The sequence below is a fragment of the Trichosurus vulpecula genome, chromosome 3 (assembly GCF_011100635.1).
Source record: "Trichosurus vulpecula isolate mTriVul1 chromosome 3, mTriVul1.pri, whole genome shotgun sequence".
In the NCBI taxonomy this organism is placed as follows: domain Eukaryota; kingdom Metazoa; phylum Chordata; class Mammalia; order Diprotodontia; family Phalangeridae; genus Trichosurus; species Trichosurus vulpecula.
Window position 1 is genome coordinate 409,694,412 of NC_050575.1, and position 140,918 is coordinate 409,835,329.

Genomic DNA, 140,918 nt, shown 5'->3' on the forward strand with positions numbered 1-140,918 from the left:
AGTTCAGTGTGCTGGATTTTTCACCTGAACTAAGTGAATGATATTTGTATGCTGAATTAAAGTAAGCTTGTCAACCCCTTCACCTTGCTTTCCTCAGTTAAGCAGATCAAAAGAACCTGTGCTTTCCCAGCGTGCCGGCAGCTTTCTGGCTGTGGGTGGATCTTACTCCCCCACAGAAGCCGCTAGCAGGATTGTGGAAACAACCCTCCTTCCCGGCATAAAGAAACACAGGCCAGGGTGACCCTACCCCAGGTGCTCTCCAGTACCACACTGCAGGTAAACCTGGTTTGCCCTTTCTGGCTCAGGCTCAGAAGTGGCCACAGCACCGAGGGGCCACCCAGGAAGGCTGGGTCAGACTGCTCTGCTGAGTTCCAGAGGACCACCACCCCACACCTGTGTCTGCCCTCAGGAAAATGAGCCCTTCTCCCACCTCCACTTCCCCAAAGCTACCGGGCTCCTTCTCCTTCTGGTCAGCCCATCCCCCTGGTCACAAGCCAGCCTGTCAGGAGGTGGTGCAGGATCCAGGAGAGGAGGTACCAGGATGACCTAAATCTATTGCCTGTACTCCATGTCTTCCCTAAACAGTCCACAGGGACAGGGGTGAAAAGGTTTGGGGAGAGCCCCCGGGCCACCCAGCCTGGACGTTGTCCCCCGAGCTGGGTCCAGGAGGAGGAAACTTTGGCCAAGCAAGGACCCATCAGAGGACTCAAAACTAAGGGCTGTTGGTGGCCCCAGGGATCTGGCCGTGGGCTTCGGCATCATGGGGCATCTTCATCCAATCTGTGGGTGACCCCAAACAGGGAGTATCTGGCATCAGACTGGGAACTCCCTGAAGTCAGGCTGTCTTTTCTCTAAATGCCAGGTGGCCACTGATTAGCCAGCGGCCTCAGGACTGGTGGTGGGGGCCTACAGGCAAAGCCATGCACCTGACCAGTCATCCTGTGCTCTTGGAGAACAAGCCCCCTCGCCAGATGAGGTTCCTGAGAAGCTGTGGGCTCTAGCCTCAGCGACCTCATCCTCACGGCAACAAGCCAAAGGAGACTCTGGTGGGGGGAAGCAGAGGAACCGAAATGCTAGTTAGTGCCAGGTGCCCACAGAGTGAACACCTTGAACAGCTCAGCCCTAGACAGGAGGAGCTTCCTCAGGACTCCTTGGCACCCTTAGCGAGGTTGAGTCCAGTAAGAACTGGGGCTCTCAGAAGTGTCTGTATGCTCTTCAATGGGGAGGGTCCTTCCAATGAAGCATATTGCAGCCTTTCCCTCCCCTAGCACAGCACACCCTGACCTCAAGCCCGAGGCTAATCCTTCCTCGCCAGGGTGGCCCATCTCCAGCCAGTCCTCGTACATCCTAGACTCCCTCAGCCTCCATTAGGAGTTAGAGCAGATGCTCCCTGGGGGTAGGGGGGCTCACCCACCGGAGGAGTCGCCATTCACTTCTGGAGAACTGGAGCAACTTTCAGATGTGGCCCCATGCACACTTGGAGGGGCAGGTCCAGACTGTGAGGTACCTGGAGAAAGTGGGAAACTGAGGCAGTGCACTAGGGGTGGGACCAGAGATTGGGTCCTGATGGTGTGGGACCTGTGAGACAGGGAGGCCAGAGCTGGGGGGGGGGGGGGCCTTTTACCTGACAGATGAGGAAACTGAGGCAGTATGTGCTGGGGAGGACTCAAGAGAGATCAAGGGGTTTTGGGGGTGGGGAGGGAAAACCAGGGCTGCCACGGTCCCTCACTTGACAGATGGGGAAACTGAGGCAGTGTGTGCTGGGGAGGACTCAGGTCAAGGCTCTGGGGTTGGGGAGGGAAAACCAGGGCTGCCAGAGGCCCCTCACTTGACAGATGGGGAAACTGAGGCAGCATGTGCTGGGGAGGACTCAGAGAAGTCAGGGAGTTATAGGGGTGGGGAGGAAAGGCCAGGGCTGCCAGGAACCCCTCACTTGACAGAAGAGGACACTGAGGCTGTGCAGGCGGGGCCCTGGAGAGGTGTCCAGGTGATCAGTGGGCTATGGCGGTACATGGGGACAAAGGATCAGAATTGGGGGGGGCTGGGGTGTCTGCGTCATGACCCTAACTTGACTGAGGAGGGCGTGGTGGCCTGACCCGCTCCACCCTCTGCCCCGAGCTCGAAGCCTCAGTTTCCTTCTCGGTATAACTAGGTGCTGAGGCCCCAGTCTCTCAATTCTCGCACAACCCACGTGCGGGACCTCTCCCCCTGGAATCGATAAGATCATGCATCCGTGAAAGGAGCATGTGGAAAAAGGGAGCTCTCGGACATCGATTGACTTTCCCTGGGGCTCCCAGCACGGAACGCCAAGGCCGCATGAGCCAAAATCGCGCATGCGCAGGCACCCGCCCAACCCCACGTCTACCCCTACACGGACCTGCGCGACGCGAAGTCGCCCATACGCGGCCGCGGCCCCGACTCCGCGGAGCCCCGAGTGTGCGCTCGGAAACGCGGCCACCGCGGCCCGAATCAGGGTTGGGCCCGGGGTCAGAGTCGGGGTCCGAGTTGGAGCTTGAGTTCGCCTGGCGCTGGCGGAAGTTCCGCGGAGGTCGCTGAGACATAGTCGACACACCACTGGCTGCGCCGGCGCAAAACCGCGCTCCGCTGGTTCCGGCTTCGCGCAATCTAAATAAGACACTTTCTGAAGGAGGCGCCTGCGCAGTGGGCCCGCACGCCATTGGCCCGCGGGCCTGCTTGGCTCCGCCCTCCATCAGCCTTTCCCTAACTCTGGAGACCCTGCCCATCCGCCGTTGAGCATTCCGGAGCCGCCCCAGCCTGAGAGCGCTCCTGGCGGCAAGGACAGCCCGGGCAAAGGCCCAGAGGTGGGAGATGGAGTCTTCCTCGCCTCAATTCCAGCCTTTCACTGTCCTCACTACGCTGAAAGTGCCTGCATCAAAGTTACCAGGAGTCTCCCGATTGCAAGTCTGATGATGGATTCCACCACTTCTGCTGCCATGGTTAACCACCTAGGGCTGGTGTGCAAGCAAAGGAAGCTGTTGTAACCAGGGCAGTGGAGTTTGTGGGGCTGGGAGAGAAGTCGGGGCTCGCAGGGTTAGGGCTGAGCCTGGAGCTACAGCCTCTTCTATTGCACGTGACTGGAACCCGGCTCCCAACTTGGCCACTCATCATGGGGCCACATCACATCTTGCCTGTCTCCCTCTCTGCCTACAGCCCTCTTATCAGGCTTTCATCACCCCTAATTGGGGTCCCCACCTCAAGCCCCTTCACCTGGCTAGTCTGTTTTGGCCTTCTGTTTCCCCTTCCCGCTGTTCTTTCCCTCCTGGCACTGCTAGCCCTCCAGCCTCCTCAATCGCATCCCCCTTGGCACAGTGCCTGGCACATAGTAGGGGTTTAGTGTTTGTGGACTCACTGCATTGCCTAGCTTGTAATATAACCAATCATCACTTTTTTTTTCAAACATGGAAGTCTTGGAGACTTTTCATTCTGCCAGGAAACAGTCACAAAGTCTTTCTGTTCTCAACTGTTCTCAGGACTGATCTCTTGGCAGCTTGCCAGCAGGCAGTCCTCTTAGTGGAACTAACTTTATTGGGTCCCTGAGGAGAAGCAGTCAGAACAAACCTGAGAGTTAGGGGGAGTCAGTTCCTCTCCTCCAGCCATACAAATGTACCCGGCACAGGATCAATACTTGTGACCATGCCAGGCTCACCTGTGGAAGAATTCCCTCCAAGCTCCATCTGCCCCAAGGTTCCATCGCCAGTCCCCTTCTTGCAGGATGCCTGTCTCTCTGGGATCTCAATAACTTCTCCCTCCAGCCCCTCACATCTCTCCTGTCTCCTTTCTCCTTTACACTTATCAGATCTAAATGGAATTTATTATCACTCTTTTCCATCTCCCATCACTACCTGCCCCAGAGGTGGGTGTGGGGAGGGGACAGGGCAGCCCCCAGAGCTGTGGAAAACTCCCAGGAGAAAGGGAGGCAGGAGGGAGGTCATGAAGAGCTATGAAAACCAAACTGAGAATTTAGTATTTGATCCTGGAGGCAATAGGGAGCCACTGGAGTTTATTGAGTAGGGGATGACGTTGTCAGACCTGTGCTTTAGGAAAATCATTTTAGTGGCTGAACAGGAAGTGGGCCAGAGGGGGAAGACACTTGAGGACAGCAAACACCCCAGCAACAATTGAAGTAGTCCAGGGATGAGGTGATAATGGTCTGCGCTAAGGTGGGGGTAGTGCTGCCGAGGTGAAATTGATAGGCCTTGACACCATACTGGATAGGGGTGGTGGGGTGGTCAGAGATACTGAGGAGCCCAGGATGACTTCTAGGTTGTGAGCCTGAGGCACTGGGAGGAAGGTGGTACCCTCAACAGTAACAGGAAAGGTAGTAAGGGGAAAAATCATTGAGCTCTGTTTTGGACATGTTGACATGTTCAAGATGTCTACTGGACATCCAGTTGGAGATGTCTGAAAGGCAGTTGGAGACGCAAGATGGAAGGTCAGCAGAAAGTTTGGGGTGGGAAAGGTGGATTTTAGAATCATCAGCATTATTGTTCTATCGAGTCCTACTCTTCATGAACCCATTTAGGGTTTTCTTGGCAAGGATACTAGAGTAGTTTACCATTTCCTTCTCCAGCTCATTTTACAGATGAGAAAACTGAGGCAACCAGAGTGAATTGATTTGCTCAGGGTCACACAGCTCTTAAGTGTCTAGGGCCAGATTTGAACTCAAGAAGATGAATTTTCCAGACTCCAGGCCCAGCACTCTAACTACTACGCCACCTAGCTGCCCCTATCATCAGCTAGAAATGATCATTAAATCCATCGGAGCTGATGAGATCATCAAATGAAGTAGTATAGATGGAAGAGAAGACCTAAGACAGACCCCTGACGGATACCTAAGTTTAGAAAGTGTGACCTGGAGGAGGATCCAGCAAAGGAGACAGAGGAAAGGCAGTCAGAGAGAGAGGAGGATGACCAAGATAGATGTATCCTGAAAACCTAGAGAGAAGAGTGTGTCAAAGAGAAGAGAGTAAACAACAGCATCTGAGACAGCAGAGAGGCCAGGGAGAATGAGGACTGAGAAAAGGCCATTTGATTTGGTAACTAAGATCATTGGTAACGTCAGAGAGAAGAGTTAAAGGAGCCAAACAGAGCTAGGTGATATGTAAATTCATATTGTTTATTCCCTTAAAGCTAGTGGATACATACATGTACGGTGCCAGACAAAGTCTGACTGCCTGAACAAAGAAATGAGAAGGTTTTTAGTCCCAACTCAGCATGCCTGTGTTATTCAATTTTATGATCCCCATGTATGTTTACAAGAAAAGCACTTTTCTGAATTGATTAGGTTGTAAATACATTAAGATAAGAGAGTTGACAGTGTCAATAGAAATTACAACCTAGGATCTCTGTGTTTAATTTACCATTAACATGCCATAACATAGTATATACCCATAAAAAGATAAGAAAAAGTCACATTATTCAAGATCGTTTCTCAGGTTAAGGGTCTCATCCTTAATGGCTAATAGAGGAAAAAATGCTCTTAAGTCAGCCTGATTTGGCCTTGTGGACATAGGAAGAGGGATTTTCTGAGTAAACTCAGAGAACAAAGAAACTTAGGTCCAGGCTCTTCTTCTAACTGATCATTAGTTCAGGCTCTGGCCCTTACTGAAGTTACAAAAATGATATTAAATGATTATCAGGTGGAATGATGAGGTGTAAGCTGGATCGTAAAGGGTTAAGAAGAGAGTGAGAGGAGAGACAGAGCCTTTGGGAGAATTTAGCTATGAAGGGCTGAAGAGAAATAGGATGAAATTTAGTGGGGAGGGAGCAGTCGAGAGGATTTTTTTCAGGACAGGGGAGACATGAGCCTGGGGAAGGAATGGAAGGAGCCAGTAGTGAGGGAGAGAGTGATCATTATACGGTGCTGACAAAGCGCCCTGTCTGTCAGAGAAGACAACATAGAGTGGACTTACTTGTGCTTTGGCAAAAGCATAGAGTAATTTCTTCTTGTGAGGTAGGGGAGAGGGGAACAGAAGGCACCTGAATGATGTCAGATGAGGAAGAGGGGAGAAAAGGGAGCTCTTTGGGAAAAGCCTCTTTTCATTTTTCAGTGACATATGAGGCAAGCTTCTCAGCCAAGAAGCTGGGGCTGGGGGAGCCAGGTATGTGTCCAGTATGTATGAAGTAAGTGCTTTGTTTAGTCATTCATTTATTGTATTTGTAACCTAAGGGCTTAGCTCATATCTTGGCACTTGAATGCACTTAGGTGGTATGGGAGACAGGCTGGGCCTGGAGTCAGAAAGACTTGAGTTCAAATGTGACCTCAAACATTTACAAGTTGTTTGACCATGGGCAAGTCACTGAACTTGTTTGCCTCAATTTCCTTGCCTGTAAAACAGATAAAAATCATGCCTACTTCCCAAGGTTGTTGTAAGGATAAAATAAGGTCATATTTGTAAAGTGCTTAGCACAGGGTCTGGCATATAGTAGGGATTTAATAAATGCGTGTTTGCTTCCTTTTCCATTTCCATTATGACATGGTTCAAACAGCCCATCACACTAATTATACTCCCCTTTTGAAGGTACTGCTGAAGCATTTCCCAAGCAGACCCCTGACCTGCCAGGACATGATGCTAGTCTTTCAGCTTCAGGATAATCACAGTGGTCATCATCATTTCCCTTGAGAAGTTTATATAGTCTTCTATATGTACAAAAATATTTATAGCAGCTCTTTTCAGGGGGCAAAGAATTAGACATTGAGGGGATGCCCATCAATTGGGGAACAGCTGAACAAGTTGTTGTATGTGATTATGATGGAATATTATTGTACTACAAGAAATGATAAGCAGGATGCTCTCAGAAAAACCTAGAAAGACTTGCATGTGCTGATACAAAATGAAATACACTGTGTACAAAATAACAGCACAATTGTAAAGATGATCAGCTGTGAATGACTTAGCTGTTCTCAGCAATACAACGATCCAAGACAACTCTGAAGGACTCATGGTGCACCATGCTATCCATCCCCAGAGAAAGAACTGATGCTGTCTGAATACAGATTGAAGCATACTTTTTAAAATTTTATTTTTCTTGAGGTTTTTTCCTTGTCCGTGTTTTCTTTCACAACGTGACTATTATGGATATGTTTTGCATGACTACATATGTATAACCTGTATTGAATTGCTTGGCTTCTCAGTGAAGGGGACGGGGAGGGAGGAAGGGAGAGAATTTGGAACTCACAGGTTTAAAAACAAATGTTAAAAATAGTTTTTAGGGGCAGCTAGGTGGCACAGTGAATACAGCACCAGCCCTGGAGTCAGGAGGACCTGAGTTCAAATCCAGCCTCACGCACTTGACACACTTACTAGCTGTGTGACCTTGGGCAAGTCACTTAACCCCAATTTCCCTGCCTTCCCTCCTCCAAAAAAGAAAAAAAAATTATTCTTACATGTACCTGGGGAAAAATAAAATACTAAATAAAAGAAAAAAGTTTACAGTTGTGAAAATTACCTCCTTCTTGGCAATTCAGAAATCTCAGAACTCCCAGGGCAATGTGCCTGTCACCTTGTATTTATTGTCATGTTTGCTCCTGGGGAAAGGCAGGAGAAAGAGAAATTCCTTTTGTTTTCTCCATGGAACCTCTTCATCCCTGTGTGACTAGGCATAAGTGAGGAATGAATCACTCTACTCCCCCACTGGAATGTGTCCTTCAGGGATCAATGGCCTTGCTTTGGAGTGACAAAGGATATCAAAGCCCTCCAGTTCCAGAATTGCGAACTGCACTGGCCATGTGAGTTCCCTGCATGTGTGTGTAAAGTTCATACCTACTCTTCCCACTCTGTACAGGATATAAGTGGATTTGTGGAATTGCACTCCTTGTGGTGGGGGAAATACTTTGTATTTGTATTTCATGTTATTCCATTGGAGTGGAATTGAGTCTTTGCTAAAGAACTGAGTCTGTTGCCTGACTGTTAGAGAAATAGACTGGTGGGGGCTCAAGAGCTAGTGTTAGGGTTGCCCTTAGGATCCTGAAAACAGTAGCAGCCACGTCTCCTGACCTGACCCGCCAATATGAGTTGGTTAAATGAGCCTCAAAGGCCCCTGGATCCCCTGATGAGCTTCCTTAGGCATGTTGCTGCAGCAGGCTGGCTCCTCACCAGCCTTACCTGTTGCAGTTTGGGGCAGACATTGCATGAACTCTAGTTGCTAGTCTCTGGTGACTTTTCTGACTTTCTGAAGGTCAAAGGTCATCATCTGGTCTATATCACCTAACATCAGGAAAGAACAGACACACTGGGGACAGAAGAACCATAGGCACCATGTGTTCATGACCATGTGGTGGCCCCAGATGAGGCAGCGAGGTAGTGCCTGCTACTGATGCTGATGATACCTCTCTCTCATCCTGGAGCTCCATAGCATTTTTTCTTCATCACTAGGGAGACAGCATTCTTCCTCTTAGTCATGCCTTTGATTTCCATGCTCAACAAGTAATTATGATACATTTCATTACCCTGAAATAAGTGGACAGAAAATAGAGAATACCACCTAAGTGGAAAGGTAACAGGCTACCCCACTATCACAGGTAATTTTCACAACTGTAAACTTTTTTCTTTTATTTAGCTTCTGTGGGGAGATCATAGGCACAGCCTGCTGGGCATGCTCCAAGAACTGTGCCCTCATGTCAGGCATGGCTCTTGTAGGTGGGAGACAGGAAAAGTTAAAATAGATAATTCAACCAAGCTCCGGCCTTGATTCAGAGCAGGCTGGGGTGAGGAAAGCCAGGCCGTTCCCATGAAAACTTGAGGGTTACTACTTTGGGTTTGCATACATCGTCCTGGTGTCCAAGTAGAATCTGCAGGAGAGTTGATGAAACACCAAAAGGGTGGACTGAGTGATAATGGATTGAAGGAGAGTCATTTCTCTTTCTCATTGGTTTGGAAAGGAGCTGGCTTCCAGGGGCAGGCCTGCCAGGGCTCACAGGGGTCACACCAAAGAAGAAACTGAAGGAGCCTAGAGAAATCACTGACCTGCCCAAGGTCACACAGGTGATGATTTGGCAAAGCTGGGATGGTCTTTCCAAGGCAGGATGGTCCCTCCCCTAAGGGAGCGTCCCTCCCCTCCAGCAGCTTATAGACCAGTGCATGGAAACTAGCAGGGACAGTCAGGAATCATGAAGAGATGTCACATCCCCTCCCCCATCAACTTGCTGCCACATCAGGGGCTGTCTCCCCAGCCACGTACCCGCCTTGGTGTTGGGCAAGCAGCACTGACCGGCCTCTGCATCGTCTTTCCTAGACAGCCAGGCCTCTCACCTCAGTCTTACCCCCTCTCCCCTCCAGCCTCTTCCCAAAGGGCGTCTCTGACCGGTCCCGCTACGGCCAGGATAGCAGGGTGTCCTTTCCTAGGGCTTTTTTTGTGTTCTGTAATTCATAACAATGGATAATTATAATTATTTAATTCACAAACAAAATGAATTTCATTTATTTTCACTTTATGGTTAATTTTTTGCTACAAACAAAATACACTTTTTCCTTTGTAAATATTGATTTTCGTGGCTCTGACGTCAATGCTACCTATCGGTCATTATTAATTCTTAGTTAGCCCCAAAGGTCCACAAGGACTGGCTTGGTTCTAAAATCTCTTGGGTTCCGCCCACCTCTGACACCTGCTGGCAGTAGGAAGCTGGGGCCCGCGGGTGGCAGGACCTCCACATGACCTCTCTTAGGGCCCCTCTACCTGCACTGGTGGATGTACTGTCCCCACCTGGGAGCTCGCGGTACCCGGAAGCCACTGGCTTAGGCTCACAAGGGCACCGGCGGAGAATTGCGAGGGAGCCACAACCCTCCCGTTAGGCCCCGCCCCTCTTGACGTCTTCAGACTCGGCAGCACAACACCCCCTCCCCCGCCCCCGCCGCCCCTCCGGCCCGCCCCCTTGCTCTCCCACTCCTTGGAAGGTCTCTTTCCTAGGCCCCACCTCTCCCTCCTGGCCTTATCTCCCCTCTGGCCCCGCCCCCTCACTCCCGGTCTCTTAGGAAGGTCTCCTTTCTAAGCCCCACCTCTCCAAGCCTCAGCTCCCTCCTCTGGCCCCGCCCCTCGTTCTCCCAGTCTCCTTGGCAGGGCTCCCTCCTAGGCCACGCCCCTTCGCTCTCCAGGCCCTGCCCCTCCTGGTCTCGTCTTCAGCCACCGTGGTCTCATTTCCCCGGCCCCGCCCCTTCTCTCCAGGCTCCACCCCGAGCTTCCTTCGGGTCGGCTGTCACATGACGTCCTGCCCGGCGCGGTGACGTGATGATGACGCCCCGGTGACGTCGGGGCGGGGCCGGGCGGCGTTGACAGGAGGCTCTGACAGGCGGAGCGGCAGCTGTTTGGCTCGTGGCTCGTGGCTAGTCAGCCCCTGCGCGCGGTCGGGACCCCTGGCGCGGGTCCCCGCGGGCGGCCGAGGGAGCAGCGGAGGCGGAGGCGGAGCAAGCGGCGGCAGGTGGGGGCGCGCGGGGGGCGCGCGGAAGCAGGAAGCAGGAAGGAGGCCCCGCTTCCGGTGGCGACTTCCTGGCAGTGGCAGGGGCGGGGGAGGTGGTGGGGATTGGGGAGGGGGCCGCCCACGCGTGTGACAGGAGGTGACACGGCCCTGCGAGGGGGGGCCGGGTGTCTCGCGGCCAGGAAGGGTCTGAGGGTGGATTCGAACTCGGGTCCTCTTGACTCCAGTTGTGCCCCCGCTTGTGCGCAGGTCGCGGGCCCGGCGAAAGGCGGCGATAGGGGAGGGGGGGCGGGGAGGGGACCCGCAGCGGGAGCTAGGAGGCGTCGGGGACCCTGGGAGGGCGCCGGGCCGCAGCGGGCCGCCCTAGACCTCCCGGCTGGGCTGGGGAGGGGGCTGTGGACGGAGATAGACAGATCGAGAATTGCCCTGGGGATGGGGGGGGCGGGTGCAGAAGGGGGTAGGGAACGCAGCCCCTCCCCCGCAGTGATCTGGCTTTAACGAACCTCCCTCCAACCCAGGCTCTGTGCTGACCCCTGGACTGTCTGGACCGAGCCGAACCCTTCTCCTCCCGCCCCCTCTCCCCGTGCAGACCCTCATTCCCTCCCCCCTCCCCGTTCAGACCCTCATCCCCTCGGGTCTGCACTACCCGGAGAGCTGCTGGGGCTCTGCCTGCAGTCTTCCCCCACCCCCAACTGCAGTCCATATCCCGGGCACCCAACCAAATGATCATCCTGAAGCCTAGGTCGGATCATGGGTCACCCTTCCCAAATTCCAGGGGCTCCCTGTCCTCTTCAGCTTCCTAAGATACTCTCTTTTGTTATTCAAAGCCCATCATCACCTCCCACCACACACTGTGATCCTGAGACCCTTGCCCCCTCACTGTTCCAGGGACAGGAGCCTCCATCTCTGGGCGTTCTCTCTGTCCCTCCTGCTCCTGCACTCTTGACAGCTGGCCTCCCCTAGCCCCTCTTCATTCTAGGATATCCTTGGCTTTGTCATATGTCTTTGCATCTTGTCTCCCCCACTAGATTGTGGGCTCCTTGAGCCCCTTAGTGCAGCACCTGTCACATTGCTACTTAATAAATATTGATTGTTTCTTAGTAAAGATTTGGGACCAATTTAAGAAGTATTCCTGAGTTAGTAGTGAGCCCTGAATTCCAGTTTTGCACTTCCACATCTGCTGTGGTCCTTTGCCTGGGACACAGCCAGACAGCATGAATCTCAGAGGTCATGAAAACCCTGGTCACACTGAAGAGAAAGTGTTGAAATCCAGGTTGGAAATCCGTGCATTCTGAAGTTGCCGGCAGGCTTTGGTCTTAACATATTCCAGTAAAGCAAATCAACCTCAAATAACAGAAGAGTACCAGATAGAAGAACTGTGGTTGTAACCTTAATGTGCTTTCCTTTGCAAACTTAGAAGTACTAACCTTCAGTCAGCAAAGATTTATTAAGGGCTTGCTGTGTACTGGACAGGGGTTACAGAGACACAAGTCAAAGACCCTTCCCTCCAGTAGCTTACCTTCTTTCAACTCGTATAAGCATCCACAAAATAAATTTGTGGCCATTTTTTGAAAAGAGAGTTCTGAGCATCTGAGGGGACCAGGGCAGGCCTTTCATGAGCTAAGAGGTAGTGTTTGAGCTCAGCTTTGAAGGAAGCTAGGGATTTGGAGACTCAGTGAACAGTGAGACCAGTTTGGCCGTGAAGGGGAAGGGTGTAAATCCATGTGAGCTGCTGGGATCCTGAAATTCAAATAGGAGTTTAGGACAAGTTACTGTGTTAAAAAATTGAAATGAGCCCCTGTGCTTTTGTATCAGAAATGGGTGTTAAGGACAAGGCAGAATAGAAGTCACCCTGTTTACCTTGGAAGTTCTCAAGAAAATTTATCCTGTAGATCAGGGGAGGAGCCTGTGTAGCCCAGTCAGTCACGTGGCCCAGAGAAACCAGTGGTCCGGAAATGAGCTTTGAAATGCTTGTGGCCTACAAGTTAGTAGACCCAGCTCAGCACGGTTTTGTCCAGAATCGCCTTTTCTTGGTGCTGGCTAGACAGTGGGGGGTGTGGTGCAGGAGTGTGGGCGGCATGGAGGTTATGCATGAGGGTTTGAGTAGTCTTCCAACAGCTACCCTCCGAAATACATCGTCTCCATTTTACAGGTGAGGATGCTGAGGCTGAGGGAGGAACTGTCAGATGTGGAGTTTGAACTTTGCTTCTCTGACCCCAAATCCAGTGCCCTTCCCATTATGCTACATGTTGGTCTCCCTCTCTGCCTTCCCTCAGCCCTTAGCAGTCCCCTGCTTCATACTTCTCCCTCCAGCTTGGCTCAGACCCTCAGAATCTCCAGTGGCTGCCTCATGCTTCTCAAAATGCAGGCAGGGCATTTAAGGACATCACAGGACTTTGGCTTTGGCTGTTCCAGCTATGCGGGCCACGGGCTCCTCCTCTCTTTATGTGGCAGATATAGGGTGGCTTGACCTGGCCTGAGTTGGCATTGCCTTTTCTTGGTTCTTTTGGCAGACATTGACTCCCCTTCCCCCAATAACCATTCCCCCACCTTCCACCCTCCACACCCACTAACACACCAACAAACAGCAAGACCTAGCTCAGGTATAAACTTCTACTATGTGCCTGGTCCTGGGATAAAGGACAAAGAACACAGACCACAGGCACCAGGACCCAATCAATGTAAAGAGACTCATTGCAGGGGTTTGGGAGAAGGCACATCAAGAAAGTCTTCCTAGAGGAGGTGGGGCTGGAGCTACATCCCGAAGGAAGAGAGGGCTTCTGGGAGGCAGAGGAGGGAGCCGGCCAGGGCAAAGGCGTGGAGGTGATGATGATGATCATGAGAGTAACAACATCGATATAGTGCTTACTATGTGCCAGGCACCATCCTAAGCGCTTTACAGAGATCTCATTTGACCCTCACAACCACCCTGGGAGATAGGAGCCAATATCCCTGTACTGAAGCCTACAAAAGTTAAATGACTTGCCAGGGCCATGCAGCTAGTAAAGGACTGAGGCTGGATTTGAACTCAGATCTTCCTGCGCCCAGGCCCTGTGTTGTATCTGCTGCCCTACCTAGCTACCCTGTATATTAGGAGGAGCCAGGTGCTCCATTTACACAGCATCGCTGGGTACAGGAGGGAAGCTGCCAAGCTAGGCTGGGGCCAGATCATGAGGGGCTTTCAAAGCTAAGCCCAAGTGTGGATATTGGAGTGTGTTGAGTAGGACAGTCACACGGGCATAGGCATGGGACACACAGTGGGCATAAGGGCCACAGTGTGGAGCTTGGTCTGGAGTGGACGGCGACCAATGAGGAGTCTGTTGCAGTGTTCCGGGCCAGAGGTGGCGAGGGTGGTCGAGGGTGGTCTTCCCACTTCCTCTCAAGCTGGAATCCATCTTTTCTTGAATACCCCAGCTATTTGTGGACTTTTCAAACCCCTCCCCATTATCTAATTAAGCCTCGTAAGGGCAGGGACTCCCAAGTTTATGTTCCCAGCCCCAGTTTCTCTGCTCTAGATACATCCCACCAACACCTCAAATGGATCCATGATGGTGTCCAGCATTTCCCTCCTGAAGCCTGCCCCTCTTCCTACCTACCCTATTTCTGTCCATTCTCTCAGCCTCCTCCCAGTTCCATCAGGTTTGAAATCTCAGAGCTAGTGTGGTCTTGTCCTTTTCTCTCACCCCTCAGCCTCCAGTCAGGTGCCAAGGCCTGGCATCCTGCTTTTCAATGTCTCTTACTTCTGATCCCTCTCTCTACTCATATTGATAGTAGACCCGAGTCCTGACAGTGCCCTAGTCCAGGTCCTCACCTAGGCTCTTCCGGATGTTGTAATGTCCAGCCTGTGGAGCCCTTCTCATCGTCTTGTTTGTAAATCTGTAAAATACAGTATAGGGGGTTATAAAGGAAACCAACTAAAACATCTTAAAAATGTCTTCATAGTCCTCAGGGGAGGAACTGCTGGTACAATGCCCACCAAGGGCAGTGCCTACTTCCTCTGCATCTGGCACTGTGGGCTCAGTCTCGGCGATATGAGGTGCTTGCTGTCCATTCTGATGGAGAAGACTTGTCATGTTTGATGGAATATTGGTGCTCCTCCTACCATGCAGTCCAGCTTGCTGGCCTATCCCCCAGGATGTTTGTGTCTTGGCAGGCCCAGGGCACCTCTCTGTCCTCCTGCAGGCTGTAATGCCTGCCGCTCATTTCAGTTCACAGGGATTGAGTTTGCCTGGGCATAGTGACGTGTGTTTCTATTAGGGCTCTCTGCCTCTTTTTGCATAAAAGATGGGGAACACACAGGTCGGTAAACCTGTATTTTTCAGCCTAGTTTTCATAGCCCTCCCTATTGACCTCGAGGTCACAGAGTGGGTATCCAGCTTTGATGTGGAGGGTCTTATCAAGGCCTTGCCAGGGTTTCTCCTCTCCCATATCTGTATCAGCTGGAGCTGTCTAATGGGGGTGGGGAGGCCAGCTCCTCATGCATCAGGTGAGTTGACCAGCTAAGCCAAGAAGGATTTGCCTTTTAGATGCCTGACTCACCCCCACCCTTGCTTCTCTTAGGACTACCTGGGGGGCTTCCTTCCATTTGGCTTTGGTGCACATTGATAGTGAGAATGTCAGTGCTGGGGGAGCTGGGCCTTGAGCTGCATGTTTGGTCTGGAGCCAAAAAACACAAATGTAGAGAATCTTCATAGGTCAGTGAATGTTTCAGGCCACCAGAGACCTCTGAGAATCTTTACGCTCATTGTCCAATTGCTGTAGAAGAGGAAGGGATCTTCCAAGCCTGGAGGCTGTTTCTGGTTTCCTTTTATTTCATGGGGTGCAGTCTACCAGTCATTAATTCATCTGCCCATGACCAGCCTGCTAGGGATGGTTGGGCCTTTCCCAAGAGAGTCAGTCTAGTCCTCAGCCAGCTTGCATAGGCAGTCACCGTCCTGGAAGTCTTCCCAGCTGGGGCTCGTGTGTCCCTGGTGTGGTCTTGGAGAGCCTGACGTGTCTTGGGAATTTTTCTTAAGAGGGACATTAGAGTTCGGATAGATGTAGCCTTCCATCGTTCCTATTTCTTCCCCTCAAAGGCCATTATGTCTTCATCTGTTAAATGAAGGGACTGGAGCCTGCTGTTAGTGAGGCTCCTTTTCACTGCTGTGTTCTAGGCGTGAGTCTGGTATGGACTGGAGACTGGTACCTTTGTCAGGGAGCGTGCTAGGGCATGGCCTCCTCTATTTCAGGAGAGCTCAGCACTTGTGTCCATTCTTGACTCTTTTTGTCTTTTTGGGTGACTTTTTACCCTCTCTCAGAACCTCGCCAGCCCAATGTCAAATTAGTTTTCTTTGGTGATGGGAGTATTGGAGCCCAGGAAACCAGCTATGTGGAGGTCTGGATGAGGGGCTGTTTCTTCAAGGGCTAGCTATTCCATTGTGTTGGGATTTGAAAGTGGAGGAGGACCTTGATTATCCTTTGGATAGTATCTTTTTTTTCTTCCCTGTATCAGCCTGTTGCTAGTGGAAGCTGGCGTTTGCAGAAAAGAATTATTGTGTTCCCTTTTTCCATGCAGTGTGTGTTACTCTGAGGTTGCTTGGGCTGGGCATTCAAGGTCTACATCTGCAGCTTGGAAGGGTGTGCTTGGTTCCCCCGCGTTGGGGGTAGCATTGTTCACTGCCCAGAGTGGCATCTGGCTCGGGAAAGAGACAGAAGGGAGTCACTTAAGATGCGTTTTGTAAGAGACAGTTTCTTGATGGAGGTGCCTGGGATTCCGTATTAGTCATACTTTCAGTTCTTCATATGTGGCTGTTTGGGAGAAGGGGACCTAGGCTCTTAGGAGCCCTGAGAAACTCAGGTATACTTTCTTCTCATTTTAAGATCTCACAGATTCAAAGATCACTTTTTGAATGCTTTGATTTATTGGATTTTTTTCTTTAAAAAACTCTCTGGCCTTTGGAAAGGTATTTTGTCTGGTATTTGGGGTCAGTGAAGTCTTATTATAATTCTTAAATCAGTCTGGGGTGGTAGGGGTCGGAAATCTATCTTGAAGGTCCATTCTGACTCTGACAGTGTGTTCCCAAGGTCACTCCAGGCTAATGCAGTATACATTTATTATGTGTCTGCTGGGTAGAGGGAAGGCATTGGCCTAAGTGCTAAATGGAGACAGAGACAGAACAGAAAAAGAGGCTTGGACCTGCCCTCCATCGGCCAGAGACCTAGGGCAGAGCCTAGGACCATAGTGCTTGGGGTCAGGTTAGTAGGGACTACCTGCTGGCTGAACTTACCAGGGCTGGGAAAGAAACCCAGGATGGCAGGCAGGGCTCCTGAGGCGGGTGGAGACATGGGAGGCCAGAGCAATGAGCTCAGCTGGGGCCTCACCCTCCCCAAGCTTGTTGTCAGGACAGGAAGCAGACTTGCAGGGTTGGTAGATCTGGGCCTCAATTTGGGGCTTGTGGGGCAGCAAGTCCGACTGCCGGAAATGCTGAGGAAGCTGGTCAGAGCAGAAGTAAGTGTGTGTGTGTGTACATGTGTGGCAGCCTGGGAAGGTGTGTATGGAGAGGGAAGGTGTCAGGAGCTCTGACTGCCAACTCAACTCCTCAGAGAGGAAATGCTCACGTGGGATTGCCTGATCTCGTTTATTAGCTTGCCATATTTCTCTTTCCTTGTCTTTCTATGGCCAGAATGTGTCCATTTGAGCCTCTGGGGGATGAGCCTGGCTTAGAACCTTCCCTCTGTCCCTTGGAGGGAAGTACCTGTAAGAGCAGATCTGCCTTGATTTGGGCAGTTCTGAGCCTGGTGGGAGAGTTTGGGGGGCTGGCCTCTGCTCCATGCACCAGGCTGCCTGCCTCTGTGGTATGGACCCTGGGGCCTGTGGTTCAGGCAGGGCAGGGCTGACTGGGCAGACGTCACAGTCAGACACTCAGTGTTAGGGCTGAGGGCCTTTTCTGAGAAGCCTTCTTTTTTGGCAGACTCAGTAGAGATGGCTTTGGGGGTTGGATTGGTTTTTGTTATAATAAGAGGAATGTTTTTCAAGCAGTAGGGAATGAATTGACAGCTTTGCATAATGGGCAGGAAGCTAGCCTCTGAGCCAGGAAGACCTAGGTGGGCTTCAGGCTCCCCTCTTTTCTAGACAAAGGTGCTTAACTGGCTTTAATGGAGGGAGGTTCCTCACTTGGGAGGGCCTCAGACTAGTGTGATCACAGATGCAGCCAGGGGTTCTTCACTGAGGTTCCAAAACAATCAGTATTGTTTTGTTTTGATAACTGTATTTCATTAGAACGCTTTCCTTTATAATGCTCTGTTTTGTTGTTCTGAGAAGGGGTCTGTCCCCTTCACCAGCATGCCACCAGAAAGTAGTGTTTCCTTCTCTGGAGCACCTGACCTCGGTTTGCCACAAACAGCAACTGGCAGGAGATGGTCTGTGCTGAGGCTCCGGGAGGGGCATGTCAGTGACTCGCCAGAGCCACAGCAGTGAGTCAGTGCAGTGGAGCTGAATTGGCATCGTCCTGTCAGACACTGGCTGGCGTGGACTCTCGGTCTCGGTAAGGGCTGAATCATATTCCGGCTTTTGTTGCTTCAGGAAGGAAGCCCTTCCTTCCTTCACCGGCGTTCGGGCCCTTTGGTGCTACTCTCAGCTAGGCCCAGGATGGGAAGGTGGGGTGAGAGCTAGCAGCCTTTTCAGTGTTTTGGGCCCAAACCTTCAACAATGAAGAAACTCCCTCAGCCCGGGCAGACTGACCTAGGGCAGCTTCTGTCAAAGGCGGCTCTCAAACCCAACAGTTCTGACTATTGGGCTGCTCCATACTGACTCTCCTTCTGACTGATGAAGGTCTGTGGCTTGCTCCATGCAGTTTAAAAAGAACAAGAGACTGTGGCCCCTGCCCTCAAGGAACCCACAATCTGCATGCACATAATAGAACAAACAAGGTGGGAGAAACGGGAAGTAATTATGGAAGGAGGGATGAGGAAAGGCTTCTGCTAGAAGGTGGGCTTTGAGCTGGGACAGAAGCCAGGAGGTGGAGGGCCAGATGAAGGGTCTGGTGTAAGGCCCGGGGCTGTGGAGGCCAGAGGCAACAGAGGCAACGCCAGGAGGCAGGCGGGGGCTGGGAGGGGCAGCGGGCTATAGGGAGCCATTAGAGTTATTGGAGTAGGGGAGTGATGTCCCAGATCTGAACTTTTAGAAAGATCACTTCCACAGCTGAGTAGAGGATGAAGTGGAGTGGACAGAGACTTGGGCAGCTGGTGGTATAGAGTGCCAGGCCTGGAGTCAGAAGATCTGAGTTCAGATGGGGCCTCAGTCATTTACCAGTTGTGTGACCCTGGGCAAGTCCCTTTACCTTTATTTGCCTCTATGTCCCCACCTGTAAAATGGGATTAGCACCTGCCTCCCAGGGTCATGAGGCTCAGATGAGATGATGGCTGTACTTAGCTCACTGCCCGACACACAGTTGTTGTTTCAGGTGTGTCTGACCCTGCTTAGGTTTTCTTGGCAGAGATACTGGAGGGTTTCACCATTTCCCTCTCCAGCTCATTTTACAGATGAGGAAACTGAGGGAAGCGTGGTTTAGCGACTTGCCCAGGGTCACATAGCTGCTAAGTGTCTGCGGCCGAATTTCAGCTTGGGAAGATGAGTCTTCTGGACGCCAGGCCCAGCACTACCCACTGTACCACCTGGCCGCCTTTATAAATGTTAACTGCTATAATCTTTGTTATGGTTATGTTCGTTGTTCCGGCAGGCAGACCCACCCCCAGGCTATTGCAGTAGTGCAGCTGTGAGGTGATGATGCTGTGTTCATAACAAGATACAGTCAGTGGACCATGGCCACAGATTGGAAATAGGGAGTGAGAGTGAGGAGCCCATGAATGACCCTTAGATTTTGAGCCTGGGGGTGCCCTGGACAGCCACAGAGAAGTCTGGAAGGGGGAGGATTTGGAGGCAAAGATGAAGGGTTCTGTTTTGGGCACGTTGCATTTAAGATGTCTGTGGGCCATTCACCCAGATTGGAGGTCAAGACAGAGGCTAAGGCTGGCCGAGCAGATCTGAAAATCATCAGGTTAGAGATGATTGTGGAATCTATGGGAGCTGATGTGATAACCACGTGGTAGAGTATCGAGGAAGAAGAGAAGGGGGCCCAGGACAGAACCCTGCGGCACACCTATGTAGACCTGGATGAAGATCCAGCAGGAGACTGAGGAGGAGCAATCAGAGAGGTAGAAGAACAACAGAAGGAGGGGGGGTGGGGAGAGAGGGAGAGAAACAGAGGGGAGAGGCAGGTCGGTGGCACAGCAAATAGAGCACTGGTCCTGAAGTCAGGACCTGAGTTCAAATTCGGCCTCAGACACTTGACACTTGCTAGCTGTGTGACCTTGAGCAAGTTACTTAACCCCAATTGCCTTGCCTTCCCCCCTCCAAAAAAAAAGAAAAGAAATGGGGAAGGGGGACAGACAGACAGACAGGCAGGCAGACAAAGATGTCCTGAAAATCTGGAGAAGAGAGCATCAGGAAGAGAGAGATCACCAGTGTTGGAGGCCCCATGGAGGTCAAGAGGGCTCAACGTTGAGAAAAGGCCCCTGGCTTTGGTCCTTGGGAGAATGAAGAAGAGGGAGAGGAGAGGCAGTGGAGGCCCGTGGCCTTCTCAAGAAGTTTAGCCCTGAATGATCAGCAAGATGTGAGGTGGAAGGGAGGGGTCAAGTGAGGATTTGGGGAGGGGAGGAAGAAAGAGACCTCCAGGAGCCAGGGAGAGATTGAGACCAGAGAGAGAGTTCAGAGCAGGGGCAGGGAGGGAGACCGGATGGATAGGACTTGCATATGTATCTCCAGGTGTCTGCCTTGGCAGGAAGATGGGGTACCTCTCCATGGGAACCAGGGGTTGAGAAGGAGGGAATGCAAGGTATAAGATGAGGGGTAAAGAAGAAGAGGACGCTCTGGACAATTGACCTCGGGGCGAGGGGATGCTCAGAGGAGCTGTCAAGGCTTGATGAGGAGGATAGTGAGCCAGGGGGGTGGAGGAGTGTCCAAGGATTGCTTTTGGGCAGTGAGGGCCCAGTTGAACTCCAGCTTGTAGCAGACCTAGTCAGTGACAGCCCATGAGTCAGAGTGATGTCGGCAGCAGGTGCTGGGAGGGATGCCAAACTGGGGCTTAGCTGGGCAGCTTTGGAATTAGGGCCGGGATAAAGGGCAGGGCTGAAGAAAGGTGCTGTGTTGAGCAGGGGTGCTGGCTGGGAGACAATCGAGGGGAGAGGGATTGGAGATCCTGGGTGCATGTGGCAAGGCACTTTGTCAGTCCCTGGGAACTGTCTGGGTATCTGCTGTGTGCCGGGCACAAGCAAAAAGGAAATGATTCCTGCTCTCAGAGTTGCCTCTCCTATTGCGGAGGCAGCATGCAGATCTAGAAGCACCTAATGGTGGGTAGTTTGGAAGGGGGAGGCAGGAATCAGGAAAAGCTTCCCGTAGAAGGTAGTCTTGAAGGAAGAAGCAGGGGAGGGGGACCATTGCACGTGGAAAGGGACTGGAAAGGTGGATCCTGCTAGATCCGCCTGGACTGTTGTAGGAACCTCTCGCTTGGGCCCGTCCTTCTCCCAGCCCCAAAGTGCCCCTCCTCTAGACTGGTGCTTCCCAGCTTGGTAACATCCATTGGCTCCTCTTTTCTCGCTCCTGGTTGTCATGTCAAGGCCCTTGCCATATGGCACCCATCTACCTTTCCAACCTTTTGGACATCACTCCCTGGTTGTCTGCAGGGGATTGGCAGCCCCCGGAAGGGAGAGTCAGTCTTCTCAGCTTAGCTCAGGGCCTGCACACAGGTGCAGGTTTTGAACTAACTGGTTCTGTGGGCCAGTCACACTGGTGCTGGTCCCGTTCCTTACCCCCCCTAGAAGGCCTGGATTCCAGTCCCCCATTCCTGGAATGTCCCCACCTTTTCACTTCGGCCTCTTTGGGTTCAGCCCCCTCTTTCTAGAAGTCTTCCCTCATCCCTCTCCCTTAAATCAGTGTGCATTTACTATGTCTGTAGCTTGCACATTTTCCCCTGATAGAATATAAGCTTCTGGTAGACAAGCAGGTTCCCATAGGAAAGAGAAAACTGCTCTGTGCCACCAAACCCGAGTTCAGGTGCTGCTTTTTACACATCCTGGCCAGGTGACCCTGGGACTGCCTGAGACAGCCCTCGAACTACCAGTGGTTGAGTGGGTGCTGCCCAGGGATGACAGAGGATATTTCTTCATCTGTGAGCTCCTCACAGCCGTGAAATCACAGGGTCAAAGCCTGGCACTGGCTTGGCAGGCCCTACAAGGCCTTATTGATCAGGAAGGTGGAGGAGTGCTCCCATTGTACAAATGAAATTGAGGGGAGACATGGTGTTTGCAGTAACAGGCGATGAAGGCTGCCAGCCTTGGGGCCCTGAAGATCCCTGGTCAGTTCTCGGTTCTGCCGCCGGCTCCTTAGGAGATTCTCTGCCAGTCATGCAACCCTGGTGGTCCAGGAGCTTAAAAAGCCTCAGTTCTGAGCCCTGGGCAGAGCAGGAGGTCAGTGGTATTAGCTCCTGTTATTATTTTGATTTCTGGTTGCTTTTTGCTTTTACTTGTTGCCTTCCTTTCTGAATACATCACTTGTCCCCCCTCCCTACCCAGACATTTTTTAAAAAGGAAGAAAATGTCAGGAACCGAACAACACATCCCCCAAGTCTGCCACTGTATGCATTGTTCTCCACCCCTGGTCATCCCCTGGCCCCTTCCCCTTCTGAGATGGGAGGGAGAGGGGGTCATGTTCTCTTTTGTGGGCCAAGCTTCTGGGTCAGGGTAATTACGTAGCTTCTGTTCTTTCCACTTACGTTGTTGTCGTTGTGCATGGCGCTTCACCGCTCTTATTATTGGAGAGTCCATTATAATTGGAGTTTTGGATCGTGAACAGCATGGGGCCTTGATGTAGAAGACCTGGATTCCGGTCCTGCCTTGGAGGAACCCTAGCCTAGGGAGTCTGGGCACTCTCCCCGCCAAAAGCCAGTCTGAGTCTGAGGCAAAATTTGGGCTCCTTACCCCAAAACAACTATGATCGCCATCACAGAGGTTCCCTAGCAAATTCAGACTTCGCAAAGCTTTAACCTGAAGCTCAGAGTTAGAGTTAGATATGCCTTCCTCAATGGGCCCAAAGCCCTTGTACAGCATCTTGTTAAGTGTCATTAGGCTTTGGGGGAGACTCTAGTGATGGATCGTCTTGCCTTCTGCAAAGACTACTTAGCCAGGGAAAAACTGCTGGGCCTAAAGTGTGCTTTAGACTCTTGGCTGGTCCCTCTGAGACACCTCTGCCCGTAGTCACTTCTTTCAGGGACTGAGAGGAGCTGGGGAAATGGAGTCAGGAGGGAGTGTGATAAATCACTTAAGTGACAGTTTGCTGTCCCTTGAGCTCCTCCTCCTCCAGGGCAGGTTCCTTGACTTCTACCCGCAGCCCAGAATTCTTGGTGGGCTTAGGGGATGGCTGCTTCAGGCTGCCTTTAGTGCCTCTTGTCTCCTCTGCTGGCATGGTCCTCACTTTTGCCGAGTACTTTCTGACCTCAAAGAGACAGACATTTCTTTCCTTCTTCAATCACTTTGACACTTACTTTAAAAAAAATTATTTCTTTTTACTAAGTTTTGGATTCCAAATTCTATCCCTCCCATCATCCTCTCCACTCTCCCATCTCAGGTAAGCAATCCGATATAGGTTATACGTGTACAATCATGTAAAACATTTACATTTTAGTCATTTTATACAAGAAGACTCAAAAAAAGAAAGACAGAGAAAGAAAAAAATAGCATACTTCAGTCTATACAGACTCTATCTTTTCCTTTTGATTCCTATATGCGCTGTTGTGATCTCAGCCTTCATTACCTCTCAGAAGATTAGGGAAACAGATTCTGCTGCTGAGGGAGAGTCAGAGGGCCTGGGTGGAGGCCCAGATGAAGACACTTCCTCTGCCCAAGCAGAGTGGCACCTTCTCTGTAACTTAGTATCTTAAGGAGTTGTCTGGGGCCATGAGAAGGGAAGGGCCTTGCTCAGGGCTGCCCAGCTAGTAGGTCTGGGAGGTGGGCCTGGAGCGGCCCAGGTGCTCTCTCCACTTGCCCACAGGCTGCTGCTAACAGGCACTTAGTACCTCGGAGAGCTCTTTCCTTCCAGTAACTGGGGCAGTGGTAAGGAGGATAGATTTGCAGGTGAAGGAGCTGTGAGGAAGAGTGCTGGGCCTGGAGTCCACACGCCTCACTGTTGTGCTTCAGTTGGTCTTATTCTCCAGAAATGGGGCCCAGCACCTGGGACCAGTCATCCAGTCCAACTTCTGTGCTGTTGGTTATTTGTGTGCATTTGTTCATTTTATCCCAGTGGGTTGGGTAAATATAGTCAAGTCTTTTTTATACAAGGCCCCTGCTAGCCAAACTTGTGAAGAAAGGAGGCTTGTCCCTGGGCCTCCTTTGGGACCCAGTCCTCTGCTTACTGATCTGGGGCAAGACCTGGGGCCATGCCTTCTCACGGTTATTGTGAATAACTTCACAGCCTCTCCAGCATCAGAGGCCATTTGGTCATATGACCTGTCCCTAAGCTAACCCTGCCCTTATGACTTTTGGAGAGGGCAGGTCAGTGAGCTGCCCTGGGAGGTCAGGAGGCTTTTGCTGGAATTTCTCCCACTTCCCTCTGGCCTCTGTCTTACCTTTAGCTTCTCGAGGGCAGAGATTGCTTCATTTTCGAGTTTGTAACCCTAGTGCATGGCCCAGAGAAAGTAACTTTTCATGTAAGAATGGTTTGTAACAATAGGACCCCTGTAAGAAGAGGCTCCGGGAGTTTGTGATAAACTCTTTTTTTCCTTGGGCGTTACACATGATGGTCAGTAAGCATTTGTGAAGCTCTTAGGGTGGGCCAAGAATAGTGCTAAACTGCTTTGGATTCAAGTAAAGGCAAAAAATTGGGGTGTCTGCCCTCAAGGAGCATACATTCTAACAGAGCAAACAGAATTATGTATAATTAGGTGCTTAGAAAATATATACATTGTAAACACCTAGGTGACCTTCAATCAATCAAGCACTGATTAAATGCTAACCATATACCAGGCACACTGCTAAGCTCTTTGGGTTCAAAGAATGGCAGAAACAAACCCTGCCCTTAGGCAGCTTACTTTCTAATGGGGGAGACAACATGTATCAATAATACAGGGTAGATTTTATTTTGGGAAGTGACTTTTAGAACTTATTATGCTTATATATTATTTTAACATTCATTCTTAAAAATTTTGAGTTCCAAATTATCTCTCTCTCCTGCCCTTCTCCCGCTCTTTGAGAAAGCAGGCCGTGATATCAGTTAGACATGTGAAGTCATGCAAAACTTATTTCCATATTAGCTGTGCTGAAAAAAAAAAACCAAGAAAAGTAAACCAAGTGAAAACAGTCTGCTTCAGGCTACGCTCAGAGCTCACCGGCGCTCTCTGGAGGAGGATAGTGTTCTTTGGAATTGTCTTGATCAGAGTAGCTGTGTCTTTCCCAGTTGATAGTTGTTACACTGTTGCTGTTACTGTGCACGGTGTTCTCCTGGTCACACAGAGTACAGGGAAGGTAACCTTGGTGGGGATGTTATTAGCATTTGGCACCACTAGGAAAGGGGTGTTGGAGTTGGCACTCGAGCTGGGATCCATCAGGTTGGGAGGGAGAGCACTGCACACATGGGACACATCCAGGACAAAGGTCCAGAGGTCAGCAGGAGAGTGTTGTGTGTGAGGAACGCCAAAGAGGCCAGCCTCGCTGGGTTCTACATACTGGGAGGGTGTGAAAATGTAAGAAAGGGTCATGTCGTGAAGAGCTTTAAATGCCCCAGTGTGCCAGTCAACAAGCACTTAGTAAACCCCTTCCATGTGCAGGCACTGTTCTCAGCTCTTAGAACAAAGGAAGGACAGTTTCTGCCCTTGTAGAGCTTATGCTCTAGTGGGGGAAGACAGCACCTAAAATGGAGTTGAAAAAGGACAGGAGGGTAGGGAAGGGAAGGTTCCTTCTTGGGGGCGAGGTTTTGAAGTCGGGAAAGGTAGAAGGATAGCCAAGAAGGGATTAAAGCTTGACTGGATGCCCCATGAGGAGCTCACCAGGCAGGAACCAGCATGGCAAAGGGGTACTCCAGGGACTGTTCTAGGGAGAGCAGGTACACTTCAGGTCTTCCCCATGGAGGGAAGGTCCAGGGTGAGTGCACATTGGAGGTGGACTGTTTGAAGCCAGGGAGACCCATCTGAAGGCTATTCCAATAGACCAGTATGAGGCCAAGAAGGGCCTCAAGAGAAGGAGATGTGGGCCAGAGGTGACTGAGAGAGAAATTCTGAGGTTTTGTTGTGTGGTATGGTTGGATGTGTAGACTCAGAAGGGGGGCCCGTGCCTTACATACATTCCTTGCTGCATCCTGATGATTTTGGAGCCCTTTGTTTTAGGGAGGCCAGCACTGTTTTTAGTGACTCGCCCCAGATCACACAAGTCAGAGACAGGACTTGAGCCTCCTCTCCCTTCTGACTCTCAATCCAGGACCCTGGGCACTGCCTCAAAGAGAGTAGGCACCCTGATGGGTAGGGGGATCACAGAATCAGGAATGGGAGAGTGACCTCTGATCCAGCCTGAATGCCAAAGGAAACCCCACTGGGTCATCCCCAGTCTGCTTGAAGACCTCTCCTTGTCAGGAAGTTGTTCCTGACCTCAGTCTGAAATTTGCTTCTTAGTAACTTCCACCCCTCTACTTGTGCTTTTTCTGTCCTTGAAGCCAAACAGAACCAGTGTTAGCATGAGGACAACAGCCCTGGGTTGAGAGTCAGGAGGCTGGGGGCCTCAACCAAGTCAATTCTCTTGAGGCCCCAGTTTCTTACTCAATAAAATGAAGGGATCCTTTCTAACTCTTAACATTGTATGATTGAATGAAATCAGGTCCTTGTTACATTTTCTGCTGGACTAATTCCAAACTAGCCTGTGAATTTATTTTCTTTTCTCTAGTAGACTGATGCCTCCTTCTCCAGGGTCTCTTTCTTTATAAAACTGTAAGGAAGGCAGTTGCCCTTTCTTAACTTTGGGAGTGGCCTGTGTATCTCAGATAAATAATTCTGGGTTTGGGGTCTTTGGTGGGTGATAGGAGACAGAAAGGGAAGCACTGGCTGGTGGGTTTTTGGTTTGTTTTTGATAGAGAAAAAACAAGTGGCTCAAAGGAGATAGGAGAGGATATGAGGAAGGGGCGGCACAGGAGGAATATTATATTGCTTCTCTTTTCTCTGCTAGGGAGAATAACTTTGAAGTGCCAGGGACAAAACAACTATGCCTGATGCCAAGAAAAGTACCGAGAGGAGCACCTAGCTGCCCTTGGCTAGTTCAAGTCACTGGCACCCCAGTCAGGGATGTGATCACTGAGCCTGCAGCAGAGAGGATCTTGGTTTTTAAATGTTATTTTCAGTTCCAAATCTTCTCCCTCCTACAACCTTTCTCCTCATTGAGAAAGCAAGAAAAACAAAACTTGTTACAAATGTGTAGAATCTGGAAAAATCCATTTTCACATTAGCTATGCCTTGTCCCTCCCCAGAAAAGTATGTTTCAACGTGCACTCTTGAGTCCATCACCTCTGTATCGAGAGGTGAGCAGCATGTTTCATCAGTAGCCCTCTGGAACCATTGATCAGAGTTTTTCAAAGTTGTTTGTTTTTACAGTATTGTTGTCATTGTATATAGATTGTTCTCCTGGTTCTGCTCACTTTACTTTGCATCAATTCGTACGTCTTTCCAGGTTTTTCTAAAATTATCCTCTTCGTCATTTCTCATAGCAATAGTATTTTTTGTATTTATTTAATATATTTTTTATTTTTAGTTTACAACACTCGGTTCCACAAGTTTTTGAGTTCCAAATTTTCTCCCCCTCCCCACCCAAGACAGCATGTAATCCAATATAGGTTCTACATATGCCTTCACATTAAACTTATTTACACAATAGTCAAGTTGTAAAGAATTATGACCAATGGACTGAATCATGAGAAAGAAGAAACAAAACCAAAAAAGAAGGAAAAAAAAGAGCAAATAGTTTGCCTCGATCTGCATTCAAACTCCATGATTCTTTCTCTGGATGTGGATAGTTTTTTTCTATCATGAGTCTCTTGGAGCTGTCTTAGAACCTTTCGTTGCTGAGGAGAGCCAAGTCTATCAAAGTTAGTCATCACAGATACTGTGTGCCTGTAATCGTGTATAATGTTCTCCTGGTTCTGCTCCCCTCACTCAGCATCAGATCACGTAAGTCTTTCCAGGTTATTATGAAGCCCATCTGCTCCTCATTTCTTTCTTTTTTTAATTAATTAATTTATTTTTTAGTTTATAACACTTGGTTCCAACAAGTTTTTGAGTTCCAAGTTTTCTCCCCCTCTTTCTCCCCCCTCCCTCCCAAGATGGCATGTAATCCAATATAGGTTCTACGTATACTCTTGCATTAAACTTATTTATGTAATAGCCAAGTCGTAAAGAAGAATTATAACCAATGGAATGAACCATGAGAAAGAAGAAGCAAAACCAAAAAAGAAGGAAAAAAAAAAGAGAGTAGATAGTTTGCCTGAATCTGCATTCAGACTCCATAATTCTTTCTCTGGATGTCGATAGCTTTTTCCATCATGAGTCTTTTGGAGCTGTCTTTGAACCTTGCATTGATAAGAAGAGCCAAGTCTATCAAAGTTAGTCATCACAGATACTGTATGTCTGTAATCATGTATAATGTTCTCCTGGTTCTGCTCCCCTCACTCAACATCAGTTCACATAAGTCTTTCCAGGTTATAATGAAGTCCGTCTGCTCCTCAACAATATTCCATTGCATTCATATACCACAATTTGTTTAGCCATTCCCCAATTGATGGGCATCTCCTTGATTTCCAATTCTTTGCCACCACAAAAAGAGCTGCTATAAATGTTTTTGTACATATGGGCCCTTTTCCTATTTGTATGATCTCTTTGGGATACAGCCCTAGAAGTGGTATTGCTGGGTCAAAGGGTATGCATATTTTTATAGCCCTTTGGGCATAGTCTCAAATACAGCATAATAGTATTGCATTGCATTCATATGCAATAACTTGCTCAGCCATTCCACAATTGAGGGGCATCCCTTCAGTTTCTACCTTTTTGCCACGCAAAATGTTTTGGACCCTTTTCCGCTAACTTCCTCTAATTCCTTCCCTAATTCCTCTGATTTTCCTCCTTGGGGTAGGGGCCCATAGCAGTGTCACTGGGTCAAAGGGTATGCACAATTTAATGACATTTTGGGCAGAGTTCCACATTGTTTTCCAGAATGGCCAGACCAATTCACAGCTCCACTAACAGCAAATTCATGTGCCTGTTTTCCCACAGCCTCTCCAGCATTTGTCATTTTCCTTTCTGGTCTGCTTTGCTAATCTGATGCTAGTAAGGTGATACTTCAGAGTTGTTTTAATTTGTGTTTTTCTAATCTTTAGTGCATTAAAGCATCTTTTATAAGTTTTTTAATAGCTTGGATGTCTTCCTCTGAAAACTGCCTATTGATATCCTTTGACTATTTATCAGTTGAGGCATGGCTTTTACTCTTAGAAGTTTGAGTCAATTATAGATAGATGGGTTTTGTGAAAGAAGAAAAAGAGAGAGAAAGAGGGAGAGAGAAAGAAAGCAAGAGAGAGAGAGGAAGAAAGGAAGAAAGAGAGAGAAAGAGAAAGAAAGAACCCAGTTCACTTTGAAGCTCAGAGATTGGACCACAATCCATCCCGCCCAAGCTCCACTTAATGGCTATGTTTTGGGCCCTCCTGACTTAAGAGTGAATGTCAATGTTAACTGTTTCTCTTTGGAATAGCAACCCTGAGGGTCTTCCCTTCGCAGCTTGAATTTTTTTTTTTTTTACCTTTTTTTCTAATTAAGGGGCCATCCCTTGACTCACTTCTTAAAGAAGCCTATTTGCTGATTGGGCCTTACCTCACTCTGCGTGAGTATGTGAAAAGGCCTTAGCATAAAAGGACTAGGGTCTCTCATTGCATCCTGGGTCAACTCTAGTCATCCTGATGAATATCAGGTCACTGGACCCAGATGGCTCTGGAGGAGAAAGTGAGGCTGGTGACCTTGCATAGCCCTCCGTCACTCAAATCAAAGTCAACTGCAAGTCATGTCATCATTTCCCAGATGAATGTACAGATAGAGATGGATATAGGTCTGGTCATGTCACCCAACCCCCCTCCACCACCTCCACTCCCACAGTCAGCTGCAGTGACTCCCTCTCACCTCTAGGATCAAATAGAGCATCCTCCTCAGCTTGGCCCTTTTCTGCTTTTCCCCTGCTCTTTTCATCCTCTTGTGATCTGGTGACACTCCCATCTCCCCCCTCCTTGTTTTTTCCCTGGCTGTGCTCCATCCCTGCAGTGCTCTACATCTTCCCTCTTTGTCCTTGCTCCCCTGGCCTCCTTCAGGCCTCAGCTCAAATCCCACCTCCCCCAGTAGGCATTTTTTTTTTTCTTGGCCAGTGATGGAGTTCATTTAATGAATTTTCTTTGTTTAAATAATATTTTACTTTCCCCCCAATTACATGTAAAAACAATTTTTTGCATTCTTTTTTCAAAGTTTTGAGTTCCAAGTTCTATCCCTTCTTCCCTCCCTCCCTTCCTCCCTCCTTCCTCTCCCCCCTCCTTCCTCTCCCCCTTCCCTGAGACAGTAAGCAATCTGATATAGGTTATAAATGTGCAATCATGTAAAACATTTCCATATTAGTCATTTTGTATAAGAAGAACAAAAAAAAAAGAAAGTGAAAAATAGTATGTTTCAGCCTGGGTTCAGACAACATCAATACTTTCTCTGGAGGCAGATGGCATTTTTCATCATGAATCCTTTGGGATTGTCTTGGGTCATTGTATTGCTGACAAGAGCTAAGCTATTCTGCATTGAGCAATGTTGCTGTTGCTATGTATGATGTTCTCCTGGTTCTGCTCACTTCACTTTATATCAGTTCATGTAAGTCTTTCCAGATTTTTCTGAAGTCATCCTGCTTATCATTTCTTATAGCACAATAATATTCCATTACAACCATATTGTTCAGCTATTCCCCAATTGATGGGCATTCCCTCAATTTCCAATTCTTAAGTAATATAAAAAGAGCTGCTATAAATATTTTTGTACAGATAGGTCCTTTTCCCTTTTTTGGGATGTCTGGGATGGCCTAGCAGTAGTATTGCTGGATTAAAGGGTATGCAGAGTTTTATAGACGTTTGGGAATAGTTCCAAATTGTTCTTCAGAATGGTTGGATCAGTTCACAACTCCACTAAGAGTGCATTAAAGTCCCAGTTTTTCCACATTCCCTCCAACATTTCTTTTTTTGTCATATTAGCCAATCTGATAGGCGTGAGGTAGTACCTCAGAGTTGTTTTGTTTTGTATTTCTCTATTCAGTAGTGATTTAGAGCATTTTTTCATATGGCTGTAGATAGCTTTCATATCTTTGTCTGAAAACTGCTTCTTCATATCCTTTGACCATTTATCAATTGGGGAATGACTTGTATTTGTCTAAATTTGACTCAGTTCTCTATATATTTGAGAAATGAAGCCTTTTATCAGAGATATTTGCCATAAAAAAAATTCCCAAGTTTTCTCCTCATTTTGGTTGCATTGGTTTTCTTTTGCAAAGACTTTAATTTTATATAGCCAAAATGATCCAATTTGTACTTTGTAATGTTCTTTATCTCTTGTTTGGTCCTAAATTCTTCCCTTATTCATACTGACAGGCAAACTATTCCATGCTTTCCTAATTTGTTTATGGCGTCACCAGCAGACCTTTTCCAGCCCCAGCTGTTAGTGCCTTTCATGTGACAGGTCCCAGTTACATTGGGACTTTATACATTGTATATGCCTTGCACATGTACATGGCTTGCATGGTTCCTCCTTATCTCCCCATTAGAATGGGAGCCCCTTGAGCACACTGCTGCCAAGGCTGATTCACTCTAGCACCTATTTATGGAGCTCACTGCCTGCCTTCTCTTCCTTCCAGGATTGAGCCCTCAGGTTGGTCTCAATCTGACCTGCGGTAGCATGAAAAGGAGTGATTGTTCTTTAGGGGCCATCAGCCCCAGCCCCCTTAGGAACAAAGGTGAAGACATTGGAACCTTTGAAGGATCTAACAAAAGCCTCTTCAGGCCTACACAGTATTAGGGAAACAGAAGAAGAAATGAACAGGTATCTGATCCCATCCAGCTTTTGGGGATCTCCAAAGAAAATTTACAAGATCAAAAGCCCACATTCACAGGAGTCTTAGAATTTCAAAATTCAACATTGACTTCAACTCAATATGAAAGAAACCTTTCTTTTTCCACCATGTTCTTTGCAGGGGGGTGAGGTCTAAAAAGGTTGACCTCGCGCCTCTAGTAGGCAAAGGCCTTTTTGTCTGCCATCCCAAGGGCAAGGCCATGCCAAGCTTCTTTATTTGGCTAGCTATGTAGGGGTTCACTAGGATGGGAAGGGCTCCCACATGCCCCTCAGTGGCATCCTTCTTTTCTTCTCTTCTTTGTTAAGCAAGTAAGTTATTCCCTCTTTACTGCTTTTAAAATCAAATGGAGGTAGATAGCATTGGAGAGGGTGGGGGTTTTAAAATGATAACCTTTTACTTCTTCATGTTACATCCTAAGGACATTACTTTTTGTAGGTATGTGTGTCATTAGGAAAACATTTCTTCATTCCTGCCCAAGGGTCTTTTCTCCCTCTTTTAATGCGAACAGGTTGAGGGCTTGGTAATGTCGCTGCTGTTCACAACTGCTATGTTTAGAAGCATTCCCCACGCTAAGCTATTGAAGTGAAGCTGTCTCTATTTTTCTGGCTCCTTGTCTGGGTTTGGGGAATGCTCTCATCCTTTAGAGAGAGTCATAGAGCCTTGTCAACATCATTATGAAATCTGAGAGAATTGGTGATGCATGCAAATTAGATAATGACTAGGCAAAATTACCAAGATTATCCATTGTTGTCCTGAGTAATTGAACACTGACTGGCTGCTGTGGTTGAATATTGTCTATAGGACAGGGCTATAAATCCTCTTTCTCACATAGCATCTGTGTGACCTTGGGCAAGTGATCTAACCTCCCTGGGACTCAGTTTCCCCATCCCTTCTGGCTCTAGTTGTAAGAATCCATGATCCTCAGAAATAGGCAGTCAGTGTAAGCATGTAGCTGTCTCTTGTTTCAATCTGTCATGAGTTTGATGTCATGGGAGAAAAAACTCCTCATATTCTCTTTGGTGTGGGGCCTGAGTGATTGTCCTCCAACCTTATGTGACTTTTGTTTCTTAAGGAGAGAGTGAGAGACCTCTGAGGCCTTAGTCTCCAAATGGGACTTGGGGTAGGACCCCAGAGGATGGGAAGATGGATGGCATTTCCATGGGCTCCATGATAAGTAGGCATAGAGTTTGTCTCCAGCATAGTCACACCCACCATAAATCCCCACACTCTCCCACTCTTCCCTGTCCGTGGGCTGTGCTAGCTTCCACCTCTCATACCCCCATTCCCTCAGGAGACAGAGATCTACCGGTCCAGGTAAGTTATGCTTTCATGGAGCAGGAATGTTCAGCAGCCTTATCTATGGATCATGTCATTCTTAGAGTATTTATAGCCTGGTCACTGGGGATGAAAGCCTCCTTCCTGCCATCCCAATGGAGAGAACCACTGGTGCCTCTCAGAGTGCATGTAGTATCAGTGTATATTAAATACTACCCCTCCTCAAGTCAACCCCCATCTCCAGCAGGCCGATGCCCAGGGCTGGGACAGTGACTGGGGAGCAAATTCTCCTTCTGGGTGGGACAGTGCATCGGACCTGAGGAGCAGGTCTAGCTACCTTCTGCTCTCATCCCAACTTCCTTCTTCCCTCTGGTCTGACCCCTCAGGACCAATCCTTTTGCCAACCTTTTCTCTCATCTGTCTAATCCCCTTCCCTCAGCCCCCCTGGTGCAGACCCTGGGGACCTCTTGGCCTGAACTACTGTTCCCCCAGCCTCTTCCTCCTCAGGGCTCTGCTCCCTCTACATTCAGTAGAGCCCCGCCCCACGTCTCTGCCTCTGCACTCGTCGTCTCCTGAGCCTGGAATGCTTTTGGCCTCACTTTTACCTCTCACAGTACCTTGTTTCCTTCGGCATTCAGCGCAGTGCCTCCTGTGTTGGATGTTTCCCACCAAAATGACCTGCTGTTTATTTCCTATAGATTTGCCTGACATTTTAGATAGAACGTAAGCTCTTTGAGGGCAGGGAGAATGTCGTTTGCATCCCCAGCACCCAGCAGAGTGCATAGTGCTTAGTAATCAAGACACACGATTAATATGCTTGTTGATTGCTGGAGGGATTGTGCCAGGAAGGCCAGCAGCAACGCAGGACTCTCATTTGGGGCGCATTCCATCAAAGCCACAGGGGACCTTTGGACTTGTCCACTTGGAGCATAGCTCCAGCGGGTCAGATCCAGACGTGTAGCTTCCCATAGACATGTTGCTCCTTTCCCAGCATTCATTGGGAATGATTACTGGCTTCTCTTTAAGCTCATACTTTCTATTGCTGTCAGAATCCTCCGTTGCAACCTCCCCTCCCTGCCCCGGGTAAATCTTGCCTGTTTAGCAGATCCCAAGCCTGTCCCTGCCCCTGCCCCTGCCCCAAGTAGGGTGTAAAGGGGGGACCTGCCTCCTGGCATTGGTCATTGATGCCTGAACCGTGTGTTTGTTCATGTTGCAGATGGCTGAGAGCTTCAAGGCAGCCCCGGCACCATGATGGCTCAATTTCCAGCTGTTATGAATGGTAAGGAAGAAGGGGGCAAGGCTTGTTTGCTTCTTTGGTGTTTGCAGCCTTTCCTGGAAACTCTTGGACTGACCTCCCACTAACTGCTTGCCAGTGCTGCCTCTAGTAGAGGCAGCAGGCAGCCCCCGAGATTTCAGGGCAGCCTCACATCTTCCATGCCCAGAGACACTGTGGGAGGGAGGCCTTTGTGGAGCTTGGAACGCATCGCCCCCCCCCCCCCCATGACTCGTGTCCTTCTGCCAGGATGTCCTTATCGTGGTTGTACCTGAGATCACACTGGCAGCCTTTCCAAGGGAGATCGGCTCTGCCGCCCTTGAAGCCCGATGTCCATATCTGCCCAGGGCAGGCATTTAGGGGACAGAAGTGGGCACCCCAATTGCAAAGCTCCCCTCAAAAGGCTCTCTGTCTGATGAATGCACGATGTCATCCTTTCTGCTGTTCAGGCCTTCCCTCCGCCTCTCCCTTGCTTTCTAGCTTCCTTTGCAGTCTTTGCTTTCCCCATTAGATTGATTCTCCCCCTTCTTCCCCCCCTCTTTTCTCCTCTTCCCCATCCCCCTCTCCTTCCTCCCCCTCCTCCTCTCCCTCCCCCACCTTCTTTCTCCTCCTCTTCCATATTTGGGAGCTAACAGTGGCAGACGGATGTCTGTGTTCTGTCATCGGCCTTTGCCAGTGTACAACTTAGCCCTTCCCAGTCATGCTGTACCACGCACCCCCGCAATGGCCAGTTTTCAGCTCTGGGAGGAATGTTTCACTCCCAGTCAGCAGCATCTCATGGCTGCATCTTTGCTGCGTGTTTTTAGGAGGCCCTAACATGTGGGCGATCACCTCGGAAGAGCGGACCAAGCATGATAAGCAGTTTGACAGCCTCCGGCCTGCTGGAGGACACATCACAGGTCAGTGTGGCACCTTGCTAGGCCTGACCACATCTGTCAATCACTGCCAGGTGTGGATGAGCTGAGCTTGGAGATGGCTTGGGGCCGTACATTTCTGAGTTTCTTTCTTCCCTTTGCGTCATTTTATACAAAAGTCTCCCAAAGTTTCTCCGAATTTTTCATGCCCTCTTTCTGTATGTTATCTGGAGACTGGCTGTCATCAAGTCTGTTTTACTAACTTGATTATAAAATGGTTCAGCCACATGGCCATCTTAGATTGGTTGGGAACCATTGTTAAGGGAAATACTGAGTAATTGTAGATTATTGGTTATGCAGAAGGCTGCTTTGGGAAGAGGAAAGGGGAGGAAACCTGCATTGATAAAACTCCTCCTGTTTGCCAGGCACTGGGCTCCACACTTTACAAACACAAAACCCCAGGAAGAGTGGGTCACAGAGGCAGATGGGGGTCACACAGCTAGGGTGTGTCTGGAGCTAGATGCGAACTCAAGTCTTTGGCATGACATTCTCTGTAACAGGTCTGTCACAAGTCTCTCACCACAGTGCCACCCCCCCTTCTCACAGGTGAGGGATCCCCCTGCCAGAGTACAGGCCCAGCCTTGTCACTCCTACTTAATGAGCAACCTTGGTTCCCTCCAGCCTCCAGCTGACTCCAGTCTACCCTTTCCACACATCCACACTGGCCTCTGGGCCTGGCAGTCCCCCCTGCTCCACTCTGCCTCTTCAGATCCTGAGCTTCCTTCAGTGTCGTGCCCAGCCAGCTTTCCATCCCCCCCCCATCTGGCAGCACCATCCCCCAAGAACTTTGAAGACTAGGCTTGTTTTGGTTTTGTTTTGGCATGCCTTGTGCCTTGTGCTGTGCGTGGTATGGAGCAGCCACTCAATAAATGCATATTGATTGGTTGATTGATCGCTGAGCTCAGTGGCTAATTTTTATTCTTGTTTCTGCTGTAGGTGATCAAGCGCGTGGTTTCTTCTTACAGTCTGGCCTCCCAGCTCCTGTTTTAGCTGAAATATGGTAAAGAATTTTTCATTTTTGATTGGAATATTTAAAGACGGGCTGTTGCTGCTTTTCCGATGAAGCTTCTAGAGCAGACAAGTTAGGGCCTGCATTTCACTGTGCTAGGTGAAAGCCAAAAAGAGAGATTGTTGATATTGTTGAGGAAACACTTCTTCCTGATAGAAGAACTTTGGGGCTGGGGGACCTCTGGCATCCTGGGCATTCCTGCCCAGACAGCGCCAGTGCCAGGGAGGAATTTCCCTACTTCTCGGCCGATTTCTGCCGGTTAATCAGCAGGATGTGGCACCCCTGAGTCTTGTCTTCTGAAGGGGAGCCCTTCCTGGTCCTCCAGTGGCTGTTCTGATTCTATGACATGCCATCTCCATTCTTTCTCTCCAGAGGTTTTCATTTCTCACTTAATTTTAGAATCTTTCATATTTTTTTTAGCTGATTCTGCTATCTGTAATTCCTAGAGAAAATTTACCCCCTTTATAGCTTTTCCATATCTGAGTTCTTGTTTCTTTCCCCTCACTCTTGGGAATGTCCAGTCTTCTTTGCGCACCTTTGTCCATTAATCCTCACTTGATGTCACCTGGGCAGTAAGCATTTAGTTGGTGCCTACTGTGTGCCAGATGCTGTGCTAAGCATGGGGTATACAAAGCGAGGCAAAGACAGCCCTTCCCCTCAGGGAGCTCACAATCCAAATTCAGATGCCTAGAAACACTTTGGTTCAAGCCTGGAGTCTCCAGGTCTTGTGGACTTGTAGATCACCAGAGACCAAAAGAGGAAACCGAGGTCTGATTTAGAAGGGACAGACAGAGGCGGTAGGCTCTTGTATTCATGGCTCCTGAGCCCAGATCCCCAACCTCCAGCTCAGTAACGCTAAAAATGCACCAGAAGGAACAATCAGAAAGAAAATCAGAGCCATAATGCAGAGGTCTACATTGCTGGCCAGGATCATGCACAAGAACCCCAGGGCCCTGGGGAAGCAGAAACAAGCAATGGAAGGCCACTCAGGACAGTCCTGGGTGTTGCTGATGCAGTGTCCTGAGCCACAGCCAGAGGGAGGGCCAGGCAGTCATGACCTGTGGGGACCTGCTGCTCAGCCAGTCATCAGCTTCTGGTGGGGATGGCAGCACTGGATTCAGAGCTCTGCAGATGGAAAGAGCCGAGGCCAAAACCAGAACCTAGCCTGGCATCCATCAGGCCCCAAGCAGGGTCCACCCAGTGCAGAAAGGCTGTGGCCCAAGAGTAAGCTGGGCCCCGGGGACAGCCAGAGTACCCAGAAGAAATGAAGCACAAGATGGAAAGGGGACAGGAGCAGAGCCTCCCTCTGGTCTTTCTCCCCCAAGGACTACCAGGCTTTCTATGAAGATGGTGGTCATCGGGGTCAGGGGTCAGGAAGGATGAGCCTGTGAAAAGGCTGCACTGGGTAACCTTCGAGAGAACGGTTTGAGTGAAGTTTAGAAAGTGAAGTTGAGTGACGTTGAGAAATCGCCAAGAGGCAGTGGGCAAAGGCTTGGCAAGGAGTTTAGCTGTGGAAGGGCCCAAGGAGAGTTAGTTTGGGGAATATCTGAGCTTATTTGTGGCCATCAGAGCCAGCTGATCTGGAGAGGCAGCATGATTGCTTGGGTCAGCCAGCCAGAGGAGATAGGAGAGGGCAGATATGGAGCACCTGCCCACCTCACAGGGAGGGAAGATCTGCAGCTGACATGTCCCTCGTCCTCACGCCCTCATCCCTAGCACTGAGAGTATGCCAGCGGAACGGCTGTGTGTGTGCCTCCTTGAGTTGAAGAATGGCACTGGTGCTGCAGTGGGGTGAATGAGAGGCTCATCGAGAGGCCTGGGGGGTGCTTTGGACATGAATCTGGAAGACTTGAGGCAAAACTAAATGAAGACCCTGAGAATCGAACTCATCCACAGACTGAGAGGGCCAGACTCGGTGGCTTCTGATGCCCCTTTGGGCTCCCACACGTAGATGGTGGTAAGACAAGATAAGAACCTAGCAAGAGATGACAAAGAGAGCAGGCATTGTTGTGAAGAGAGAAGCCTAATGGAGGGCTGCCACCCCGTTGGAATGGGGGGCGTGGACCTTGTCCCAGGGACCAGTGCTGAGCATACGATGCTTGTGTTTCTACCCCAGCCAAGTGGCTGTTCTCAGCTTAACGGTCAGGGAGCTCCCCCTCAGGGACAAAAGTCACCAAGAAATTAGCCAAAGTCAGGAGGGAACATGGCAGAGGCAAACAGACATGGAGCCGAGGGCCGATGGGAGGAAGGACTGGAGAGCACATGTGTCAAAGGAGAGTGCTCCTACTCTTGCCTCCAGCTGCTGTTGGAGCTGCAGAATTCAGGAATGAATCAGGGTCATGGGAGGGAGAGCACAATCCTGGTGCTGGGGAGGCCTTTGTTGGACTAGTCCAAGCAGAGAGGTTAGGGCGGGGTGGGGCGGGGCACTTATGCCCGAGACCAAACACAGAACTCCCCACTTGCTACCCCTCCTGGGGCACAAACCATGCGGCCACAAGGGGCCAGGTGGCATTTTATCATTGATCCCCAGCAGGCAGTCGATATTAGAGGAGAGAGAAGTGAGGAAGGTCAGGGTTTACCCTGAGATTGAAGTGTCTGAACCATATAGGAAGTGCAGTCTCCTGGTCAAGGAGGAAACAGTTTGGATGAGGAAGGAAAAAAGGAAAGGAAGGATGGAAGAATTGAGAGGAGGAGAGAGGAAAGAGGGGGATGGGAGGAGAGAGAAAGGAGCGGGAGGGGAGGAGAGAGGAAGGAGGGGAAGGGAGGAAAGGAAGGAGGGGGAGGAGAGAAGAGGAGAGAGGAAGGAGGGGGAGGAGAGGAAGGAGGGGAGGAGAGGAAAGAGGAAGGAGGGGAGGAGAGGAAAGAGGAAGGAGGGGGAGGAGAGGGGAGAAGAAGGAGGGGGAGAAAAGGGGAGGAGAGAGGAAGAAGGGGGAGGGCAGGAGAGAGGAAGGAGGGCAGGAGAGGAAAGAAGAAGGAGGGGCTTTCTCTTCCCTTTCCTCCTCCTGTTTGGTTCCAGAACCATTCAAATAAAAGGCCTAACCTCATTCCTTGGCCCTCCTGTGCCACCTGTGGTGGCCCAGAGCAGCATCTGGGTCCTTCTGTTCCATGGCACCTGGAGCTGAAAGCGAATGCTCTTCCCTGGAGCCAAGCTACCCTCTAGCTACCTGCATCACTACTTGGAAAGTCACTTGGGACGAATCCTTTGTGTCTGTCAGGCTGAAGGCTCCTTCAGGAACAGACTTCGAGGCTTAGTCCAGCCTATACCTGGCCAGGAATACCTCGTACAACCGCCTGGGCAGGTTCACAGTGCTGGAGTTGGCTCTTTCTTTCCACAGTGGCCCAGCCCCCTCCTCCCCACCCAGAGTAGCCCCTGTGGCCTGGACCCCAGAGAAGCTCCTTCCTCACCTTTAGGCGAGTCAGTCCATCCAGGTGTGCACCTCTGCCCTGCAGCTGAGCTGTAGCAGCCCCTGGAGTCCAATCCCTTCTGATTTGTGAAGAGGGCCATTCTTTCTGCATCTTCCCATCTGTCCACCCTCTCCTCCTTGACTCCAGGCTAAACATTCCCAGGAAATCCTAGGGCATGAATTCCAAGTCTTCCCAGGTGGTCACCTTCTGCTGAGTGTGTTCCAACTTGCCACAATCCTTCCCAAAATGTGTCCCAAGAAGAGATGGGGCCTTTCCAGGGTCCTGTGCAGGAGATGCTGCTCCTCCTTGCAGCGGGGATATGGGGGGGGGATAGCCCTCTAGGGCCCCCTGCTCCTTTTTCCCAGAGCCTTGGTACCACTTTCTCCCCTTTTCTCAGTAGTTCTGTGTTGGACTTTGCATTGTTCCCAATTACATTTGTCCTTCTGTTCAAAAGAGGGGCAGGAATGGAGACGTCTACACCTGGCCCAGTTCTCATGGATGTAATTAAAGGGACAGTTAGCAAACGCTTAGAAAAGGAAGTTTTGTCTACCCAACAGCCTTCTTTCCTTTACCAGTCATTGAACTGGCAGCTCCAGCTAATGCAGAGGGCCTGGTTTCCCTGGATGGTCGCACCACTTTTGTTTAGCAGAGCCTCTCATGGGCGAGGAGGGTACATAGGTGGGTTTGATCCTGGCTGCCTTCATAAACCCAGAGAGTGGACACTGAGGATGTGATACCAGCTGTGGAAGCAGAGTCTGCAAAGCAGGTCTCCAGTGGAGTGCCCCAGGGATCTCTGCCTGGCCCAGGCCATTGGACACTTTTAGCAGGAACTTGGATGATGATGTAGAGCATCATGTAGCTGGCATCGAGACAGGGTCAAGAGTTTTAAAAGATTTGCCAGATCAGAACATTGGGCCACATAAAGAAATGAAATTAGTGAGAGGGAAAAGAAAGTCTTTGCCCTTTGACCTTTTTAGGTATGACATGGGAAAATAAAGGCCTGTTTGAAAAGGATCTGGCAGTTTGAGTAGACCACAAGCTCTGCCTTGAGTGCACAGTGTAAGAAAGCAGCCCAGGCAGGAGGTTTGTGCCTTTGTACAGTAACATAGCACGGTACAGGACAGAATGAGACAGATTCGTTGGTTGTAGGCTGCATTCAGAGTGGCCAGACTGTCAGAAGTATGGCCGTGGTCATTTGGTCCTCCATCCTGCCCAGACCTCATCTGCAGGGCTGGGGACTGTTCAGTTGAAGAGGCAGGACGCCCAGCCCCTGTTGGATGAGGGCCAGCTGAAGGAAATGTGGACAAGGGGCCTGGAGAGGGGAAGACATAAGGGACTGTGATGGCTGCATCCCAGAGCTTGTTGGGCTAGGACGTGGGAGAGAGTGCTGGTTCTCTTTGGTTTCCAAGAACCACACAGTGAGGGAAAGGTCCAGAGAGGCCTGCTGGGTCTGGGGGTCAGGAAAGAGTCCTTGAGGAGGTACCAGGGAGGCCTCGGCGGAGCCTCGGGATGGCTAGAATAGGGTGAGGGGCTGCCATGATGACATGGAGATGCCTTTTTGTTCCTGAGTTCTCTTGTCTATGTTGGGGGCATTTACTTGTTGTCGGCCTTGAACATTTTACTGTGAGAAGAATAAAGTAGGTACAGAGAACATTTCTCATGCCACTCCCTTGATAAGCACATCTTGTTTTCTCTTTGCTCTCAGGGCATTATCAGACCTGAATAAAGATGGGAAGATGGACCAGCAAGAATTCTCTATTGCCATGAAGCTCATCAAGCTTACGCTCCAGGGGCAGCGCCTACCTCCATCCCTGCCCCCTGTTATGAAGCAGCCGCCTGTGTTCTCCCCTTTGGCGTCTGCGCGCTTCGGTAGCTGGAGATTCCTTTGACTACAGTTCCTCTCAAATATCCCCCATTTCAGTGGATCTGAGCCTTTCCTAGCTCGAAGGGGCCTTGGGCACCATCTGGTCCCCCCTAGGGAGCTTTAGGATCAGGATTAGGCAGCCAGTGAGTGGCAAGGTGGAGGCTAGAGCCTCCACCTATTCTCCAGCGGTGTCATTCCTCACAGATTTGCGATCCCAAAGAGCAGCCTTGACACCAGCATTCTCATTGAAAGGACTGCCAGAAAAAAAACAAGGCCATTGACCGCCCCCTTACATGCAGCTGCTGTCGTGTCACACGTAGGGCCCACAGTGCATGGAGTAAGACAGCCTAGGAATGTTCACGGACCATCCCTGGGGGCCAGGCAGTCTCTTAAGTCATCAGGCATTTGCTGGGGGAGTCCTGGGGGCACAAAGTAGCAGGGACCTTAATGGAGGCAGCTCGTGCTGATGGTGTCTTCAGGAGGTCTTCAGACACGCTCACAGTCTTTGGGTGGGTTGGGCCAGCTTCTGTCGCTGGCTGTCACCTAGAGCCTTCCTCTTATGTGGGAGCCTTCCTCCCCATGGATCCAGGGCCACATGTGGCTTGGCCTGCTGAACCTTGTTCCCCAAGAACCCTTCTGGTGGGGAGTGACCATGGCTCAGCCCTGCAGGGACCCAGTTGGCTGCCCTCAGCCACAGCCTCCTGTGTCGTCACCACAGAGTTAGTACCTGGCAGAAACTCCTGCAGTCTCGTAGGCTGCCCCTCGCAGTGACTCCCTAGGCGGCCTGCTCCCCCTTTGACCCTGACTGTCTTGCACATGCAGCTCCTCACTTGGATCCCCTGGCCCTCCATGGGCAAGCTTTCTCCTCAGGGTCCCTAGGGGCTTGTGACCCTCTTGAGCACTTGGCAGAGACCTAGGGCCAGCATCCATTGCCTTTAGGCCTCACTTGTTGGTAATAATCATTGAATGAGGTGGCACAGTAAGCATGGCAGGGCACTGGGGCCCTGTCCCTCACCCATCAGTTACTCGTAGTGAGCCCATGAGGAGAGTCAGGCCGCATGTCCCCGGCAGAGACGCTCCATAAATGGCTTGGGCCGTCTGGTGGCCAAGATGCAAAGGTTTCACTGGAAGCCATTGACTCCTAGCTCTGCCAGGGCATGGCGGCTCTTTGCCATCAGGGTCAGCGCACTGCTGTCATGGGTTAGCCTGGTATCATTCTGCTGGCATGCCCCATCTTTCCTCCTTTATGTAAGAAGACAAGTGGTTACCTGAGAGACTCTTATTGTCCCTTGGGGCAGGACACAGAGTCCAGAAGACCTGGTACCAAGTCCTTCCATGCTCCTTGTCTGAAAATGGTGACCAGCCCTAACACTCACCCACACCCTCCCACAGAGATGGTGATCACCAGGCTCACCTGTGTCTGCCCTTCTGTGTGCTTGTACATTCCCAGAGCCTCTGCTTTCCTTTCTTCCTTTGGAAATTGGGGAGATGGCACTTGATATTTTCTGGTCCCTTCCTGCCTTAGAGGCTCTGTCCTGTGCACAGATGTTGGGCACACCCTTTGTTCTGGGCACCAGAACAGAAAATGTTCGACTGAAACCTGGTGCCAGAAATAGTCATCATTACAGTTGTCCATCACTGTATCCCAAAGTCAGTCAAATGAATAGTCCTTTTGACTTCTCCAGAGGCATCCTGGGGCCTATGAGCAGCTCTCAGCAGAGGAAGAGAAGACATGGCTCAGCCTTCACATAGAGTGGCTATCCAAGGGCCTGCCTCTTCAGGTGACCATTGGAGCATCTGCTTCCTCCGTTCCTAGCACCATGTTTAGTTGTAGTGAGACCAGAACACTCCTCAAGAGGAAGAGAATGTTTGGTGGAGGATGATGTGTGCTTGGCCTTATCAGGAGGGTGAGGGCTAGGGTGTCAGAGAAAAGCCCAGTGATGAAAGGCTCAGCTCCCTTCAAGGGGGCCTGCCATGGCTTTGGCCCCTTCTTACAAAGGCATCATTCTCTTAGGGATTGAGTCATGAATTTCACTGGAGTTCTGGTGTATTCCCTGCAGGAATGGGAAGCATGCCCAACCTGTCCATCCCTCAGTGTGTGCCTCCAGCTGCCCCCATGGCACCCGTATCCTCAAGGCCTTCTGTTACTTCCCTTCCTCCCTTGGGGATGCCCACTCCACTGGTACCTTCTGTTAGCACATCATCCTTGCCCAATGGAACTGCCGCTCTGCTCCAGCCCATGGCCGTCCCCTTCTCCTCAGCAAGTAAGTGCCTCAGAGTGTGGAAGGGTGGTGTTTGGGGGTCCCCATTGGGGAGCATCCAGAAAGGACATAGCTGCTGCTTCTTTCTTGTAGCCCTGCCTCACACGTCATCGTACGGTCTCTTGATGGGCAGCTTTGGCGGTTCTTGCATCCAGAAGGCCCAGTCCCTGATCGACTTGGGATCAAGCAGGTACAAGCTCTGTGGAGCCCCCAGTGCCCCTGGTTTCCTTCCCTGAGGCCTTGTTCTGGGCATTGAGTCTCTCCAAGGCCCTGTTTGGTCTTCTGTGGTGATTGCAGTACAGCTGGGTCTGGAGCATTGAGGCTCTCTGTTCTGCTCTGAAAGGAGTCGTCATTTTAGACTGAAAAAAAGAGAGGGCAGCCCTGTACCCTCTTCCACCCCCTGAAAAACCCAACCCCCCCAAGACACTTTCCCCCAAAGCTTCAGTAATTATGCAGGTTAATTTTGTGCCAATGTGCTACTTAAATGTCGCATAGCAAAAAAATAGTGTCTATGTACAGGACCCCACCCCTACAATAAAGCATCATTACTCTTGAGTTCTCTTGTCTAGCTGTTGTCCAGGCAAGCTGCTCCTCTGAGATGTTTGAAAGCTCCTAAAAGTGTGTAATGCATCAAACAGTTACAGGGTCTCTAAAGTGTTTGGACACGAATGGCCTATTTTCCTTATCTATTCCATTTAGCGCACTGTTGTTCCATCGGGGGGGACACTCACTCCCCCAGGCCCTCCCTGCTAACAGGCTTCTCTTGAAGAGCCTAGGCTTCTGAGCTCATGGCTATCCCTGCACTCACCTCCCGCCCTGCCCTCCCCCACCCCACCCCTGCCAGGCCCTCCCTGCTAATAGGCTTCTCTTGCAGAGTCCAGGCTCCTGAGCATGTGGCCATGCCAGCACTGTCACTCTGTCAGGGGTGACACTCACTCCCTCAGGTCCTCCCTGCTAACAGGCTTCTCCTGTAGACAGCCCAGGCTCCTGAGCTCACGGCTGTCCCTGGGCTGTCCAAGGCTCAGAGCTGGTCCTCACCTCTTGGCCCTCAGGGAGGGCTGCCACACAGCTTCCCTGCTTCTCTTTTGCCTGCAGCTCCACGTCCTCCACAGCTTCCCTGACAGGGGGCTCTCCCAAAGCTGGATCCTCTGACTGGGCCGTCCCGCAGCCCTCAAGGCTGAAGTACCGCCAGAAGTTCAACAGCTTGGATAAGGGCATGACGGGCTATCTCTCAGGTATGCATGGCTGGCTTGGTGAAGGTAGAGCTGAACATTTAAATGTCATCTTCTTTAAAATGATGACATGACTCTTTGTCAAACTATTACTTCATCGTATACAGTCAGGTGCCTCACTTGTATCCAGGGAGTCAGATATCAGATTGGAAATCCATCTAGCATGTTATCAGGTGGAGGGCCCCTACTGGACCCTGGCTAAGGGTTCCTAGGCACTCGAAGGCCAAAACGTCCACTTAATAAGCCCATCTTGCTTTGACAAGTGTACTAGGCCTAATTAATATCCTGACATCCCCTAGACACCTGGATGGGCATGTGGAATAGCCTAGTGTTAGAAGCAGCCCTGGATAAGCTTTGGAGGGAGATAGCCAGGGCAAAGGTGAGGAAGGGGGAGCTGGAACACCAAAGTCTCAGATGCCCCCACAGCTACTAAAGTGTCTACTAAAGCTACTAAAGAGTCTGACCAGCTTCCTGTTAGCCCAAGGAAGAGGCAGAGAAAGGAAAGGAGGAAGCATTTCTGGAGCCCCTTCTGAGTGCCAGGTACTATGCCAAGCATGTTTACAAGTGTCTCGTTTTAGAGAAGCCTCTCCCCATCCAGCCCCATCCTCCTTTTCCAGCCTCACAACACAGAACACCAGCTTCTCTCCAGAGAGCGCCCGGCACTGGGCCTGGCACATAGGAGCTAGCTGTCAATTGGTTGAGAGCAGCTATGTGCCATTTTGGGTGCAGTGGAATGTGGGTGAAGGGGAGAGGTCTGAGGGAACCAGTTTAGGGGCTCAGTGCTAGGCTCAGGTCCCTGTGTTTTACTTTAGAGGCTGTAGGGAGCTGGTCAGTGACATGGACCCATCACTTCCATGATTTGGGGAGGGTAAGTGGCGCTGGGGAGACCAGATAGGAGGCTTTGGCAGGCACCAGGTGAGAAGAGGAGGAGTCTTCACCAGAGGAGTGGATGTGGGACGTGCTTCAGAAGGAGAATCAGGCGGGCTTGGCACCTCTATGGGTAGAGGAAGAGTCAAAGTGACTCAGAGGATGTTGGGGAGTTTATTTTGGGGAGAAGAGAGGAGTTCTCTTCTTGATACCACAGGACATCAGGGAGAGATCCCCAACAGGTAACTGGTGGGAGGAGGATTTAGAATTGCCTTTTGAAATCTGAATTGTACTAATGCTTAAACCCCTGGAAACTCAGGAAGACGTATAGAGAGAGAAGAGATGAGGGCAGGGCACTGGCATTCTCGGGGCCCACCCATCCTTGATGAGCTGAAGATGGGCACTGATTAGAGACGCATCATGAGCCATCAGTTAGCCTGGGACCTTTTCGGGTTGGTTTAGAGCTGGCATCAAAGGCCCTCTGTGCCTTTCTCAGCCAGATGCCGTTGTGTCCCTTCTCATTACCCAGGGTCGTGACCCTGCCCCAGACCAACCTCCCATCCACCCCCTCCCAGTTGCTAGGCATCCCCTTTTCCTTCCTCATCCTCAGTGGAAGGAGGGAAGGTTCCCTTGAGGATATGAGGGAATTTGAGCAGAGTAGGGACTTTAGAAATGGTTTGCTTCAGGCTCTCAGCCCTCCACCCCTGGAAGCTTTGCTCGGATTGCCCCTCCCCCCCCATCCCATCGGCACAGCCGTGGGGGTTTGTATTTTAGCATTAAGGCAGTGAGTTGTTGGGGAGGGGAAGGACACAGCCAAACGTCTGCCCTCATAAGCTTATTTGGGGAGCTGTGTGGAGGTGTCTGCTATGGGCCAGGCACAGGGATACAGGACAAAATGCCAGAGTCACTGCCCTCATGGAGCTTAGATTCTGTTGGCCGAGATCAGATACATACATTGAGAACTAAATGCCAGATACCTTCAGTCATTTGTGGGGGGAGGGGTCGGGATTGGGTTGGGTTTCCTGTGGGATGCAGTACTTGAGCTGAGCTCTGACAGAAGACCTTCTGCCAGGTAGGGGTGGAGGAACTGGGAGCAGAGAGTAGGAGACAGAATGGGAAACTGGGCAGTGCACTCCCAAAGACGGGCTGCAGCGAGACTGAGCAGAGCTTTAAGAGCAACCGAGCATGGGGCGATAGGGTCAGGTCCTTGGTAAGGGAGGCCCTGGGGGGGTGCATTGAAGGAATCCAGGGAGGGAGTGAAGGGGCCAGATGGGGAGATGGAGCAACAGGCTCTGGCCATCGCTGTGGGGGGAGGCAGAGAGAAAAGCTAAAGGTGCCCTGGACAGAAGGGGACAGTGAGGGAGTCAGAGATCCCCTGGTTATCTCTTGTGAAATGTCTGGGTTTGGAGCCCAGGAAAGAGACTGGGTCTGGGCAGCGCAGTAGTTAAGCCTGGAGGTACTGGTGACATGGCCCACTCAAGGCAGCAACACTGTGCTGGACCTTTGGGGTCACTCCTAGTTAGTGGCACGGCATGGAGGCAGGTGAGCAGAGGAGCCTGAGAAGGGGCTGCCAGGGGAGGAGAGAATGTCCAGAAGGGAGAGGTCAAGCAAGGGAAGGCAAAAGTGAGCCTCGTGAGAGTGGGTGGTGTGCATGTGCAGAGGAGTGCGAGAAGGGGACAGATGGAGGATGGTAGCAGAAAGGGACCGGCTGGGACTGGCAGGGTCCACAGACACATGCATTGGCCCTGTCCACTTGATGTTTTCTGAAGACTCCTAGTTCACACTGTCCCCAGGAGATGCCAAGTGAGCGAAGTCAGTGTCTCTTCTTCCCATCTGGCGCAGAGCTGGCCAGGTGACCAGACCCAACTTCCTGATGGCATCCTGGCAAATGAGCGTGGGTATTTCACCTACACTCAGCAGGGGTGACTGAGGGGAATTGTCTTTGTTTGCTGGCGCTGCCTATGGGCCACAGCTGCAGACTTACCCTTTGTCTCTCCTAAGGCCCTGGGGTCACGTTCTTGAAAAAGAAGGAGGCTGGTTTAGCCCGAGGTATTCGGGAGCATCCAAGCCCTGCTTGTCCAGGTTCCCCAGATCTTAATGCCATGTTCTGCTTCTCCCGGCCCTGTCCACCAGGTCTCCAGGCTCGGAACGCCCTTCTCCAGTCCAACCTTTCTCAAACCCAGTTGGCTACTATCTGGTGAGTTTGTTCATGAATGGGGAGCTCGGGGAAAGTCACACCTGAGCTCCATCACTGTTTCTGGCATGCCTTTTTAAATCTCACACAAAGGAGAGGACCTGAAAGTTGATGGAACCTTGAAAGGGGCAGATGCTTTGAGATCTCTTTGGATCAATAGCATTATGTTTCTGTAAAGTGTCTTAGGGAGATCATCAAGCCAACCCCCTCATTTGACACTGGAGCACCCTGAAAATTCCCCTGCTCAAATCCAGGTCTTTGAGGGATGAGGCCATAGAATCAAAATTTGAACCTGTCACCTCAGACTCCATAGCCTCCCTTGCATTTTCTCCACATGTTCAGGGAGCCGGTTCCCAGGCATACCTGGGCTCTGCCCTGGGACCTCTTGGGAACAAGGAGGGCGTCGGCCCAGAGGCTTGACTGGGTGACCCCAAAATGAAGGCAGAGGAGGCTTGGTGGCTTTGTGGTTAATGATGGCATCGCCTGCCACACTCTTCAAAAGAGACATTGAAAAGCAATTTTGCCTTGAATTTTTGGGCATGCTTAGCAGGTACCAGGCATGGGTAGAGGGCTGTCCTCGGCACTGGAGATGCGGAGACAGAAGCCTGGCTGCTCTGTGCCCTTTTAGAGTTTATTCACCTTCTGGAGAGGAAAGAAAGCTGTTTTCCTTCAGTATTCCTCCAACACCCAAGCAGTTGTGGGCCTGTTGCTGGTGCGCTCCAAGCTTCAGGGTCTTGGTCTGTCACGTAGCAATAGTAACAGGTTGGACTGCCAAGAGAGGTCATCTCAGGAGGACATCAGCATCACTGGGCAGGGTCTGTTGTCTTTTTATTATGGTTGTTGTTGCCCGGGCACTTTCTGAAACAGAATTTCCTTCAGGAACCTGGCTGATGTGGATGGAGATGGTCAGCTCAAAGCGGAGGAGTTTATTCTGGCCATGCACCTGACTGACATGGCCAGAGCTGGGCAGCCATTGCCTCTGACCTTGCCTCCGGAGCTGGTGCCGCCTCCTTTCAGGTGAGTGAACCCAGGATCCCCTCCCTGCTGCAGATACTTGGCAGTTGGCTATTGTAGGGCAACCCTGTGGAACCTCTTGAGTGAGGCGAGGTTCACAGTTACCCTATCCAGGAAAAGTCCTGTGGGTGCCGAGGGCCTGTGTCCAGACTCTGACAGGGCCCAGAGTTTATCAGGGAGATGACCTTTGGGAAACTCCTACAATCAGCAATCCCAGACTTCTCCGTGAAATGCCCAGGGGCCGTGTTTTTTTTTTATGATAGTTTTTATTCAGGCAATGAAACATGAAAAAAATATAAGTACTTATTATAATAATTTCATTTGTGTAAGTATAACTTACAAATATTTACCTGACATATAAAAAGTGAAATTATTGTACATATAAAATTTATGTAGATGATCATTACATATACAATGCAATCCTAGTAGGGGTCAAGTAGCTTTCACACCTCTCTACGAGAGGGTAATCAATCACTCACTGTATGGCCATCACAGCGGCACAGCAGAAGCAAGTGTGCAATTAGGATGGTCACTTATTGGCACATATGCTACTATACATGGAAATCTATTGGCAATGTACTCATGCTGACAGCAACACAGAGGAACATACTGGCCCCTTTTTGTGTGTGTGTGTGTGTGTGTGTGTGTGTTTTTCATACTGTCCCCTTTGAGAATTAAAAGGGGCATTGGGATTCTACTGCAAGGAAGAGAAGACTCCAGGTTCGATTGAGTTAAGACTTGGGGGTTGGCTTAGAGTTCCAATTCTCGTGACTATCTTAAACTTCTTTTTTTTTTGGAGGGGGGAAGGCAGGGCAATTGGGGTTAAGTGACTTGCCCAAGGTCACACAGCTAGTAAGTGTGTCAAATGTGTGAGGCCTGATTTGAACTCAGGTCCTCCTGACTCCAGGGCCGGTGCTCTATTCACTTCGCCACCTAGCTGCCCCGGGGCCATGTTTTTAATAGACCTTGACTGACCTTCTGAGGTATTGGTGATCTGTCCCTCATAGCACTGGCCCCGCCCCTCCCCCCAAATGTACTTCGTCCTTGCTCATCTATCTAGTGCATACGTGGTTTTCCCCCAGTGGAATATGAGCCACTTGAAGGTAGTTACCATTTCATTTCTGTCTGCATACTCCTAAGGCCAGGCACATGATTGGCCCTTGATAAATGCCTATTGGGGGGCAGCCAGGTGACGCAGTGAGTAGAGCACCGGCCCTGGAATCAAGAGGACCTGAGTTCAAATCTGGCCTCAGATACTTCACATGCTTACCAGCTGTGTGACCTTGGGCAAGTCACTTAACCCCAATTGCCCTGCCTTTCCTCCTCCAAAAAATATAAAATAAATGCCTATTGAATTCAGAACTCTTTTGGTGACACTTTATGACTGAGAACCGTGGAACGCCACCATTGGGTGAATGAATCCAGATGGTGAGAGAGACAGAAAGAGACAGATGTGAAATGGAAAGAGAGAGAGAGAGGTACATGGTGGGTGCAGATTAGGGGCAGCCCATTTCTAACCCTGAAGCAGTCTAGGCAATATCAGAGAGGTGTGGAGGTTACCCAGTAGTAGCACAGGGTGCCAGCCCTCGGGCATCCCAGGTATGAGCCCTAGAGCCTGGTGCCCGAGCCGTTAGAGGACCCTCATGGAGATTTGAAGGGAATGCAGGGGTCTATGATGAACTTTACATGAGGCAAGGCCCTCGTCAGTGAGGGACAGGTCTGCTGCAGGTTCATTCATCACAGTAGTTAGTCACACGGCACAGAAATTCGCAAGTTAATTTAATCTGTCTTTGTGGGTGCTCGATCACTGTTAGGCTTATAAGACCTAATTGTAGAGTGGCACTGATGGAAATGGCAGTTAGGCCAATGGGACGAGCCAAAATGGCAGTCAAAAACTCTCCAGTCTATGGGGGCATAGCATGATTGGGGCAAATGAGAGACCAGTTATGTGGGGGATGACAAGATCTCCTCAGGTCAAGCTGAGGGTGGGCACCACGCTTCAAGTGTACCCAGGCAGCCAGTGGCGGGAGGTTGGGATGTTGTGCGAGTGACAGAGGAAAGGTTCTAAGGCTCCTCCCCTGTGGGCTATGGACACCTGGGGGCCACAGAGTGATATATTCTATAGAGTCCCTCCCTTTTTGTATAGTGATAGGGATTTTGGGGTGTAGAGAACAGATGCGTATCAGAAGCTTGTTGAGCCAGGCTGTGACTTGCTGGGGCAGTCCCACAGCCAGAGTATGGGTAAGGGCTGGGACTTTGACCCCGGCCTTGGTTCCTTGGCCAGCTGACTGCCTCTCTGGTAGTTCCCCATGATGTTTTACATCCTCTGCAAGTGGATGTGGATGCCAGCTTTCAGCTTCGGGAGTCTGGGTTTCACTGGGGGCTTCCTTGCTCTTCCAAGCTCCCAATAGGACCCTTCCAGGTAATAAGTGAGTCCGGCCAGCCCACCGGCTTGGTCTGGGTTTTTTATATTTGTATTTTCTTACATCAGGCTTAAATCCACTGTTTCCAGGTCTTTGCTATTGTGGCAAGGGCTGCTGTGGGCACTTTTGTACGTGGGGGGCCTTTCCCTTGGCGAGGCTTGTGCCTGGTGGTGGCATTGCTGAGTCAGAGATGTTTCCATTTGAGTAACTTTGTGAGTATAATTCCAACTTGCTTCTCAGAATGGTTGGACCCTGAGTCCCTGGTGGGGGGGAGGCATCAGGATTCTTGGCTTCCTGTGATTTGTCATCTTTACCAGTCTGGTAGAACTTTTTTATATCAATTTATATGATTTATGATTTGGAGCATTCTTTTATTTGGTGGTTAGTAGCTTGCATTTTTTTCTTTTGAAAACTGCCTGATTGTATCCTTTAGACACTTTTTTCTTAGGAATGGTTTTTATTCTTATATAGTTTTATCAGCTTTCTATATATCTTGGATATCTGACCTTTCTCAGAGATGTTTACTCTGAAGACTTTTTTTACCTGTTAACTTAGTTCTCTTAATTTGTGCTGCATTGATTTTGTTTGTGCTAAATGCTTTTCCTTTGGGGTAACATGCTTGTTTGTCAGTCAGTCAATACAAGTAATACAGCTGCTGTCTGGTAGCTCTGCACCCCCTAGAGGATAGGAGGTTGTGAAAGAAATTGTAGAGATCATGTGGGTAGAGACTGGAAATTCAGTGGCTGTGGGGGATGAGGGGGAAAGAGACCCAAAGTTTGAGGGTGGGTGACTTGGTGATTGCTGTGGTGCTATTTGCAGAAGTTGGAAAATCAGGAGGAGGGATGGAAGATTGGGAGTCCCATTTTGCAGGTGTCTTGGTAAAATGCAGAGCTGGAGGAAGGAACCTGTGTGGAGCTGTCTGGTTAGATGTAGGGAGAAGGAAGAGAGAGGGAGCCAGGACCCCAAAGAAGGAAGAAGCTTGCCATTTCTCCCACAGTCTCATATGTCCAGGCACACCACTGCACCAGGGAGGAGAAGCTAGCCAGATTAACGAGAGTCCCCACTGCCGAGAGGTGGATGGGGCCTTGAAGGCATCTTTGAGACCTAAAGAGATGAGAAGCACAACCAGTCTGGAGGCGCAGAGACTGCATAGCCGTTGTCCGGGCTGTCACTGGAGGGATGCCCTGTGAGCTGACCCTCTGTGATTCCGGAGATGGGCCAGTAACCTCCTTTCCTTTCCCTGAGAAGAGGAGATCAGGCAGAAACAGAAATATCATTGGGGGCAGTCTGCGTGCCCCTCGACATCTGCCTTCTGGGCTCTCTTGGCCCATTCTGTCTTGACTTCCCCGAGTGATAGTTTCATTCCTCTAGGGAAGAGGAAACAGGAAAATGTGTGTTCTGAATCTGCCTCTTCCCCAGAGAGGAAATGAGGGGAATGTTGGGGGAAGGTTTAGGAGAGAGGAGGAGGCCTCTCTACAGAGCTGGCAGGATTGTCTGTGTGCATATTGATGACAAATGAGTCCCTCAAGTCAGAGCAGAGAGAAGGGCTGGACCTTTTGAGAATGGGCAGAGAGGGAGCAAGCCAAGGAATGTGAGCACTGGTCAGTCACCTGGAAAGAAGAGCATTGTGTACTGCCAGGTTGGGGGAGGGAGCATCTGTGCAGGCAGAAGGGAGGGTGAAAGTTTTAAGAAATATTCGGAATGACTGGGCACGTGAATGTGTTCTGCCTTTCAAAGATCCCTGATTCTGAACATCTCAGTGCTAAAGTGGACTTTCTTATTGAGAAACTCAGCCCATAATGCTTTCCAAAAAATTCTACTTCAGAGAGCTTTCCCAACTGCCTTTAATTTTTTCTAGAGGAGGAAAACCTGTTGATTCCCTTAATGGAACTCAGCCTTGCCATGAGAGAACCCAAGAAGAGCCACCTCAGAAAAAGTTACCAGGTACCAGGGAATTGTCTGAGTCATGTTCTGTGCTGAAACGACCACGTTGGGGGGTTTCCATGTGTTTAAGTCTCTGTGCAGGACTAGGTGAAACCCTGCTGGAGGCCCATGTGTGGCAGATGAGGCCCCCATGGTCTCAGGAGAGTCTCTGAGGCAGCTTGGAGAAAGGGGCCTGTGCAGGTGCCCATGTTGGAGGGGGAGGTCCATCAGACTGTGCCCACATGGACCCCACTAGCTTCCCAGCCCTGGCAGTTGGGCATTTGAAGAGAAATCCAGAAAAAAGCTGCAGCCTGACTCAGGTCCTTGTTTCCCTCTCGGACAGATCCGTTCTGCCAGCATCCTTCTTGTCCAAGGAGGGTCCCCTGTCCCTAAGGAGGGAGAGACAAGGAGGCTCGGGAGCTGGGGGTTTCTGGGCACTCACCACAGTGTCACCTGTTTAGTGACCTTTGAGGACAAGCGGAAAGCAAACTACGAGCGAGGAAACCTGGAACTGGAGAAGCGGCGGCAGGTGCTGCTAGAGCAGCAGCAGCGCGAGGCTGAGCGTAAGGCGCAGAAGGAGAAGGAGGAGCTTGAGCTCAAGCAGCGGCTGATCCAGGAACACAAGTGGAGGCGACAGCTCGAGCTGGAGAAGCAGAGGGAGCTGGAGAGGCAGAGGGAAGAGGAGAGGAGGAGAGACGCAGAGAGACGGGAGGTAATGGGCCCAGGGCCGCACAGGGGCTTCCTCCCGCTGGGGCTTGCCCTCCCGGCATTGCTCTGGCACCTTCCCGCTGGTGATGGGAGCTGATCGTTACCCAGGGCTGTGCGAGAGCTTCCTACTGCTAGGGCTTGGCCGCTGGAGCTGATCGGTACCCAGGGCCGCATGGGGGCTTCTTCTCCCTGGGGCTTGGCCTCCTGGTGTTGCTCTGGTGACAGGAGCTGATCAGTACCCAGGGCCTGACTGCCTTTTGCCTTGTTCTGCATGCCCAGCGCCGGGCGCAGAGTAGGCGCTTAATAGATTTTGATTGACTGACTGATTGACTAATAGTGGCAACAAAGCTTCCTTGAGCCCAGCAGGTCACGGTACATCGGAGCTGGAGGGGCCTTCGTTTAGTGTGGCTGAGGGGCTGAGGCCTAGTTACGGGGAAGCTAGCTCAAAGTCACCAGAGTTGATGCAGTGGCATGACCTCTGGGCTTGGCCTAGGAGGAGCTGGACTCAAATTCCTCTTAGTCTGTTTGCCCATGAGCACCACCCACTGCCCCCCAAGCCTCAGGTCCTCCTTTGTGAACTGGAAGGTTGGGCTGCCTTGCTAGCATTCCAAGTCCCTTCACACTCTGGCCCTTTCCATCTCCAGGTCATTTCTGCTCCATCCCTTTTCCTCTCCAACCCCTTCCACCTTCCTCAGGTCTCAGACTCTCCTCAGCAGATTCTGGTCCAGGGTCTTTGTGCTGCCTTCCTGGGTGATACTGACTGCTTAGCATCCAGGATGCAGGCTGGCCATGGGTGGATCTTGTATGCGTGGCTGTGATGATTCTTTTCTCCTTTTGTTTATTGGCTTAGGAAGGAAACCCTGAATTACGACAGGCTAAGCTGGGTAACCCTACATCAGGGTGGCTAGGCTTGTTGGATCAAGAGCCCAGAGCCTCAGATTCCAGGAGTGGGAGGCCACCCTTCTCTGGCTGTCTGAGCTCTGCTTAAAGCCCTCCCAGGGGAGGAGCTGCTCACCTGCCGATCCCACCTGGGGCCACTCTCATTGACGGGAGGTTTGCTGGGACTCTCACCTAAATCTGCTCTCCTTGCTCCTGGTCTTTGCCCTCTTCCAGCCCAGACAGCCCTTCCCATGTTTGCTGACTCCGGCATCTCAGCCCAAGCCTTCTCTTGGACAAGGCTGAGTTTCTCAAAGCTGCTCTGTAACTGGCATCCCCTCAGCCCCACTGCCCCAGCCCTTTTCTCTGAGGTGGGAAGCCTAGAGCTGAGGACATCTGTGGTCTGTGCGGCCTGGCCAGGGCCCCCGTCCTGGTGCTGCCTGCTTTGAGGCTGCTGTCACATCTCCTGGGAGGCTTTCTTGAGTTCACCATCCACCAGGATCCCATGTCTATCCCTATCAAGTACTTGAGACATCCTTGAATGAGCCCAGGCTAAATGAGTCTGTTATGGTAGCTGTCATCCCATCATGTTATCTGTCCTCTGGCGTGTTCTGTCTCCCTCCATGCTTTGTGCCGTGTGCATACTTCACAGAAGGCTCTGGGGTGGCCCCATCGAGGCCATTGATAAAACTAGTGAAGAGCACAGGGCCAAGCACGCCTTGGGGCCTTCTAGTGGAGACCTCTCACCATCTTTCCATAGGGGCAGCATGAGAAACAACACATCCAGCATTGTCTTGTCACTAGAGGAGAATGAGGTCACTCTGGCTGACCTGTTGTTGATGAAGTCCTACTGGCTTCTGGGGACCAAGAAGACAGTACAGCCAGAGGAGCTGGGGCCCTTCCTGCCCTCCTGCTCATCCCAGGGGTCGCTCGGGCTTTTTCTCCTTGAGAGAGAAGACAGACAGTGTGCTGAGAGGCGAGTCTCTCTCTGCCTCTGCCCTCACTCTTGTGCCTGAGTATTTTGTGAGACCAAGCACGGACTTGGGAATGGGGGACAGATGAGAGGCCGTCTGCACTTGGAAGGGGGGAAGACCAGAGTGTGGGGCTGGCTCACTTCTTGTACCGGTGTGGGTGTCATCTTCTGTCACCCCCTTCCCCGATCTGTCACCCATGTCATTCACTGGGACCAGTCCCCTTTTCCTCTCGGGGTCGTTTCTCTTTTCCATAACAGGACTTGGTTCTTGAGAAGGGCCTCTCCTTCCTGGTGGTGGATTCTGGTACCTGGACTTCTGTCTTCTGGGAACTCGGGTTCTCCCTCTCAAAGTGTTCACTTTCCCCACTCAGGCATTAGCATTTTCCTCTACTTTTTTGAGGCATGAGATTATCACCAGGGAGGGTCCAGAAGTTCTTAGCCACTCTGCTCTGGGCAGGCAGCCCTCTGAGAGTGGGCCTGGGTGGGCCTCTGGGCCAGGCCGGGGCTCTGCCCCTTGTGGTCTGTGGTCCATCTCTGCCCCTGCAGGTCTTCTTCCACCTGGGCTTCCTGGATCCCCTCCCCTCTCGTCTGCCCACGTTGTACTTGTCCATTTTTGGACCAAGGAGTATTCCTCATGCTCCAAGTCTCAGGGACACCCACGAGGTCCAGTTACCTCCTTGGTTAGGTTCTCACAGACTGTCTGTAGACATCAGAGGCCCTGGGTCGGGTCTTCTTACAACCAGGTCTCTAACCTAGTAGAGGGCCAGGTAATTTTTTTTCCTTTCTACTTTGTTTTTTGGTCTTTAATGAGTTAGAAGACTCTGGCCAAACCCTTTCTCAGGGGTCAGTAGCATTTGCTAAGATTCTGTGCACCCTTTCCTCTCTTTCTCTGTACATATATGTGGGTTTACATATATGTATATGTGTGTGTATATACATACACACATCAGACACTGTGCTATGTGCTGGAAATAAATGTACCAAGAATGATTCAATCCCTTCTTGTGCAAGGAGCAAGCCTTCTGAGGAGGGACATAGTGGGTATATAGAAAAACAGACCCAAGCATGTGCACAGAGTGGCACAGTCCTAGGTGGCTTGGTAGTGAGCACTCACAGGAAAGGTTTCATGCTGAGCATGGTGCTTGAGCTGTGTTGAAGGCCGAGAAAGGAAGGTGGACCAGGCATGAGGCACGGTTAGTGCAAAGGTACATAGAGGCGAGGAATGGCCAAGAGAATATAGCTGTATTGCTGAGCCTGGGATGAGACTCAGGGCCAGACCCCCCCATGGTTACATGTGCACTTAGGGGAAATCCACCCCTTGGGAGGTTTTGGGTCTGCTTTCCTGGAGGGGAGAGGGACCTCAGCAGAGAGGCCAGCTAGAAAAGGCTGCTGCAGGAAGCTTGGGGAAGGGTGCTGAGAGCTCATGCAAAAGGGGAGGTAAAGGTCGGGTGAACTGGCCTTCATTAGTAGCCCTCCGTCTATACTTGGCATTCTCACCTTTATTTAAAGCTGTGGTCAAGAAATCATCATCCCTTCCTTGAGCCCAGTGTTTGCTTCTCCTTTTGGTGTCCAGAAATTCCAAGATGAAATCCTCCCGCCCCCAACCTTCAGATCCTCCCTACTATTCCCAACCAGGCCTTTATAGGGGCCCCGCAACTAGCCAGCCACACCCAGGACACTTGCCCAGGGGAAAGAGGCCTGCCTTTGTCTGCTGCTAGTTTGTAAGGCTCCCTACTCAAGGAAGGCTCCTCCCCCTGCTCAGTCAGCAAAGGTGTATGGAGGCCAGCTGAAGTCTCCATGTCTTCCTTCTGTAGATGAGAATTCAGTTCTGGGGTTTTTTTTTTTGGTTTTTTTTTGGCAGGGCAGTTGGGGTTAAGTGACTTGCCCGAGCTCACACAGCTAGTACATGTGTCAAGTGTCTGAGGTCGGATTTGAACTCATGTCCTCCTGACTCCAGGGCCGGTGCTCTCACTTCAGTTCTGTTATACAGTGAATTATGTGTGCCTTACCCTATTGCAGTCAGGAAGAGTCACTGATTGAGGGTGGATGAGATTGGTGCAGAGGACGGTCCACATGGGTCCTCCTTTGTCCTACTCACTCTCAGAGAGGGGTGGTCTGCCTGGGAGTCCTGAGAAGTTGAGGCGTTTGCCCAGGTTCCCTCAGCCAGGATGTGACCAAGGCAGAAGAACCTGAGACCCCCCCCCCCCCCCACCCGGTGTCTGCTGGTTTAGAGGCCAGATCTCAACCCACTGTCGGTCAGTAACACTTGATGATGCTAAGAAAATACTCATCCGGCGTATTCACGAGACCCAAATCTACTTCCTTTTGGAACTTAGAATTAGTTTTATTGGCCTTATTGGGCTGTTTTTACCCTTGAGGACTTAGGGTCCTTTGTGCATGATAACTAATGGGTTATCAAGTGGTAACCAAGGAGGAACCTCTTGATGAGTGTAAACTGTGGGATTTGGTGCCCATGGAGGAGGGCCAGGGCCAGGCCACCTTCTCCTAAGCCTATCTGTATGCATTCGGATCTGGAAGACGTTATTAAGCTACCTCCTAACTAGGTTTTGCAATCTCAGCCTCATGTCAAGTCAGTAAGTGTTGATTGAGTGCCGAATGTATGCCAGGCACTGTGCTAGGCACGGGTGATGCCTAAAAAGGCAAGAGGCAGTCCTTGCCCTGGAAGAGCTAGTACTGTTGCCAGGACTTCTCAGTTTCACCTCTCCAGCATCACTGGTCAATTTCACCTCCGCATCATCTCTGGTTGATTTCACTTCTGCAGCATCTCCAATATGCCCCCCTCTGTCCTCTGATCCTGCCCTCTACCCTGGTGCAGGCCCTCATCCCCTTACAGCTTCACTACTGCAATAACTCAATGGGGGAGGTGGTGGGGGGTGTCAGCCTGCCTCAAGTGTCTGTCCACTTCAGTCTGTCCTCCAGCCACCAAAGTGAATTTCCTTTTAAAGTGCAGGTCCAACTATATCACACACACACACACACACACACACACACACACACACACACATGCACACACACACACACACACACACTCTCAAAAAACTCTAGTGACTTCCTGTCACCCTCAGGAGCAAATATAAAATGCCCTGTTTGGCATTCAAAGCCCATCATAACCTGCTTCCTCCTCACTTTCCAGTCTTCCTACACCTCACTCTCCGACTCATACTCTCCAGTCCAGTGACACTGGCCTCCTGGCTATTCCTCAAACTGGCATAAATTCAGGGAGGCTTTCCTTCTGAAGGCTGACTCTGGAAAAGCATTTCTCTGGTGTGGACAGGCCATGATTTGAATTGTCCAAGAGGCAGTTGGTGCCCCGGTACCAGAGCACTGGAAGGGACTTGGGCAAGCTTTTAGTCCTTGAGAAGACTGAAGAAACCACTTATCATAGGGACTTGGATTCTGAGCTGCGAGGGATCTGGGAGGAGGTACAGAGGATGAGGCCCGGAGAGGGGAAGACTGACCCAAAGTCACATAGGCACCAAGTGTTGGTTGGAATTCCAACTCAACTCTTGATAGTTGCAATAATAATAGCCCCTAGTGCTATTGAAGATGGCAGCTGGAAAGCAGGGACTTTCTGAAGCTCTCCCCCAATCCCTCCAAACACCTGTGAAAAATGGCTCTGAACGAATTCTAGAGGTGCAGAACCCATGAAATAGCAGAGGGAAACAGGTCTCCAGCCCAGGAGAGCCTGGATAGTCGCCAGGAAGGGAGTGGAGTGCAGCCCAGTGTGGGCTGCACCAGGACAGACCAGACCAGGAGTCAGCCAGCTGAAACAGGCCTCATTGAGCTGCAGCAGTTACCAGAACCCTCAACCCACAAACGCCAAAGAGCAGGTTAGTGGGAAACTGCGGGATTGAGTTGAGACTGGTCCAATCACCAGCCCTGGGGGTGGCGGAGGTGGTGCAGCGTTGGTGGTGGTAGCAGCAGGAAGCTCCTGAGGCTGCTTCCAGAGCTCTAGCATCAGCTGCTTCCCAAGTCCCTGGCTCACACGGTGGGAGGAATCTAGCAGCAGATCAGAGAGGGACTGAAAGGAGCACTTTGTGGGCACAAAAGAAGGTTCTCTTGCTGTGCCCTGCTTGGATATCGACTGTGGTTGTGGTTGGCAGTTTTTGGGGTAGGAGGAGCACTGCCGTGACAGAGCCTGCGGTGATGGTGGAGTAGAAGTAGCTCTGAAAACAGCAGTGCTTGGACCCTAAAGCTTGGGACAAAGTACTCTCTATTCTATAAGCAGTCATACACTGACAGAAAGCTCAAGGGTCAAGTAGCTGACTGGGAACATAACCAGGCAGCAAAAACGAACTCAGACTCAGACTCAGACTCAGACTCAAACTCAAACTCTAGATTCCTTTTTTGGTGACAAAGAAGAGCAAAACATACAGCCAGAAGAAGTCAACAAAATCAAAGAGCCTACACCAAAAGCCTCCAAGAAAAATATGAATTGGGCTCAGGCCATGGAAGAGCTCAAAAAGGATTTGGAAAAGCAGGTAAGAGAAGTAGAGGAAAAATTGGGAAGAGAAATGAGAGAGATGCAAGAAAACCATGAAATACAAGTCAAAGACTTGCTAAAGGAGACCCAAAAAAATACTGAAGAAAATAACACCTTAAAGAATAGACTAATCCAACTGTCAAAAGAGCTCCAAAAAGCCAATGAGAAGAACGCCTTGAAAGGCAGAATTAGCCAAATGGAGAAGGAGGTCCAAAAGACCACTGAAGAAAATACCACCTTAAAAATCAGATTGGAGCAAGTGGAAGCTAGTGAGTTTATGAGAAATCAAGATATTATAAAACAGAACCAAAGGAATGAAAAAATGGAAGACAATGTGAAATAGCTCATTAGAAAAACCACTGACCTGGAAAGTAGATCCAAGAGAGATAATTTAAAAATTTTTGGACTGTCTAAAAGCCATGATCAATAAAAGAGCCTAGACATCATCTTTCAAGAAATTATTAAGGAAATCTGCCCTGATGTTCTAGAACCAGAGGGTAAAATAGAAATTGAAAGAATCCACTGATCGCCTCTTGAAAAAGATCCCAAAAGGAAAACTCCTAGGAATATTGTAGACAAATTCCAGAGTTTCCAGGTCAAGGAGAAAATATTGGAAGCAGCCAGAAAGAAACAATTTGAATATTGTGGAAACATAATCAGAATAATACAAGATCTATCAGCTTCTGCATTAAGGAATTGAAGGGCTTGGAATATGATATTCTAGAGGTCAAAAGAGCTAGGATTAAAACCAAGAATCACCTACCCAGCAAAACTGAGTTTGATGCTCCAAGGCAAAATATGGATTTTCAATAAAATAGAGGACTTTCAAGAAAATTTGACTTTGAAATGTAAGAATCAAGAGAAGCATGAAAAGGTAAACAAGAAAGAGATTTAGTAAGGGACTTACTAAAGTTGAACTGTTTTGTTTATGTTCCTACATGGAAAGATGATGTGTGTAATTCATGGGACCTTTCTCAGTATTAGGGTAGTTGAAGGGAATACACACACACACACACACACACACACACACATATAGACAGGGCACAGGGTGAGTTGAATATGAAGGGATGATATCTATAAAAATAAAATACGTTTAAGGGTTGAGAGAGAAATATACTGAGATAGGGGAAAGGGAGGGATAGAATGGGGTAAATTATCTCACATAAAAGTGGCAAGAAAAAGCAGTTCTGTGGGAAGGGAAGAGGAGGCAGGTGAGGGGGGAATGAGTGAATCTTTCTGTTATCAGAATTGAAGAGGGAATAACATACACACTCAATTGGGTATCTTACTCCACAGGAAAGTAAGGGGAAGGGGATAAAAAGGGGGGATGATAGAAGGGAGGGCAGATAGGAGGAGGAGGTAATCAAAAGCAAACACTTTTGAAAAGGGACAGGGTCAAGGGAGAAAATTGAATAAAGGAGGACAGGATAGGATGGAAGGAAATACAGTTAGCTTTTCACAACATGAGTATGTGGAAGGGTTTTACATAATGATACATGTGTGACCTATGTTGAATTGCTTGCCTTCCTACCTAGGGAGGGTGGGTGGGAAGGGAAGAGAGGAGAGAATTTGGAATGCAAAGTTTTAAAAGCAGATTCTCAAAAAAAAAAGTTGTTTTTGCATGCAGCTGAGAAACAGGATATATAGGGAATGCGGCATAGAAATCTAACCTGCCCTACAAGAAAGTAAGGGGAAGGGGGTTAGGAGGGAGTGGGGTGACAGAAGGGAGGGCTGACTGGGGAACTAGGTAATCAGAATATATGCCATCTTGGAATGGGGGGAGGGTAGAAATGGGGAGAAAATTTGTAACTCAAAATCTTGTGGAAATCGATGTTGGAAACTAAAATATTAAATAAAATTGTAAAAAAAGAAAAAAGAAAAAAAATAATAGCCCCTACCTCATAGGGTTGTTGTGAGGATCCAGTGAGATCATATTTATAAAGTGCTTAGTCCAGGGCCTAGCACACAGTAGGTGCTTAATCAATGCTTGTTTCCTTACCTCTGGACCTTACATCCAGGGTGCCACTTTACCCTACTTCCTCTCATCTATTTCATGCTGCCTTTGTGCCATTGAGCAAGTTGCTTCATCTCATTGGGTGTGTCAGATTCCTCATCTGGATCAGACCTTCTGTGAGGGCCATTTCAGCTCCAGATCCTATGAGGCTAATAACATGAATGTTTTATAGCCAAGGAAGCTGGAGAGTTTGGGTACCAAAGTCTCAGCTGGGCCTCCCATGCCATCTCAGGGCTGCTTTGGGTTCTGTGGACCCTTCTTCCTCTCTTTCATTTCTTTGGTGCTCTGTGGTCAGACCTGGTATCTCTGGACATTCTGAACCCTTCTAATTCCAGGTTGGTTTCCAGAGTGGTTGGCCCTGTGTTCAGTTCTACATGCACAGTATGTCAGGTGCCTGTTTTTCTTCAGCCCTTCCAGCATTGACTTTGTCCATTTGTGTCATCTTAGCTGAATTGCTGGGTGTGAAGGAAAAGCTCTGATTAGCAATTTGGAGCAGTCTTTCATGGGGTGTAAACTTGTAATTATTCTTTTGAGAGCTGTTTGTTCATCTCTTTCAATAGCTTGTCCACAGGGGATGGATCTTGGACTTGATATTTGTCTTATTTCCCTAAATATCATGGATAGCAGACCCTTATTTGACTTTGGCTACAAAGATTTTTCCCCCCAATCCCACATTTTCTCTTTTTGTCCTGTCTGGAATGATTTCGTTCATGCAAAGAGGTTCCAATTCCAAGTAACCAAAATTATTTCTTTTCTCCTTTGATTAAGAACTCAGCCTCTTGCTATAGATTATTTATGGTGTGACCTTAGGGTGCCTGTTCTTTCTGGGCTCACTGAGGTCTGCGGTGTGAAGGGCTTCACGCCCTATTGTCCGTCAGTCACTGTTGTCGTCTCGGTCATTTTGTTCCTTTCTTTTCTAACAGGCTGCTAAACAAGAGTTAGAGCGTCAGCGGCGATTGGAGTGGGAGAGAATTCGCCGACAGGAGCTTCTCAGTCAGAGGAATAGGGAACAGGAAGAAATTGTCCGGCTGCAAGCGAGGAAGAAGGGTCTGCACCTCGAGCTGGAAGCGCTGGTGAGAGCTTAGCAGTGGTGGGGCTGGCCCTTAAAGAGACCCATGACAGGGTCAGCCCTCACCTCCAAGGCCTGCAGCTGCTGGTTTAGGTGATAAGATCTCCTCGCACCTAGGGGAATCTGGGCAGGCCCCCAAGTACAGGCCGATGGAGATTTAGGCTCAGGAATTCTGTGGCATCTGAGGCTTCTCATTTGCTTTTCATTGATGCCTTTTTTGGTTACATGGCAGGATAGGGTGAAGGAACTGGGGGAGAGGACATTTAGCATGGTAGGAGAGCTGGCTTCCAGTATTGGAGGAGGGCCTCACTCTGCTTGATTTGGCCCTAGGGGCAGAGTCAGGAGCAGTGGGGGAAGGGGGCAAAGAGGGAGGCCACGTTTGGGGGGCAGTCCAGGGAGCTCCAAAACAAGCCCCTTCCAGCTTTCACCCCAGCTCCCAGCTCCAGGCATTTTCATGGGCTGACCCTCAGGCCTGAAATGCTCTTTCCTCATCACCAATCATTCAGTCAAGAAATGTTTATTAAGCACCTACAATGTGCCAGGCACTGGGCAAAGGACTGGGAATGCAAAAGCCCAAGGCATTCCCTGCTCTTAAGGAGCTCCCAGTCTAATGGAGGAGACAGCAGGCAGACAAATACATTATAAAACAACCTTTCTACAGGCAAAATAGGAAATTACTAACAGAGGGAAGATTCTTGATTTTAGAAGACTGGAGGGAGCCTTCCTATAATAGGAGGTAGGCTTTTAGTGGGGACTCAGTTTGGATTGAAAGAAAGCCATAGAGGTCAGTGGACAGAGCCAGAGAGAATGCCCAGAACCCAGAGATGGAGGGTGTTGTTTGAGGAGCAGCCAGGTGGGGGATACTGGAGCATACATCATGGGGAGGGGGGTGTAAGAAGACTGGGAAGGTAGGAGGGGGCAGGTGATGAAGGGCTTTGAAAGCACAAGAGAGCATTGTACATTTGCTCCTGGAGACCACAGGGAGCTCTTGGAGTTTACAGAGTAGATGGGGGTGGGGGTGTGTGGCATGATCGGCTGGGGAGAGACTTGAGCAGTAGTCAGGGTGTGAGGTGATAAGAGAATGGACCCAGGGGGTAGCACCAGAAGGAGAAAGGAGCATATTCAAGAGATGCTGCAATGGTGAAACAAATGGGCATTGGTGCCATATTGGATATGAGGGATAAGAGAGGGTAAGCAGTAATGGATGACTTCTAAGTTGGGATCTTCAGGACTGGGAGTTACCCTCTTCAGTCACAGGGAAGGTCAGAAGGGCGGAGTTTCGGGGAAAGAGCATGAGCTCTGTTTTGGATGTGTTGAGCTTAAGAAGTCTACTGGATGGGCAGTTGGAGATGAGAGACTAGAGGTCAGCAGAGAGACTGGGGCAGGCAGGACAGAGAGATCTGAGAATCATCAGTCCAGAGACAGTCATTAAATCCATGGGAGCTGAGGAGATCCCCCAGGGAAATGGTCTAGAGGGAGAAAAAAAGAGCACAGGACAGAAGCTGAAGGATACCCATGGTTAGTGGGCAGGATCTAGAGAAGAGCCCAGCCAAGGAGACTGAGAAGAAGCGTTCAGAGGGGGAGGAAGAGAACCGGGAGAGAGGGAGTCCTGAAAACCTAGAGAGAAGAGAGGATCCAGGAGGAGAGGAACCAGCAGGGTCAGTGGCTGTAGAGAGGCAGGTCAGGGAGCAAAAGAATGGAGAAAAGGCCATTGGATCTGGCTGGTCACTTTGGAGGAGCAGTTTTGGTGGAAGGATGAGGTGGGAGACTGGATTGCAAGGGGTTAAAGAGAGTGAGGAAAGACAGCGGAGGCCCCTAGTATAGACGATCTTTTGGTGAGTTTAGCTACAAAGAGCAGAAGAGAAATAAGACCTTAGTTAGCAGGAGTGGAAGGGTCAGGGGAGAGTTTTTTCAGGATGGAGGAGACCTGGGTGTGGGGAAGGAGTCAGTAAAGAGAGAGAGACTGAAGATAAGTGAGGGAGGGGGGTGGCAGAGGAAGCCAGATGGCAGGGGATCTCTTGAGCGAGCGGAGGGGTCAGCCTTGGTCAGGAGTAAGGCTGCCTTGTCCTGGGAGACAGATGAGTAAGAGGCTTCCATGGCTTCTTTCAGGTCCCAGCCAAGATCACCTCCAGCTGAGGCTGTCCCTGTATTGTTTGTACCCATTTGTTTGTGTGTTGTCTCCCCCGTTAGACTGAGGGCAAGGACAGTGTTTTACCTTTCTTCATATCCCCAGTGCTCAGCACAATGCCTGGCACACAGAATTGCTTAATAAATGCTTATTGACTGGTGCCTGACATGTCAGGTCTGTAACTGGCATTTTCCTGTTTAGCTACAAGATGCTCTCTTCTTCTGGGGAAGGTTCCTTGTACTATTTTCCTGCCCTAATTATTGGCTCTCTCTGCCTTTGGACAGAATGGCAAACATCAGCAAATCTCAGGGAGACTCGAGGATATGAGAGAGAGAAAGCAGACTCGGCAGAGCGAACTGGACATCCTGGACAAGCAGTGTGACCTGGGGGTCCTGGAGATCACACAACTTCAGCAGCAGCTCCAGGTCTCCATACCAGCCCCCAGTGCCAGGAATGTGGAGGGAGGGACGGGGAAGGGCTTCCTGCTTGGCTGTGCCCAGCTGGCATCTGGAGCCTCTGCTGGCCTGGCTTTTCCAGGCTTCATTAGAGAGCCCAGGCCTCTGCTTCGGGCCTGGGCTGGGGGCTTGGTTTTGTGTTGCTTTCTGTTTTCAGGGGAGGGGTAAAGGGCTTCTTTGGAAGCAATTGGCTAAAGTTTGGAAATACGGAACGTCTCCAGTGAAAGATCGCTTGCATTTTTCTGTAAGGAATCTCAGAACCAGCTTGTCTATTTGGTGCCAGAGAAACAGCGGTTACAGGAGAGGGTTCAGCACCTCCAGCCGGACAGCTCAGCCCGTGAGTTTCCTGCCTGGCCCTCCCCAAAGCCCTGCTCATCCAGCAGAGAGGGAGCAGGGTCCCCCTTGGCCCCACACTGGCCTCTCCAGCCATACCCTTGGAGACAGTTCTTCCAGGCTCTGCCAGAGCCCTTAGCCCTAGCCCTTGCCCTTGCTTTCTCAATGTCTTTTATTCAGTTAACAAGCATTTGTTTTCTCTCTGGTTCCCCCCCACCCCCACCCAATTAAAAAAGCAAAGCCAAACCCTCATCAAATACAGGTGAACTAACACAATGATGCACTTGTAGACTGTGCCCATGACTGTGGCCATCCACCCACCTGAGGGGGCCTTTGGGGCGAGGACTTTTTGTAGCTGGGGGTGGGGCGTCTGTGCAGAAGCCTTTCCACTGGTTCTCACTTCCCCTAGGGTCCTCGATCCAGGCTCCTCTGAATCTGCTCTGATTGAGGGGCAGCAGGGGCATTTGTGTAGGCATGTCCTCAGGCTCTTTCTTGACTCTCTTGGGGCATGGGCCTGGGAGCAGGGGGACTGATGGGAGGCTGCTCTCAGTTCAGTGCCTCTGGGGGCTTGGGCCCAGACTAGGCCTCTGCTCTGCTCCAGGGCATTGAGTGCCCGTCTTCCCTCGGCCTAACCTTAAATGCGAGCTTATGGTCTTTGCCAATCTGATGGGTGCCTGTGAATTACTTTCATTTGTATTTCCCTAATTATCAATGAATGAATGAATGGGAGCTGGTTTTCTCTACATTGTTGATGGCTGGATTTCTTCCTTTGAGAAGTGCCAGCTCATATCCTTTGGTCATTTGTCCTAAATTTGAATATAATGATCTATTTTGGAGCTGTGACTATTGTTAGAGAGAGTGGGACACATTTTTCCCAGTTAACTTTCCCTTCTGATTTGAGCTGCATTGGCTTTATTCATATAAAACCTTCTAATTTATACAGGATGGAAACTGTCCATTCTGTCTTCTTCTTTTCTATCCTGGGCTTCATTGTGAATGATTCCTCTCAGCTTAGATTTGAAAGGCCCTTAAGCCGTCTTTTATCTCCACATCCTGCATTTAGGAGGAGCTTATCTTGGTCCGGGGCAGGAGGCCTCTGAGTGTTCTGGACACTGGGCCTCTTCTGCCCTCAGGAGACCTCTGCCTGGGCCCACGAGTCACCTGGCAGGGCCTCATTCCTCTGGGAGAAGGCCTCTCTCTCTCTCTCTCTCCCTGTCTCTGTCTCTCTCTCTTTCTCTGTCTCTCTCTGTCTCTGTTTCTGTCCCTCTCTCTCCACCCCTCCCCACCATCAGCCCCTTTCTGTGGTGCTCTCAAGGAGGGAGGGAGGGGGAAGGGAGACCCCAATTCCAGTCCCACCTTAGATGCTCACTAGTTGTGTGGTCCTGGATGAATCAGTAAACTTCTCTGGGCCTCAGTTTCCTCTCCTGTAAAATGGGCTGAGACTAGCTTCTGCCTCATAAGGATTGATAAGATATGTGGAAAGTGCTTTACTAACCTTATGGCACTATAGAATTTCCAGTTAATATTGTTACTGATTTCTGCAGCAGCACACACAGGCTCCTCAGAAGCTCCTCAGAAGTCCTGATGAGCTGGGCTTGCCGGAGCTCTGCCTTGGAACCTACACTGTCTGAGCCATGGTTTGTCCTGTTTTGTAGACTGCTTTTGACCTCTTTTTATATCCCTAGCACTTTACACAGTATGTGGCATATAGTAGGTGCTTCGTACATGGATTTTGGGTTTGTTTGTTTGTTTGGAGGCAGTCGGGGTTAAGTGACTTGCCCAGGATCACACAGATGGTGAGTGTCTGAGGTGGAATTAGAACCCAGGTCTTCCTGATTCCAGGGTCAGTGCTGTGTCCACTGCAGCGCCGAGCTGCCCCTTAAATGCTTTTGACTGAGTAACTGGCCAACCTCAGGAAAGGTCTTTCTTGGTCCCTGCCTGCATTCCTTCCCTCATAGTCCACTGGGGCATGTGCCCCAGATGGTACCAGGCTGACTGTGCGCTGCCATCCAGGGCTATGCACCTACTGTGTGCCAGGCACTGCGCCAGCTCCTTACAGATATTCTTTGATTTGAACCTTGCAACAACCCCGACAAGTAGGTGCTGATGTTATCTCTCCTTTCTGTGTGAGGAATCTGAGACAGGCTGGGCCTCAGGCTGGGAAGTGCCTACATCCAGGTCTGCACTCGGGCCCAGCACCTTCTTGGCTGTCCTAAGGATACTGGGATGGGGATGGCCCTGGCAGCCCCTCCCTCTCCCTCATAGGGCTGAGGAGGTGCTTACGCCCTTCCCTAGTCAGGGGCACATCCAAGAGTGCTGGCCCTGGCCTCGGAGCACCTCAGACTTGCCAGGGCCTCTGACACTGAGATTCCATGTGAGTGCGTGGGTGTGTGTGTTTCAGATCTGGGCATCGAGGCTGTTCACAAGAAGTCTCTGGAGAAGGAGGGTCTCTGCCAAAGGCTGAAGGAGCAGCTGGATGCCCTGGAGAGAGAGACAGCTGCCAAGCTGTCTGAGATGGATGCCTTCAACAGTGAGCTGAAGGTGAGTCCTCTGGGAGGGCCCTGGGCCCTTGGGGCCAGCTGTGCATGCTTGGGTTGGGCTTGTTGTCTTCACCCCTTTGGTGCCACAGTCTCAGGTTTGGTTTGTGAAGGCCTTCGGAGCAGCTCACTCTGAGGGACCCTGGCCCCGTGGCTCGGGTGAAGGGAAGGGGGTGCTGGGGCAGCAGTGGCGAGCCCTGCCTTGTGCTGGGTGGATTTCAGTGATCATAGTCCACAGTAAGAGCCCCTGGAGCCCTGTGTGATCAAGCGATGACAGCTGGCAGCCTCTGGCCTTCTCTGCATGAGCCGTGCCTGGAGCGTGGGGTCTGTCCGGCTGCCCCGTCTGTGCTGTCGCCCTGCTCGTGCCTGGTGGGGTGCTCCATTGCATGGCAGTGGAGCCCGGAGCCCGCTTTTCTGATGGCTACCTGCCAATGAGCGGCCAGAGGACCGCGGGAGGCCATGCATGAGCGTGGAGAGAGATCAGGGCCCCGAGGTGCTGTGCTGGGCCAGAGGGTTAATTGGGCTTTTTGTCTGCCTTATCTTTCAGTGTGTGACTGTGGATGACTCTATGCTGCGGTGCCTTTTGTCCCTGCTCAGCTGTCTCCACCACCTCTTCCTCTTACTTAAGGTTACTTTCCCACCTTGGGCGTGCTTTCTGGGAGTGACATCTCGGCTCTCTCTGCCTTTCCCTGCCGCACAAACCCTGTGGACCTTTTTTCTTTCTGCTCGCTTTCCTAGCCTTCTGCTCTCTGACTGGCTGGGCCTGAAGCAAAGACACGGCCCTCTGGCCAAGCCCTCTGCCTGCCCCCGGTTCCCCACCTCTCAGGGGGCTGAGAAGGGAATGGGCTGAGCCCACGATCATGGGAGCTGGTGTCGGGGGTGAGTCTGTGTTTGAGCAGAAAGAGGGGTCTGGGAACAAGGCCTCCAGGGACAGAGTGTTTGGTTTGTCAGGTAAGACAAAGAAATGGGGTTCCGGACTCCAAGGTGCTTCCCTTGGGCCACCCTCCTTGCCCTGTCCTGACAGGAGGCTTCCCCAGCTCTTTGCCCCCCCTTCCTGTTCATGGCCTCTCTCCTGCCTTTGGCCCTGGCCCTGCACCCTGGCTGTCTGCCAGGCTGGAACATCCTCCTCTCTTCCCCTCATCCCCATTCTAGGGCCCTTCCGCTAGGCAGCCTTTCCTTAAAGCCTGGTTTTTAGTGAGTGGGTGCTAAGTGAGAGGTGGTCCCTGCCTCTGAGGAGCCTCTCTTCTAATGGGGGCATTTGGACTGAGGTATCCCAGGAGCTCTGGTGGCCGATTTCCCACGGCAGGGGCCAAGGCCGACAGTGGCCAGGGAGCAGAAGCATGGTTGGCTCCTGGGCAGGGATAGAGGACAAGAGTGCATCCTCCTTCCTCCTCTAGTCCTGTATGCTTAGCAGGTCACACACTATGTGCCAGTCAAGGGGAGGTACTGTTGGCTTGGATTGCCCATCAGTCAAAGGAGATGTGGAGGTCGGTGTTTCTCTAGCCCTTCCCAGCCATGGGCCCCCCAGGCTTGCCTGCTGGCTGCCACAGGCCTCCTTGTAGTTGTTTCCTGCTGTCTGCTGCCTTTTGGGGGATGGGGAAGGAAGCACCTTTTATGGGCTAGGCCAAGTCAGTCCCCCAAGGTCACTGAGCTCAGTGTCCAGTGAAAGCATTGACTCCTTGGGCCTGGAGCCTGCTTCTCCTTGCCCTGGATCCTCTGCCACACTTGACATGTTGGTGTCCCTTTTCATTGCTCCTGCTCTTCCTTCATCCTCTGTGAGACCCTGCCCCCTCCCATGTCCCCTTCCCCATCCTGTGGCCTCCTGGCACATCTCTCAGCTCCTTCAGAGCTCTGCCCACCTTCCTGGGCATAGGGCCCACCTGCACCAGTGTGGCCCAAACTTAGACAGTGCCCTTCAGCTCAGTCACCAATTTCATGCCTGGCATATATGTTTGGGGATATGCTGAAAATTAAATTGTCCCTGCCTTCAGAGAGCTTACGTTCTGTAAGGGGAAACCACACATCTGCTAAAATCAGAGCAAGGAGAGGGAGTTACATAGGGAGGTGGGGGGGCGCGGTGTGTCTGCTTGGTGGTACCCTGAACTGCATTGTGAAGGAGCTCAGTAGAGGACATGAGAAAGGATACCTTCTAGCTTGCACCGCAGTGCGGAGGCAGAGGCTCAGGGCTACGAGTGGGTCAGCAGGAGCCCCCCCGGGCCTCAGGAGACAAGGTCCGCAGGCATGTCGATGGCAAATGGGAGAGGGAGGCCAGCCAAGAGATTCAGCAGTCCAGGGGCAAGGGGACGGCTGCAGAGGTGGGCAGATGTTGGCTCAACAATACGGGCATTTCTGGACCTGTGTGCCATGTAGTCCACCCCAGGAACTGACCACCTGGGGAGCAAAAACAGCTGACCCAGCACCTTCCAAGAGTGGGGAGCTGTCTGTCTCCTTGCAGAGAGTCCTAGTGGATCAGTTTGTTGAAGGCTTCTCATGCTTCTCTGCATTTTATATTTCCTTGTTTCTTCTGGTTTCATTGACAATGTTATCATTTCCTGACTGCCCGCTGTGACTCCACCAAGATGCTATGTGTGTGTGTGCGTGTGCACACGTGTGTGATTCGTCCAAGGGGCCTGTGCTTCAGTCTGAGCTCATATTAGTCTGATCAGCCACAGGCAGACAAGTCATTACTTGACTCTAGCACAGTGATGTCCTTTTGGTCCTCTTTGAGAATGAAGGACAACAACCATCATAAGGGGATTCATTGCTGCACGGAAGTCATTGGATCGGAGCGGGGGAAATTACGTTTTTCTCTTTTTTCATTCATCAGGCATTGTTTCCTGGTCCTGCTTAAATCACATTATTTGGCTTCATTATATTTGACCAGTTAAATCCTTTTTAAGAATGTTGCCTTTAGAAAAGATGCTGTATGGTTTTTTTTTGATTGAGATATTCAAAAAACAAAATTTTGTATTGACTAGATTCTTTTTAACAGGTTTTTTTTATATTGTTGGTCTTTACATTATGTAGACTTCCCCCAGCAACCCTTTCCCTTTGCCCTCCCAGAGAGCTATCCCTTGTAACAGAATTTTTAGAGACAGACAGACAGACCGATACAAATGGGGAGAGAGAGAAAAGAGAGAGACAGAGGCAGTGGCCGGGGGGCGGGGAGAGAAAGAGATGGGGAGAAGAGCAGAGGGGAAAACCCAGCAAAAACCACTAATCCATCCCAAACCAACCACCCCCAGACCTGATGCCATATATGGTGCCCCACTCTCTGTATGGGCGGGTGTCTTATCATGTTCTTATTTCAGGCCAAGCTTGTTCTTGGTCGTCTCATGGCAATATTGAATATGTTCTCTTAAAAATGACAGGAGACACCCACAGTAACTTAAGGGACAGGTATGAGGTGGGGGGGTGGGGGTGACGTCCACAAAGATTTTGGCAGGCCAAAGCATTGGGCTGGAGCCAAGAGAAGCAGTTTTACAGACAGTCTGTACAGAAAAAACCTGAGGGGGTGAGTGGACCCCAGCCTCAGCTGCCGTATTAAGAGTGGCACAACCTCTGGGGCAAGCAGCAGAGGCACTTCTGTCTGTCCTCTTCCCCACTTGGGTCTCTGGGCACCAACCTGGTGAGTGGCCAGAGGAGGTCCCCAGCACGGGGCATGACCTTGCGTCCCTGTCCTAGCAAGGTTGATCGGAGGAGCCGGCGCTCCTGTCGGTGAAGGTCCTCCCTATTGCAGTGTGGCAGGTGGGAGAGAGGAGTAGAAGGAGGAGGACTGGGAAAAGGCCAGGCTGTGCAGGCTGTTGAGAAGAGAGTGAGAGGGAAGGAAATGCCAGCAGCAAGTGTAGACAGCTTTTTGCAGGAGTTTAGCTGAGAAAGGGAGGAGAGATCCAGAGTTACGCTGGGTCTCGTGGCCCCAGAGTTTTCAGGGAGCTTGGAGCGTGTTTAAAGGCTGAAAGGAAGAAGCCAGTTCATGGGAAAATGTTAACAATTTGAAAGAAAGGAGGGTGATTTGAGGATGCTGTGTGCTGGGGCCAAGATGGCCTTGGCAAGGAGAAAGGTGAGCTCCTCTGGAGAGGCTGAGGCAGGGGAGGTTTGGACCAGCTTCTCTACGGAGCAAGATTGGGAATAAGGACTCTCGGAGGATAGCCGTATGTCATGGAGCCAAGCGGCCAAGCTCAGGCCTTCTCCACATTGAAAGCTCCTTGAGGGGAGATGGCGACCAGGCACTTAGGTTTATTGATTGATGGGCTGGTTCGTGGGGAGGAACTGAGGATTTGAGTGACAGTCCTGGCCATCCCAGCTGATGTTGTCAAGGGAAGATCCTTAGGACAAGAGGGCAAAGAGGTTGAGAGTAGAGGAAAGGAAGGGAAAGAAATGAGCATTTATTAAATATCCACTGTGTGCCAGGCACCGTGCAGAGCTCTTTACAAATGTTAACTCACAGCTCTGAGAGGCAGGTGCTGCTATGATCCCCATTTTACAGTGAGGAAATTGAGGCAAGCAGAGGTTAAGTGACTTGCCCAGAGTCACACATCTGGTGAGTATCTGAGGCTGGACTTGAACTCAGGTCTTGTTGACTTCAGGTCCAGCACCCTTTCTTTTCCTTTTTTTTTTTAAACTCAAACCTTTCTTTTAGTTTATTCAAAATAAAAATACACATAGAATTATGAAATGTAGATTTACTGTTTCCACCATACAAGTTGAAGCTGTTGTTTGAAAGCCTTGCAATTTTTTGTCCAAATTTTTAAAGCTCATCTTGATCCCAGGTATACCTGTATTCTCTGGTTACTACTCTCCTTTTTAAAATTTTTAAATTAGTTTTCAGTTTTCAACATTCACTTCCATAAGATTTTGAATTCTAAATTTTCTCCCTCTCCCTCCTCTCCCCCCTCCCCAAGATAGCAAGCAATCTGCTATAGGCTCTACATATACTTTTATGTTAAACATATTTTCACATTAGTCATGTTGTAAAGAAGAATTAGAACCAGTGGGAGGAACCACGAGAAAGAAGAAACAAACAAACAAGAAAAGGGCAAATAATATGCTTCGATTTGCAGTCAGACTCCAAGGTTCCTTCTCTGGATGTGGATAGCATTTTCCACCATGAATCTGTTGGAGTTTTCTTAGATTGCTAAGAAGAGTGAAGTCTATCAAAAGTTGGTCATTGCACAGTGCCGCTGTTACTGTGTACAGGGCGCTCGCTTCTGGGTACTAGTTTCTGAAAGGAGCTCTCTGGCGGACTTTTTGCTACATCTTAAATGTGCTGTCCAAGGGCTCTCTGTGCAGAAGTGTGTATCTAAGTCTGTCACCAGCAGCACACAGAAAGTTCATCGTACCCTTTTCACTTTTTAACTGCTGGGCAGCTTTGTTCTGGGAGACATTCAGACTCACTGGATCCTCTCTCATGTGGAAAAGTGTGAGGAAAGGCAGGCCTCCTCCTCCTTTCTGTCAGTTCCTTTCCATTTTTATATGTTATTTCCCGAACAAGAGGAACACATTTCTCTTGAGTCCAAGCATAAGCCAAGTCAGAATTTGTTGGAGATCCCAGGCATGCCATATCTGGAATATGTTCCCTTGGGCGTTTGTAGATTGTTGTCTCCACCAGATCTTTGTAGTTTCGAAACAGACCCAAATGCAGAAAAGAAGACACAGTCATCGTGTGAAATATTTGCTACTCTTCCAAAGGTCCTGTCACCTGAGTTGTTTTGTTTAAAATATCCAATAATTGTTCTTTTACTGCAGTCAAGACGTTTGATTTCTTCCAGGTCAAAAACTTCTTGAATAGCATCACTTTTTTGTTGCCTGATGTAATCCACTATTGCTGTCACTGATCTCTGACCCCCATATTCTCTATTCATCCTCATAGCACTCTGGAACAGTTTTAGGCTAGGGTATTTGCTTATCCTGTCTCTCTGGGCTATTTCTGAGGGCTGATCACTATCTACTCAGGCAAACATTACTTGATTCTTGTTTGGATAGTCTTCCTTACTTACCCTGGAGGTTTCATCAAGGATTGGATGCAACACCAGGCTGAATCGGCACTAGTCAGCATAAAAATTAACCAAAGCGACATCTGCATTGTTTAAAATTTCACTTAGATTTCCACTATCAAGACTTGCTATTTCAGCTGCTAATGGAGTAAAAATCCAAGGTCCCAAAAGCAGCAGGGAGTGTCAGAGGTCCAGGCGGGAGGGGAGGAAAATGGCAGCTTTCATTGTAGAACAGGGTCTCAGGCAGGGAGAGGTGGAGGTGGCAGCCAAGCTCTGGGAGGGAGAGGAGGAGGAGGCTGCTCTTTAGGAGACTGCTGCACCTCGTCTGCTCAGCCCAGGATTCTGGCAGCTAACTCCAGCATCCTAACTAACTAACTTCCTCTTGGGTTGAGGTAGAAGAGGTCAGAGAGTGAAGTTGGACTGGAGGATCATGGCCTGAGGAAGTACTGAGGGGTGAGAGGGGTCTCAGTGAGGAGCAGAGAACAGGTGGGGGGGAGGGCAAGGTGAGGCTCAGTGCCTCTAGTGTGGGAGATGAAATAAGGATGGGCGGTGAGGTCATGGAGAGGCCCAGTGTGCGGCTGAGCAGGAGGGAACAAGGAGGTGAGTGCGAATGAGGGTAGAGAGGAGGGGGCTAGGGCAGGGCCTAGGGACACCAGGCGCGCTCAGCTGGTGTCCCAGGAGAACACAGCAAGGAGCGGCTGTGTGAAGGGCTGACATCAGGAGGGGCTTGGTCAAGCTGAGTTTGTCCTCAGAGGGCAGATCGAAGGGCAGGACTCAGAAGTTCACTAAAAGTGTTGTGGTTGGGCAGTAGTTCCAATCGCGTCCAGCTCTTAGTGACCCCACCTGGCATTTTCTTGGTAAAGATACTAGATTAGTTGGCCATTTCCTTCTCCAGCTCATTTTACAGGTGAGGAAACTGATGCAAACGGGGTGAAGTGACTTGCCCAGAGTCACACAGTGGATGTCTGAGGCCAGAACTGAACTCACAAAGATGAGTCTTCCTGACTCTAGGCCTAGCATTCTGTGTACTGTGGCACCTCCTATCTGACCTGTTAAGAGACAGGTTCCTCTTTGGTGTCTTTAGTGTAGGGTGCTCCCCCACACTGGGATCTTCAGGCAAAGGGTGGTTGGCTGGTCACATGTTTGGTACATACATTACGGAGATGACTCCTGTCAGGAGCTGGTTAGATGAGACTTCGAGGGCAGATGGGTGACAGATGGTTAGTGAGGTCAGCCTCTGCAAGAGAGGCCGAGTAGATAGAGAGAGATCAGAGTGATAACCAGGGTCTGCCATGAAGGAGCTGGCACTGCCTGTCCTGCTCACTGTCCCAGGCTGGGCCCGGCCACCTCTTTGTCAGGTCTGCCATGGAGGAGCTGGGACTACCCATCCTGCTTGCTGTCCTTCTTTGTTGGGATGCTTTAGTGGTGATTGCTTTTCAGCTGTGGATAAAAGGGGATGTCATCTGAAGGCCCTTCTGGGGCTGACATTCCAATACTCCAGGAATCTCCTTATGAACTAACCCTCTTTTGCCCTTTTGGAGATAATTCAGGCTCTGGTGAATTGTTGAACAGATGCACGCAGTGTAAAAATGTAGGTTGCTCGCTGACAACCCATTTCCCACCCAGAAACACGACCAGAAGGCAGTTGGTCTCTAATTTTTAAAAACAGGCTCTAAAGACTTCTGGGGGACCCAAATTCTCCCCTTTACTAGCTTGCATGGTCACTGAGAGTGATGGAAATCCAACCGTCATTCCTGTGGGAAAGCCTGTGTCCAGGAGCCACCTGGCCCCGCAGGATGGCCAAGGTGCTCTCAGGGCGCTGCTCAGACCCGCCTTGTTCGTGTTATAACGCCTCATCGAGCCAGCAAGAGAGAGGAGCATTTCCAGCCTCTTGACTCTGCCTTCTTATTCCTTAGGAGCTGAGAGAGAACTACACCACGCAGCAGCTGGCCCTTGAGCAGCTTAATCTGATCAAACGGGAGAAGCTGAGAGAAATAGAGAGGAGAAGGGCAGAGGTGACCCACAAGAAGAAACTGGAGGAGGAAGCGGCCACAAGGTGAGGAGCAGATGATAGAATGGGGTCTTGGGAGGTGTTTGCAGGCAGCCGGCAGGGAACTAGGGGAGATGTGTGGGAGGAAGGGCCTCCTGCCTGTTGCTCGACTAGTGCATAGACATTGGAGAGTCATTCATGGCTGCCCTACCAATGTGGTCTGTGCCCTTGAGCCATCCCGATCCCCTTTATACCACTGGTCTGAGGCCATGGACTAGGAGACCTTCCCCAGCGCCTGTGTTGGGCCAGGTACCAGGTTGGGTCTTGAGGATCATGCCTAACACAAACAGATCTGCCCTCCAGGAGCTTCCATGACTGTGCCGTGTATGATGTGCAGCTCAAGGCCCATGGACTGGCCTTCTCAATTTCTGACTAGAAAGAGGAGTCTGGGGCAGGGTGGCACTGCCCACTAGGAGTGAATGCTTCTTGGCTTAGGGGCCTATTTGTTAATGATTCTCAGTCTCAGGAGGGAGGTGTGGAAGGGCCTGGCCAGCCCCGCATCTGGCCTTTCCTGCAGGAGAGGAGCCCGGGGCCCCCGGTTCTGGTCCAGGGCAGGGAGGGGAGCCATGAACCCTGAGAGAGGCCTCAAGTGCCAGGCCAGGGACTTAGCAAGGACAAGAGCCATCCCTTCACCAGTGGCCAGGGTGAGGCAAGGAGGGCCAAGATGGCATCGGCATGGGCTGCTTGGAAGAGAGGGTGGGGGCCCTGTCCAGGCCCAGCCTCCTAAAGGACTTTGTGCCATCTTGTTCTCTGTGTAATGGTGGGGCCTGGGGGACCTCACTGAGGGGCTCCATCAGGGAGGAGCGCAGTGCCCCAGGAAACACGCCCTTCTCTTCGTCTTCTAAGGAAAGCAAAACAAGGGAAAGAAAACCTCTGGCGAGAAAACCTGAAGAAGGAGGAGGAAGAGAAACAAAAGCGATTTGTAGAAGAGAAAATACGACAAGAATTGCCAAGAGCCGAGAACAAGCCGTGTGGGGCTGAGGAAGGGGGTAAAAGTGGGCAGGGGAGGGGTGGGGAGGACCGAGGGCCCCAAGGGAAGGCCATCGGGGACAGGCCTCATTGGGCAGAGCTGGCTCTGTCATTGGCCACAGGCCTTTAGCCAGCGGGGCGCTCAGGCTCTCTGAGGCCCATTCCGCCAGTCCTCCTAGGCCTCGCTTCATCACAAGGGGAGCCGGGCCTCAGGGCCCCGACTCTCTCGTGGACAAAGGCAGTGAGGGCTGAAAGCTGTTCTCTCCTTCAGGTGAGGCTCTCAGTGCTTCTGACCCTAGGAAACCAGCCAGCTGGGTGAATTACAAGGCCTTGTATGCCTTTGAAGCAAGGAATCATGATGAGATGAGTTTCGGGGCTGGAGATATTGTGCAGGTAGGGAGAACGGTCTCCGCCTTCCCTGCCTAGTCTGTTCCCAGACTACCTATTGAGGTTTTCCTGCAATGGCCATGGCTGGGCAGCCCCTCAAGTGACAGGCCCATGACGGGTGTCCACCCTCAGCCTCCTCTCCCAAAGGGACGGTTGTGCCCATCACCCCATCCATTCTCTTCTCTTTTTAGGTGGATGAAAAAACCACAGGAGAACCGGGCTGGCTTTATGGCCGTTTTCAAGGCCATAGTGGCTGGTTCCCAGGAAACTATGTCGAAAAGGTGTCAGCCAGTGAAAAACTGGTGTCACCCAAGAAGGCCTTGCTGCCACCAGCAGCTTCTCTGCCAACTACCTCATCTGCTCCTCCTGAGTAAGTCTGGAGCTGTGCATCTCCTACTCTGGGGCAGTCCCTGGCATGCCAGCCTGACCCTCCCAGGTGATAGCAGCTCCCAGGCCTGCTTTGAGGCTTACTTGTATGCCTATGCCCCCCTGCAGATCCAGGCCTTCAGGACAGCCCACAGCAGAGACCGATTACCAGAACATACCCTTCTCTACCCTCACTGCAAATGCCAGCTGGCAGAAGAAATCTGCTTTCACTCGCACTGTGTCCCCTGGATCTGCATCTCCCATTCACGGACAGGTGTGTGGGCCTTCGTTCTGTCTCTGGGCTTCTCTGTCTCTTCTCCTGGCCTGTCCTAGGACACATCATTGACGGGTGCCTCGTTAGGGCCTCTTCAAGCTCTGCCAGGGGGATCAGGCTTGCCCAGAAACTCCACTGGGCACAGGAGCCATATGGCCACTGGTGCTCCGGACTTTGTGGTGAAGGGGGTTGGGGTCTGGGCCTTTGTTCTATCTCGGCACAGGTACATTGTTTTTGCAACATGCATTTTTTTACACTTCAACCAGAAGCAGTCATTTCACTGGGATGTCTTTTGCATGTAGTGATATGGTTGCCTCAGTTTCTTCCCCTGTAAAATGAGTTGGTTAGAATAGACAGTCACTCTGACCTTTCCAGCTCTTCAGTGGTCTGGAGATGTAGCAGGCTAAAAGATCTTTAGGGAATACGAACAGGTTTTGGGAGGTCAGCGGCCTGGGAATCTGCCAGGTGAGGAAGTCCTGCCTGCCTGAGCTGGCTGGCACCTTCGACCTGCCTCAATGACAGTGCTTGCTCTCTCGGTGACTTACTCAAGGTCACCCAGACAGTAGCCACCAGAAGCAAGACTTGAACTCACGCTTTGGGACTTTGAGGTTGGCTCTTCTCCTCCATGCCATGCTGCCTCACTCAATTAACTGTACATGACAAAAATTCACTGACACCCTAAGCAGACTTGCTCCACAACCCCCTTCCTCCTCCCTCAGACTGCTGGTCTTATTTTGATCACTGAATCACCCCGGCCAGCAGACCCCTCATGCCCCCGCTGCTCCACCTGGCTGGGAGTGCCTCCCCTTCACTGGCCACTGGCATTGGACCTGGAGGTCACCACTGTGCAGCTAGGAGACCCTTGGATTTGCTTTCCCTAGGGACAGACAGTAGAGAACCTAAAGGCCCAGGCCCTCTGCTCTTGGACGGCCAAGAAAGAGAATCACCTGAATTTCTCCAAGCATGACATCATCACAGTTCTGGAGCAGCAGGAAAACTGGTGGTTTGGGACGGTGCATGGAGGCAGGGGGTGGTTCCCCAAGTCCTATGTCAAGATCATCGCAGGGCCGGAAACTAGGAAGGAAGAGTGAGTATCATCCACTTCCAGGCCAAGAGGAGCCCTGCCTGCCCCTTCTTGGGACCCCACTCCAAGCCCGGCAGAAGTGTCTGCCTCCGAGGAGGGGCTGCCCCTTGTTCTGAGATGGCTTCTGGGGCTCTGCTTCTCAGAGTTCCCTTGCGGCCTCCCCCCGGGCTTGTCAGACCCTGGCCTTGCTCTCCACCCAGACTGGGATGGAGACTGGAACAGACTCTTCCACATTTAATAGTAATAATAGTGATGGCTTGTGTGATCTAGTACTTCAGGATTCATCTCCATTCATTCTCCTAGGCAGGCAGCTCCCTGGAGCTAGGAGTGATCCACATTTTATAGACAAGTAAACTGAAGGAGGTCACACAGCTAGCTAGTGCCTGAGGCTGGATTTAAACCCAGGGCTTTCTGACTTCACCATGCGGCCTTCCCTGCCATCACTCCTCTTACTGAGCTGACTTTAGAAACAGGCTGAAGAGCCGTTTGTCCTGAGGAATGGGGGCGAGAGAGGATGGAAGCGTGTAGGAAGAATAGGGAATGCGGAGGGAAGGATGGAAGCCATCCCCTGAGATCAGTGGAGGACAGCCCATGGGTTGGGGGTGCAGCTTGGGACAGAGCCTGTGGGCTGTTATCCAGGTTTGACCTGGAGCACAGGACACAGGAAGGAGAGGCATGGGAGACAGTGATACGATGAACATTTATGTAGCACCGACGGTGTGCCAGGTACACCAGTTATTATTTCACTGGATCCTTACAACCACCCCAGAGCGAGAGTCTGTTAGGATCCCTGTTTTATAGGTGAGGACTCAGGCAGACAGAGGTTCAAGGTCATCCAACTAGGAGTGTCTTAGGGCAGATTGGAACTCAGGACTCTTGTGTCCTTTGGCACCCCTAGGAGATGTCTGTTCCCTGGACGTGTCAGTTGGGACTAGGTGGTCACGTACCTTGGGTTTAAAGGAATCACAGACTTGTGCCCCTGGCAGTCAGTGCGGTGCCTGGCACACAGGAGGTGTTCACTCAGTGTTGATTGACATTTATGGAGTGCTAACTGGGGACCAGGTACAGTGAGCTGGGGACCCATGTTGGCTGTGGGAAGCTCAGAGCAGGGTTTCTGTGGAGGAGCAGTGGCCGTAATCAGAGCGGTGAAGGAACCACGGCCACAGATAATGAGAGTCTGAGGGTGGCAGGAAGCACATGGGCTAGAGAGACAGTGGCTCAGCGGCAGTCACGAAACAAGGTCAGGGACAAGTTCCCATGTGCACCAGGCCCAGGAGCCTGAAGACTTGGCCTTGTAGTAGGGATCTTCTTAGGACAGTTGAAGACAGAGGAAGCTGGGGGCCAGATGAGACTACTGACAGACAGACTGGGACCAAGATGGGTAGTCAGACAGACCCCATGAAAACAAAGGAATGAATGAACCAATGAAAGAAAGAATGAATGCATAAACAAGGGAATGAATGAATGAACAAACAAGTAAACAAATGAACTGCCAAGTGACTGAATGGATGAGCAAATGAATGAGTGAATGAATGAATGAGTGAACAAGTGAATGAACTGACTGGACAAATGAATGAGTGAATGAATGAATGAGTGAGTGAATTACCACAGGAATGACTGAGCGAATAAATGAATGAAAGAGTGAATAAATGAATGAATTAAGCAAATGAAAGAATGCAGCAAATGAAAGAATGAATAAATGAGGAGATGAAGGAACAAGTGAATAAATAAATGAATAGGTAAACAAATGATTTGAGTGAATGAAGAAACAGATAAATGAATGAGTGAATAACTGAAAGAATGAACAAACAAATGAGTGAGTGAATAAATAACTGAATGAATGAATGAACAGACAAATGGGAAAGAGCCCTTATGAAGCGCTTGCTGTGTGCCCAGCCCTGGGTGGAGAAGTGAGAACAGGAGAGTGGCTCCATGCTGGGTGGGAGGTGCTCGCTCCCTGATGAAGTGAGATGAAAATCCGGGAGGGAGGGTGGAAGGGCAGACAGCAGATTGACAAGGCAGACAACAGTTTCCTCTCTTTATGAATGATATGCCCTCTTGATCAGGGCTGTTTGTGTATCAAACCCCAAAGTGACAGAAGGTTTCAGTTATAGGAATACTGGTGAACATTTATGTGATGCCTCCTGCGTACAAGCACTGTGCTTGAGCTCGCTGGACCCATTTGACATCTGAGGAGACTGAGGCAGGATGTGTGTGTGAGCCCTGATTGAGTTGAGGCCTGGCCTGGCATGACCTTGGGCTTCACTGCTGGCTCAGAGCTCCTGGGAGCTGGAGGGCCTGGAGTTGGTGGGCAGGAGCCCTCGGGGGAGGAGCTTCCTGGGCTCCCTCCCCAACTCAGGATGGGGCCCTTCTAGTTGGGGGCCTGAGGGAGGGAGCCCACCACCTGCACAGAGTCATTCCCCCACCCCTCCTCTCATTTTCGCCTGCAGACCAGAAGCTGTCTATGCCAGCATCAACCGGAAGCCAAGCAGCACGGGCCCAGCGCTGGGAGAAGGTGAGGGTTTGGCTCTGGAGCTGCTCCTCTGGCCAGGAAGATGCCTCAATGCTTGCTCCAGGAGCCGTGCTAGGCAGGGGGTCGGGGGGTGCCTCACAATTGTCAATCAATCATTACCCCTCTGGGATTTATGAAATACCTACTGCACATGAAGTTGTATGTGTGTGCCCACATGCATACACGTACAGGTATTGCATACAGAGCGGTTTGGGATGGGGTAGGGCATATGAGCAGGTGTTGGTAGCCAGAGGACAGACCAGGAAAGGAGGAGGCCAAGACACCAAGGGTGGGATGGCATGGGGCAAAGGCACTGAGGTGGGAGATGAGCCAAGAGAAAGCCATTTGGTCTGGAATGTCCAGAGAGGCCGAAAAGCCAGGTTTGGAACTAGAAGAACTTGTGTCCTGGAGCAGGGTTAGGGTCATGAACCCCTTTGCCAGCATTCATTACATGTCTAAATAGAGGGCAGCCAGGGTGCCCTGACTCCTGATCCTGCCTTGGTTTCCTCACCTGTAAAATGGGACCATAGTAGCACCATTATGATGATGTTTGAACGACATGGTGCCTTGCACTGAGTAGGTGCAGGATAACCACTGTTATTACTGTTGCATCTCCTAGGCCAAGAGCTCCTGGTGCAGATTCATGGGGGCGGGCCGGGCTGGACGGAGGGAGATGCCGTGGCCACGAGGGGGACCAGACTGAGCCATGTAGTGGGCAGTAGGGCCTCCCCCTTGGCACTGGCCTTGCTCCCAGGAGCTTCCTTTCCTTCCTGGCAGAATATGTGGCCCTCTACTCTTATTCAAGCTCAGAGCCTGGAGACCTGACCTTCACCGAGGGTGAGGAGATACTGGTCACCCGGAAGGATGGGGAGTGGTGGACGGGGACCATCGACAACCGAACTGGCATCTTCCCGTCCAATTATGTTCGAGTGAAGGAAGCTGAGGTAGAGACATGCAGGAGGCCTTGGGGGAAGGGGGGAAGCCAAGCACAGAGGCAGAGTGTGGTCTGGTTTGGCCGGGCTGCTGGGCAGAGCACCCATTCAGCCGTCTGGGCCCTGAGGGGCACCTGTGATGTGTCAGAGTTAACTGTCATTAGCTATTATGATCAATCAGACCTCCTGTGTGCCAGGCCCTGCCCTCAGGGAGCTTCCATGACCGACGAGTTGTAGGGTCCATATGTGGGGACATAGTAGGAGAGTCCCAGGTTGCCCCAGCGAGGTTCTGGCCATCTGGTCCAGAGGGAGAGAGCCAGGGGAGGGGGTATTCCACTGGGTCCTCTTGCCAGCCATCTTCACAGCCCCACAAAGGGAAGGCAGGAAGAGGTGACCCGCCTGGCCAACAACCAGTAAGCACATGTCCCAGTGAGAGGGTCCGAGGATGGGCTCACACCTTGGCCACTGCAGTCCTCAAGTGGGCTGGGTACTTCACAGTGTGATAGTTATTCCTCATGTGTCCTTGGCTTTGCACCTTCTTGTTAGGTTAGGAATCTGTGAAGCACCTACTGTGTGTTTTGTCAGATAGTGTCAGCCAAAGGGGACAGGGTCCTCTTTGTTCCTCTTTTGTACAGTGGTAAAGCACAGACAGACAGACAGGCTGACAGCTGGCCCCAGCACTCTGCTGAGACACCCCCTAGCCAAAAACCTGACATGGCAAATAAAGGACCAGATGGATCACTCGTGGCCCAAGGCCTGGGATCCTGGCTGGATCCTGGGTAGTGCCCTAGGCCATATTATCATAGCGATGGCAAGGAGGTCTCATTCCCAGAGCCGGCTAGCTGTCATCCGCAGCAATCTGGGCTGAGCTCGTCACCTTCCCTGTTGCCTAGGAGACCAGGGGAAGGCAAACTGTAGAGAGTTAGCGTAGGCCTGGGCCACCTTGGATATAAAACATTTCATACCATTCTGGGGGAGAAGATGGAAAGAGGCGGGTGCAATGATAGTCCCAGAAGTAGATCTGGAGCTGGCAGAACATCCTGAGCCCAGGAGGGAGACAAGGGTGGGGGCGAGGGCAGCACCCAGGAGGCTTAGGCTGGAGGGTGGTGGGAGGACCTGGCGGTGCCCAGGAGGGAGACAAGGGTGGGGGCGAGGGCAGCACCCAGGAGGCTTAGGCTGGAGGGTGGTGGGAGGACCTGGCGGTGCCCAGGAGGGAGACGAGGGCAGGGCGAGAACAGTGCCCAGGAGGCTTAGGCTGGAGGGCGATGGGAGGACCTGGCGGTGCCCAGGAGGGAGATGAGGGCAGGGTGAGGACCACGCAGGAGGCCATCATCAGGACACTCAGTGCTCTCTGCTGGGGGTGGGCCCCCAGGGCCTCAGGAAGGGACGAGTGAAGCTGTAGGTCCAGCCAGGAGGGCTTTGGGAGAAGTGAGGCTGGGGCAGAAGAAGCCCAGGAACTGGAAGCAGCACAGCCCTGGGGCCAATGATCCGCCTTCACTGGCTAGAAAAGACAGTGAGTGAGGCTGGTCGGGCATCAGTGGACGGAAGATCTGCCTTTCCTTTCCAGGCTCTGGGCAGCGCCGGCCGAACTGGGGCCCTGAACAAAAAGCCAGGTAAGTGGGGATTGGCAGGGGCCACAGAGGGGCAGTAGTGCCCGGCCTGGCCCTGGGGACACCCTCTTTCCCTTTGTCTTTGCAGAGATTGCCCAGGTCACTTCCACCTATGCGGCTTCTGGGGCGGAGCAGCTCAGCCTCTCACCTGGGCAGCTGATCCTGATTCTGAAGAAGAACCCCAGTGGGTGGTGGCAAGGGGAGCTGCAGGTAACCATCCCCTCCCTCTCTTCCTAGCCGTAAGGCCTGCTCCACAGGTCCCACCTGCCTCACTGGCACTGCCAGGGGGAGTAGACAGGTTTAGGGTTGGGCCGGGCTCATCCCAGGAAAGCTGGTGCAGCAGGTACAGTGTCTGTTTCCTCACCCTCTGCCCTGGGGTGAAGCTGGGAGGAGCCAAGGATGCCCAGAGTGTTGGCTGCGGGCTGGCCCCTGCCTCGGGCTTCAACATTAGAAGGGCCTGGCCTTCTAAGTGCCTTTGGGCACCTTGGTCCTTCCCTGACCCACACAGGCAGGCAGGCAGGAGAGCCTTGAGAATCAACCACCATCCTCTCTTCTAGTTCTTCTTTGTTTAGAAAATGAACTTTATTGGGCATCAAGTGCACCATAAAAATAAACATTTCCTGCCAATGGGAGAGACCAGTGGGCAGGAGGTGGGAGGTGGGCAGGGAGAGGCAGTGGGGGAGGGACATCTGACAGGTGGGGTACAGGCGGGGCTGGCCCCCCCAGCCCCCAAGCTCTGCCAAGAAGGGAAGCGGATGCTGTCCTCCCAGTTTACCTGGTTGTGTTGAGGGAAGGGTTCCTGGCTCGACCCCATGTGATGGTCCCCTGGGGTGTGGTCTGTTGGCCAGTGACATTGCTGTGACGTCATTTTAAGGGACCTCAGGAGCCATTGGCTATGGCTTCAGGCCCCCTGACCTTGAGCCCTTTTGCAGGCCAGAGGAAAAAAACGCCAGAAAGGATGGTTCCCAGCCAGCCACGTAAAGCTCCTGGGCCCAGGAAGTGAGAGAGGGACCCCTGCCTCTCAGCCAGGTACCGTCTGGCCCCTGTCCAGGGTTCAGACCTCGGGGGAGGGGATCTCTGGGGCACCTCTGCCATTGTTGCAGACCTGGACCCTGATCCCTGTGGCTGGAGCGGTGCAAAGGGCTTCTCTGTACCTGCCCAGCACAGAGTAGGCCTACAGAGATGCTCACTGCCTTCCCTTTCCTTATGTGAGGAGATGGACAAACTGTTGTCCAAGGCATTGGTCAAAACTAGCAGCCCTGGGGTGTGGTGGGGAGAGTGCTGGACTGGGCATTTATGAAGCACCTACTGTGTGCCAGGCCCCAGAGCCAGAGCCTGCCTCCAGGGAGCTCCCAGTCTGATAGGGAGCCAGAGAGCAAACAGCTGTGGGCAGGGGTGGGCGCAGGCATCTGGGGGAGGTGCCCACGCCACCTGACTTGGTTTTCTCCCTCCAGCATGCCAGGTCATAGCGATGTATGACTATGTTGCCAACAACGAGGATGAACTGAACTTCTCCAAGGGACAGCTGATCACCGTCTTGAACAAAGATGATGCTGACTGGTGGCACGGAGAGATCGGTGGGGTGACCGGCCTCTTTCCTGCCAACTATGTGAAGATGACCACAGACTCGGACCCGAGCACGCAGTGTGAGTAATGTCCGTCCTGCGCAGGGGCCGGGGCAGGGGGTCTCTTCCAGGCTTGTGGCACATGTGCTCCCTTGGCCTCCTCACTTGACATCGTGTGTCCATCATGTGCCTAGACACAGACTTGGCCTCTGTACGGTACCCAGGGAGCAGGTACCCTCTGGCCCTTTGGCCACTTCCTGTCCCACCTCCCAGAGAACAGCAGGTTCGAGGAGTGCCTGGGTCCTGCCCAAGCCTTTCCTTGCTTCCCTGGGTGTCCCTGCGTGGCCGTTTTGGGGCCCTGGCTTGTCCTTGGGGTGTCTGGGTAGGACCTGGAATGAATAGTGTAAAAGCTTGGGCCCCAGGCAGTGACAAAGTGTTCCTCCCTCTCTGAGACTCATAGTGAGCATCTCCTGCCCTGTCCCTGATGATAGAGAGAGAGACAGAGGTGAGGGTGGAGGAGATGGAGAGAGGGAGAGGGAGAGGGAGAGAGAGAGAGAGAGAGAGAGGGAGAGGGAGAGGGAGAGGGAGAGGGAGAGGGAGAGGGAGAGGGAGAGGGAGAGAGAAAAAGACAAGAGGAGAGGGTAAAGGAGAGAAGGAGATAGGGAGAGGGAGGGGAGGGGGAGGAGAGGGTGGAGGAGAGAAGGAGGGGGCAGGGAGGCACCCATCAACAGTGGACTACTCAGTGTCCAGAAGTCCACCTGCTCTGGTCACCATACTATGATAAAGGCCTCCCATCCCAAATGGGCTTGTTTCCACTCAGATAGCAGTTGGCTCCTTGATTCTGTGAATTTAGTTTTTGTCCCATCTCTGAGCCCTGTGACTGGTCAGGCTGATGGTCCCACCTCCGTGAAACTGTGACCTGGAGAGGGAGGCCTGGCAGGGCACTGACCTTTACCAGGTGGTCTGTTTGGGAAAGCCATGGGAGGGGGTGCCTTCTTAGATCATGTTTTTAAAGGCATAAAATTAAAGTAGGTAGGATTACCAAGGAGACAGCATCCTTGGTGGGCGTGGCTGTCCCCCGAGGTTCCCAGTGCTCAGCAGCCTGTGTGTAGTTTAGCCCTGGGCTCCCCTCTCCTGGGTCTTTGGCTGGAAATTCTGCCCCCTCCCCATTCCAGATGGCTGCCAGCAGGTACCCCAAGACCCCAGGTGGGACCACCTGCTGCATGGCTCTAGCCACGCCCCTCATAAGGAGGGGGCAGCCAGGTCAACCTGAGGGGAACAGAATGAACGTAGGACAGGGTGTGTGCTGATCCTGTGGCCTTCATCCCGTCATGTCCTAAGTGTATGGAAGAGTGGACGGTCCCCTTCCTGTTTCATTTCTGTGGCTGGTCCCCAGTGAGTGTGCATCTGGGATCACCTCTGATGCCTGGCGCCTTCTATGGTGCAGATGGAGAGCTCGTCCTTGGCTTTTCCATGACTAGAATTCTCAGTTATCCACAGCATGCAAAGAACTTAATGTAAGAGAAGGATGTGTGTGATCATTGATCTAGGCAGGCAGTCGGTGAACATTTACTGAGCACCTACTGTGTGCGGGCCCTGAGGATGCAAAGAAAGAGGGTCTCTGCCTGTCTGATGGGGAGACACCACGTAAGCGTAGATGCCTGAACAGGATCAGTAGCAAGGACTCTTGATGTGGGGCACTAGCGTGAGGGGGTTCAAGAAGGCCTGGCTTCGGTGGAATATGGGATTCTAGCTGGACAGGGGAGAGGAGGCCGTGTCCTGGCAGGGACCGGAAGAGGAAGTCCAGAGGTTTGCCTAAGAGAAGTGAGTAGGGATGGGGCTCCGGCTGCCACCACCTGCACCACTCCATCGAGGGTGCTGTGTGTCTGCCCAGCGCTGCTCGAGTCTGTCGCGCTCACTTATCCCTCATTTGTTTTCTTTTAGGATGCACTCTTGTCTTCCAGCGTGAAAGTTCCTCAGAGACCCACTATCCTCCCAGTCTGGCTCTAGCGTGGAGGCCGCCGGGTAGCTGCTCTGGCCGCTCGGCTCCTCCCCCAAGAGGCCTTCACCGCGGGCGCACGTTAGCCACCGGGGGCTCTGGGCTGGGGGTTCCAACTTAAACCTCGCCGTTCTGGGTAAAGCTTTGAAGGATAGTGGGTCTTTGTGTGGCTCTCACTGCTGTTGCCGCTGCTGCTCCTCCCTTCCTGTCTGTCCCAGGAGGTCACTGACCGCTAGCCCCTTGATTCTCCCTGCCTCCCAATGCACAAAGACCCACTATCTGCCCCCTTCCCGCTTGCTCTCGTATGGGCTGTGATGGCTGTGCTTTTCCTCGAGTGTTAGTGACCAACGAATGTGCTGGCCAGGGTCTCCCTTTTCAGTGTCTGTGGTGGGCCGGGAGGAGCAGAGGAGCTTGACTGGGGGTTAGGGTGCTGGACCTGTGCCCACTCCCTTCCTTCTCTAATGCTGTCCAAGTGCCCATCTGTGGTGAGGCACCAGGGCTCTCTGTGGTGGACTTCCTGTCTTCACAGAGTGGAAAGGTGACCCGTCTGAGCTGGTGGCTGTGTGTCCAGAGGCTGTTTTTCACCCCTTGTGGCTGTCCTGAGAATGTGGCCCACAATGGCAGGGCATGTGTGCTTGGCCTTGGTAACCTTGGGTGGCCTCCGAAGTCCTTCCAGTTCTTCTGAAATTAGGGCTGTGGTATCCATCAATCTCCCGCTGGCCTTGGACACATTCCAGTCTGGGCCATCATGAGCGGCAGCTGGCTTCTAGGGTTGGCCAGTGTTACCCACAGTGATGGGATCATTTTGATCAGTGTCTTGTGATGAGTCCCTTTCTCAGGCCATCCTGGGGGCCGGTGAGTGGGGAGGAGGCGCGCGAGGTGGACGCCGTGAGAGTGCGCTGCTGAATGCACCTTAGCTCAGGTCTCTTGGTTAGCGCTGCTTGGGGGGGAAGCAGCTGTGTGTTCATGAAGGGAAGGCATCCCAAAGGTGGCTCAGTGTCCTTAGTTCAAAGTATGGTGGACTTTCTGACCATCAAAGTATTAAACTGTATCGGAAAGCCTAATAAATGATGTTTATGCAATTTTATCATGTTTACAAATGACTGTGCAATCAATCCTGTATGAATGTCAAGGTCTTATCAGGAAGAGTGTCCGTGGAATCACAGAAGTGAATTTTCTCCAAAGAAAAGTCCTCCTTGGCATCCTGACCTAGCTCCTAAGTCTTGTGCAATCATTATCGGATTGTGTTTCCACGCTGTGGATGGGACTTGAGCCGATCCTGCCGGGCAGCCCAAGTCACAATCGTGCTGTACTGGACAGTGGTCTAACCTGTGTGCACTGAGCCCAGCCAGGGGGAGTTCTCATGGAAAATGAGCACCCTCCGTTCCTTTAGAGTCTTTCCCAATGTACCTGGCACCTGGGGGAAGTGGGCATGGCCACATGGCCAGGACTAGTTGTGGGGGGAGACCTACCCAGCATCCCCAGAGGCTATCGTGAGGTGGAGGATGGGGGAGTCCTAGGGCACCCTTTCTTTCCTCCTTTCCGAACTCGTCTTTGAACCAACGCTTCCCTAGTGTTCAGACAGCGGCTCAGCTTCTGGGGATCTTGGCCATCAGGGCTGATTTGGGGGCAGAGACCAGTTGAAAACCAATAATTGAGGTTTGGGTCACTGCGAATTAACCTCAGGATTTGACAGGACTCTCGCCTCCAGGTCTTCTTGTCTTCCTGGCCATAGAATTGGCCCTCTGTAATGTTTGCTACTAAATGATTTTAGGGTGTCTTTTTATAGCAGAATCTTGTGACTTCTCCATGGGTAAACATGGAGTGTGAAGAATGAATGATCTGTGCTGTAGAGAAAGCTCCTAGCTGTCCTGAGAGTCAGGGTGAGGCCCTTTCTTCTGGGCAAGGCCTCACCCTCCAGGTGTGGCCTCAGGGCTGCAGCTGGCGCCAGGGACAGGCCAGTGGGGGCATCTTCTGTCCTCTCTGCTGGAGCTTTACCTTAACAATGATGCTCAGCCCTGGCTGGATGGCCTGGACTCGCTGCTGAATTCAGTTAGTTTGAAGGAAATGTGTGGGAGCCTGGGAGGAGCTGCAGGGGGGCTCAAAGCTCTGTTTGCCAAATTATTGAAAACTGGTTTTTACCAAGTTTTAAATACTTGTAAATAGGAAACTTTAACAGAAAATCCAGATGCTCCGCCCTGTTGGGGGGAACCTTAAGGAATGCTGCTCTCACTGCTGTGATGTCATACATTATTGAATTGTCGCCAAGCACTGTTGGGCGCCGTCAGTCAGGCTGGCATCTTGTTGGGGGGCATTGCACAAATTCTGGGCATGCTTGGGCATGAGGCCATTTGTTTTCTTTGGATTTTTCCTAACTGTCAAATAACTATGCAAGTGTGTTTATTAAAGGGACACAAACCAGCTGATTTGTGTGTGTGTTTCTTTGGCAGCATCCTTGAGAGAGAATTCCTTGGTCCAGGATTTAGCCCTACAGAAAACCCTAGCCCATTGGGCTTTCCAGCCTCTCCCCACTAAGGATAAACAATAACAGATCTTTGTTGTCTGTTGCCAGAAATTTGTTTGAGGTGATGAGGCTGGGGATCATGTCATCTCCAACCCTAATCTGTGTCGTTTGCCTTTGGTAGTTCATCAGAGGCATGAGAACATAACCCAGGGTGGGGATGAACTGTATCTATGCTCCCTTCAGAAAGGCCGTGAAGGCCCATGCATGGGGCCCAGGATAGGCAGAGGGAGGCCCTTGGAAGGACCACCCCCAGCTCCTATGATGATGATGATGCCCAAACCATGTTCTGGGAACCCTGGTGTCCTTGAGAAATGTTAGGGCTGGCGACAAAGTGTGGGTGTGTCAGACTGCTAATGGCCAGCAGCACAAAGGTGGGGGTCCTGTCCTCAGTTTTGTTTTTCCACTTTGTCTTCTCAGCAGCCCTTGGAGCAACACTCCCGGCTTGGGTTGGACAGGTTCTGTCAAGGGCTTGAGCATCATAAGATCCAACAAGTTTGAAAAATGCTGCTTCTGAGGCAGACAGAAGCCAGTGGCCTGCTCCTCCTCTGAGAGCCCAGCTTGTAGCCCACCTCTCCCCTGCAGAACACCGCCCCCCCATGAGTGAACAGTGGAAGCCAGCAGTCAGATTCCAGATCCCATGGATAGTATAGACGCAGTGGCTTCCGGGCATCTTCTCCTTTACACTTGACTCCTCAGGGCCTGTGGCCTGGACTCTGCCTATGGCCTCCTTATTGCTGTCTGTCTCAAGGCTCTGCACCAAGCTGCCAAATGATGCCTTCCTAACGCATGGGTCTGACCAGCTTAGGAAGCATCAGCAGGCCCCTCTTTCTTCAAGTATAAAACACCAACTCCTGTGGGATGTGGAAGGGCCTTCCCAAGCTCCCCCTTGAGTCTGGTTTCACAGTCTCCCTCACCTACTCTGCTGGCTTGCTTTTCCCCTCATATAATCTCCTGCCCCGACACTTATCTGATCTGCCCCCCAGCCTGGAATGCTGTGCCTCTCCACTTCCGCCCTTCTCTTTAAGGCTCTGCCCTCATACTTCCTCCCACCCAAGAACCTTCCTGATGCTCTCAGGGAATGCTTGCCCCGCACCCTCAATAGCTTTGTGTTTTCTCTTTATTGGTCTGCCTTTTATCCCCAGTACCTAGCACAGAGCCAGGAAGGGAGCAGTCTCTTCCTGATGTGTTCAGAAAATCCAGCTGGCTCAGGGGATCTTCACCTTTTCTATGTCCCAATAAAGTGCATAGGATTACAAAGGAAACCACCCATACTGAAATAGTTCTCAGAATGTTTTGTAGAGATGAGCTCTCAGACCTGCAAGGGTCTTGACCTAGATGAATGGATGGTTAGCCTGGTCTTAGACTCACCTGTCATGACTTAAAAGAGAGACACCTAAAGTAGCAGGTGCTCATCCTCACCAGCTTCACACTCACCCTGGGACTCCTCTCTCATCTCCTCTTGAGCCTTTCACAGTGATCTCTCCCTCCCCAAGGGGCATTTGCCTCAGTTTCTTCTCCAGGGCACATTTTTGAGCCGTTGCTCTTTTCTCCATCCTTTACCTGGGAGGTCCTCCATGAATCTGCTGAATTCACCTCCAGCCATACCACAGTCCTGCCCCACCCCTGCCTCTGCTCTGGAAGTACTTCTGTACTGTCCATGGAAAGCCCACACAGATCCTGGGCCTCTGAGTGGATCCATCACACACTGTGTGGCCATGGGCTTTCTCTCAGCTGTGAGGTCTGGTGGTTTAGGGAGCTGGTGAGCAAGGGCCTGGCCCTCTGGTTTTAGTTTCTGTGGCATCACTTAGAAAGGGATAGTAGCTTTAGTAGTTCCCATGAGCATCTCATATCACAGAGTGTAGGAGAAGGCAAGGTAAAGGGGATAGACGCAGCAGGAGTCCTCAGACATCAGTGAGCCCCTGCAAAGACCAAAAGAGGGCCAGACTCTTGGCCCCAGGCAACAGTAACCACTGGCTGACTGTCTTGTGCAGAGGGGAAAAGCAAGGGAGATTGGTGGAGAACTTGAGCAGCCCATCAGAGGGGCAGCAGGGATCCCTCAGGATTGATGGAGTTGGGGGAGTGATGCAGCCAGATCTGCTCTTCAGGAATATCTCTTGGATACCTTAGAGGTGTCACTGAGACTTGGTGAATGAGACTCTGGCCAAGGAGCTGGACCAGATGGCGCTGTCCATTCAAGTCTTGTAATCATGTAAGGAATTCCAGGAGCCAGAAAGATCAGGGAGGCAGAATCCACAGAAGGGACTACAGGGAGTGGAGGGCAGGGGAGCTGGTCAGGAGCGGGTTTGAGCAGCAGACCTTGACTGGAGTGTGCTTTCTCTGGCTCTGTCTCTGTCGCTCTTTGTCCCTCTGTCTCTTACTCTCTCTCTGTCTCTCTGTCACTGCCTCTGTCTTTCTCTATCACTGCCCCTTGCTGTCTGTCTTCCCTCTCCTCTCCCTCTCCTTCCTCTCCCCGCCCACCCCCTGCCCTGCTTTCTCTCTGCCAATAACAGAGCAGGTGGTTGCTTATTGTCTTGGCTTCAGGATCATCTCATCCTTTAAAAGGTGGAGAAACTAATGAAGACCAACTCCCATGTTTGTCACTGGCCCAGAGGTTGGCCCATAGAAGCGAGATAAGGGTGGACAGCTCTGTGTTCTTTCTTTAGTCATTCCTAACTGTTCTCTCTGCCCAGTACAGCAGCCCTAACCTGCCCCAGGCCCCTGCTAAAGGTGTGACCCTGGGCAAGTCCCTTAAACCTCCCCAGGCCTCTGTTTTCTCGCCTATAAAATGGGGATCTTTTTGGCATGAAAAGGAGGCAGAGAATTCCGGTTCCAACCAAGCTTATGATCCTTTTGAGTGGGGCCCAACTGGTGGGCCAGGGCCATGTCATAGCTGGCCCTTAGCAGAGCGTGACATTACACATTGTACACATTGACTCATGTCCTTGTAAGCAGGATTTTTTTTTTTTTTTGGTGAGGCAGTCGGGGTTAAGTGACTTGCCCAGGATCACATAGCTAGTATGTGTCAAGTGTCCGAGTCCAGATTTGAACTTGGGTTCTCTTGACTCCAGGGTTGGTACTCTATCACCTAGCTGCCCCACTGTAAGCAGGATTCCAGTTCAAGGCATGTGAAACAGACAGGGGCTCCTTCTGAGTACCAGCAGCTCTGTCCCTAACCTGTCCTGTTCAAAGTTGTTCCAAATCAAGGCTTCATTGAGGCTTGGGGGCAGTGGGAAGGGGTGGGGAGGATAGAAGGGGAGAGAGAGAGGAGGAGGGAGGGGGAAAGAGGGGGAGAGGAAGGTGGAGAGAGAAGGGGGGGAAGAGAAAGGGGAGAGGGGGAGAGAAGAAAGGAGGGAGGGAGAGAGAGGAGGGAGACAGTGAGAGCCTGCCTTTCAGTGAGGAAGGCCTGCGAAATTCAAGCTCCTTCTGAGCCATCCTGGCTGTGTGGGCCTGGCCTTCAGAACCCCTGGGAGCAGCCAGTCAGCTTTGGGAAAGAGAATTCCCCCTTTCCCCCCCACGAAGTCGCCGGTCCAGCCTGGCCAGGGCTCTTGGGACAATGGAGTTTATCTTGGTAGATGTTAAGAAGAAGGTGGAACAATGGCATGGATCACCCAAGAGAAAGGGCCAAAACCAAGCCCATGGAAGTGAGTGAAACTCTTCCTGAAGTCACTGTGGGGCCCTGGCCATCCTCAAGTCTGAGCCTGAGGGAGGGGTTTGTCACCTTGTGTCCTCTGCCTTAGCTGGACCCCACCATAGGATGTCCCTCTGGGGGTGCCACACTTTGAGACAGTAACTAGAAGGGGAAGGATCTGAAAGTGCCATGGGTACAATGTTGGGAGTGTGGAGGGTATTTAACTTTGAAGGGGGAAGGCTCAGTTGGAGAACAGGGAGGGACCAGCCGAGCCAAACCTTGGGGAAGACCTGTATAGACAAGGCTAGCCCTGAATGAAGATCAGGACTAAGGAGGGCTCAGACTGGAAGGGAGAGCACCACCGTGGGGAGCCTGTCATGAAAAGCCAGGGAGGGACCACACAGAGCCCAGGGACGAGTTGAGAGGCGGAGGCCTCAGGGAATGCTTTGCATGGGACCTGCTAAAAAGAGATCCTCATGGTCCTTGCTGAGCAGTCTCAGTCATGTGGTAGGGATGGGACCCAGATTTCTGGAGGCTGAAAAACAAATGGGGAGTGAGAAAGTAGAGTGAGTGGTAGAGAGAGCTTGGGGGAGTCTGGCTATGAAAGGGAAGAGACAGAGAATGATTCTGTAAAGATTTGGGGAGAAGAGGGGGAAATGGGCTTACTGATGCCTTGCGGGTGGAGCTGTGAGCTAGTACCCACATCCAGTAAAGCAGCTGGGAACAATGCAGGCCAAGGGCCTGAAGTCCCTCATGTTCTGGCGTGGACACTGAAACTCCAGGAGCAGCCGGCCCTTTGGGTGGGTGGTCACCAAGAACTGGGGGCTGAGTATCTGCTCATCCCCTGAACCATGAAGCCAGGAGCGTGATGAGGACCTGGCGAGGTTTACATGGCCTGATGCTGAGTGAACCCTTCCGAGCAGTGATGAGGAAAGAACCACCACCACCAGCCATCCAGCATGGGTATCAGACCTGTCAACGCCCTTGGCCTCAGAGGGGGATGCAGACCACATGGGCAAACCTGGTGTAGCTTCTCAGATTGTTCTGGGGTTTTGGTTGGTGGGTTTTTTTTTCTGATGTGTTGACCAATTTGGTGGAATTTTTGTTTGCTTTTTCTTAAAAAAAAATTAATTCCTGTCATAAGGGAGGGCTCTTTGGGAGACAATAGGAGAGGGATCTGTTTGAAGGCAGCAGGACACAGAGCAGTAGAGACCCAGAATTAGTTTGAGGAGAGGGGATGTTCCAAGGAACAGGGCCTAGAGAAGAAGCCTTTCATTCCTCCTCAGGCTTCTCTCTGCCCCTGCTTCTCCCCTCCCTACTAATCTCCCATCACTCAGGCCCCTTCTGCCTCTATCTCTTCCTTTAAGCGTGTCTCCCGTGAAGAGGTGCCTCTTCTCCTCGCCAAGAGATACCATCCCCTCCCCTCCTTTCCAGCAGACTGCCCCCACACTCCCCCCCCATCTCTCTCTGTCTCCCTCCCTCTTTCCCTCTCTTCCTCCTTCCTTCCCCACCCTTTCCCCACTTCTGTCTCTGTTGTCTGTGTCTCCTTTTCTCAGCTAAACTACTACAACCAATGCCTCCACTTCCTTTCTTCTAAACCCTCTTCAATCTGACTTCCAATTTCATTACTCAAAGGCAACCAAAGTCACAAGCGATTCCTTGATTGTCCAATCCAATGGCCTTTCCTCAGTCCTCATCCTGCTTGACATCTCCAGCCTCTGCCACCACAGATCTCCTAGATTCTCTTTGCTCCCTCCCAGTCCTCCAGTCTGGCAGATAGTTCCAGATCATGCCCTCAAGGTCCTGTCCTGTCCAAGCTCTTGTCTTCTCCTCTACCCTACTTCACTTGGGGATCTTGTCAACTCCCATGGATTTAATTCTCATCTTATGCTGATGATTGTCTAATCCTGCCCCAGTCTCTCAGCTAACCTCCAAACTGCCTTTCAGACATCTCATACTGGATGTCCATTAGACATCATAAGCTCAACATGTCCAAAACAGAACTCATTCTCTTTCCCCCAAACTCTCCCTCACCTTACCTTCCCTGTTACTGTAGAAGGCAACACCATCCTTACCCCAGTCCCTAAGGCTCCCAATCTAAACACCAAACTGGACTCCTCCCTCTCACCCCCCCCCATATGGTGGGATAGCCTGTCAGTTTCCTCTGTGCAGCATCTCTCCAATACAGCCCCCTTCTCTTCTGTGCCCCTGCCCCCACCCTGGTGCAGACCCTCATCACCTCATGCCTGGACTATTGCAATAGCTGCTGGGGGCGTCTGCCTACCTCCAGTCCTCCCCACTCCCATCCATCCTCCACTCAGCCCAGACTTGACCATGCCAGACACTCTCCTTTCCCCCACTCAGTAAACTCCCTGTGGCCTCCAGGGTCAAACACAGAGCACTCTGGTTTTCAAAGTTCTTCATAACCTGCCCTGTCCTACCTTTCCAGGCTTCTTACACCTTACATCCCCCACCATATATTCTTGGACCCCATGATCCCAGCCTCCTGGCTGTCTCATGAACAAGACCCTCTGTCTCTAGGCTCTGGGCATTTTCTCTGGCCATCCCCCAGGTCTGAAACATTTTCCCTCCTCTGCTCCAACTACTGACTTCCCTGGCTTTGTTTAAGGCTCCCAGCTAAAATGCCATCTCCTCCAGGAAGCCTTCTTTGCTCCCTCCCCTGTTTCTATCTTGTCTGTACAAGTGTGTTCACATGTTATCTTCCCTCTCAGATGTGGGCTCCTGGAGAATAGGGACAGTTTGCCTTTCTTTGTATCTCGGGCACTTGGCACATAGTAGGTGCTTAACAAATGCTTATTGAGTGGGTGCGGCAGTAGGTCTGTGAAAAGTCATTTGAGAAGAGCGAACACACCAGCAGCTATGGTGGGTCAGGGAAGTTTTGCCAGGGGATCGCCTGATCTGATCCGGGAAGGAAGGCTAGGCTTGGGGAGGATTGGGGTTCCAGGTCTGGGGGACAGCCTGCTGAAATGCCTGGAGTTCTGGGCACAGCTGTCCAGCAGGCCAGCCTGGTTGGGACATGGCCCCCCAGAAGGGAAGTGATGTGTGGAGCAAGGCAGGGACATAGGTGGACAAAGGTTCCCATGCGAGGCCCAGCTGTTCTGACTTTGTCCTGGCTGCTGCAGAGCCACTGCAGAGTTCTGACCAGGGGACGGATGTGGTCAGTTAGATCCTCGCCTCCAGGTTATCTTGCCAGCCGTGCAGAAGAGAATACTAACACTCATTGGGCAGATGGGTTACAGTGGGGTAGGGTTGTGTTGGCTCAGCCAAGGGGAGATCAGAACAAGGTGGTGGCTGAGTGAGTGTCTGGACAGGGAGGGCTGGCGGGGACCTGGGGGGATCGCAGCTTCCCTCTATGCCATGACCTTCTACTACAGGGAAGTCTGGGAATGGCTGGGCCTCACATTGCTATTGGACCTGACTGTGTGTGTGCTCTTTGCGTAGGGTGTGCTGATCTCCAAAGCCTAGACACCATGGCCCCGATGGAGAGGAAGCGGCAGGGTTACATCCACGAGTTGATCCGCACGGAGGAGAGGTACATGGATGATCTGCAGCTGGTCACCGAGGTGAGGCCTGAAGGGGAAGGAGGCTGGTCAGCTGGGGGGAGGGGTGAGCCATTGGTGGTCAGCTGTTGGGGCGGGTCATTGGCGGTCAGCTGGGCATGAAGGAGAGGTACATGGATGACCTGCAACTAGTCACTGAGGTGAGGCCCAAAGGGGAAGGAGGCCGGTCAATGGGGAGGAGCCAGCCTTAGCCCTCAGGGAGCTCACCTCCAGGCCAAACTTGGCCCCACTGCCCAAATGTAAAGCCCAGAAAACTTGTCTAGCAGCTTCTCTTCACCCTCCCAAGGCATGGATCCCATTCTGAGGCTCCTGACCCCAGGGCTCCCAGGCCTAGGGGGGCAACCAGACCCCTCGGCATCCCGCCGAGAAGGTGAGGGGGGAGGGAGAAAGAAGTGGGGCAGAGAAGGAAGAACAATGAGAAGGCAAGTGCCTGCTGCTGCTGCTGCCTTGAAGGCCCCCAGCCCCAAGTGAGCCAGTGCAGGAAGAACCACAGTGGTGGGGCAGGGGAGGAAAGAGCAGAAAACTTGGGATGGATCGTTGTTAGGTCCAAAGAAGCCTTCGGAGAGCCTGGGTTTGAATTTCCCCTTCCCTGGTGCTGACTGCCCCCTCAGTTCTGTCCGTGGTAAAATGAGGAGCTTGTTCAAATCCAGGAGGTGGCAGAGGGAGCCTGCGGGTTGCCCGGATGCCTGCCTTCCTCCAGCCTCCTGCCGCTGGGATCTGGGGCTGGGCCAGGCTGGATGGGCCTCATCTCTTTGGCATGTGAGGCCACAGCTCTGATCGTCCCGGGCCTGGACACCCTCCCCCCCACCCCACCTGCCCTCAGACAGTGTTCATCCTACAGGAGCATTTAAGTAGGGACCAAATCTGTGAATACATAGAGGAAGACCAGAATCACTTCCATTTGGCCAGTGCTGGGAACTGGAAGGGTTGGATGCATGGGCCATGTCAGAGGTAGCCTTGAAGGAAGCCCACTCCCCCGTGTTTCCTCCTTAGTCCCTGGATTCCCTCCAGGAGAATGGCTTTGCACCCCACCCCCCACCCCTCCTCTCTGCTTGTGGTCTCAACCTTGCTGACCTTGGCAGGTGGACCTTGGAGGCTATGAGCTTTCTTGGCTGTGCCTCCCATGAATGCCCAGGTGTGGCAGCCTTTGCAAAGCCCCCTCCCTCCCTCTCCTTGTCTCATCTGGCCCAGGCTGTGTTGCTAAGTCGTGAGCTCTAACCCATCTCTGGGGGCGTGCCTCATTGTCCTTGGGGCTGTGAGCAGGCAGGCCCACCTGCACTCCCTCTGACCGCTCCCCTCCTGGCTGTTCTCCTTGACCAAGGGCCACATTTCCCCATCTTTGGGAGGGCAGAGAGGCCCTCCCCCACCCCCACTTGGGGCATCACTCTTGGGGAGAGCAGCCACTCTCTGGGAAGGGGGGAAAAGCGAGGAGTCAGCTTCCCTGCCCTGGTCCCCTGGATGCCCATGTCATGGGGTCACTGCCTCTTATTACCACCTGTGTATCCCTCACAGCTACATTCAGCAGAGGGGCTCTCCTTCCCCATTATCCAGCTAGGTCTGCTAGGTGTCACACCCACTTCCTCATCTATAACATGGAAAGGATAGGGATCTGACAAGATAGGCCCTGAGCCTGGCACCCAGTAGGTGCTTAACAAATGCTTGTTTCTTTTCCTTCCTCATGGAGCGCAGCGTGACCCTGTTTGTGTTGGGTGGTCCTGAGGCCAGCCTCTCTTTGTAGTTCAGGAAAGCAATAATGTGAAACAGCACTAGGCTTGACTTGGCATCAGGAAGACCTGGGTTCAAATCCTGCCTCCGACACCTATTCCTTGGTTGATGCTGGGCAAGGAACCCCAGCTTCCTTCTCTGTACGATGAAGACGTTGGGCCAGTGACCTTTGGACTCTCCACCTCTGTCCCCGCCCTGTCCTGCCTGTGGTGGGGTTTGCCAGTGGCAGGTGTGGCTCTGTATCCAGGGCCAGAGTGGGGACCAGGCTGGATGCCAGCCAGAGCCTGCTTGGGCCAACAGTCTTCTTGCTGTCGGGGAGTTTAGGTCTTCCAGAAGCGCATGGCTGAGTCAGGCCGTCTGAGCGAAGGAGAAATGGCCTTGATCTTCGTGAACTGGAAGGAGATCATTATGTCCAACACAAAACTCCTCAAGTGAGTGAACCTGGTCCCCTACCCAGCCCCCACTGCCTTCTGAGGGTCTCCTCAGCCCTGCTCCCAGTGCCCTCAGAGGGTCCCCCAGCCCCACCCCCACTGCCCTCAGAGGGTCCCCCAGCCCCACCTTTACTGCTGTCTGGGGTCCACCTTCCATGTATCCCCGAACACCTCGGCGAGGACCTGCCATGTGCAGCCTGAGGTGGGGAGTCTGAAAACATTGGACAAGGGCTGCAAAGTCAGAGGATGAATTGTCGTGTGTGTGTGTGTGTGTGTGTGTGTGTGTGTGTGTGTGTGTGTGTGTGTGTGTGAGATGTCACTCCAAGCTTGACCCAATGCCTTGACCTTGTTTGACCATGAGGCTGCCCAGCAGGGGGCACCACCCTGGGCCCTGGATCCCTCCCCATCTCACTATCTGTCCTCCAGACTGGCCGTCCCCACCATGACAGGCCCAGCCAGCTTCTTGTGTCCTTGTCACTTTGTTGTCCTCATTGTGTCTGTCGGGCCTGCCTTGCAGTCTTGGACTGAAAGTGATGAAGTCTATACACCAGACTTGGATCTCTGTGCTCTCGGGCAAGTCCCTGGACCTCCCAGGACCCTCATAGTGGGACTGCCCTGTGTCCTTGGCCACACAAAAGGTGGCCTCGGTATCTTGGTGTGAGTGGGGCTTTTCTGTCCCTCACTCCCTGGGGGCAGGTCACAGGGGCACAGGGGTTGCAGCCAGGCAGACAAGCCTGTTGGTGGGAGGGCCCCTGCATTGACAGTTTGGAGCACCTGGCTGTGGTTCTTGATGTTTTGGGCGCGGCCAGGACCTTGTGTGTCTCCTTTGTCCACCTTAAGCCAGGATGTGTGGTCTCGAGCTTTCCTGGGAAAACTTTGAGCTCCTTCATCCCACGAGAGAACCCAAGTCTTCCCCCATCCCCTTCTGGTGCCCATTGGCAGGCTCCCGTTATCCCAGTGGATCAAGTGTCCACAGACCTTCCTTCCATGGTCATGACTGCATGTAGTACTTGCCAAGAGGCGTGGTCCAGGTTTTAGCCTGGCCCTCATATGGCTTGGGCAGTGGCCCAGGGCATTGATGTTGGGATAAAATGAGAATATTTTCTGTGTCCAGGTGCACTGGGCCCCTCAGGCACGGATGCCTTGTCTCCATGCGGTCCAGACCGGCTCATGGGGTCTCGGGCTGTATCAAGGAGTGGGGCCTATGACTCCCCCCACCCCCCAGTTGTTGAGGGAGCCCCTCCATTTGAGACAGTTCAGTGATGCGGTCAGTGTGCCTGGATTCTGGGGAGGGAGGCCCGTCTTCCCCCCTCCCAAGGCCTATCTCAGCCTGGGCTTATTTCTTCTCTGTCCTATCGATTTTGCTCTTCCTAGGAGTTTTTCTAAGTTCACTTTACTAAGGACCTGGGGAGAAGGGATAGGGAAGAAGCAGCCTAAGTGTCCCAGGGTACCGCACAGGGCAGGATGAGCATTTACTAAGTACCTACCCCGGGCCAGGCACTCTGCACCCTCTCTCATTGAGGGTGTTGTCAGAAGACCCAAGGCAGAGCAGACGGAGATGAAATGGCTGACCCAAGGTCACCCAGCCAGGAATGTCTGAGGCCGGATTTGAACTCCTGACTTCAGGCTGGTCTGCATCTGCCAAGGCCCCTTTTATCGCTTTTGACCTGCTTCCTCCTCCTCCTCTGGGCTGGGTCCTGTGCCTGGCTTCCTTGGCCATTTCCAGCCCTTCTTCATGCTGCGGCTTTGCCTCTGTTGGTGAGCTCCCAGCTCCTTTGTCTGTGTCATCTCCCCACTGGACTGTGAGCTCCTTGAAGGTAGGGCCTGACACAGGAGCCTCATCAGTGCATATGGGCAGGAATCCATGAGACGGGCCAGCCTAGAATGCTGGGTGGAGGGACCTTATTGAGTTTCATTAGGAGAGACTGTGCCTTGGTCAGACCCAGGCTGCCATATTGTGGACAGTAAGAGGGCCCCAGGCCTTGAGTGTGCATCAAAATCAGGTGAAGGGTCTGGGGCGAGATGGAAGAGATGCACTTGTCCTAGTTAGACCCAGAGGGGGCCGGGGCGGGGTGCCCTAGCTGCAGAGATGGCTGAAGGGACACCCTCCCAGAGTGGGACAGGCCACTCCCCCATCCCATTGCAGGTCTTTTTCATGGGCAGCTAACCCTGGGGGACTGATTCTTGTTCAGGCTTGGGTTTGCATGGAGCCCACAAACCCCTTTGCAAAGTATATCAGGCCCTGCAGACTGCCCTTGCCTCCACCATGCCTCAGCTCTGGGAGTCCAGCTTCCTCCCCTCTTAGAGGGAACTTTGGAACACCTGGAGACCCCTCGCTCACCTGCAGACTTCATTGCTAGGGTTTCCATAAGTGCCAGAGTATGTACATATGTGAGTGTATGTGTGAGTGCATGTGTGTGCATATGTATGATATGGTTATGATAGTGGTATAAAGTAGGGAGGGAGGCCAGGGTGTGTATGGGTGTGTGTGTGTGTGTGTGTGTGTCTGTGTGCACATGTGAATGTGTAAATGTGTATCTGGGTGAGTGTGTATGTACTTGTGTGAGTTACTAGCGCACATGTATGTGTACATGTGTGTGCATACACACGATGTGGTTATGGTAGTGGTATAAAGTAGGGAGGGAGGCCAGGGTGTGTATGGGTGTGTGTGTGTGTGTGCGCGTGTGTGTACACATGCACGATTGTATCTGTGTGCACATGTAAGTATGTCAGTGTGCATCTGGGTGAGTATACATGTACTTGTGTGAGTTGCTAGTGCACATGTATGTGTGCATACATGTAATGTGGTTATGGTAGTGCTATGAAGTAGGGAGGCCAGGGTGTATATGGATGTGTGTGTGCACAATTGTGGATATCTGTGAGTGCATGTGTGAGTGTGTAATTGTACATCTTTGTGTGCAAGTGCACTGCATGAGTATGTACCATGTGAGTATACATGTGCATGTGCACTGTGTGTGCATGCATGTGTGTGTGTGTGCACACACTTGTGTGAGTTGCTACTGTGCATGTGTGTGTGCATACGTGATTGTGTGCATGCACCTGTGTGTGTGCATGCATACGCATGCTCTGCAGCTATGGCAGCAAAGCCAAGCTGGGAAGGGGGCAGCAGAGCCCGGCGTTCCTTTGGCATGCCCCAGTGAACAGCCGGATGGCAGGTCAGCACCCAGGTTCTCCTACAGGGCTCTGCGCGTGCGGAAGAAGACTGGCGGTGAGAAGATGCCTGTGCAGATGGTCGGGGACATCGTGGCTGCCGAGCTCTCCCACATGCAAGCTTACATCCGGTTCTGCAGCTGCCAGCTAAACGGAGCAGCCCTGCTGCAGCAGAAGACCGATGAGGATGCAGACTTCAAAGAGTTCTTGAAGGTAATGCTCCCTATGGGTCCATGCCCAAAGGCCAGCCCTGCCTGAGCTGGACTCGTCTTCCCCCCCATCCTGACCCAGGTCACAGGCTTGTATCTCCTCTCAGCTGAGCATCAGCCCCAGGGCAGGCGGTGATCCAGGGCTCAGTAAATGTCATGAGACCCTATGGAGACCACTCATAGACAGGAGCCTCCCCAAAACACACCCATCAAAACTCAGCTTGGCCAACTCGGGCCCAGATCATCAGTGGAAAGAAGCCGAGTCCAGCAAAGACCTATAGGCAGGAGGATCAGGGCTGGAGGGCCCACCTCCTCCCCCGAGGCTCACACCCCTGGCCCAGTACTCTGTTCAATGAAAAGGCTCAACAGATTAGGAAGACAAGACCATGCAGGAAATTAACTGGCACTTCATAACGCTCAGAAGGAAGGGGAATGAGGTCAGGCAACCAAGTAGAGAGACTCTATAGGACACCAGTAAGGGGAAATCCCTACTCCTCTTCACTGGGGCTCATGATTGTTAAACTCTAAAAGCAAGGAGAGCACCTCAGAATAGTGCAGTTCCTCACCTCTGTTTGCCTCAGATTCCTTCTCTGTAAAATGAGGACAATAAGAACAGCACCTTGAAAACCTTAAATTGCTCTCTAGTTCACCATTATTACAGTTAGCTATTAAGAAGGAACAAAAGTATATGGGGGAAATACCTCCAGTGAGACCAGAAAAGACAAAGAGAAGAAATACCCATAGTCAAAGTGGACCTATGGTCTGGGCCAGGACCTGCAAGCTTGGAGGCCCATGATGCAAAGAAGGTAAAGAAGAGAGGTCACCAGATACTTGGACTGGCAGCAGAGATGCAGGAGCATGAGCTGCAGAAAAGGGGTAGAAGAGACCACTGTGAATGTGTGGGGAGGTTACCAGCCACTGCAGATGGCCTTTGCCCTGCTGGAAGAGTGTCCGGAGGACAGGGGATCCAAGAACACATGTCAAGACAAACCACATGGAAAGGAGATAGAACTCAGATCACTGCAGGCATCAACCATGCTCTTTGAGCTTAAGGATAGAAGATAGGACAGGTGTTTCTGGGCATGGTCACTGTGGCAAGAAGGAAATGCTGAATCAGAAATAGGAGAGTGCTGCATGAGCCAAGGCTGGCTAGGAAAGCTATGACCCTCAGCAAGGGGCTATCCCTAAGGAGAGGAAGGGATTCCAGGAGGACTAAGAAGACTCATTGCTTTGAGAGAGAGGGCCTCAACCCAGAAGGCTCCAACAAAAATGGCAGATATTCAGACACAAGGAGGCCAGAAGCCATCCAATGCCTTTGGTGAACTCAAGTCCTGGCATCCTTGGGAACTGAAAGAATGGGCAAGCGTGATGGCTGAACCCCTACCAGCGGGTCTTGGAGGGTTACTGGGGACAGTAGAGACACCACACAATAAGAGAAGGGCAGAGTTCCCCCACAAAGGGGAGTAGCAGGAGAGAAAGGGAAGGGAGCCCTTAAACTCTAGGACAGAGGACCGGATTTGGATACCTAGCAACGTTCTAGATGGTACTCTTGGAGGGGGTGCTTAGTAAACCTGTAGAAAGAGAAGCTATGTTCTCAGCCAGCCTGGCTTCAGAGACTCACACCCTGTAAAATGTACCTGTTGCTGTAGAAGAGGTGATGGGAGGGCATCTGGGTGGCTTCAGTACCCAAGAAGGAATCAGTCATTCACAGTCCAGTGTCTCTGAGGGATCCATCCATGCTTTGGGCTGCAGTGCCTGGCTGCCCACTTTACAAGGTGACCCCGTAAGAGGAGAAGAGCAAAGACCTCTGGGTTCAAATTCAAAGAGACCTTGAGATCCAAGATGCTAATTGAGATAATGAATAGCGTCAGCAAAGCCATGGGCTACAACATCAACAGGCAAAAATCACTAACATTTCTGCAGTAGTAACTAAATCCAAGAGGCGGTAACAGAAGGGAAATCCTATTCCAAACGAATGCAAAATGCCTAAGATATCTGGGGCAGTCAGGCAACACAGTGGAACTCAGTAAAATAATCACAAAGAAACAAAGATCAAAAACATAAAGGGAAATAATAAAGAAGCCGTGAAGGAGAGAGGAAGCACTTCCAAAACTCAAACCACATTATAAAGCGGCACTTGTCAAGACCGTCCAGTATTGGCTAAAGATTAGAAGATAGACCAGTGTTCTGTAAACTGGAAAACATAAATTACTTAGGAAAGAATTCCTTACTTGATGAAAACTCCTAGGAAAATTAGAAAGCAGTTTGGGAGAAATCAGGCTTAAACATACCTTTCACCGTATTCCATAATAATTCTACATAGTTACATAACCTTAATATTAAATATGCATGATAATTTTACTAGGAAGTATAGAAATAGAAGAAACAGCTTCTAATCTTTAACATTTGACAGCTGTGAATAGGAGACATGTTCTTAACCAAACATGGGATAGAAGCAATTACAGACGACAGAGTAGAAAACTTTAATTACGTGAAACTGGAAAGCTGCACAGATTAAACAGTACACCTAGAGTAAAAATGGAAGTGGTTGAATAGGAAAAAAATCTTTGTACCAAATTTCTCTGATAATGATTTGATATCCAAGATATAAACAATTAACAAACATATACCATAACTGAGGCAGCTAGATGGCTGCCTAGAACCCCGGTCCTGGAGTCAGGAAGACCTGAGTTCAGATCCAGCCAAACACTTCCTACCTGTGTCACTTCATCTCAGTTGGCCTCATTTTTCTCAGCTGTAGAATGGGGACAATAAGAGCACCTGCCTCCCAAGGTTGTTGTGAGGACCAAAAGAGATCATGTTTATACAGTGTTTAGCCCAGGGCCTGTCGTTGGTGCTGCATAAATGCTTATTTTCTTCTCTTTCCCTTGGTCATGTGATCATGCACAGCTGAGGAGTCACAGTGACAAGGTGATGGGAAGTGAGGGAGCCACCCCGGGGGAGGGGGTGTGCGTGCGTCTGACCATCCTCTGGGAATTGGTTTGCACTGGAATATCAAACCTTTGTCACCCTCGTCGTGGTTTGCAAACAATTTGATGGTGGGTTGAGAAAGTACAAGCACATGTTGCACTTTGTCAGAATTGGTCACAAACACCAGAACCGTTGGGTGTAGGACGGTTGTGAATTGCTGCAGAAACAAACCTGTGATCTTCAAACACATACATGCTTATTGCAACAGAGGGAAGATGTGTTTGTAACACAATTAGGCAATCAAGGTGCAACTGAGAGTTTTTAGTGCATACTCCAGGGTCCATTGTCACACACCCTCCCCAGGATCTTCATAAGCCACTAAATGGGAACTTCCAACCTAGACAAGAGATGGAAACATTTTTTAAACTATTTAAGAGTTAAAAGAAAATGGCATGAGGTATTTTTTCTGTTACAGGGGAGAGGTGATTTTTTTCATCCCACAAATACATGCAATTATTGGGGACAAGATAAATGTGCTTGCAGTAAAAAAAAATTTTTTTTAATCTGTAAAACAAAAGAAAAAAACTAGAGGGAATGTATAGTAAATATGACATCATCGTCATCATCACTAGCATTTATACAGTCCTTAGAAATTTGTGAAGTGCTGGACATTGGTTACCTCATTTAATCCTCACATAATCTTGTGAGGTAGATTAACTTCTAAATATGGAACTGTTAAAAATCCAAAGGGGACTCTCCTGTCACAGAGGAGAATCAGCCAAGAAGATGAGCAGGTTTCAGAAGAAGAAGCACAAATTAGATCCACCAGATGGAGGAGAGGGGAAGTTTGTCCAACAATTAGTTCACTGAAATTAATTCAGATATTAATAGGTACTAAGGAAGTCTGATAAATGGTGTTGATGTTTGTATTAAGTTTGTGACAGCTATTTAAAATAATAACCATTTCTGGAAGGATCCAACCATGTAAGGGCAGGAGTGGGCTGGGAGACTCTGAATCTGGGTGAGTGGACCCCCTCTCCTCAGCAAGGCTAGTGTTCCAACCATCCAGCTAGCAGCTGTCGTGGGGGTGAAAGACCAACACAAGCCCAACAACAAGAACACTACCAGCATGCTGCAAGAGCACAGGTTCTTTGGATCTGCTTAACTAAGGAAAGCTACGTGAAGGGGTTGACAAGCTTACTTTAATTCAGCATACAAATATCATTCACTTAGTTCAGGGGAAAAAGCCAGCACCCTGAACTTCAGAGCAAATACAAACAAATTACAAACATCAACAGACAGACTTTGTCTGATTCAAATCCCAATACATAGTTACCAGAGTTTAACAAAGTCCCAACATCCGGGTTACAAGCTGGAGGGCTCCTAGTTACAGCTGCCCAGAGTCTCTGCCTCAGCACCACCACAAGTGAGAGCCCTGCACAAATGGCCCTGCCTTTCTTCTTATAGGGCTTCAGACATCATCAAACATCATCAAACATCATCTGAATGACCAGAACTTAGGCTGCTATGATTGGCTCTAGAGTGAGCCCCTCCCCTTAGGACCCTGGGAGGTTCACATCCACACGGGTTAGGTTAACACCTAATAGGGGTTAGAGCCTGGGGCTTAGCCCTTAGTAAGACTCAAGACGGGCATGGCTCTGGAGTTAGCACCTCCCCTTCGCCAGCCCCACCATGGCCCCACCCCAGTCACCAATCCACACCCACATAGGTTCCACACCTAATAGGGGTTTGGGCCTGGGGCTTAGCACCTAGTAAGGCTCAATGAAATACACTGAATTACTCAGAGGAAACAAAGGCCAAACTCTTCAAGGGCACTTGGTCGAACTAAGTATTAAGAGCCCATTTTGCTTACCAACTCAGTTGGCCTCTTCTACCCCCCACCCCAGGGCTCTCAGGGTTTTCTACAGGGTTAGAGTTTCTCTGTAATGCTTTTGACTCATTGAGCCTTCATTTTAGGTAGGTTCTCAGCACCCCAGTTCCATCAAACTAATTAATATTAGTTTTTATAAGGGGGTGTTTATGTAAAAAAATACAGCAGTAAGAAAAGCACAAGCTTTTCTCTAACACCATAGGGGACATGCTGCCCCCTCTACCAGCTTAGTCTCTGGTAAGACCTTTTTCTGCATAGCATTGATCCTCCCAGTTTACATCCAAACTCAACCTCACCATCAGACAAGTCTTTGTCTTAGCTACTGCCGGGCTGGGTCCACATGGTCACTTCCAGACCTCTTGGTGACCTGTCCTCCTGACCTTTTGGATTTCACAAGGCTGCAGCCTCCAATCTCCTTGTCCTGAAATGAAAGAGCAAAGAAGCCATGTTCACAGATTACATGCTGGCCTTCCAGGGAGAAAGGCATCTCCACTTTAGAGCATCATCCCTGCCCAGACACTGGCAGCCAGAACAAAGTCCCATGAAGAGGATGGCCAAGATGCCCCTCAGCACTGCTGGGCCCAGTTCTGTGACTGGACTTAACCCAAGACCCTGCCACTACCTGTGTGGTTAGCCAGCCAGGCCCAGGGCCCTTCCCTTCCATGATGCTGCCGTCCGCAGAAGTGGGCTTCCAAGAATCCCCATGTGGAGCAGTGCACCAGCCACTGCCCCAGGCATCCTGGAGAAAATCGGGTCAGGGGTGGTGCCCTGTTCTGCTCGCCTCTGGTCACTCTGGGTGGGATGGATGCATTGCAGCCTCGGCCCCAGGCCCAGGTGCTCCCACTCTGTTCATCTGTCTGTGTCCTGGGGCCAGTGTGGATTTTTCTCTAGCTCCAATTCTATTGGAGACCCAAACCCTCACTGGGACATCAGAGGGTAGTAGCTGTGCCAGGCAGGAGCTCTGCTCAGGGCTCTGGGCACTCTGCCACAGCCTGTTACCCTCTGTCTTTGTTCTGTGATCTCTCCTAGAGACTGGCCCGAGACCCTCGGTGCCAGGGCATGCCACTGTCTAGCTTCCTGTTGAAACCCATGCAGAGGATCACACGCTACCCACTGCTCATCAAGAACGTGAGTCCTTGGGGAGTGGAGGGGCAGGGTGGAGCAGTACAGCAGCGAGGCCCCTTTCAGGCCCAGAGGAGGGGAAGGGGAGAGGAGAGCAGACATGAAGGCCCGGAGCTGCCCTCTCTGAGCCTGCTGCAAGAGCCTCCTCCAGACTGTGCAGAGTGCAGGCGGGCAGAGGGAGTTGTGGGGAGGTCGCTAGGCGAAGGGCCCCTCTACACTCTGAATTGCGTCATGGTCCTCTACCCACCCTAGATCCTGGAGAATACCCCAGAAAGCCACGTGGACCACTCCTCCCTGAAGCTCGCCCTGGAGCGTGCCGAAGAGCTTTGTTCCCAGGTCAATGAAGGGGTCCGGGAGAAAGAGAACTCTGACCGCCTGGAGTGGATCCAGGCTCACGTCCAGTGTGAAGGCCTAGCCGAGGTGAGGGGGGTGGTGCTCCTGGGGCCGGCTGGGGCCTCAGAAACCCCCTGCTCGCTCAGGTTCTCTTGGGTAGAGTCGAGCTTCCCTCAGGAGGCTGGTCACACCTGAGCTGAGCCAATCTAGCACTTCTGGTTGTAAATTGGCCAAGCCACTGTCCTGGAGGCAGCAAGAAGCCATGGCAGGTAATTGAGCACGCTTTATAAAGATGATTTGGGAAACTGGACCCTGGTGAGAAATCATTATACAATCTAGGATGTAGGTGAAACCGTCACTGGTGAGTTTAGAGCAGAGGCAGAAATGGTGCAGCTGGCTGCTGAGTGGATGTGGGGGTCGGGTGAATGAGGGAGGGTGTGAGCTCTGATACGGAGACCCCAGTGTCACCAGACCTGCAGCACAGGAGGAGGATGGTCACTAGTGGCCACATGGACCAGATGCATCGCCAGGAGCCGGGCCTCCAGGCTGGGGGAGGGGTGTGTGCAGGCCCCAGGGAGGAGAATTACCCCTGTTTGCCCCCTCAGAATGCTCCATCAGCAGTGGCCCAGGCACAATGGGCATATATCAGTAATAATTTCTGGTCACTGTCATATTGATGAGCAGATAATAATCATGGTTACTGTAGCGAGGGCCGATGAAGCACCTGAGGTTTGCAAAGAGCTTCACAACTAGCACATCTGAGCCCCTGGGAGACAGGTGCGTCTGGGGAAGAAGAGTCTGAAGTGCGGGTCCTGACTCCCGGGCCAGCATCGGAGCCCCCGCAGCTGCTGCACCCAGAGGTGTTGGGGTCAGCCAGGCTTGGGGCCCGGCAAGGCCATCTGAACCATGGGGGCATAGGAAAGGAAGGCCTGGCCCAGCACAGTGGTCACTGCACAGCAGCCAGGTCCGATCCCCTGAGTGACCCCCTGTCTCTCTTGAAGCAACTCATCTTTAACTCTCTGACCAACTGCCTGGGCCCTCGGAAGTTGCTGCACAGCGGGCGGCTGTACAAGGCCAAGAGCAACAAGGAGCTCTTTGGCTTCCTCTTCACGGACTTCCTGCTGATGACCCACGCCGCCAGGCCGTTCCCGGCTGCCTCGGGCCCCGAGAAGCTCTTCAGCAGCAAGTCCAGCGCCCAGTTCAAGATGTACAAGACGGTGAGTGAGGCGGGAGGTGCAGGGCGATCCCAGCTGGCACGGCCCGCCTTTGCTGCTCCGCTCACTCTCCTGCCTTCCCCAGCCTGTCTTCCTGAACGAGGTCTTAGTGAAGCTGCCCACGGACCCTTCGAGTGACGAACCCATCTTCCACATCTCCCACATTGACCGTGTCTACACGCTCCGAGTGGACAACATCAACGAGAGGTCAGAGCCTTCCTGGGCTGGGCCTTCCACTCTGTCCTTCTGTCCATGCAGCTGCCCATCCTTCCCTCTCTTTGTCCATCATCTGTCTGACGCTCTGTCCATTTCTCCTTCCGTCTGTCTACCCTTCTGTCTATCTCTCCATCCACATACTCCATCTGTCTGTCCATCCATCTATTTATCATCCGACTCTGTCCATCTGTCTATCTCCACATAGCTCTGTCTGTCTGTCCATCTTTATCCATCCATCTGTCTGTCCATCCATCTCTCCATCCACATAGCTCCATCTGTGTGTCTGTCCATCCATCTTTATCCATCCATCTGACACTCCATCTCTTTGTCCATCTCTCTGTCCATCTGTCCACTTCCCCATCTCTCCACCCACATAGCTCATCTGTCTTTCTCTCCGTCTTATCTGTGTGTCTGTGTCTATTCATCTTTCTGTTCATCTGCCTATCCACCTGTCTCCCATCAAGCGTTGCTCATACATACATTGGTCAGTTCCTGAATGTGCATCTGCTTTTTCCAAAGTCCAGCACTAGGGGGTGCCATAGAGCACAGAGCAAACACCAGGCCTGGAATCCTGAAGACCTGAGTTCAAATCCTGTCCCAAATTCTCACTAGCTCTGTGACTCTGGGCATGTCCCTTCACCTCTGTCTGCCTCAGTTTCCGTATCTGTCAAATGGGGATCATACTAGCCCCTGCCTCCCAGGGTTGTTGTGAGGATCCAATGAGATGCCATCTGTAAAGTGCTTAGCTGAGTGCCTGGCATACAGTAGGGGCTCCATAAATGCTTGTCCTCTCCTCCACTACCCAGAGCTAGCTGAGTTCCATGGGTGTGCCTTGTGGTGTCACAGGGCGAATAGAAACAGGGTTCAAGCTCAGGAGAGAGACGGGGCCATGGTGTTTGAGGGATGCCTGCAGTTGTCTGCGGCCAAGCGCTTCCCTGTGCCACACCCAAGCATCCACACAGCTCATGTCTCAGGGGAGATTAGAGGTCAGAGCTGTTGACAGATGAGGAAACTGAGGCAAGAGCCAGCAGGTGACTCGTCTGGGGTCATGTAGCTAGGAAGCACAGAGGCTGGATTTGAACCCAGATCCTCTAGCCAAGTTCAGGGCTCCGCTCCCTGCTCCACTGGGCACAAGAAGGTACCTGGGAAGGAGAGAGGCATGGCTGGCATCTGTAGGAGGTCAGCAGATGGGTGACCCAGACCTAGAGGGCAGAGATGGGAAGACTGAGGCCCTTCGCCTTGCTAAGGCTGACTGCCAGCCTCTGGCTCCTTGACCAGAGGGGATCCTGGCCCGGGAGGCCAGTGAGCAAGCACTGGCTCAGGAAAGGGAGGAGGGCACCGGCAGGCCCCACATCCTGCCCGCTGCTCCATGTCGAGGGGGCCTTCAGAGACCCTACCAGGGTGAGCACTGCAAACATGGGTCATTGGGGGAGCCAAGAACAGCAGCCATGGGTCTTCTGAGGTTCCTGAATCTGGGAGTGAATCCCCTACAGCAGTCGTGGCTGTGCACACATGTCCAGTAGGGAGGGTATTTGGCACTCTGCTCCTCCCAGGCTGGCCATGCCCAGGGCCCAAGCTGCCCCTGTTCAGCCAACATCCCCCTGACCCAGGTGCTTGCTGCTCAGGCTGACCTCAGCTGTCTGGGTGGGGCTGCTCTCAAGACTCACCCAGAGGTCCCTGCTAATGATGGGAGGCTCCTGTTGCCCAGAGGTCTGGTGCCAAGTGCTTTAGATAGAGGTGGGAGGGAATGCTGTTTGTGGATGGCTGTTGGGCTGGGAGGCAGGCCAGGCCCCTGGCCAGTGACCACGGGGCCAGGCACCACTGAGAATTCCCACCTGCCTGGGCTTGGCCTCTTGGGTCTTATGCTCTCTCTGCCCCCTAGGACAGCCTGGGTTCAGAAGATCAAAGGAGCTTCAGAGCAGTACATCGAGACCGAGAAGAAGAGGCGGGAGAAGGCCTATCAAGGTACAGGGTGGAGGTGGAGAGCCCCCAAGGGCGGGGTTGGAAGAGGCATCCCCCATGTAGGGAAGGGCCTGAGCACTTAGTGTCTGCTGTGTGCCAGGCCAGGGACCAGCCCAAAAGCCAAACTGCCCCAGCCTTATGCAGCTTCTACTCCCTTGGGGGAGGCCCCACAAGCACCAGGAATAAGTACAAAAGACAAAGAAAACACCTCTGCAGCTGGGGAGGTGGGGAGAGCTTGGGGGGCCTTGGGGCAGGGGGACAGGGGCAGGCTGGGAGGATGGGATGGGTGGGCACAGGTGTGCTGGGGGGGGCCCTGGGACAGGGGGAGAGAGCAGGCTGGGAGGATGTGCTGGGCATAGGTGTGCTAGGGGAGGCCTGGGGCAGAGGGGGAGCAGAGGCAGTCTGGGTGGGGCCTTGGGGGACAGGGGCAGGGGGCAGCTGCAGTGAGTCTAGTGGAGGGCTGCAGGGAGGAGGGGGATGTGACAAGGCAGTATAGGGCTCCAGATCCAAAGAGAAGAGTTGCTCTTTTCACCTCCGGGAGTGTCAGGCCCCCTCCACCTTCCAGCCCATGTCTTACCTCCATGCATTTGTACAGGCCTGGCCAGCCCCCTCCCCAGGTTACTGTGGGTTGACTTGTGTGTCTGTTTCATCCCTCCAGTGGAGACAATGTGCCATTTCTCACTGTCTCCCAGCACCTGTCCAGTGAACGGTGGAGCCACAAGCAGGAACTCCAGGAGGAAGGGGAGGTGTGGGAGCTCATCATGATGCAGTGGTTGGAAGGGCTGCCAGAGCATAGAGGAGGAGGTCAGGAGTACTCAGCGAGCTGAGTTCAGGCAGGAGCAAATGTCTGAAGAAGTGGAGGAGACGTGGCCCACCTCCCATTACATGAGGCCCTTTGCCACCTCATCTCTCTTCATTGTCCCGGCCAAGGTCAGGAAGAGGGCAGGGACCAGGACAGGTAGCAGCAGGAGCCGTTAGAGCCAAGACAGGCGGGTCACCTCTTGGGGTGTGAGGTTCAGAGCAGTGGATACCCAAGCCCTTTTGGGAGGATGGGGATTAGCTGTGGGCCAGGGAGAGTAGGAACAAAAGCTTTTATTAGGCACCTGCCGTGTGCCAGGCACAGTGCTGAGCACTGAGGACACATACAGCAGAAAGAGGGTTCCTGCCTTCCCTCAAATTGCTGATGGCCTGATGCGGAAGGACCACACATCACGGGCACCTGGGCACAGTGACCTGGAGGCCTGTTTTGGGCAGCAGCAGAGGGGAAGGGGTCAGCCCTTGTCCTTGCATGGGGAACTTGTGTCCTTAGAGATCTGCCCTCCTCTTCCTCAGCCCCATGACCACCTCCTCCTTCCCTCCTCCTCAACCACACATTGGGTCTCTCCATGAACTTATTCTGTTTCCCTCATTAGAAGTGCTGACCATTCCAGCTCTCCTTAAGCCTTGCCTCACCCAGACCTGTTCTCTGCCCCTCACTGAGACCCCTCCTCCTCCTCAGTCCTTTCTCAGTCCCTGACCGCCCAACCCGACTTCACTCTGACTCCCACCTATCTTGGCTCTACACGGTCCTCTTGCCCCCTCGTCCTGGCATTGCCCTTCTCTCGCCAGGTCTCGGGTGCCCCACGCACGGATGGCATCCCCTCTCCACTGGGCTGGGCAGCTCTTTGATTCTGCCCCCATTATGTGAGACCCTTTGCCACGTGATCCCTTTCCCCCCACCCCTACTGGCCATCATCCCCATCTTCTCTTCCTTTAGTCTCTACCTGGGCCCTCCTGTCTTCTCCAGCCTGGTGGCCTCACTATTCCCCTTTCTCATCTCCAGCCCATCCCTGTCTCTTGGTCCCTGCTCTGTTGCCCACACACATGTCCTAAGGCTCCCCTACCCTCCACCCCCTGGAGTCCCCTCTTGTCCTGATGGTGCCTCCCTTTAACAGCCCAGGCTGCCTCTGCTCTGCTTTGCGCCCTCTCTGCTCACCCCCTCCTCACCCTTTGCATCCATGCTTCTGGCCCTGCACCCCACCCCACACCTGAAGCCATCCGTAGCTGTCTATGGCTTGTTCATTGTCACATCTCAGCCCTTAGCCTTTCCTGCTGGCCAGTGTCCTCGGCCCCCTCAGCCACTGTCTCCCACTCTCCTGGTTCCTCTTCTCTGCCTCTAGTGGGGTGTGCACCCCTGGCCAGCTCCACTCTCGGTCCCTCACCCCGGTCTGTCCCAGGGACACCTCAGTCATTGTTCCCAAGCCCAAACTCATGCTTTTCCCCCCAGATCCAACCCTTGGCCAAATGTCCCTGTTTCTGTGGGGGGCAGGCACCCATGTGTGCACGTCAGTGTTGTCCCGCTCATCTCTCCCAGCCAGTCAGTCACTAGATCTCGTATCCACCTCCTTGGCGTTATCCTTCCCACCTCTGCTCTCCTCATTGGTCGCCGTCCACTCCAGACCAAGCTCCACACTGTGGCCCTTATGCCCACTGTGTGTCCCATGCCTATGCCCGTGTGACTGTCCTACTCAACACACTCCAATATCCACACTTGGGCTTAGCTTTGAAAGCCCTTCATGATCTGGCCCCAGCCTAGCTTGGCAGCTTCCCTCCCATACCCAGCGATGCTGTGTAAATGGAGCACCTGGCTCCTCCTAATATACAGGGTAGCTAGGTAGGGCAGCAGATACAACACAGGGCCTGGGCTCAGGAAGATCTGAGTTCAAATCCAGCCTCAGTCCTTTACTAGCTGCATGGCCCTGGCAAGTCATTTAACCTCTGTAGGCTTCAGTACAGGGATATTGGCTCCTATCTCCCAGGGTGGTTGTGAGGGTCAAATGAGATCTCTGTAAAGCGCTTAGGACGGTGCCTGGCATATAGTAAGCACTATATCGATGTTGTTACTCTCATGATCATCATCGTCACCTCCACGCCTTTGCCCTGGCCGGCTCCCTCCTCTGCCTCCCAGAAGCCCTCTCTTCCTTCGGGATGTAGCTCCAGCCCCACCTTCTCTAGGAAGACTTTCTTGATGTGCCTTCTCCCAAACCCCTGCATTGAGTCTCTTTACATTGATGGGGTCCTGGTGCCTGTGGTCTGGAAGCTCCTTCCTGCTGTGTTCTTTGTCCTTTATCTCAGGACCAGGCACATAGTAGGGGCCTAAGAAGTGCTTTTGGACTGACTGGCTGGGACTTAAGGGGGGGGGGTGGGTCAGGGAGCCTGCGCTTGTGAACTCGTCCCCCCCATTCATCTGTGCCCTGGGTCCCTTCGGCTCTGGGGTACGTGCAGCCGCCTTCGGGAGCCGCCCTGCTCTGGGGGCTTCCATTCAAGCTAGCCGCCTCTGCTTCTTCACAGCACGATCGCAGAAGTCCTCTGGCATCGGCCGGCTCATGGTCCACGTCATCGAGGCATCAGAGCTCAAGGCCTGCAAGCCCAACGGTGAGCACTGAGCCCCCTGGGTGTGGTGGAGGGGCTAGCCCAGGCTCGGTCACCCACAGTCCGGGAGCCAGTCACCTGCGGTCTAGGCTCGGTCGCCCACGGCCTGGGCTCCTGTCCATCCCGGCTTTGTCCTGCACAGGTAAAAGTAATCCTTACTGTGAAGTCAGCCTGGGCTCTCAGAGCTTCACGACTCGGACCCTGCAGGACACCCTGAGCCCCAAGTGGAATTTCAACTGCCAGTTCTTCATCAGAGACCTGTATCAGGATGTGCTCTGCCTGACCCTGTTTGATCGGGACCAGTTCTCCCCAGACGGTGGGTGGGGGACTGAGATGGAGTTGGGGAGCTCAGATGTTGGGGGGCCCAGAGGGCCGAGGCTGTGGGGGAGAGAGCAGAGAAGGGCTCGGAAAGGCTGGCTGTGGCCACCCAGGTGGGGATGCTTTGGGACTCGCCATCATTCGCACGGAGACATGAGGGGTTTTGTTGTTCTCTTGCCAGATTTCCTGGGTCGAACCGAAATCCCTGTGGCCAAGATTCGGACGGAGCAGGAGACCAAGGGGCCTACCACCCGCCGCCTGCTGCTGCACGAGGTCCCCACAGGCGAGGTGTGGGTCCGCCTGGATTTGCAGCTGTTTGAGCAGAAAACGCTGCTCTAGGGGCCTGTGCCCAGGGCCGGCCAGGGCTCCCCTGTGTGTGTGGCCCCCCAGGCCAGGGCAGGTCCCTCGGTGGGGAGGCCCCAGGAGCGGGAGACATCTCTGCTAGGACGCTCTGCTGACACCAGGGGGTTTTAAGGAGGGGGGGGGAAACTTGACTTACTTTAAATACTGTGACCTCTAATGATGTGGAAAATATTTTTTGATTTGATTTTCTTAAGAAGCGTAAATTATTTATGTAAAATGCTTTGTTTTTGCACCTTTCCATAGGACATGCATCTTAAAGCTTTGTCATTGCCAACATGTACAGAAAGAGAAAATATATGTTTGTGGACAGAATTCTCTGCAGTCAGGCCAGTGTGATGGGGGCGTGGGGGGTGCAGGAGGCTGGGCCAGGATACAGGAGGGGAGGGGCACAGGAGGCTGGGCAGGGTAGGGGGCACAGGAGGGCTGGACCTTTCTCTTCTGAGTGGACCTGGTCTCCAGGGTCCAGTGTGTGGAGTGTGGGCTTGAGAGGCAGCTGACCACCAGGCCTGCCATCTCTTCTGCACCAGGAGCAAGGTCATGCTGACCTTGGAGGCATCCTTGCCACCCTCCCCTCCTCAGTTTCCCCAGGAGTAAAGTGGCCTCTCTGGCCCCTCCCAGCTCCCACACTCTGGGATTCACACCAAGTCCCAGAATCTCAATGGGGATAACCCTCAGGGGCCATCTGGTCTCAATCAGAGCCTCCAAGAACAGGGAGCAGCCCCGTCCCCACTGGGACGCTCTTGTGCCAGCCCAGCTTGGCCCTTTGGCTCTTGGCTCTGCCCCCTCCCCCTGAGCCTTCTCTTCTCCATGGTAACCATCCTTCAGTCTGTCCTGATGTGACAGGGACTCCAGGGCCCTTTCCCAGCCTGGCAGCTCTCTCTGGACAAGCCCCTTTATCATTGTCCTTCTTCAGGTGTGGCACCCAGAGCTGAGCTCCGCCCCCTGCCCCCAGAAGAGGTCTAGCCAGGCCAGAGAGAGAGGGACCATCCCCTCCCCAGAGCCCGAGATCATAGTCATTGGGGGCTGCAGCATCTTATTGCTGAGCTTGTGGTCCCCTAAGACCCCTGGCTCTTTTCCAGACAAACTCTGTCTGAACTTTCCCCTTCCTGTCTTTGTGGAATTGGCTTTTCAAACCCCAGGGCAACACTTTCCATTGATCCTTAGTGGGTTTCATCTTACTTACCATGGCCACTTTTCTCTGGGCACAGCTCCCCTTAGCCAGGAGCCCAGAGTGTGTTGTAGAGACAAACAAGCAAATTGCTTTATTTGACCCCTCAGGGCACCCAGCACACTCCCCTCTGACGCTCCCTGGATATCTCTGATCCCAACAACAACCAGGAGCGAAGAGGCTTGTGGTCTCTTAGGTCAGAAACCCCTTGGGGCTGACTGGTGGGCCCACACACCACCTCATAGCCCATTCAAAAGCAAAGTCCCTTTTGGGTCTGCTTCTAAAGTTCAGCCCACATTAGGAGGAAAGATTGATCTGTGATGACCCTTTAGGATAGTGCTGAAGGCACGTATGCTGATCTCATGGTGTGTGCAAGGCCTGGCCCATGCAGGGGATGGGTGCTGGCTTCTCCTGGTACCTGGGGCAGAGAGGGCAGAGAGGGCAGAGGGTCACCTTGAGCCCCGAGCCCAAAGACACCCCCCTAGCCCCTCCATACACAGGGCCTCCATACACACCCCATCCCCTTGGCCAAACACCAGAGATTCCATCCCCAGACCCAGATTGGATGGCAGCCTCGGTGCAGAGGGTGGGCCCTCCTGTGGAAGCCCCCAGGGTACCCATAAGAGCAGTGTTGGCGAGAGATGCCTGTTCTGTTCTTGGGCGGGGGTGGCCAGTTGGGGGCCAGGCTCACTTACGTGCAGTGCAGTGTGTGGCTGGTCGGCCGATTTGTGGACCTGAGTGATGTAGGGCGATGTGCCCAGACCTCGGCAGCGTTGCTGCTGGCCCTGGAGCTCCCCACCTCATCTCGGTCCACCGTGGTCCAGGCTGTCGGCATCAGCCCGGATATGCCCAGCACCTGCCCAGTGACCAGCGAACGTTGGCATTGCGTCCATGGTCAGGGGTCCCGGAGCCCTCATTGTCCCTGGAGCCTCACATGTCCCCCCCCACCTTAGGGTTATTCATTTCTGGGGCTTCTTGTCTCTGTGATCAAAGCTACGAAAAGGTGTGACCTCCCCACTGGAGACTAAGCTCCGTGTGGGCAGGCGCTGTGCCCTAAATGAATGACATAATTGGGACAGGAAGATCCAGGGCCCCAGGGGAAGGAGAAATGAGGAGCCAAAGAGGTAGCCCACTTAGCCAAGGGCCTGGGTTCTGGCTGCCATTCTGACTTCAGGGCTCCCCTGGTGACCAGGGCCCTCAGGGCAAGCATCCACACAGAATCCCAGACACAGAAGGTCTTGGTGACCACCGAGGTCTGAGCCCACCCAGACCCCACTCACCGAATTCACCACCTTCTCCTGTGCATCCTCCGGCCTGAGTTTCAGGACTGGGAAGAACTTCATGCTGGGTGGACGACTCCTCTCCACAGAGCCTGGCTTGGCTCCAGTACTGAAGGAAACACAGAAGAAAAGAGGGATCATCCTGTGGGTGTCGGCCTCACAGGTCTTCCCGCTGGCCAGAGCTGGACCAGGAGTGCCAGGCAGGCCAGGTGAAGGGCCAGATGGTGTCTGCTCTAACCCTGCCAGATCCTGCAAGGGGACGCTTTCTGCTGTGCCCACGAGACTTGGGAATCAGACATCAGGATTCTTCTTGGAGTCGTCAGAATAGGCCAAGTTCAGTGGGAGCCTGAGGGTCATTCCCAACATGGACAGAAGTCCGAACTGTGAGGGCCAGTCTCTGTCAGATGGGGACATTGGGGAGTGGCCCTGCCCCACACAAGTCAAGGCTGGGGCAGATGCAAGGGGCAGTCAGGGAATGGTAGTGAATCCAGTGTAGCCAGGGCTGAGCAGGGGGAGGTCATGTGGAGGAGGGGAGGTGGTAGGCAGGTCAGGACTACGGCCTTGAATGCCAGCCTGAGGATGGAACTGATTCAGTGGGCAGTTTCTAAACAGGCAGCGCTTAGGAGAGTGTCCAGGACATCGGAGGAGTGGAAAGCATGTCATGTGAGAGTGGCTTAGTTGTCATCTTTCTGGGTGGATCATTTCACACACAGTAGGAACTCCCAGGTGAGGAAACCTCTCCCCTATCACATTCAGCACCTCATACCCTCCAGACCACACCCTAACATCTCTGGGGGCCATGGAGCACTTAAAAACCCACCTGTGCTGATATGCCTCAACCTATTCAACTCAGGAATGTTAGTGTCTCTTTGGGGCACCCTCGGGAGGGGGCCCCCAGCTGGCCCAAGCTTAACCCAGAATCAGCATGTGTCAGAAGAGGGGCTCCAACCCCACTTTCCCCACCTTCGACGCTGGCTCTCCATTAGGCTGTCCCAAATGAATAGGAGAGTAAAGCATGAGAACAAACAATTCTTTAAAAAATGAAATTAACTGTGAAAGATTCCTCCAAATCACTAGTAAGGGAATTGCCTATCAGAACAGCTCACATCCAGAGAATCAGCAAAGTCAGTAAGATGGGACTGGTCAGTGTTGGAGAGGTGGAAATGCAGGCCCACTCATACATTGTTGGTGGAGCTGCAGATTGGTCCAATCGGTGAGCTAAGTGGTTCAGAATGATACTGAGATTAAAATGCCAGAGGGCAAAAGCAGAGAAAAGCTTCCATGTTCCCTAAAATATTCATAACAAGAACATCTATAGCTGAGGACTAGGAGTAAAGCAGGCCCTCAGCAGTCCTAGCCTTATCGAGTGTGCCCCACCATGTCTGAGTCAAAGCTGCCCTTGTCTTGGGCACGGGGCCACCCCAGAGTCATCAGGAGGGCCGACAGTCTGCATTTGCAGGATGCTGCCAAGCCCACCTGCTCTTCTGGCAATTTTCCCTTCTGGCCAGATCCGAGTTTGGCCGTCGGTCCTCCCGTGCAAAGGAAAACGGGGTCAGCGCTGCAAGCTGCTTGGCCTTCTCCACTTTCTTGAATTCCTTCATTGTGTAGATCTTCCCTGTAGGTGGAAGATTCACCCAGAATCCCCCAAATCCGAGAGCTGGGAGGAGCCTCAGCAGCCTGGACCCCAGCCCCAGCCTGAACGTAAACTGCCCCCACGTAGGCACACATACATATACACACATACACATGTGTACACGTACACACACACACACACCATCCCTGCGAGGTAACCCCCCCGCCTCTGCTTGGACACCTCCAAGGCCCACGCTGGGACAGCTTTCAGAGCAGGGAGGGTTTCCTGGAAGGCCTGGTCCTGATCGACACCCAAAAGTCCTGCCAATGAAACAAAGCCTCAGCTGCCACTGGGTCCAGGGGTACCTGGGGCCTCATCGCCCTGGAGCGTTCACCTCTCTGACCCTTTGGCCTTCTCAGCCTAGGCCCTAGAGATGCCTGTGGAAGGCGGAGCCCCCTTCTCCTTTTGGCCAACCTGGTTTTCCTCCAGGCCCTGCTCATGACTTCCAGCTGCACACCCTCCCCCCATGCAGATACCTCCATGCTCCCTTCCTGGGCTTTATTCCTATTAGAGTGTAACCTTGGTGAGGCCAGGCAGCTGGCACAGAGCAAGCCACTAACAAATGCTCATTGCGTGTGTTGCATGCCTCCCATAGTGGAAGAGGGGTGTCCCACTCGCCAATAGCCTTTATCAGTGGAGAAAGCCTTTGTGACTGAGTGACAAGGATCAGTTCATCGAAGATGGAAGCCAGGTGGGAGAAGTGGGCCTGACCGCCCCCATCCAATCCATCCCAAGCATAATCAGGGACAGTGACCCGTGGAGGAAGCTGGATGATGTCATGGACAAGACGTGTTGGGACTGGTTATGACAGCTCTCCCTCCTCCCCCAGAAGGAGACTTAAGCACTGGGGCTCTTTGAGGAGCTCTGTGCCCCTCACAGCACTGTCATGGGGGGTGGGACAAGGTCACTGGGGAGGCTGGACCATCTGGCCTTCTCTGAGAGGACAGGAAAGGAGTGGCTTTCCTCGGGGGAAGCAGAGCTGGGAGACCCCACAGAGAGAGAGGACTTCCAGTCAGCCAGGAGCCACCCCTCAAGCTCAAACCCACCCCACACTCGACTTTTGCTCTTACTGTGTGTGGCCTTGGGGAATATCCCTTTCTAAAAGCTAATTAACTCTGGCTGGCTAATTTCTGCCAAGTGGATGATTCATGAAGAATACACAGTGGGGACAACTCCCAGCCCCTCAGGGGGATCCCCAGAACCCTGCACTTCTCTCATATTCGGATTAGAGCAGTGCTTAGCAGTGCCTGCCTGGCACAGAGTAGGGTCTTAAATGGTGACTTAAGTACCTGTCTCACACTGAAGGATTGCTCTGTTCTCCTCATCTCTGCCTTGCTGGGCTTGTAACAGGGGATCACGGAATGGTGGGAGAGTAACCTGGAAGAAATGGGCCCTGTTGAAGGCTTGCTCTGAAGAGAGACATCACTCCAGGGGCATCAGAGAAGCTTCCTCCTCAGCTGGATCAAGCATCAGAAGCGCTGGGGGGAGGGGGAGGCATCAGCGAGGGGCCAGTTCACACAGGGCAAGGTGATAAAGGGTCCTCAAAGCTGACCCCTCCAGTCAAGGAGCCAGAACTGGCTGCTGCCCTCCCTACCCATAGGGGAAAGTAGCCTCTGCAGAAGAGATCCCAGAATTCTGCAGGTTGGACCATGAGCAGACTGACTTGTACAAAATCCTTGTACCAAAACCTCATCCAGGGCAGCCTAGCCAGGCCTGAAGGTCCCTGCTCCTGGTCTGGGCCAATATGGCCATGGCTATTCTGTGGGACAGCAGCCTTGTCTGTGCCCTTCTGGGGGATCCAGAAGCTGGGCACTGCTCCTCCACCCCAGATTCTGATTCAAGTCCCAGCAACATAAAGTGGTCTCTGCTGACATCTTAGAAGCATCTATCTGGTTACCCTAAGAGTAGTGCCCTTGGGTCTTCCCATGGAGAGAGAAAGAAAATGAAAGGACCACCTGCAGACCTAATCCACTTCCGCATTGTCTAGGGCCAAGGTGTTTCCAGCCTTACACTCAATCATCAGGGTCCCAGTCTCACCTTAAGATACTCTGGGTCCTTGTTCCTCATGTAAAAAGGGTCATATTCTTCAGGGTCATAATGATTGATGAAAGCATTGCCCTGGGGGAAGGAAAAGGAAGCCATGAGCCCATGGAGGCTGGAAAGAGAAGAAAGGGCCCAAGACCCTTTGGTGCCCTCCTGCATCCCGGCATCCACTAAAAATGCTGCCCAGAGCAGAGGATGGAGCTGCCAGCATTCCTTGCTCGGAAATGCCCTTTCTGGGGTCTAAGCCCATGCCTACATCAGATAGGTCCTAGGATAATCAGGTCCCAATTCTGCAATGTCCACTGAGGAATACCTAGACAAAAGCTCTCCACCCTTGGGGAACCTGTAGTCTTGTCCAATCCAAGGTGTGTTGAGGTGAGCTAAGGGCATTTAGCACCTGGCGGTCAGGGAAGGCCTTCTGGAGAAGTGACCATGGGGCTTTGCCTCAAGGCCAAGCTAAGGAGGAGGGCTGACTCCAGGCTTGGGGATGGTGGTTTGTAGAAAGGCTTGGATCTGGGATGGGTCTGGCCAGTTTGGCCAGAGTATAGAAAGCATGGCACAAAAAGATGGGGAATAAGGCAGGAAGGGCAGTTTGGAGTCAGATTATGGGAAGGCTCTATGCACCACAAGCAAGTCACTGGAGTTTATTTGTGGGGGGCAGGTATATGACACGGTTAGACCTCCACTTTAAACAATCACTTTGTGGCTGTATGGAGGATGGACTGGAGACTGGAGGCAGACCACCCCCCCACCAGTGGTTATTGCCATAGTCTAAGCATGAGGTGATGGGGGTCTGCATCAGGGGGATAGCCGTGTTAGCGGAGAGGAGGGGGTGTATCTGAGAGAGGCTGCAAAGACAGAACTGTAGCCCTTGAACCACAGCTTGGATAGGTGTGGGACAGGTCAGAGGCTGCCATGAAGGTTCACATGAAGAGGGGAGAAGGCCAGTCCATGGGTCAGGTGGGAGAGGATGAGCTCCTAAAAAGACATGGCAGCCTGTTCTGAATCAGAGAAGTCGTCCACCCTAATGCCCTTCCCAAGTGTCTCAGGAAATGCCAATGATTTCCTATTCCAAGCTCTGCACCACCCCTCCAGCCACATTGCCCATTGGTTCCCCTCCCTGTGCCCAGCCCATGCTCTTTGGTTGCTTCCACACCACAAACTCCTGCCTCCACGCCTTTGCATTGGCTGTCCCCACACCTGGAAGGTGTTGCCTCCTTGCTCTATCTTGCAGAGCCCCTACTTCCCTCCAAGGCTTAACACCACCCCTTCCAGGAAGCACAAGGAAGATCAGGGAATCCCGGATTTGGTGTGGGGGGGGATCTTCCCCACCCCATGTCTCCCCCAATGATGCAGGCTCCTTGAGGACAGAAATGGTTTCATTTTGATCTTTGCATTCCCAGGGCTTAGTCTAGTGCCTATTGTCTGGACACATGGAAGTCGCCTCATTAATGCTTCTTGACGACCAGCTGATCTAATCCAGCCCACACCCACCATGACACATCCAAGAAGTCAGTCAGCTGATCATGTCCTTCATGAAGAACTCCCCTTGGCAGCACCTTCCACTCTGGGGCAGCTCTCACTAGACATCAGGCCTGATTTTGCCTCTTTGTTCCTTCCTGCATTGTTCCTGGTTCTTCCCTCTGGACTTTCTCCCTCCTTAGGATAGCCCTCCAAGGACGTGGAGGCCTCTGGACAAGAAAGAGGGCTTGGAGCTTAATAAGGAGAGGAAATTGCATAGGCAACTTGAAGGGATTCGAATTTGGGAAGAAATTTGGCAAAATTTGGGAGAAATTGAGGGAAATCTGAAGCATCATCTTCAGGCCCAGATATGGGTTGAGATTCCAGACTGAGTACAAGTAAGCAGGATTAAGGACCAGAGGATTAAAGAGGGAATGGAACTCACGTTAACCCAAGAAGACAAAGGAGAGAGTAGTTGGCCAGGCAAGTTAAGCTTGAAAAGGCAAATGGAAGGACATGAGCAGATCTGATTGAGGGGAGGGCTGGGTGGGAATTAGGGGACCTGGGGAGTGGTCATAACAGAGGACTTTGAGTAGGGTTGTCTAGGAATGAAGAGGGTATTGGTTGGATAGGATTGGAGTATAAACAAACCACCCAGAAATCTCAACCATTCGGGAGAGTGAGGAAGGTTGTGCAGGGACTCTTGCCTCACTGGGTAATGTTTATTGTGACCTTCCCCTGGAGTAGAAGGGCCTTCAAGGACACCTCTCCACACTCTAGGTTGTGGGAACACAGGAAGGGCTCCTAAAACCTCAAGGGGAAAAGGGGAGAGGGGACACTTGGCCCTGTCAGGAAGGGCATCACCAAGAGAGGGGAAGGGGAAGGACTGAGGAGGTGGTTGGAGACAAGAGTGCCCAGGAAGGGGCAGAAGGAGAAGAGAGCAGAGTTAGGAGCTGAGTCTTCCTGCTCAGACACGGAGGCAGTGCTTTGTCAGCTTCATAACTAGAGAGATATGGGGTCTTCTTGGGCATGTATCCAAGACTTATTAAAGTGGATGGAGGCTCCCCACTTCTGATGATTCCACTAGGCACAAAGGACACCTCAGGACTTTCAATGACTGCAATGTCTTTGTCCAGAAATCAAAGACCCCAGGGCATGGGCTGTGTTTCCCTAACTGTTGGCTGCTGAAAGCCAGAGATGGAGCACACTTAACAAAGACTGGTCCTAACATATGTGCCAGAAGTCTTGCAAATCTGATCAAAAGGATGGGGGAGGGAAAAGACTACTAGTCAGTTAGCATTTGTTAAGCACCTACTATGTGCCAAGCATTGTGCCAAGTACTGGGTATACCTAGAAAGACAAATGGTCCTTGTCCTCAAGCTGTCTAATGTGGACAACAATATTCAAACCACTCTGTACAAAGTGTAAACAGAGAAATGGGGAGAGGGGTGTGATCTCATAGAGAAGGCACTAAGATTGAGGATCAGGAAATGCTTCCTGTAGAAAGTGGGACTCTATATGAGACCTGAAGGAAACGTGGGAGGTCAGCAGTTAGTCGAGAGGAAGAAGAGTGTTACAGGCATAATGGATGAGCAGAGAATGTGCCTGGGAGCTGAGAGATACAAGGTCTTGTTCATGGGACAGCTGGAGGCCAGGGTCACTGGATGGCAGAGTACATGTTGGAGACTGAGGTGTAAGGAGGCTGGAAAGGTGGGAGGGAGCAGCTTAGGGAGGTGACATGGCCCTGTAAAAATGGCACCAGGCTACACACCAAGGGGAAGGGAGCATTCTGCTAAACTCTTGAGACTTCACCTGGAATAACAGATTAATTTACAAAGGCTAGTGAAAAGCTGCTCAGCCTATTCCCCTTAAGGTTACTTTTCATCTACTCTGGTTTTCTTAAAAGTTCTGATTTCCATGTATCATCTCCATTAGAATGTGGGTCTCTTGAGGGCACAGTCTGTTGTGTTTTCTTTGTTTCTTCAGGGTTTAATAGTGTCTGGCACATAGGAAGCACTTAATAAAGGCTTGTTGATGGATCAATTGATTGAAAAGCTGGGGAATTTCCAAGACCATGACTTCCTGACATTTAAGGATAGATGGAAGTAGGCATGTCCAGCCTGGGAAAGGGAAGGCAGGGTCTCCTTGAGACTAATCCAGGCATGATGTTGGAAGAACTTCCTACCCAGGACTGTCCCCAAGCAGAAGAGCCAGTCCAGGACAGGGCTGATGGTGGGGAGGCTGGGCAGCCAGCCATAGGGCATGGCATATAGCAGGCACTTAATAAATGTTTATTGAATGAATGATAGTGGGGAAGAGGCTGCTGAGGGTCTCTGCCACCTTTCTTGGAGGTGACATCATGCTGCTGAGGCAAATTGAGCTTGTGTGCCACTGAGACCTGAAGAACTTTCTCAGGCTAATGGCTGTTTCACCATGCCTCTGCTGCCCTCTACTGGGGAAGCTGATTCTTTTCATACCAGAGAGCAAGACTTGACATGTATGCCTGTGGCATGTCATCCTATACCACCCAGCCCAACGTTCTCATCTGGCAGGATCTTTTTGGATCTGGACTCTGCCACGCATTGTGTCAGGGACCCTTCCCCACACAACGTCCCCTGCAAAGGCAATCATCATGCCTTTATCCACCCAGAGCTACCCATCCTCTCCCCTGGCATTCGTCACAATCTCCCAGTACCATCTTATTGCTGTATTTTATGTAGCTGTCCGACTCCTCCTGTTTCCGCTTTATAATAGCACAGGATGGGCTGACTTTTTCACTGATCTTCCTCTGGAGAGGGTCTCTAACATTGAAAGACCATCTCCTGTACAACAATTCCCTTCTCCTGATGGTCAGCATATCTTGGTAGTCCAAATACTTGGACATTTCCTAGGGGAAAGTGAGACACAAGATGCAGATTGGTGCAAAACAGGGAGCACCGCCTCTTTTCTTCTCCTCCCACCCCTCATTGGTCCTCAAGGGTGTCATGTTCATCCCTATGGGTCTGCCCCTCTTCTAACTCCTAGTCTCACATCTCCAGTCACCTAGCAAGTGTCTATCTCAGGAGGGGGCCCGCACACTTCGGCGGGGGGAAGGGGAAAGAGTTCCCGAGTCTCTGCTGGACGGTGCAGGGGACAGAGAGCAGGACCAATGGGGTGGCCCTGGACAGGTCCCTTAGCCTCTGTCTGCTTTAGCTTCCTCCTCTGTGAAATGGGGATAATAATGGCGCTTGCCTCCCAGGACTGTTCTGAGAGAGAACATGTGAAACGGGCTTCGTCAAGGCTGGTTATGATGATTCCTCTCATTATGTTCTTGTTCTTGGGCTGTTACTGTGCATGTTGTTGTCCTGGTCCAGCTCTCTTCCCTTTGCATTAGTCTCTGAACCATCCCCTCTGTCACCCCTTACAGCCCAGTGGAGTGTTCAGTGGTGGTTCCTTGTTCTTCAGGATCCTCACAGCCTGGCCCCAGCTGCCTTGGCTGCCTGCTGGGATCCAGCCACACAAGCCTTTTCACTATTCTGCATACGTGATGCTCCAGACACTTGTCTGCTGCATGCTGTTGTGCCGGCCATCACATGAGAGTGATGGGTGTAGAGTGAATTGTGTGTGAGGGTATGGAGTGCATTGAATCATTCCATCAATGGGTTTTTTCAAGGTTCAAAAAGTCCTGAGTCCACGTAGAAGTTGTGAAAAGCCATTGGATGAAATGGAGTAATGTTACACAGGAAGTATATTTGGACTAATAGAAGATGGAAGACCAGTTCTTGACCCAGGAATCCACATTGGCCAAAGCCTTCCAGAGGAGGAAACCCTTGGCGGGGAGTGGGGTGAGCCTCTGTCAGGAGGAGGGCCTGGAGAATTGTTGAATTCCCAGTAGCATCCCCAGAACAGCTGTTGGCAGTGTGTGTATCAGGAGCTGGAGGCCAACTAGACCTCCCAAGGACACGTGGTTTCAAGGCTTCCCAGGGAGCCTGGCAGATGAACAGCACCATGGCTGATGGGAATTTCCTGAGCTCCCCAAGGTGGGAAAAAAGGCCCCCTAACAACCAGGATCCATCTTTCTTTGCCCAATGCGCCCTCTACACTGGAACCCACTTTTCTTCTAGACAGCGGTACTGGTGGGAGAGGAATGTGTTTGGTACCAAGTATTCTCACTCTGTGACCTAAAGCTAATGAAGTCTGGCTGACTAATTGGTATGAACTGATAATCATAAGAAGCACCCAGGTGAGGGGGGTCCTAAGCTATAGTACCCCTCCAAAAGATGTTCCACTGTCTTTGGGTGTGTCCTTAGCAAACAAATTTTAGGGAAGGCTGGAAATTCACTGAAGGGGAAATTTCATTGGAAGTGATGGAATGTGAGCGTATGGCAGCAGGCTGGAGACTCTTGGGGTAACAACTATTTCCCTCTTCCTGTGGAAAAGTATGGCATGATCCAGACTGAGGTCTGGCTTCCCAGTAGCAAACTTGGCTGTGCATTGGCAAAGGGGGAGACCCCCAGGGAAGTTCTCTCTGCCACCCTTGACTCCAGCCAACATGGGGTCTCAGCATCTCTGGCCTGCACAGCACACACACCGCATCATCTCATCTCTGTGGCATTGGACAACCTGTTCCCCAGAATGGGAGTGCCCTCCCTCCTCATCACCACCTCCTATAATTCCTAGCTTCCTTCCAAGCACCACTCAGGGGCTTCTCCCAAACAAGGCCTCAGTCTCCCAAGAGTCAGTGCTGGGATCGCTGGACATTTGCTCTACATAGCTTTCTGGTGACTTCTCTCTGTACACACCCCTCAGTGGAATGGAAGCTCAGACTGAGCTGCATTCTTATGTGCCCAACACCCAGGAACATTCCTGGTACACAGTAAGTGCTCAATTAAAGCTTCTGAGATTGAATTTCCCAGGGTGCCAATATTCACAGGTCCTTGCCTGGTGTGCAAGGTACAGATAATGGGTGCTGGGCTAGACACTCACCTTCACAATGAATTTTTCTCGGCATAAAATCAATTGGACAGCTGTATCAACATCATCTTTTGCCAGTGTCTAAAATGACAGAAGTAAATTCAATTCAGGAATAAGTCCTAAAAACCTGAAAAGCTGGGGGATTACTGCACACCCTCCCACCCCCACTCCCTGGCTAAGATATACCCTCTGTAGAACTCTGACCTACAGAAAAGACGTCCTAGGATGCAATGACTTCAGATTTACTAGAGATGCTTGGGATCCCAAGAAGAATCCTTTTCATCATCAAAGCTTTCTTTATCTCATTAAATGTGTAAATACTGCACAAATTATGAGGGAGATGTTTCCATCAACTGATGGAGTGTGTTACCCTCCGAGTGAATAAACTATAGTAAAATCTGTCCCTGGCTCATGCTGACTTACTGTCAGTAACTAGTGAATGATCCAAAGAAAATTCATGCAACAACTTTGGCCACCCAGATGGGACAGCACTAGCTCAGACTATCTCAGAAACCCCATGTCCAAGAACTTTCCAGTGTGCATTCAGTTGAGTTTAAGTATTTGGAGTCTTCTAGAAAGTGGGAATGAGAAGGGCTGCTGAAGTTGCAGTCTGAGAACTTTGGGCTCTAAATGGAGAGATCTACAGAGACAGGTTAGTGTTTTGTATATTTTTTGTTGTGTATTATTTGTCTCTTGCACATGAATAATTGATTAGACACAGAACATTGAAGTGAAGCAATCAGTTTCAGGCATCAGCCAGGCCCCTAGTGCCCAGAAGAACACAGTATTTTAATTAAAAATGTAAACACTAGGACTTGGAAAAGGACCCTCATGTTTCACCAAGAGGGCCTCCTCTATTTCTAGGGGAATAACCAAGCTAGGACTAGGATTTTTTTTTAATGCTGTGCCCTTTCACCTTGTTTCTTGCCAGAGACTTGTCTGTAAATTATCGGTCTGTCACCTGACATTACTGTGTTGTCTTAGCCATCATCCCTGTCTAAATTCTTGAATACTGAAGAGTGAGAATAGTCCTCAGTGAAGTTCTGATATGACTCACATAGCCATTGTTATCCCTGCCAAAATATTGAGAAAATCTTGACATAGTCCTAATTGTTTGTCATGGTCACCGCCTGAAATAACCCTCAGACATTTTTTGGTAGCTGTCAGTGATTACTATGGGATCTAATAAATTTGTTCCAGAACAAAATCCTCTCAGGTGTCTGTTGGCAAACTGGGGAAAATAAATCTCAAGAAGGGCTGGTCTGTCTCGATCTATACTTGCTGAGTTCTGTCAGTACGAATGGCCAATTGACATTTGTTCTACCGAACGATCCTGGCCATCCTACAGTACCTTTGATCATGAAGCTTTACAAATGTTAAAGGGTAAAAGAGGTTCAATTCTCAAAACAAATGAGTCACTGACTTATTTGGGTAAATCTTCTAATACGTAAATTTTGTCGACCAAATTTAGAAAAATTAGTGAATCTTTCTCTTAGTGAAAAGAAAAAAAATCTCCTTATGAGGCTTCATTAGAAGATGTGTTGATGCTCTTTGTCACTTCCTTCCCTTTTTCCGCCTTGTGCCCCACCATTTGTTTCAGATACCCCTTTCTTGGGGATAAGGCACTCCAGAAACAGTATCTTATTTCTTTAAAGAGCAATAGCTACCCCTGAAAGAAAAATCTCTCTTTGAAATACTCTCTCTGATAACTTTTGTTTTCAGTGAACAGGATGAGAAAAGAAAAAGGCAAGTAGAGACCCGGAGGCAGGAAGACCACTGGGCACAAGTGCTAAATGCCTTGCAGTAAGACTCTGAGACTGCCATTTTGCAGAATGTGAAGGAAAGGAAGGATTTAAATGACCTCTCACTGGTGTCTGCCATTACTCATAACAACCCATGCACTAATGTCCATTCTACCTCAAATAATCAGCCTCCCCAATAAACCTTCAGTAGAATTTATGGATAAGAATAAGATCTTGTCTGCCAAGACTTAAAGATTTCAAAAGATATAGTCGTATTTCTGTGTGCCTAATTCTGGCAAGGTTTGGAATACAGAAAGAGAGAGATAGGAGGGAAGAAATTCTTTGCCTCTTTGCAGAAATTTGTGACATTGCAAACTAACTATAGGCTAAAGCTGTAATTAAATTATGCTTACTGTTAATTTCCAAAATTATTATAAAAGTATGATTTGAATTCATTCTGAAATATCCTAATGGACTGAGAGGTTGCAGCTCCCTAGCACTTTTCAAAGTAGAAACTTTATGAAATTTAAATACAAATAGCCTTAAGACCCCTCTATCACTCTCTCCTTTCCTTGGAAAGTGACAGCTTTATTGTTTCAATGTAGGGGAAGAAGGCAACTTTACCAGCTAGAAAATGCTCAGTCTTTAAACAGAACTGAAGCCAGTTTGAAACTTTTATTTCCAGTTATGCCAAAAGTGAAAAAAAGATAGAAAATATGTCAACAGTTTTGTGGTTTGAAAATTGAAAACTTATATGGTGCTTAAGAACCATAAGTGTGGCTATTAACTCTTTCCTAGCTTGGAAAGTTAATCAGATTTTTAAATTTTTTAAATTAGAAAGCAATTATTCGAGGACTCTTAGTCACAAAGCATTTATTTAAGAATAAAAAAAATTATTTTTAGAAGAATGTTTTATTTTACCACTGTGTTCTTCTGTCAGTGATTTTTGTTGTTATTGTTCAGTCATGTCTGACTCTTTGTGACCCCATTTGGGGTTTTCTTGGCAAAGATACTGGAGTAGTTTGCCATTTCCTTCTCCAGATCACTTTACAGATGAGGAAGCTGAGGCAAACAGGGTTAAATTATTTGCCCAGAGGAACACAGCTAGTAAGTGTCTGAGGCTGGAGTTGAACTCAGGAAGATGAGTCTCCCTGACTCCAGGCCCAGCATTGCACCACCTAGCTGCCCCTATGAGTGATTTAGGAGAACTTAATTATATAGGTGAATTAGAAGCAAAGCCACCTAAAAAGAATTGAATAGACTATGTATTTGCAAGCTCTTAAGAAACAAAATTGAAAAAGTTTTACCTGACAAAATGAGAAACTATTTGTATACCTCAAGTATCAGGAGAAGTGGAAGGTTTTTAATTTACTGGTACTGTATAAGCAAACGTGTCAATTTGCAAAGTAGAAATGTGATGTAGTAAAGAACAACTAGATTTGTCGGTGGATTGGGATGTGATTGGTAAATAGAGAAAGGAGGGATTGAGGAGGCAGGTGTGAAAGAAAGTGAAGAGTTGAATCAGAATGTGGAAACAAAGGTAGAAATTGGAAGCTTATAAGGCTTGAATCCAAGTCCATAAGAAAAAAGGGGAAGAAATTACAGAAAGTTAGAGACCCATTTGCAGTGATACAGGGTGGGCCAGTAGAGGCCACTGTGAATTAAGAGTTGATTTCTCAAAGGTTCTAGACTCCAGAACCCATGATTTTGGAACTGCAGGGTCTTCATCTTTGCCAGCTCTTCAGATGTCCAGCATGGGCCAACAAAGACCCTAGGATATAGTAAAACATTGCATGAAAGCCTAAGGAAGTTTTGGATCTCATTGAGATAAGAGGAGACTAGGGAGATTTCCATGACTGTAAATGGAGAACTCTGTCTGGAGAAGTGCTTGTTTCCTCCTCAGAAAGTTAACGTTGTTTTTGAGCTTTCTCATCACCTCTAACCTTTAATTTATTGATTTTTATGTTCTTGTTGATGTAGAAAAGTAGATGAAATCAAATAGCAAAATTTAAAAGTGAACAATTTTAAATTTGGATTTATATTGGGTTATGTTAAATCCATTAGAGGAAATCATTATTCACAGCATGGTAACTGTGGGTGCTGCCTTTGTAACTGTAAGAGCAATTGGATTATAACCACTCTCTACTGACTGCTGTAGAAACTAGCATAGAATGCCAAAACCGGGAGATGACTGAAATATTTTTTCCCACATAAGATAATTCAGAAATGCATCCAACTGGAAATAGGTTATTGGATGGATGATGAATTTTGTGTTTCATGATCTAGATCCATGATGTTGTGTGCTAATATTATGCTTATCACTTTTTGAATTGTAATTTCATAAAACTATTGTATAAGAAATGCTGTTAATTTAAAAATGATAAATAGAATGTAATAAATATGTGTCATTAGAAAATTAGGTCCTCATGATGGCAGAGTAAAGGCAAGGACTCACCTGAGCTATGCCAAACTCCCCTCCATAAAATCTTAAAAGAATGCCTCAAATTGAATTCTGTAGTGGCAGAACCAACGAAAGGATGGGGTGAGACAATTTTTCAGCCCAAGATAACTTAGAGTATTGGCAGGAAAGATCTGTCCCTCTGGGGTGAGAGTGGAGCACAGTCCAGTGAAGGCTGCACTAGCACAGGCCACGCCCCAGCAAACCAGCTCTCAGTCCATGGATGGTAGGGGGTTGGAAAACTGGTCAGAAGGAGATTACAGGTGATCCTTTGTTGGCACTGGGTGTAGGATACTCTGTTGGATTGACCATACACAGTTCTGGATTGTGCTCCCAAGGTGAGGAGGAGGACTGTCAGGTGCAAGGATCCTGGTTACAATTCATTGATCACCTCCTGAGAGATCCCAAATTGAAAACAACAAGAAATATTGTAACCAAATTCCAGAATTATCATGGCAAGGAGAAAATACTGCCAGCAGGCATAAAGAAACAATTTAAATATTATGGAACCACAGTCAGGATTATGCAGGACCCTGCAGCTTCTACATTAAAAGATCAGAGGAAAAAAAAATTTTAAAAAGATCAGAGGGCTTGGAATATGATATTCCATGAGGCAAAGGAGTTTGGATTACAACCAAGGATCAGTTACCCAGTTGGTTATAGAGAGCTGTCTGACCCTTCAGAGAAGTAGGAGGGGAGGTGGACACAAGGGGGGCTGATAGAAGGGAGAGCTGATAGGGGGAGGTGGTGAGGAGGAAGAAGGTGAGAGGAGAGAGAGAGGGAGAGAGAGAGAGAGAATGATAGAGTCTAATTCAAAAGTGAATTCTACCAATTAGTTATTCCTTTTTTTATTCATTCCATCTTCCCCCCCCCACCTTATCCCCTTTCCCCTTACTTTCTTGTAGGGCAAGACAGATTTCTATACTCCATTGCCTGTATATCTTATTTCCCAGTTGCATGTAAAAACAACTATTTTTTGAACATTCGTTTTTAGAATTTTGAGTTCCAAATTCTCTCCCTTCTTACCTCCCCACCCACCCTCCTTGAGAAGGCAAGTAATACAACATAGGCCACATGTATCATTAAGCAAAACACTTCCATAATAGTCATGTTGTGAAAGACTGACTATATGTTCCTCCATCCTACCCTGTCACCCTTTATTCACTTTTCTCCCTTGACCCTGTTCCTTTTCAAAAGTGTTTGCTTTTGACTACCTCCTCCCCCAATCTGCCCTCCTTTCTATCATTCCCTGCCCCCATCCCCTTACCCCTTGGTTTCTTGTAGGGTAATATGCCCAATTGAGTGCGTATGTTACTCCCTCCTTAAGTCAAATCTGATGAGAGCAAGATTCACTCATTCCCTTTCACCTACCTCCTCTTCCCTTCCATTATAACAGCTTTTTCTTGCCACTTTAATGTGAGATAATTTACCCCATTTTATCTCTCCCTTTCTCCTCCCAATATATTCCTCTCTCACCCCTTAATTTAATTTTATTTTTTTAGATATCATCCCTTCATATTCAACTCTCCCTGTGTCCTCCATCTATATATATGTATGTATGTATATGTATATGTATATGTATATGTATATGTATATGTATATGTATATGTATATGTATATTCCCTTCAACTACCCTAATACTGAGAAAAGTCGCATGAGTTACAAATATCATCTTTCCATGTAGGAATGTAAACAAAACAGTTCAACTTTAGTAAGTCCCTTATGATTTCTCTTTCCTGTTTACCTTTTCATGCTTTTCTTGATTCTTGTATTTGAAGATCAAATTTTCTATTCAGCTCTGATCTTTTCATCAAGAATGCTTGAAAGTCCTCTATTTTATTGAAAGTCTATATTTTGCCCTGAAGTATTATACTCAGTTTTGCTGGGTAGGTGATTCTTGGCTTTAATCCTAGCTCCTTACACTTCAGAATATCATATTCCAAGCCCTTTGATACCTTAATGTAGAAGCTACTAGATCTTGTATTATCTTGATTGTGTTTCCACAATACTCAAATTGTTTCTTTCTGGCTGCTTACAATATTTTCTCTTTGACCTGGGAACTCTGGAATTTGGCTACAGTATTCCTAGGAGTTTCTTTTTGGAATGTTTTTCAAGAGGAGATCAGTGGATTCTTTCAATTTCTATTTTACCCTCTGGTTCTAGAATATCAGGGCAGTTTTCCTCGATAATTTCTTGAAAGATGATGTCTAGGTTCTTTTTTTGATCATGGCTTTCAGGTAGTCCAATAATTTTTAAATTATCTCTCCTGGATCTATTCTGCAGGTCAGTGGTTTTTCCAGTGAGATATTTCACATTGTCTTCCATTTTTTCATTCTTTTGGTTCTGTTTTATAATTTCTTGATTTCTCATAAAGTCACTAGCTTCCACTTGCTCCATTCTAATTATTTTTTTTCAGTGGTCTTTTGGACCCACTTTTCCATTTAACTAATTCTTCTCCTCATTGGCTTTTTGCACCTCTTGCCATTCGGGTTAGTCTGTTTTTTAAGGTGTTATTTTCTTCAGTGTTTTGGGGGGTCTCTTTTAGCAAGTCATTGACTTGTTTTTCATGATTGTTTGCATCACTCTCATTTCTCTTCCCAGTCTTTCCTCTACTTCTCTTACTTGATTTTCCAAATCCTTTTTGAGCTCTTCCATGGCCTGAGACCAATTCATCTTTTCTTGGGAGCTTTTGATGTGGGCCCTTTGACTTTGTTGACTTCTTCTGGCTGTATGTTTTGCTCTTCTTTGTCACCAAAAAGATTCTGTAGTCTAAGTCGGAGTCCTTTTATGCTGCTGCTCATTTTCCCAGCCAATTACTTGAATTTTGAGCTTTTGGTCAGGGTGTGACCACTTTCAGAGTGGAGAGTGCTTTGTCTCAAGCTTCAGGGGTTTTGTGCTGCTGTTTTCAGAGCTACTTCTATTCTGAGGTGGTATGATGCTCCTCTCCTGGCCTGTGCTTTGGTCTGTGAGTGCAAGCACTCCTTTCTGCTGTCTAACTACCAGGAGGACTCCCTCTCCCCAATCACCACAAGCTCTGCCACACCAGTGCTCCTCCTCCCCCAAGAACCACCAACCAGAACTGCAAGCTAGATCCAAGGAGTGCAAAGCAGGAGAACCCTGCCTCTGTGCCAGCAAAGTGCTCCCTGCACTTCTGCTCTGATCCACCTCTTGATTCCTCCCACTGTGTGGGCCAGGGGCTCCAGAAGCAGCTGCTGCTGGAGCTCTGGAAGCAACTGCTGGAGCTTCCTGCTGCTGCCTTCATGCCACCTCCACTGGCCCCTGAGCTGGGGCCGGACCGCACACTTCTCTCACCCAGATCCAGCAACTTTCCCACTGACCTGCTCCATTGTTTTTGGTGTTTGTGGGTTGAGAAATCTGGTGACTGCCACAGCTCAGTGATTCAGGGCCCTGAGACCTGCTCCAGCTGGTCTACTACTGGCCTGGTCTCTTCAGGCACAGCCCAAGCTGGGCTGCGCTTTGCTCCTAGCATGGTGTGATAGACCCTTCCCAGTGAGGGAGGGATTTGGGGGAGAGCTTAAGCAAGTCCTTGTTTTCAAGCCACCATCTTGGCTCTGCCTCTCTACCAAACATTTAAAGAACAATTAATTGCTACATAAATTAGTTGGAAAAATAAGCAAAGAAGGAGTCCTTTCAAATTCCTTTTATGACAAAATATGGTGCTGATACCTAAACCAGGAAGAACAGAAACAGAAAGAAGATTATGGACCAGCTTCTCTAATGAATACTGATGTACAAATTTTAAATAAAATACTAGCAAGGAGATTATAGTAATATATCACAAAGATGATACACTATGACCAGGTAGGAGAGCTGCATGGAACCATGCAGAGGTGGTTCAGTGTTAGGAAAACTATCAACATAATGAACCATATCGATAACATAACCAACAGAAATCATATGATTATCTCAACAGATGCAGAAAAAGCTTTTGACAAAATACATCACCCATTCCTATTAAAAACCCTAGAAGGCATAGGAATACATGGGGCTTTCCTTAAAAATGATAATTAGTATCTATCTAAAAAGAGCAGCTATATGGCACAGTGGATAGAGTTCCAGGCCTGGAGTCAGAAAGACCTGAGTTGAAATCTGGCTTCAGAGATTTAGTAGCTGTGTGACCTTGGGCAAGTCTTTTAACAATATTTGCCTCAGTTCCCTCATCTGTAAAATGAGCTAGAGAAGGAAATGGCAAACCACTCTAGTATTTCTGCCAAGAAAACCCCAAAGAGGTCATGAAGAGTCTATCGTGACTGAAAATGACTCAACAACAACAAAAAAGGTCTATCTAAAACCGTCAGCAAGCATTATCTGTAATGGAGATGAGCTAGAAACCTCCCCATCAGGGTGAAACAAAGGATGCTCATTATCACCACCATTATTCAATATTGTATCAGAAATGCTAACTATAGCAATAAGAGGAAAAAAGAAACTGAAGGAGTTATAATGGGTAATGAGGAAAGAAAACTATCACTCTTTGCAGATGATATGATGGTATATTTGGAGAATCCTAAGGAATTAACAAAAAATGAGTTGAAATAATTAGCGACTTTAGCAAAGTATGATATAAAATAAGCCCACATAGGTCATCAACATTTCCATGTATTACCTACAAAGTTCAGGAGTGAGAGATAAAAGAGAAATTCCATTTAAGATAACTGTAGCCAGTATAAAATGTTTTGGAGTCTACCTGCCAGTACAAACCCAAGAAGAATATAAACACAATTATAAAACACTTTTCACACAAATAAATTCAGATCTGAACAGCTGGAAAAATATTAATTGGCATGAGCCAATATAACAAAAATGACAATTATACCTAAATTAATATACTTATTCATTGCCATCATCAAACTACCAAAATATTGTATGAAGCTAGAAAAAATAATAGCAAAATTCATCTAGAAGAACAAAAGGTTGAGAATATCAAAGGAATTAAGGGGGAAAATGTAAAGGAAGGTGACTTAGCCATACCAGGATCTCGAACTATTATAAAGCAATAATCAGCAAAACAATCTGGTACTGGCTAAGTAATAGAGCAGTGGTTCAGTGGAATAGATTGGATATATAGCACATAGTAGGAAATGACCATAGTAATCTAGTATTTGATAAATCCGAAGACTCCAGCTGACAAGAAACTCACTATTTAACAAAAAATGCTGAGAAAACTGGAAAACAGTTTGGCAGAAATTAGGTACTGACCAACATCTCATGCCATATAGCAAGATAAGGTCAAATGTGTACATAATTTAGATATAAAGGATGATACCACAAGCAAATTAGGGGAGCATGGAATAGTTTACCATCATATCTATGGATAAGAGAAATATTTATGACCAAACAAGAGATAGTATTATGAGATATAAAATGGATAATTTTAATTATATTAAACTTTAAAGGATTTGCACAAACAAAACCAATGCAGCCAAGATTAGAAGGAAAGCAGAGAGCTGGGGGAAAATTTTTACAGCAACTGTCTCTGACGAAGTCTTCATTTCTCAAATATATAGAGACCTGAGTCAAATTTATAAGAATATAAGTCATTCCCCAGTTGATAAATTGTCAAAAGATATGAGCAAGAAGTTTTCAGATAAAGAAATCAAAGCTATCTATAGTCATATAAAAATGCTCTAAACAATTATTGATTAGAAAAATGTAAATTAAAACAACTTTGTGGTACCACCTCACACCTATCAGATTGGCTAATATGACAGAAAAGAAAAAAATCATAAATGTTGGAGGGCATGTGGGAAAATTGAGACACTAATGCACTGTTGCTGCATTAGTTGGTGTGAACTGATCTAACCATTCTGGAGAGCAATTTGGAACTGTGTCCGAATCTGTAAATCTGTGCATACCCTTTGATCCAGCAATACCACTACTAGGTCTATATCTCAAAGAGGTCATAAAAATGAGAAAAGGGCCCACATGTTGTTATCACAATTCGGCTAGCAGATGTTGTGGGGGTGAAAGACCAACACAAGCCCAAAAACAAGAATGCTGCCAGCACAGGTCCTTTGGTCTGCTTTACTAAGGAAAGTAGCGTTAGAGGGTTAACAATCTTATTTCAATCCAAAATACAAATATCATTCACTTAGTTCAGGGGGAAAAGCCAGCACCCTGAACTTCAGAGCAAATACAAACAAATTACAAACATACATTTATAAACAGACCGAACACAATTCATAGTTACCAAGAAACCTTCAACATCTGGGTGAGCCCAGAGGCTCTTAGAGGGGTTGCCCAAAGTCCCCTGCCTCCAGGAGTGAGAACCTCTGCAAATAGCTCTGTTATCTCTTTCTATACACTCTTTAGCCATCATCAAACATCATCTGTGCAACTAGAACTTAGGTTCCTACTATTGGCTCTGGTTTTAGCAACTCCCCTTAGGACCCTGAGGGCTTCACGCCCACATAGGCTTAGCATCTAATAGATAGGGGTTTGGGCCTGGGGCTTTGCACCTAGTAAGGCTCAATCGAAGACACTTAATTTATCATTCTAAAACAGCAAGAAAGT

General features: G+C 50.7%; 2 protein-coding genes and 1 pseudogene across 8 annotated transcripts in view; 1 reads left to right on the forward strand and 2 right to left on the reverse strand.

Moving 5' to 3' along the window:
- GCFC2 (GC-rich sequence DNA-binding factor 2) overlaps positions 1-2,600 on the reverse strand; it is a 27,392-nt gene extending 24,792 nt beyond the window's left edge. Inside the window, exons 1-2 of one of the 2 annotated variants that reach the window (XR_005009964.1) lie at positions 2,378-2,593; positions 1,415-1,507 (exon numbers count right to left, since the gene is read on the reverse strand). Coding sequence is in view for 1 of the 2 variants with exons in the window: in XM_036752208.1 (XP_036608103.1) it covers positions 1,415-1,507; positions 2,378-2,561 (277 nt within the window). In the remaining variant the exon portion in view is untranslated. Of the gene's footprint in view, positions 1-1,414; positions 1,508-2,377 lie in introns of both variants that reach the window. The other variant, XM_036752208.1, reaches the window with a different exon arrangement.
- A 7,697-nt stretch (positions 2,601-10,297) lies between these two features.
- ITSN2 (intersectin 2) lies at positions 10,298-117,939 on the forward strand. 6 transcript variants are annotated; one of them, XM_036748825.1, is made up of 40 exons: positions 10,298-10,435; positions 34,116-34,178; positions 34,979-35,071; positions 36,023-36,086; positions 41,206-41,369; positions 43,425-43,628; positions 43,719-43,815; positions 44,721-44,860; positions 47,858-47,921; positions 48,798-48,935; positions 53,214-53,299; positions 53,740-53,990; positions 63,277-63,426; positions 65,835-65,975; positions 66,255-66,342; positions 68,740-68,879; positions 69,423-69,503; positions 76,785-76,924; positions 77,765-77,907; positions 78,159-78,280; positions 78,466-78,644; positions 78,770-78,914; positions 79,796-80,001; positions 82,449-82,513; positions 83,288-83,454; positions 85,010-85,055; positions 85,141-85,262; positions 85,985-86,081; positions 86,507-86,698; positions 98,231-98,352; positions 100,399-100,505; positions 103,706-103,889; positions 109,737-109,835; positions 110,082-110,249; positions 111,164-111,379; positions 111,462-111,583; positions 113,475-113,557; positions 116,885-116,968; positions 117,108-117,281; positions 117,465-117,939. In XM_036748825.1, the coding sequence occupies exons 2-40, from the start codon at positions 34,148-34,150 to the stop codon at positions 117,620-117,622; spliced, it is 5,073 nt and encodes a 1,690-aa protein (XP_036604720.1). In that variant the 5' UTR covers positions 10,298-10,435; positions 34,116-34,147; the 3' UTR covers positions 117,623-117,939. The 6 variants fall into 6 exon arrangements, with proteins under 6 accessions (XP_036604720.1, XP_036604715.1, XP_036604716.1 ...); XM_036748820.1 differs by lacking the exon at positions 69,423-69,503; XM_036748821.1 differs by lacking the exons at positions 69,423-69,503; positions 117,465-117,939 and having other exon boundaries at positions 113,480-113,557; positions 117,108-117,200.
- LOC118841428 lies at positions 73,623-75,093 on the reverse strand (annotated as a pseudogene).
- Positions 117,940-140,918: the final 22,979 nt, after the last annotated feature.

Excerpts from the sequence above, each read along its gene's own strand:
- ITSN2 (XM_036748825.1), top strand. The coding sequence starts at position 34,148 with ATGATGGCTCAATTTCCAGCTGTTATGAATG. Across the intron at positions 100,506-103,705 it reads TCCAACACAAAACTCCTCAA|GGCTCTGCGCGTGCGGAAGA; the intron begins GTGAGTGAACCT and ends GTTCTCCTACAG. Across the intron at positions 111,380-111,461 it reads AGTTCAAGATGTACAAGACG|CCTGTCTTCCTGAACGAGGT; the intron begins GTGAGTGAGGCG and ends TGCCTTCCCCAG.